This window comes from Aristolochia californica, unplaced genomic scaffold (genome assembly GCF_029961685.1).
Source record: "Aristolochia californica isolate CCGP_79_NKW_82.1479 unplaced genomic scaffold, dmAriCali1.0.hap1 SCAF_3, whole genome shotgun sequence".
Lineage (NCBI taxonomy): Eukaryota > Viridiplantae > Streptophyta > Magnoliopsida > Piperales > Aristolochiaceae > Aristolochia > Aristolochia californica.
In genome coordinates, this window is record NW_027181992.1 from 5756293 (window position 1) to 5864162 (window position 107870).

Genomic DNA, 107870 nt, shown 5'->3' on the forward strand with positions numbered 1-107870 from the left:
ATTCAAGCCCTGTGACAAGCTCCCCTTTTAACAAAGTCAAGATTTTAAATCCTCAACTGAACAAAGCAACGACAAGTGGACATTACTTTTCAACAGGGCATGTGATGGCCACGAACCCTTTTTTTCTGGGACCACGCACAGGGGCAATGAAGCTGGGGACTCGTGCTAGTGAATAAATAACGAAGACTATGCTTCACCACTAGATTTGACCTGGTTGTTTTATCATCCCAGCTGTTGCTATAAAAGGAGTTTTGCTGTACCAAAGCGGGAGTGTGCTCTGCACAGGGAAGGCAGCAGGAGCGTTGGTGGGTTCAGTCATGGCTTCTCCTTCTTCTTCGGTGCTTCTCTGCTTGTTACTCTCGTGTATCTCTGTGTTCTTGTTGAGGAGTACTGAAGCACAGAGTAATCCGCCGATAGTGAACGGTCTGTCGTGGACCTTCTACGCAGGGAACTGTCCAAACTTGGAGAAGATCATCAGAGACGAGCTCAAGAAGCTGTTCCGGAGGGACATCGGCCTAGCTGCTGCTCTGCTTCGCATCCATTTCCACGACTGCTTCGTTCAGGTAACCTCCGACGGTCCTGCCGTTCTTCTTCCTCCTGTTTTCACCGGCGGAATGTGTTGTCCGACATGACAGTGTAGGACATCCTGCAGCATTTTGTTTCGTGAATGGAAAAAGATGAGCGATGACAGAAGTTTCTGTTAGACCAAACCGGCAGTATCATTATAACGTTTTCCACTTTGCAGGGATGCGATGGGTCAGTTTTGCTAGACGGTTCAGCAAGCGGTCCGGGCGAAAAGGAAGCCCCGCCGAACCTGACCCTCAGACCGGAGGCGTTCACGACACTCAACAACCTCCGGGCCGCCGTCCACCGCGCCTGCGGCCAAGTTGTCTCGTGCTCCGACATCCTCGCCATTGCCGCCCGCGATTCCGTAGCCCTGGTAGGCTCTCCTCCCTCCATTGGCAGCCACGATCCGACAAACAATAAATACACCACACTAACTGTTCCTCCCTTCTTTGCTTTTCCGTCTGCAGTCAGGTGGGCCGAACTACAAAGTCCCGCTGGGACGCCGCGACGGGCTCAACTTCGCCACCAGGAACGCCACCCTAGGTGCCCTTCCGCCGCCGTCCTCCAACACCACCGCCCTCATCAAAGCCCTCGACCGCCTCAATCTCGACCCCACCGATCTTGTCACCCTCTCCGGCGGACACACTATCGGCATCGGCCACTGCCCCTCCTTCACCCCCCGTCTGTACCCCAACCAGGACAACTCCATGGACAAAACCTACGCCAACAACCTGAAGCGCACCTGCCCAACCACCAACACCGACAACATGACCGTCCTCGACATCCGCACCCCCAACGTGTTCGACAACAAGTACTACGTAGACCTCATGAACCGCCAGGGCCTCTTCACCTCCGACCAGGACTTGTACACCGATCGCCGGACGCGATCCATCGTCACCAGCTTCGCCGTGAACCAGAGCCTCTTCTTCGACCAGTTCGCCAGGTCGATGATCAAGATGGGGCAGCTGAGTGTTCTTACCGGGCGGCAGGGGGAGATTCGAGCCAACTGCTCCAGGCGTAACGCGGCTGCCGTCACCGACTTGGAATCGGTGGTGGACGGTCCTAGCGATGGCTCCGCCGCCGCATACTAGTTAGGGACTGACTGGTTATTTCGTTAAAGTTGCATGGAGGAGAGGTTTTTTAAGAGGTTTTGAGTCTAGACTCTTGAGTGGGACATCAGTCATCACTCTCTTTTGTAAATTTTGAAATAAACAATAGCTTCTCTTTAAAAATGCACTTTGTGTACAGTAAAACCGAATTTGATGCACCATTAGAAGCTCATCTGGGAGATTAAGTTCAACCTGAAAGTGTAAAACTGGAAATCCCAGAGTGGTAATTGTACAGAAAAGAATCAACCCAACACTAAGCATTAACAAATGTCAACTTTTACACAAACACCACTAGTAAGAAAGAGGGTCAGATGATCCCACCATCTCTCAGTCAACTTTGCACGCCAAAATGGGGTAGTCGGATACATCTTAATATGAATTTCTCTGAAGAAAATTTGACCACAACTACGCCCATAACGAGCCAGACTTGACCCGCTAAGAGCAGTGATTGAGTCGTGACACATGGTGGCCTTTTCTGGGCATGGATTCTCGTGTTACCGACCAAATTCTACACATGAGGCCTGCCTTCGCTGACAAGAATGTCTGGAGAGATTTCCCAACTCCCACTTCTCCGACCCCAACTCGAGTGACGCACTTCTGGCCGAACAGGTGGTTCAGATGCCAGACTGAATTCAGATTCTGAGGCTACATTACCATTACTACTTCTACCATGTAGATCAACATCAACTTCTTCCAAGTCACGGCGTTGGGAAATCTTTAATAAGTCTCCACCAAGCTCCAGATCATCTTCAACCTTTGCACGTGGGTTCACAGTAGTATCATCTACTTCTGGTTCACGGATACGGGGAGGTGGTGGTCTTGTAACCTCTTCTTGGACAAAAGCACGGAATTTATTCTTTGAAGGTTTTATCTTTCTGCAGAATACTTCTAGGAAGTTGTTGAAGCAGCCACTATCATAGACATTAGGCCTGTTGTCAGCTCTGTACCGGAAATTCTCATATGTTGTCTGCACCATGTAAAAAAGAGAAGTAGAAAATTTCAAGATGTACACAAGTTTCAGATTCAAATAACATAATTGAATGGAACAACATCACAATGTAAAGCTGGAGACTAGGACAGGCAAGAAATACCACTCTGCATAGACTATGTAAAGATTGAGACTAGGACAGGCAAAAAACACCACTCTGCATAGCTACAAAAGTAACAGAACAGTTAATCACCAGATACAACTCTAGTACTTTCAAGCTCTTAGTATGTATGTTCCTCAGTGGTTAGCCCCCTCCTTGTTGGGGGCACTATTTGCTCCTCTTCTCACTTATAATAAAGTACTTTGTTCCTTGCAATAAATTAAAAAAAAAAAAGTATCTTCAAGTAGATAAATCTAGCCATTTGATTTTCTTTTATTAATTTATAGCTTAATAAAACAAAGCTTGTTCTTGGCATACATTCGAGAGGCCATTGCTGATCTTCAAATTCCTAAGTACATTGACCTTCTCTAAAGGCCTACTCTGAATGTTTATATTAGTTTTAGGTTCCAAAAAACAAACTCTTCCAATGGATCAGTGATTAAATACTTATTCAACAAAATAATCCATAAAACTGGTTGATATAACATCTATAAAAAAATGTTCGCTACACACTTGGGATAGCAAACCTCATTGCTTCTCAATACCAATATCAACAAATAAAACAACAAGAGCAGATCTGGCCATTCAATATCCAATCAGTTACAAAGTGAATGCAAACACTAGAACAGATTACTGTCCAACAAATGTTTTATTTTTAAAAGCATATGTAGATTCCTCCCACTCACTACACACTACTTTATAAGGAAGAAACCAGCCAAAACTGGAGAGGTGTCTTACCACCTGGAAAGGGAGATTGCTTTCTAAAGCAGGTATGCTTATCCTCCTTAACTCATGCATTGTTGGGCTTCCAAATTATTTATTGTCTTTCATGCAGTGTCTTGCTTCTGTTTGCCACCGTATTGAGAGCATTAAATACCACCTTGTGGATAAGGAAGAGGTTTGCATGCCTAAATACCTTGGTGGATTAGGCATCCGACTCACCAAAGATATGAACCTAGCTCTCCTACTTAAACAGCTTTGAAAGTTCAAATCCTCCCCAGCAAGCATGCGGACACCTATGGTGGCTGATAATCTTAGGAGGCGCGGCAATTCAAATCCATGGATCCTCTGCCCTCTTCACAGCATTAAGGAGGAAAGTGTCAACCACCTCTCTGTCACAACACTTTTACTTGGCAGGTTTGGTCCCCTCTACTTAACAACATGGGTCTTCACATTTGCCTCCCTAGGGATCTCATCACCACAAGTCAGATGGTGTATGGGACTAATATTTCAAAGTGGAAAAATTTCTCCTCTCAACGTATCTTACCCACATTCCTTGGTGCCTTTGGAAGGAAAGAAATAATTGGTGATTTAATTGCAAATTTGGTAGTGTGAAGGAGGTCACAAGTTGCATCACAGGGCATGTGTCTTTGTGGTTTTATAGCAGAAAGGAGTTTGATTGCTTAATGGATGTCCCTCTCCATACTAACTAGCGCATTGTGGTCCAAATGTTTGCACCTCCCAAACTCCCTACTCTAATTGAATGGTAGCCACCTCATCTGGGCACCCTTAAGTTCAATTTTGATGGTAGTGCTCTTGGTAACCCTGGCAAAACTGGCTCCAATGGATTATTTCGTGATGCAGATGGTACTTCTTATGACTTACTCGGGCCCTTTAGGGATTTCTGATTCTACTGCTGCTGAGCTTTATGCCCTCTTCCAGGGACTCAATATTAATCGTGACCACCTCAATGGTCCCCTTCTCATCAAAGGAGACTCCAAGGTGGTGATTGGCTGGTGTTCATCCTTTTCTGGTCCGCCTTAGTGCCACTGGAATGTTTTTTATGAGATATTGATATTGTATCTTCAATTTTGTGTAGTTGATCACATGTTCCTAGATCAATAAATTCCTTTACTGATTTGCTTGTTAAGTAGGGGCCTCCCTCCAATCTCTTGTTGTTAGGGAAGTGCTCCCTTGATTGTTTTCCCTGTTTGCTGGAATCAAATCTCATCCTTTTTTTTTCAAAAAAATGAAGAAGACAGCCATTTATAGAAGGAAACTATTACAGCATAAGTCAGAATTTATAAAAAAATTATTTTTTTGTCGAAACATATGGTTGATGAGATGGCTTAAAACCTAGGAAAATCATGATTAATCAGTATTCACATACATCTGGATAGAAAACTGTAGGAAGAAAAGTGGGGGAATAGCAGAAAAAATAAGAAACAAAAATATAGATTCTTTCTGTAAAAAAGAACCTGACCTGGTTAGTTCCAATAAGGTATAAATGGAAGCCTGTGAGACCACCAACAAACCACAGAGAGATGAAACAGTACGCCATCAGCACAACTGATGCTGGAGATTGTTTCATTGCCTTCCAGACTGTGGGATACTCCCCATCCATGAGAACTTTAATGTAGAAAGCTGATAGGGCAAAAACGTAGAAGCACAACAGAGTCGACGAAGAAACGAATAAGAAGAAATAACGATAGTTCCGCTGCATAAAAAGGACACATTTACAGTTAGTAAATGAAAGTGCCACCAAGTAATAAGGAAATGGAGGACCCACAATGGATGGGTCATAATATTCATCAGCTTTTCTCACCATCTACTAGATGGCTATATGCATAAATTGGAAAAAAAAAAAAAACTGCAGGATGATCCTATGCATAAATTTTAAGAAATAAAATCTGCTGGATGGCCTTAAAAGAAAAAAGGTAAACATCGTGTTATCTTTAATATTTTACTTCATGGCTTATGTGCAAGGACCATAGCAACTGGTCGCCTAGGTGATACATGCATAACATTTTTTTACCACGTCCATATGTCATACACTCCTTCAGTAGTGGGTAGTGGGACATAAACAGTCCAGCATACCAGTCCAATGCATTGGCCCACCCAAGGGCAATGGTGATCAAAGCGTTCGACACAATTATTGCAAATGGAGCAATGAGAGCAACGTGGGGGGCGATATAACATGCATGTGTCACAATATTTAATCTTCACAGGCATGCCATTAACCATAATTTCTTTGGTCCGAGGAAATTGCAGGCTTGGTGTTTGCCTTCCACCAACATCGACTGAAGTTGAAGAACCAAAGTTTAACTCTTCCTCAGGAGGGTGTGACGCACGTGGAATAATGCCTGGATCTTGGGCTGAAGTAGCGAAAAGCAATGCAAGTACCTAAACAGAGTGGTGACAACTAAGGAATCAGACCGAGAGAGAACTTGTCAACAGCATATGAAACATTCTAATAGCTAGTTCTTTGTGGCATGCATAAGTCTTTTATTTCTATTGTCGAACCCTCTACCTTGGCGAGACTTGGACCCAAGACCCACACTAAAACACCCCTCATGTGGCCAAAGTCTCCCTACCACCCCATTTGACATGCATGAGTCTTAGAGGTATAATGGCAGCAAACTTGGATTATATAAAGATAGAAATGATAAGAGGAACTCACGTAGATTGTAAAACCAATTGCAACTGCAAGGACTGCATATCCTGCATTGTAGGCAGGAAATTCATGCCGAAGATGTCTTGCAACAAATACACAAAAGATAACTACTGGGACAACAACGAGTAATATCGTAACAAGCAGAGACCTAGCATCAGGTCCAAATATCAACCTTCCTCCAAAAATAAACTTCTGCAAAAGAAGCACAAAAGGACAAGAAGGTAAAAAAATAAAATCCAGACCACATTACAAGTACTTCACCCTAACCAAAAGTTATGCAACAAAAACAATACACTATTTTTTTATGAATATTGAAGAGCTTTTATTCAAGAGACCAATAGCACAAAGTGTAAGATACAAGGGGCTGGCACCCCAAATTTACAAAGGAAGTTTCCAACAACAACATGTCCTAGGGTAGCTCCTTTGGTAAATTGATCTGATGGCTATTGGCTGCATGTGGAACATGTTTCCATTATACCATCCTTAAGGCAGTAATATCCGCAACTTCATTGAATATGTATCCTAATCTCCCAGGAGGTGTCGTTCCCTGGAACATCCAAGTGATAAAATATCCTAAGTCACCCTCTACAATCAAGGGCCTGAGAAACTTTGTGAAAAGAATCTTATACCATTGATAAGAACCTACACCTCAGCTTCTGTTGACTGCACAATGACTGTGGTGCCCAGAGGAAGGACAGGACCATACTTATCACTAATGCCCCACCATTTGCTGATTTTGGTAACCATAAATCTTAGTATTGAGAAAATCGTTTCTTTTTTTTTTTTAACAATTTAACATGTAATGCATTGCCAGCCACTGTTCCATTCAAAAAGGGCAAGTCAAGCTGCCGATATCCCATTGCATTAAAAAAAAAAAAAAGTATGTATGCAATCTACAAAGGAAAACAGAGGTAATGAGTCTCACAACTCAATTTTTCTTCTTTTTATGTTTAAAACAATTAAATTTACCTGAAATTCAAAAGTGAATAGGAAACTTTCACAAAAAGAAAAGGTCAAATTGGATTGGCAAACATGATAAGCTCAAATATTATAGAAACTAACGGGTCCCTCGGGTCCCTACCCAACAAACCTCTCGGGTTTTCTTTCATTGAATCACCTTTATTCTCATAAAAGACTGATTTGTCATCAAGAGGACTAATGTTGTACAGTAAAATAACAACATCAAAAGGAAAGATACACCAAACACATATGCATTGCTATATGGCAGGGTCAGTCAAAAAAGCGAGGCACAAATTGGCCAACCAGGCAAAATGTATCATTTCAGATAATGACCCAATTCTCTGCCAGAGAAATAATTTCCTTGCATTCTTTTTAGATAAAGACTCAGTCAACTTTTCAAGCAGCTCTTTCACAAGCATAAACAAAAAACACTTCCAATGGTCACAACAGTCCTAAATTCAAAATAAACATGTGACAGAAGCCTTGTCCCTAAACACCATTTTTTTAACCCCTGGAGATTGTCATCATGTACTGCTACTTATTGGCCTATAGGGCAAAAGTTTCCTCTCTGTGTGTTGGTCATATATTGACATAAGAACATGTGATCTGACCCACATGGACGAGCAATACCACAAGTTGCTCAGTTAACAGAATGAATGAACTAGAACCTGAGGCAAGAGGATAGCATATCTGTTTCTTCATACATATTGGAAACCCAAAATCTGATACTTATCGGCTGATATGTCAACCCCTTTACCCCCACCCACCCACCCGCACCCATGTATCAGCCCTATCCCCCAGGACAAAATCCGATACATATTGCACGATACACAATATGCTCACTCATGGCTGAGACTACAAGTTAAAATTCCTGCAGTTATGAGATCATTATACAGCAAAAGAGAGAGAGAGAGAGAGACTCATGGCTGAGACTACAAGTTAAAATTCCTGCAGTTATGAGATCATTATACAGCAAAAGAGAGAGAGAGAGAGGCAGATCCCTTTGACAAAACAAATGTGAAACACTTAGAACTTATCAATGATAAAAGTAACCTGAAAATTTGATAATCATAAAAGTTTGTTCAAAACAACACCTAAATTACTTTCCAATCCCAATGTCCAACTATTTAGCATTCAATTGAACAAAGACAAGAAGGGAACAGCCATTCAAGAAAAAAAATAAAAAGAATAAAAAGAAGAAAGAACACAGGTTGATAGAACAAGGAAGCATCCAAGATCAACCATGATTAGAGGTGAATTCAACATTCTTCACACAAACCAAGATCATCTCAAGGAAAAATTCAGTAGTGTATTCATAGCACTTGCAAAGATCAGAACAATGTAATCCAGTTTGAAAAACTTCAAATACACAATACAAGAATAATCCTCCACTAAATGAATAAGCCAAGCCAATATCATACATAAATGACCACTAATTCATATACAGACAATTGTACACAGGATTGCAATTCAAAACCTACTGAGACAACCACCAGCTTGGTAGATCCAGAAGTACACTAGATAAAATCTCAAGGATGGAGGCTTTGCCACTCTCCAGTTGGTCTGTTAAAATACTAGTGTGACTGTCAACAATATCAGAGTGGTTTGGAATATTCACACATTTCACTAGTGTATTAGTCAGTGATAACCAAACAAAATTGATGATTTATGACAGAGACAATGTATCGAGAAGGCTTAATATAACATCTGGCACCCACTGACAGTTGACAGGGCTCAAAAAGGCAAAGTTCGATATAACAGTCAGTGCCATTTAGTACTTTTCATTTAGAAGGTGAGAGAGTTATTACGAGAGGGAAGAAACAAGCACTTCAATTAACATAAGAGAGTGCCACCATTAATACCATAAACGAAAGAAATAACATTACAAACTTACCCCTCAATGCTGGGTGCAAACTTTCAATGTCTTTGCTAATGGAATATTAAAAGACACCCACTTAGGTAAAGATGGCATGGCTGGTAAATAAGGAAAACTTTCATAGAGATGATATAAAATTGTAATTATGCAAGTTGATGTATTTTTTTATGGAAATGTGTGAAATTTTACTCAAAAAAGAGGGGAGAGATACAACCTAGCGAGATGGGCCATCCTCCACAACAAGACATTAGAGGGAGGAATCCTTTTTGGCATAATAGTCCGCAAAGTGATTGGCGGATCTAGGGGTGTGGGTCCATATACAATTTAGATGAAAAGTTATATTACAGATTTCAAAAAAAAGTGTCCCAGTGCCGCCAAGGGCAGATTTTCTTCACACACCAATCAATGACAACCTTGGAATCACCCTCGATGATGAGGGGCCCAACGAGACGGTCCCAGAAGATCAAGAGACCCTGAAGCAGCCCCTCAAGCTCCATAGTAGTAGAGTCAAATATACCCAGTGGGTGTATGTCCTCTTATGTCTTTTTCCTTTTGAATTATGTAGCACAAAGGGCATTGTAACCATTGTAAACACCTTCCCACAACTATATATACAACCTCAATGCATGGGATAAAGCATTCAAACATCGTCCACTTAGCTCAAATTCATTCTTACACCTCTCTCTTTTTTCCTCTTCTTTCTCTCCCTTGGTTTTTTATCTCCTCTCTCCCAAGAGCTAGAGTTTCTCTGTTCTCTCCTTCCATTGAGATCTTTTGTGGTTATGTGTTCGTTATAGAAATCAACATGTAATAATACTCGGTCTAGAGTCCTTCTACAAACCTTCTCTTTCTACAACCATTCTTTTTAGTAAAATGATGAGATAAATCACCAGCTCCCAACTGAATTGCTTTTGTATAGTGTCCCAACTGATTATCAGTGGGTACGCGCTAGAGATTCCATGTTCCAGTGGCTTAAGAAGGAACATGGAAGCCTAGGAGAGGATTAGATTCTGTATAGCATCTCCCTCTGGGTCACCTGCCTGCTGACTACTAACACCTGAGAAAGCATACTCATATCGTATTGCACTTAAAACACACAAAAAGTTCGGCGTTCTCCAAAGCCCAATGAACCTAACTACGACCGACTAGACTGACAAGTAAGATAGTTTCTGGGACAACATTGGCACACTGTCAAATCGCCCAGCTGCAGAAAATAGAGAAACACACCATTAAGGGAACCAATTTCCAGACGCTCTAATGCAACTCTCCCGGCCCAAACAAATAGTAAAAAGCTAAAATCCGCCATAGGAGCATACCAATAACTAAGTAAAGCGACCAAACCTTCCAAATTCGCAAAAAACCACACACACAAAAAGACACCCAGCTAAGAAAAAACCCACCACGCGGACCAAACCTTTCACAAAATCCAAAAAGAAGAAGAAAAAAAGAAGCATCTCAGCAAATGGAACTTACATTACTCCCCTCCCAGACTTGAAACACGCGTTTCGCCATGAGGAACCACTCTCTCTACGCCGGAAGAGAATCAAAGATTTGGAACTTTTGGAACGTATGGTTATGCATCTTCGCTCCCACGGCTATTTATTCCAAACCTCTGCACAAATCTAATGATATCTCAAGTTAAGATTTGGTGCAATTCCTCCGTTGCTTCCCCTTTTCCCTCTATCGGGCACCTCCACGGCGGAGTTTTCTCCGATCAGAGAATTCGATTTCGACAGAGTATAAATGAGTTTTCGAGAGCCAAAAGGAAACCAAGGAGGCAAAAAATGAAACAAAAAAATCCCTCCCAGTCCGTCTACCGATTTGATTAACAACCTAAATTTACTACTATAGTCTTATCTTTATCACATGTATGGGCCAAACAAATTCTATATGGTTGAAATATAGAAGGAAAAAAAGAATATTATATGAGTTAATGTGGCTTCTTCCCATAAACAAAGGTGGCGAAGAGATATGAATTTTCACATCGAGAGATAATTGCAGAAGCTCCTCTATATACCCTATGGCTAAACATAAACTAATAGCAAGGGGAAATAATCCCTTGTCAAATTGCATTGGAAGAACAAAAATTAAGCTATAGTTTTTCTCAAAGTTAAGATTGATACATAATTTGGATGTTATACACTGGGAGAAAAATATTTGTGCTAGCATTTTAGGCATATTGTTGAACCTAAATGATAAATCGAAGGACTCTACAACAGTTAATTTGACTTGGAAGAGATGAATATGGAAAGAAACTATATCGGGGAAGAGATGGTGACTCTATTTGCGGAGAAAAATGGTTGTGCTAGATCTATAATATTATGTTTTTGGATGAGTATCATCAAATACACCATGATACGTCAATGTAGAGACCTCACATATAACCGGCTTACAGAGTCGTGATTGCCACATGGTAATGCAACACTTGATTTTTATAGTATTACATTGTTATCTATCGAATAACGTATCTACTCCAATTATTAATTGGGGTTATTTTTACTCTTGATCTGGAGAAGTATTGGTGAATACAAACTCTGGAAGAAATCACTGACGTGTTCCAGTTCCTCCTGGAACAAAACCGAGGTTCGTTGTGTCTGACATAAGGAAGAACCATTGGAAGATTGGAATCAAGGGTCAGCCTCCTCTTATAGATGTGAGTGCTCTCTCTGAGTTTTAGAAGCCACTGTTTTCATTGAATTTTTTTTAACCTCAAGTATAGTCTAACTTACTTTCTTAATTTTCTCACACTCGAGTCCTTATGGCCATTTTTTTTTCCGCAAGGTGAGCTTTGGTATCCTGTCAAACCAGAGGATCGTCTCTGGAACATGGATAAATTTGCAATTCTCAGTTTGCTTTTAGATTATGTGCAGCTATCTTATGGCCTTGTCATTGAAACATATTGCAGATGATGGGAAAATAAAGTAGTCCACATTCATCAAAGAACTATATCTAAGGGTGGAAGTAATTTTTAAAGTAGTGTTTACTGTAGAACACGACTGCTTTTAGCAAGCCGCATTTCCAGAATAGCCATGCAATACACGACCTAAAAGTCATGAAGATAACTGCATCAAATCCATTGAACAGGTGGAGGAAAGCATTTTAAGAATGAAAGAATGTACTGCTCTATTATTCCTAGAAGATAAAAGTAAAAATTATACAACTTTCGGGTATATAAGCACCGGCGATTCTCGGCTGAATAAATGAAAAAGATCCTAACCTACCTAGATCCTAATCTTCCTACAAAACCATAGCTACCATGCCATGCTACTACGGCAGCTCAGGAGTTTCAAACTTTTTAAGTTACAACCATCAATGCCTAGACACCTCAGTGAATAGTCACCTTCTGTTTTACCTAAATTGAGCAGAGCAGGCATCCCTTTAATAACTTCTAGACATAGCTTTTTACCTTCAACACATCTCTATTCAGCAGCTGCCTGAACCGGTCCATCTGGCCTAAATTCACGTTCACGTCCACGTCCGCGACCTCTTCCCCTGCCATGACCTCGCCCTGCCCCACACTCATCCTCATTAGTTAATTATAAAACAGGAAGAACGTCACTGAACAAATCCAGACCGTGACTTCAATTAATCACACAAATGGCCAACATGCCAAACCAAAAGAACCCAGTTTATAAGTCACATACATAAAAATAAAAATAAAATAAAATAAAAAAGCAGGGACCAATCGAATGATGCTTGGGCAAAAAAATTACAAATAAAATATCATGCAACCAAGTCAGAAATTGTGTATAGAAAACAATACTTCTTCAAAGAGGTTACAAATTACAGTACATTAACACCTTCATCAACAGCGCATCACTGTAAATTTTCAAGTATACAACTTACCACGGCCTTGTGGAGGTGGATAAGCTTCGGATCCACCATAATCATTGTAACCACCACCAGCTTCTTGTTGTGTGTTCTGCCCAGCACCTCCATACCCTCCTCTTCCACGACCCCCACGGAAACCACGACCTCTGCCACCATACCCACGCCCACGACCTCTGCCTCCATACCCACGTCCACCATCCCAGCCTCCATCTCCAATGTACTCTCCACTAGCCCCATAGTTATTCCCTGAGACAAAAAGAGGACACAGACTATCAAAAAGATGCTAGGTCGAATAAGTTAAGGAGCTTATGTGCTTGGAACATACAGCTGCCTAGTTTCTACTTTATTTTTTTTTCAAATTTGGCTCACAAACCAGCTCCAATATCCCTTTTTAATGGAGCTGAAGTCCCAATTTATAAGCATAAAAAAATAAGAGTTAATTACTTGCATACCCTTGTGAAATAACTAATTATCACTAGGTTCAAATTAGTATGTATAACGGATTCTGTAGTATCACCAAAAACACCTGAAGTATTTTTACAAGCGTATGTAGCTCTCAATCAACACAAATCAGCAAATCATGTTGAGTCTAATTAAAAACCTAGGGTAAAATGATTGCCTTATTTTAAATGATTTTAGGTGAATGTCATAGTTTGGGGAGTCAACATTAGCACCAATGATCCCCAAGAAACACTTGATTCTGACACTATTAAGTCAAAGGGAAAACCTAAAGGCAAGTAAAGCATGAATAACCTCTCCACTCACACCTTAAAAAGGACAAAATGCAACAGATAAAAATGTGTACCTCCTCTACCCCTGCCTCTTCCACGACCACCACGTCCCCTTCCTCTCACAGCTGGTGAACCCTCTAAATACAGTAAAAGAAGGGGGATATAAAATAACAGGTCCATTACTTACATAAAACTTAGAAAAAAGACAAATGGATAAAAAAAGTAATTGTTTTTACCTCCATCATATTCAATTTCTGCCCATGGCCTTACCTGATCAGCAGGAATAGGGTATTGATATCTGAAACGAAGGTGATGATAATATCAGAAAATTGCTTCATCAGACAAGAGAAAAGAAGACATGACAAGCAGGCATTGGGGCTTTAAAAAGGACAGTCCACCAAAAACATAAATCTTGCAACAATAAATAGAAGAAAACCAGAACTTGCTTGACCATAAAGGACATTCTATAAACAGAAAGTTACAGGGAACATCATTCCTAGCCCCTTTCCTCACACACCAAAGGTTGGAGCTCTTGAAGCCATGAGTTTAATTTGCATTTATATACAGAGAGGATTCAGACACTAGGACAAGTTTGTAGGCAGAAACGAGTTGCAGAAGGCCACCTTACTAGTGAAACAATCAGTAAAATAGAAGAATTGAACAGTATTACGATCAAAACTCCAACAATCTCATGACAAGGGTTTCGGAATATTATTCCAACAAGCCAGTTCATAGTTTTAGCTTCCCCACACAAATTAACCGATGCCTAGGCATATCAGCCTGCAAAACAAAGTCTTATGTTAAGGATTAGTTAAGAATCTTCCTTTACAAATATACCTTGACTTTCTTTAAACATTGCCTCCAGGGTGTTGTTTTTCTACTTTTTTATCATGAAACTGCAAATTACCATTTAAATCAGTATATTCACTAACCAGGGAGTCATTTCCTCGGTAAAATTTTGCCAACCAAAAAGACCTAACCATACAGAAATTTCAATTTTACAAGAATCAGATCCACTGCAGAAGACTGCAGGAGATGGGAAGGTATAACTCCTGAATTGGTAAAAGAAGAAAAACTCAGGATACCCTAACCAAACATAACATCATTATAATGAAGAAAGAGTGAAACAAGGCTCATTAACTTCACATTATTAACAACAAAATGCCACATATCCACAAGTAATAGCAACAAACAAGCAAGGCCTGCTGGGAAGTCACATAAACCCCCTTCAGATAAGAAAGACAAATTCAGCACACAAGTACACCATCTTTGCTTCTAAACAGAAATCCCCAAACATAATCAAGCAGTTTGCAGCTCATCTTATAAAAGTTCATTAAAAAATAAAATCTAGGTTACAATCATACAGTTGAGATTATATCCATGATAAAAAAACTTGACACACATCTGAGATCAGTGACATCTCACTTGAAAGAGATTAAAAGGAACAGTTGGCCCTACTATCCATTTCCTACACACAGTTCACCTCATAACTGAAGAAAATTTTCTGGCCCATTAACTGGTGTCACTATATAAAGATTGACCATGACAACTGCCTTTATTATGTTATTTTTAGTTCAAAAGTTTTTATGTTAAAGTTCTCATCAGCTTTTTGAAAGCAATGTGCAGCATTTCATACACTAGGACACAATACAAACCCTTCCATGAGGGGAAGCCATAAATAAAGACAATGAGCAGGTTATCAAAACAGACATCCAAAACTTTATAAAGCATCTTCATAATCAAAGGCAGCCGGGAAACGCATGGCACTATCACCATCCACTAGACTATTTCAAAAGCAACGAGAAGTATTTCATACACTTGGATGTAATACAAACCCTTCCATGAGAGGAGGCATAATAATGAAGTAAAGACAAAAGAAGAACACATAAAAAAATAAAAAAAATCAAATAATCATAGCAGCTTTAACATGTGAACAGGAAAACAGTGACAAGGCACAGATCAATTAAAATAGTGCTGAAGTCACAGTCATTAGGCCTTACGCAATCAAACTAACTACTTACACATCTTGGTTGACTACTCAAATTATAGAAAGTGAGAAGATGCACACAAAATTCCATAGATGATAACAGTAACTTAAGTACACAGAAATAACCTTAATTACCAAACCAATCAGATTTCACATGTTCAAAACATATATTTCATATTACCCAGGGGATGATACATATATTTCATATTACCCAGGGGATGATACATCAAGCTCCTTCTTGGACAAAGTGATAGTAATCATTGATACGTCACGGGTCGTTTCTAGGCTGTAATAACAAGAAATCACCCACAGATTAAGCAAAGATCCATCTGACATAGACAAATTTAGAACCAAATAAACAACTGTGAGCAGCTTACGGTAGAAGGCCTTCCTCCAGTGGCTCCCACGTGTCTGTTATGCTAGTGGATCCAATTGATGTATTTTGATGGAGACCAGCAATTCTTCTCTAAAGTTGATACCATATTTCAATAAATAAAACAGCCAAATGAACCTTTCTCTGAGACAACCATTTATTTAATCACCCTCAACAAGATATTTCAGACATAAAAAAAATGAAGTATGTCACCTTGATTAACTCTGCAATCATAACAGTCTTATTGATAGCTCTTCCCATAGCTTTCAAGACAATTTCATTAGAACCTTTTTCCTGAAAATATCAATATTGGTGAGTAAAGAATACAGGAAGAACAAATTACTTCTTGAGTCAATTTCTTTCTCTGAAACATTTATGGCATACTTTCTTTATTAAATATCATTGAGCTAGACATAGGCAACAGAAAATATGATCAGAAACACCACAGCACATTAACAACAACATGTAATATGCAATTAATCCAAGTTTCAAAATTATGGGCAAGCCTCCATCTTATTGAACCAAATTCGTCTAAAAACCCATTCAAGTTAGAACATACATAACTTTTGGTGAAAAGAATGGTGGGCAGAAGGCATATCAAAGCAGAAAATCTTTAAAAAGTACAGCTCAAACATAACTTACGAGACCCAATGCTCTAAAATGCAAACATACTACCTGGCACAGCTGAAACTCGGATGAATAAAAGTATGATGTTCGAGCTTAAAAATTGCCATCCATGCAGATAACGCGCCAAGAACGCACAACCATGACAAGTCTATCCGACTTAATTGCCAAACCGCTCAGATAAAACCAGAGATAAAAACAACCTAGTCCAAACAAGTGAACTGATGGTGCTAAATAAAGAGATGCTACGGAACGAAGCTACTAGAAACTACGCCTAACTTGAAGTAAATAATATTAATTAATATAGAGATCAATTAAATTAAAAAATCACTAAATCAAATACCCTCTATAAAAGATAATAGTGATAATAATAATGAAACCAAACCCGAACCAAGAAACATAATGGGAGTTAACTTGAGTCGTGCTACCCAACCACCAAATGGAATTGCGAATCATCATAGCCAAGAGCTTCCATCAATAACAAAGAAAAAGGATGCGAAAAATACTCCCGTTATTCGTAAAAAAAAAAAAAAAAAAGACTTACGCCTGTTCATTTAGTCTCTCAAGGTTCAAAACTCAATAAGTTACTAACAGAAAACAATAAAATATCTACGGAACATATCTACCTGAAGCAAGCTCGTTGCGTAAGTAATATAGTTCCTCATCCGCCCTTGAGTGGTTATCCGAATCTCGTTTTCATTTATCGGTGTTTCAGTCCTCGGCTTCTCCACCCTCTGGTACCGATCCATCTAAACACCAAAGGAAAATCCATGAGACTCTGTTTCTTCACTAAAAAACTTAATAACATGGAAAGTAAAACATCACTAAACGCCAGCAAAAAAAAAGGTAAAATAAGAAAAACTCGACCTCATCCTCATTTACGTGTAAAACTAGTAAAAGCCTGACAAATAAAAACACCAATACGCCAGAAAGCACAAAATTCGGAGACCAAACTGACCAGATCTGAAGCAATGAAGAAAAACAAACACAGAACAAAAACCAAGTGACAGAGTTCAAAATAGGAAAAAGTTTGAAGATATTGAAATCAAAAAACAAAAACGTAGAGAAAGAGATACAGAAGACGACAAAGTAATATTAGGGTTAGGGTTTCATCACCTCTGTTGATGAGTTGAAGAGCAGGATACCTTCTCTCTCACTCTTTTATCTATCACTCAGTCCCTCTCTTTCGAGAGCCCTCTCTGGCTTTTTCTTCTATTCCGCTCTAAAAGCCTCGTATGGCGCCCTTGTAACCCTTTTAAGCCTCTCTAAGCTGTTAACGGGTAGGGCGGTCGAATCGCGAGCATGTGACCGCGGGATGTCGTGGTTCCCATCTTGGGCCCATCAGAACAAAATGGCGAACCATCGTAGCGCCAGGAAGATATTTGCGAATCTTGTCCCGCCACGTGTAATGTGAATGTTTCGTTGAACGAGTACAAGGTACTGCTTGACTGTCTCCGGACTCTCCACTTCTTTTGGATAATATCCGAGAATTGAAATTTAAGTGAAAGGATTTGATAGGGAAACTTATTCTTTATTTTTAAACTATTTTTGGAATTGAAATTTAATATCATGCAAATAATAATTCCAAAATTAATGCACTTTAATAACTTGTCAATTATTTTCTAAAAAACTTCAAATTTTATAATTAATTGGAGAATTCAACTTAATTCTCTAAAAACCTAAATAAACTCCTTTGAGGGGAGAAAACTATCTTGACTTCTCCCATTTCCTCCACAAATCAAAAAGGTTGGGGAGGACAAAGAATTTTTTTTTTTTTTTTTTCGTTGTTGTAAAAAGGAGAGTAGGGTTGGGCATAGCGAGTCGAGCTTGAACCTATCTATATTTGAGTTAGGTTTGATTTAAATATTTTGAACTCGAACTTGAGCATAACCCAACTGCGAGCTCGAGCCCAAAATTTTTAACAGATTTCGAGCTCAAGCTGAGTTCGAGTTCCAACCTATATTTAAAACTACATGAAAAACATGTCAAATAAATTATATATAAAATTAGGCATAACCTTTACATACAATTGGGCATAACCTCTTCATAAAATTGGGTATAACCTCCATACATAAACCTTGTATAAAATTGTCTATACACTTTGCATAAAATTATTCATAAACACTGCATAATATTATGCATAAATTTTATTTAATAATCAAACACAAAAATTTGAATGAAATATCAATATCAACTTACAATCACCAAAATAAAAGCTATAAATCTAGTATAAATTTATAAACTATAGTTATTTCTCTTTGTGCTAAAAAAAATAATATACTAAGTCCACGCATGAGCAAAATCTCTACCTACAATAATAATAAAATAATAAAACTTATTATTGTCTAGTAAAAAAAATACCTTTCCACTACTAGTTACTAATGTAGTGAGAAATATTAAAATTACCAAAATAAGAAAAAGATAAAAAATCAAGTAACTGGTAGCATTATGTCCACAATCTTCCTCACAGGTCGTAGTCATAAAAAAATTAATAAATAAAACTAAAAAGCTTACTAAAAAATATCATAATAAATAATTATTCAAAAATGGTTCACCTTTTGATTTTTCTTGACACCGTGAAGAGCCCAAACCCAATCACCACCACAAATAAAAGTTTGAACTATATTTAGTGCCAAGGAAGAACAATATGGGTCTATTACTCTACCACTAGCACTAAAGGTAGACTTTGAATCTACTGTGGACATAGGAATTACAAGGATGTTTGCTGTCATCTTAAATAATACCTGAAACTTCAAATTATTCACTTTCCACACTTCCAAAATATAAAAATCATATTGTGAAGTTTCCTACAAAATATACACACCGTATTCAAGATATTTCACAATTATGATTTTGGTAAATTCACTACTTCCACTTGTTTCACATAAGTCATTAACTTTTACCAACCTGAACTTGATGAAGAATGTGACTTACGACTTGTAGAAACACCCATAGAGTTAGTACTTGGAGTAATCTCTTCATTACTAATATTCACGTTAGGATACATATTCATCATAAATCTCACATAAGATCTGTCAAATTAAGTTTATATTCGTTGTAACTTCTTCCTCATAATATATTTTTAGAAAACACATTTCAATTAATCTTAATTTGACCCTTATATCCAAAACTAAAGCAATAGGTATCAACAAATTGCATTCACGCATTACTTTTCAAATTTCCCTTCCATTCTACCAACTATTGTCCTAATGAAAATTTCAAACTTCTTTTACCATATATACTTTAATAAGGTTCAAATTAGAAGTAAGGCAGTCACTCCCATAAATTATATTAGAGACTACATTAAAAACTTCTAAAATCTCACACACCATTTCAACCTTTTCCAATTCATCAAGATTTGGCAAACAATCATAAGTTAGTTATCTATCTTGAGATCTATGGAATTCATATTTGAATTTTAATGCAGAAGACAACGTTTCAAATGTGGAGTTCCAACAAATTAGACAATCAATAACCAACCTTTTTTCATCTAATTGTAGTTGCTGCACAATTTAAAAAAAAGTGTGAAATTTAGCCTTAGATAGATTTATAAATTTGACACTTTCACACACATTCTCAATGAATTCATTAATTTGAGCAAGACCATATTGGACTAATAAGTTTAAAATATGAGCACAACAACACACGGGAAAAAACTTCTCACCACAAACTAATTTCTTATTTCTTGAAAAATCATTTTTCAAAACTCTCAGACAAACATCATTATATACAACATTATCAACTGAGATACTAAATACTTGAATTTTACCCCAAAACCCGACCCCGACAAAAACTCCAAAACCTAAACCTTGCAACGCGATCCTTATCGTTGCAACCTAGTCCACGTAAACACCCTCCTCATCCCTTGCAAATCCGACCCATCCCCATATTACCGCCCCGTCCCTACCCTATTTTCATATCCTTGCCCCATCCTTGCCGGTCATGTATAGAGAAATTTTTCCTTAACTTAAAACCTAATGAATTTTTCACCAACCTAAGAGGTGAAATCTAAAACTTGAATTTGAGATTTTTGGATATGAAAAAGAAAGATTAGATTTTATTTTAAAATTATGAAAAAGAAAAAGATAAAGGTAAAAATAAGAAAATTAAAATAAACAACAGGGAAAATAAAAAATAAAATAAGAAATTTTTAATATTTAAAATAATACAAAAATAAGGAAAAAATAAATATTAAAATTTTTAAAAGGAAATAAAAAATTAATTATTAAAAAATATTTTAAATAAAAAAAAATTAATACTATTAAGAAAATTAATTGAACCAACTAATTAATTATAAAATTTAAATGGGTTCAATTATTTATTTATTTATTTAATTACTACATGTTTAATTAATTATTGATTGATTAATTAATTAATTAATTAGGTCAATTGGCCTGTTAATTAGCACAAATTATCGCATAATTGATTATTTTCTTACCTAATAATAATTTATTCAATCAATAAATGTATTAATTTATAATTAATTAACTAGTATTAGTTGCCGTCAAATAATATGTTATTCTAGTTAATTAACACAAATCGTCACATAATTGATTGATTTTTCCTTGATTACTAACTATTCAACTAGTAATTACATTAACTACCAATTAATTAACTAATATTAGCTACAATCAAATAGGATATTGTTCTTGTTATTTGCACCAACTCCATTAATCCTAATAACCAGATTAACTGAATCAAATAAAACCAAGTAGTTAATAATATTACATTGAATCTTTCTTGCCAAAGGTAACCTTTTTTGCAAGTATTGTTTATTTCTCATCGAGCTAGACAATGGAACTAAGAAGGAATTTGAGTTGTATTTATTTTTTTATTTTTTTGCACGTTTTTTTTATTAATATGAAAATAAAAATGGTTGATTAATATAAGCGAATATTAGCCAAACAAAAATACTCACAGTATTTGTTAGGCCCTTCACCTGTGCCACATAGAGGTAACCATATAAGAAGTCGAGAAAAAAAAACTTCCTAATGAAAAAAGTATATAGATACTCAAAATATATGTAGCTTTTAAAAGGAAATATAGTATTGGTTAGGCCCTTTGCTTGTGCCACATAGAGGTAATCACATAGGAAGCAAGACAAGAAATTTTTCTGAATGAAAAAAGTATATAGAGACTCAAAATATATGTAGCTTTTAAAAGGAAATATGTAAAAATGTAGATGTTTTTTACTCAATATATTAATTAATTCATGTTTATCTTTTTAGCACAATGTTATTTTTTCTTCTTGAAATACAAAAGAAGGAACTTAGGGGGGATTAGTGCACATGACTCAGGACATGATTTTCATGCGCATTACGCAGTTCATGTCCTGGTGTCGTTAGGGAGCGTCGAAATTCATGTCATGTACATGAATATACATGAATCAGGAGTTCATGTCCCAAGAGTAAACGGCGGAAAGCGCTTTCCGCCCGATTTTGAGAATCATCTACATGACTCTCGCGCGGGGCTATCTTTCGGGTCTCTCTCTGCCATTGCATTCCCGCAGCCCTCTCTCATTTTCTGCTCCCTCTCTCGTCTCCATTCCCGCAGCCCTCTCTCGTCTCCATTCCCGCAACCCTCGCTCGTCTCCATTCCCGCAGCTCTCTCTCGTATCCATTCCCGCAGCCCTCTCTCGTATCCATTCCCGCAGCCCTCTCTCATTCTCTGCTCCCTCTCTCGTCTCCACTCCTGCAGCCCTCTCTCATTCCCGCTGAGCACGGGAGGTCGAGCTCTATTGCAGAGCTTCTCGACCTCCCTCTCTTCTCCCTCTCGGCGTACCGTCGGAGCGCCGCCTCTGTCGGCATTGCCCGCCGACCATCGCCTTTGCCTAGCCCGTCCCCGTCGCCATCGCCGTTGCCTGCTGGCTCACTGCGGAGGAAGACGAAGATGTTTAATTTTTCCTAAGTTAGGAAAAATTAAACTATCTTCATAAAAATCATTAATTTATAATTTTTATTTATAAAATAATTATTTTGATTTTACAATTACTATATTAAAATAGTGATTTAATATTCATAATTAAAATATTGTTAAAATAAATATTTGATAAATTATTTTGGCATAATTATCCGATTGCTATAGTTAATTAAACCAATGGTTTTAAATTTTGTGATAATATATTATTAATTAATAATACATAAAATATATTATGTACAAATATATTATGTGTTAAAGTTATGATTAGATCAATTTTTTCTCTTAAATTATTCATTTTTAGGTTAAAGTATATCATATGTTATTAATAAATTAATAACTTAACGTATTACTTTCGTTTTTTTATTTATAACGTTATTTCTTTTTTATTTGTAATTAATCATATACGTATTTCATTGGCTCATGTAATTACCATATTAATGCACAATAAAATATCTAATTCAATTAATAAATATATTAATATATATTAATTATACATTAAATAACTTATTCGTGTAGTAATAATGGTTGTTTTACCTAATTTAGGGTTTAAGGATTATGTTGTAATTAAGTGCACTGTAAAGGTTTAGAGATTCTCTTATTTTTTATGTTTTTCTCATGTTGGGGCACTAACACTGGAAACTGTTTTCCAGTGCACATGAAGTCGTAAAAACTAACACCAATGCGAAGATGATCTTCATGTACATGACTGACATGATCTTCATGTTGGACATGAACTTGATCTTCAAGAATCCGTTTGGGGCACTAACCCCCCCTTAGAGACTTTAAAGCAATGTTACAAAACATGGATGGTTGGTTAAACCACTTCAACCAAAGTTGGTCACTCAATTAGGACAATAATCTACAAGACTTGGAATTGGGATCAAATTTTAGAATAAGTTAACCAATGCAAGTTGTTGACTTATTAGTAGTTAGCCCACTCAACTATGCCATTTGTTTGCACAAGAGAGATTTTTTTCCTATTTTTTTATTTGCTAAACTCTCTCTCTCTCTCTCTCTCTCTCTCTCTCTCTTTCTATCTCGTTCACTCCCTCGTTTCCCATGCTTGTTGCTCCCAATCCCCCCTCCCTTCCCTCAACCAAACCCTTATTACCATGAAAAATAAACTAACTTGAAATGGTGGTAATAGGGAAATTAAGGTGTGAGATAAAAAAACCCTAAAAAGGTTTTACCAGTCGAGCTTGAGTCAAACTCTAAATTATATTTAGAATTGAGTTTGACCTTGAATCTGATATCACAATTTCTATTGAACTTGGACTTACCATAGTTTGGGCATGGTTTGGTTTGTCCCATAAGTTCTTCCTTCTTTCTCCCTCTTCATGCAAAACAAGTCTCTCAAGAGAAGTAAAACTCAAAAGAAAAAACTGGAATTTAGGAGGATGTTTCTTAGTTATGTTTCTTGTCTATTTATGTTAGTTCACATATCGATTTACACGTCCTCTCTTAGTTCTCTATTTTTTTCTCACCTCTCCTTTTCACGTTTTCTCCTCTTCTCTCTTTCTTCTTCTACGTTTCCTCCTTACAATTTAACATGGCATCAGAGCTTGGGAAGGAGGAGATGGAAAAGAAATGGAAGACGAAGAAGAAAAAGAAAAAGAAAAAAAAGAGTTTTTCTATTTTTCCCTTTAGTCTTATTATTTCCTAAATCTTATCTTTCATTGGATTTTGAACTATCTTACTACATTTTTCATATAAAAAATTATATGTTTTTCATAAATATATTTGAGTCTAGTTTCTAACTTTTTTTTTTCAATCAAAGTTTTTTACAAAGTGAAATTGATATTTAAAGTAACAAATGTTAGGCAATAAAAAGAGCAACAACTGAAAGTTTCAATTTGTAGGAAGTTTTGTGTCAATAAGACCGAGAATTTATATAGGAAATTATATATCAAAATAAAGCTCTATGAATCTATTTTCTAACCTAATAAATTGTTTTCCAATCCAATTGTCAAAGTTCAGATTGTTAGTATGTTGCTTGTGAACATCGGATTCTTTAGCACCCATTGCTCTTTTTTTGGTCTCCACATGTTTTTTGAGAAATTTCCAATTTGACTCCTTGTTTATGTTGGTATGTTGGAGTTTTAATTAGAAGGTATTTTAAATGAAAGAAAAAAAAGAAAATTCACTCAAGTTTCCTCCTACACCCTATTTCCACCTTCTTGTAATGGCATGAGCCTAGTTTCTTTTTTTATAGAGTCTGGATTTTTTAATTATAAAATCTTATTTCCTCATTCTAAATTCTAAATATTAGTGTCCTATATTTCCCTTAGTCTATAATATTTCTTGAATATTTTATTTGCAAGTCGTCAAGTTGTGTTGAAAAGTAATTACTTTACATGAGAAACTTGTTTTTATAGTTCTATTGTGTTATCAAAACTTTCTTTACTAGAGTATTTTTTTAAAAGTTTCATCAATTATACATGTTCATGGAGAAATTATTTTTTATCTCTCTCTTAAGTAAAACCCAGTGTTTCATTCTTATTTTGAAGTATGAAGAGCTGCATTGTACACCTCCTTTTGTTTGAAGTATGAGAATTGTTATCTTTCTAATCACACTCTTAATTCCTCAAAGTACCTCATCCTTTATGGAGTCCACTACATACAGACTCTTGCTTATGGTGCCCACAACATATAAATAACCTAAGAAATACAAACTGGGTCTTGGCTCAAATACACAACATGCTCTAACTAAGTTAAGTTCTATCCTAAAATTACTAGTCATTTAGGAGGCCTGTTGCTTAACCTTATAACTCAATAAATTTTGTTCTCATATTTCAATGTGGGATTTTTTCCCACACAACAAAGAGGAAAGTGATAGACAGGTGGAGGAACAACCCTCATTTTCTCTAGCTGGTGAAAAAGCAAGGCAAGGAGGTAAGTAGTAGAAGTCGGAAGTGCCTCTCGTTGGATCCCCAGAGGATCATCCCATAAGTGACATCTAGCATGTCCACAGAGGAGGGTGGAGGCTCTTCCCTCCCTTGTCAAGTTTTGCCCCTCCTCCCTTTTTGTGGAGAAAATAAATAATAATTGGAAGGAGATGGTTGAATATTCTACCCATGCCTTAAGGATATATTTATAATCGTGTAAAAGTGTTTAACTACAAGAATATACACCGTGACATGTTGCACGTCCAACGAGTGACTCCGTTGTAGCGGGACCCGCGCGTTCGGATTATAGGATTTAGGCCCCTTATCACGTGAAATGTAGTTTATTGAAGTTCATACCAACGAGAAGTGCCGTTACGAACAACCTAAAAATAAAATATAACCCTTCAGTAAGGAAAAATCTTATTTAGGGCAAAAGTCTCGTCCACTCCTCCGCCAGAGGATTTCTCGACGCTTAGGTCTTTGGACACGAAACCATGTACAATCGACTCGTTTGAGCTCTCTCTCATCTCCCCAAGCCGCCATTCTTTTTTTTCTGAAAGGTGCTCTCCTTTTATCTACCATTTAGCCGTCATTTCAGTTCCTTCTTCTGGATTATGTATTTTTTGTTGTAAGTTCGGGCATCTGTAGCAGCTCAATTGCGGGAGCGAAATGCATGTTCATATTTTTGAGTTTTCCATGAACAATCGCCTTTTTTTATTGTCTCGGGCATATGAACTCTGTTTTTTAGGGCTTAAAATATCTTCTTTGTGTTGGCCATCTTCATGCTGCTGCAAAAGGGCCTTGCATGCCGCGAAAGCTCACATTGTTTTAGTCGTTGGATGAGAATTTGGGAGTTGCTGCTTAAGGAAAGAAGGAGGTCTTCGCCTATTTACGCGTTCGTTCGGCCGTTTAGTTTGAAGTTCTAGCATTTTTGTTCTTTAAGACGTAGTTTCTTGCTTCTGAGGGAGCTGGATGTAAACTTTCTTTTTCAGGCGCATGATAGTTTTCGATTGGAAAATTCCTTTGTAGCAATACAGCCTGCAGTGCTGAACTGAATATTGGATAGTTTTTCGTAAGGATGAGGTAGCACATTCAAAATGAGGAAAAAAAACTTGCTCTATGTACAAGGATTAGCAGAAGCGAGGTTATTTGCTGCACAGAAAATTCTCTTATACTCTTGTCGTCTGAATCATTACCACAGTCCATCTTGGTTCTCATGCTAAGTCCATTTAACCCTGTCCTTTTATTTCGACTAGATAAAAAAATCTATGCACCTGGTAATATTAAAAAAACAAAAAATAAGAACAGCTGGGGCCTAGGTTGATTGGTTTTCGACTAGTGATCATTTAGATTCTAAATCAAAATAGAGAATGGATTTTGTTAGTGCATTTATTATTTCTGTCGCTTTCTGAGGTACATACGGAAAAATATGATTCTTAACTTTTTGGTCTGATGATCTCCACCAATAAAGATATTGGGTTTCTGGTTTTTTGTATCTGGGGTTTCTATATCTAGGTTCCAAAAGTATAATTTTCTGCTTTATTAATTTTTGGTGTCCAATTGATCTCTGCTGTCATTTCTCTCCTTAATTATGTTTTTGGGACTCTGATGAAGGAACTTTGGACAGTTAATTACATGGTTCATTCATGATTTTTTTTTGTTTATTTTATACAGTTGAATTATTTTTTGTTGGTTATATATTCTTAAAGGTGTAGCAGAATAAATATGTTTTAGCTTTTTTTATTTCATGAGTGTCAGCAATAGAAAAGTGACTTTGTTTTTAAAGCTGGCAAAATCTCGATATTGCTGATGTTTGAGATTGAGGCTGTCTTACTCAGTTATTTCTTCTTAATTTGAAAATCATACTTTGGAACTTGATGTATCCTATTGCGGATTCATTTCTTACCTATAAACAATGACTATGCATGTTAACTCTTGAAGCGTGGCATAAGTGCTAGGTTTTTTCTTTTAAATGTTTCTCTGATAATTATGTATTCTAGAAACCTAGGTAAGTGTATCTTGGAGTTTTAAGTGAAATGGAAACTTACTAGGCTATTTTCCAGTTCTGAAAATATTAGGCAAACACTTTGGGGCAGATGGTGGAAAGAAATTTGGGGAGAATAATTATATCCATATCATCTTCATTTTGTAGTTAAGAGCAAAAGAAATTTATGCCTTGTGCAAGAGGCTTTGCCAACCGTAAATAAATGGCATTTAACTGAAACATTTGTGCTTTTGGCAACAGTCACAGTTTTTGCCAAGATGACAGAGCCTTCGAAGGTTATTCATATCCGTAATGTTGGGCATGAAATAGCTGAGGTATTTCTTACATTTTCATGGTCCATTTTGTTGTTAAGCATGGAAACTTACACAATTATGATATCTATTATGCCTTTATGGCTTTTTTCAGAATGATTTACTCCAGCTGGTACAGCCTTTTGGTGTAGTCACGAAGCTTGTGATGTTGCGTGCAAAAAATCAGGTTTCCTTTCTGTACTCTTTTGGACGTTTAAAAAAGATTCGACCTATTTATTTCTGTACCTAATTTCTGTTGTAACTGATACATATTTTGTGAGTATATATATGGTTTCTTGACATTTGTCTCTAATTTTCAGGCACTTCTTCAAATGCATGATGTTTCTTCTGCTGTTAATGCAATTCAGTATTACACAAATGTTCAGCCAAGTGTAAGGTGTGGTTATGTTTTTGGAAAAGGTCCCTGCCATGTCTGACATTTCATCATTGTTGGCCAATACAAGTTACCGTTAATGCTATCAGTATTGAGTGTTTTCTAATGCAATGACAACATTAAAGTGAATGAGTGGCAGGAAGTCAACCTTACCTTCAGTACAGCATGAACTGCACGTGAAAGCTGTTTGTTGTGTCAGGGTTTTGACCTTTTCTTGACGAATCTTTTCCTCCCTTTCACTTTTGAATGGCTGTCGCTAATCAAAAGTTTCATTATTTGTTCGAATTAATGTGTTAGCTGCTAAATTTAATGAATGCCGCTGAGTGTCCCAGAGTTTGCACATATTAGCAGGTTTTCTATATGTTGTGGTTGTTAGATGGGAGCAACTGAGACTTAGACAGGGTACCTCTTCTTGTGCTACCAATAACTAACTTGACAGAAATGTACTTATTGGGAATGGCAAACAGGCTTTTAGTGGAGAGTGGCAAAACTTGTCAGACTGTCAGTGTGCACTACCTATGAGGTTTACCAAGTGGTTTTTAATCTTGTACAGTGGGTTCAAGGAGGTCATTCTAAAACAAATAATTAAAGCGTTACCCGCTTTTAACAGTTTTTGCAGTGAGGGGCCATGAGTTCAAGTTCTGTTTTGTTTAACTCCAATTTGCCCAAAATTTTCACATCAGCATTGGCTTCATGATGAACATGAGGTCCTGTCACCTATCAAGATCTGCAAATATTCATGCTTGTCTAAGTGGGCAGCTGATTATGAAAATAATAAATCATTCTTTTTATTCCACAAAATGAATTACATAGTGTGTACTTTCTATGAGGATCTCACTGGAGCCAGACAAGGAATCTGTTTGATGGGGTAATCCTTTGTGGAAGAAGTAAGACAATCTGCAGTTAATGCGCTTCCAATACCAAGGGGCTCTACTTACCTCCTGAGCATGTTTAACCAGATTACTTCTGTCCTAGAGGCTGTTCTAGCAGGATGATATTGTTCAGGTTGGTGGGTAACTTGGTCATTTCCATCTGGTCATTAATCCAAATTATTCATCAAATTCACAGACCCTCAATCACTTCTGTTGTGCATTGAGTGTTGTTCAAATCGAAATTCATTAGAGAAAGATACAGCAAAAGAGCAACTTGTGGGTTCTACCATATGGTCACACTATAGATGTTAAATTGTGCCCAAAATACCATTTATTTTGTTTTTTCTTAGCCGCTATGTAATTCTTGAGCACATAACATTTGTTGCAAGCAGTTGTAGCAGATAACTGTATGAGTTGTTTGCATAAGTTCTGATTAAGTAGATGTTCTCAGTTTCTTAGATCTCTTCTAACATCCTGGCATTGGTTGAATTCTTTCAGGGGTAGGAATGTGTATATTCAGTTCTCCTCCCATCAGGAGTTGACAACAATGGATCAGAATGCTCAAGGACGCAAAGGTGGCGAACAGGTAGGTTCCCATAATATGTGTGACTAAATGTTTTTGGTACAAAGAATGTGCTGCTTGCATGTTTTTGCAGACCAGTAGCTTGTGCTGCAGAAATTATTTGTTGTTTGATTTTGCTTGTATCATATGCAGATTTGCAATTAGTTTTTATTTAGTTATCAGTGTCTAGAAAGTCGCTACTAATTTTTTCTTTTGGTTTGAGAAAGGGTGGGGACTTGCAAACTGCGAAAACAGACCCACTACTCTCAAATCATTAGTTGGTTTTCTATCTAACTTGGGATTGGTTTTTTTGAGTATTGTAGAGTGAAGGGGTTTTTGTTGGTTGAAATGTGCTTGGTGTACTGATAGTTGAGCAGCTTTTATTTTTCAATTCTTTCTCCATTTTGTAGTTATTTTAGTTGTTAAATTACACTAGTAATACTAGGTATATTATTGATTATTTTGAGAAAAAAGCATATCTTTTTTTTATATTTGTGAACTAATGAACCAAGGTGTAGAAACCATGGAATTATGTTGGTGATGATAGCATATCACCTATTAAGCGAGTTGATTTGGAGACTGCATTGAGGGAAAGTCAATGATTGAATTCTTCATCTTTGAAATAGAAAGATGATGGTTAATTAAAAATTAAAAGCAGTATGTGAATTAGGTCTGCAGCAGTCATCTAATTAAGCTATTGTCTAATTATCAGTAAATGTTCCCCAGATTTTACTTTACATCTGCTTTACCAAATTGGAAGTTAGATTTAAAATATTACTCCATATGGAAGTTAGTCTCTGTCCTCTTTTAGGAAAAGTATCAATATGTTAATATTATTTTAGGTATTTTATTGGTAATAGAGAACATTTTTTTCCGCATTGTGTTACTTTCTAATCCTTTGCTTTTTCTCTCTGTTGGTTTTATACTATATTGGTAATCGACACCAAGCAAGGTAGAGAGTTTCTCTTATGCTTTAGTTTCTTGCTTTTTCTTCTTCTTATGTATGGGATGTATTAGTATTATTAAAAAAAATATTTCTAGTAATCTCAGATTAGGTGAATTTTATGATGGTATTCAAAGACAGCCAGCTGTATTGATAAGATCACCTGATAGCTTTTAAGTTAATCATCAATGAATTATGTGCAAAATGTATGTTAATTTGTAATGATGAACCAAGATGTTTGTGCGCTGTCTTCTTTCTCCATAGTTCTCTCTTCTTCTTCTTTTCCTTCTTATTTCTTCTTTATTCATTCTCTCTCTCTCTTCTGTCTCTATGCTTTTCTGCTGTTGGGGCACTCTCAGGATTCTCAACCCAATCGAATTCTCTTAGTTACAATTCATCACCTGCTCTATCCCATAACAGTGGAAGTGCTGCATCAAGTGTTTTCTCCGCATGGGTTTGTGGAGAAGATCGTCACCTTTCAGAAGTCAGCTGGTCAGCTTCTTCAAGTTTACTCTCTTTCTTACTTATAACTCTCTTTATTCTCTCTTGCATTTTTACTCTTTTTAATATGCTGAAAATTGAACGATGGATGTATATGTTTCATCTTGTCAGAAAAAAAGGTCCTATAGAACCTGGTTTTTGCAATTATGGTTCCTTTCAGCTGCTTTTTTCTTTTCTTGAAATAATGGTTTCCAGCCGTGTATAACATTTAGTTTGGTTAAGAGTTATCTGTTCTGATTTTGAACAACTGTATTGATGTCAACTGACAATTCCTAGATACTCTAACATTTCTTCGGGTTTTTTTCTTTTCATATTTTTTTACTACTTTAGATATTATTATTGTTGTTGTAGATGTTTTTGTTGTTACTACTACATCTTTACCTTGTATCCATCTATGTTGTGGCAGCTACATGAATCAGTTTTTTTCATTTAACCTATCAGATACTAGGTCTGCATCCTTGTTATTGTTACCACTAGCATTATTGTTATATATGTAGGTTCTCAAGCCCTTATCCAGTACCAATCACGCCAGAGTGCTGTCCAAGCAAGAAATGCTCTGCAAGTATGTTTCTCTTTTGAATTTTCATTTGAGGGGAATAGATTTACCATCAGAAATTCAGCCTACACGCTTATATTAATGGGACATATCTCTGGTTACTTTTTTGTAGGGGCGCAACATTTATGATGGTTGCTGTCAGCTAGATATCCAATTTTCTAAGTATGCTGTACCGAAAATTTCTTATCAGTGAATGTTTATATTTTGGATGCTTAAATTTCGTGTGCATTTCTCAATTTTATTTTTTTATTTTTATTATTTTTTTATGCTGAATGTGACTCTGCTTCTTGCTTTCTTATCCAGCCTCAGTGAATTGCAAGTGAACTATAACAATGAACGATCTAGGTATGTTATGCTTCTTGTTGTTTATTTACGTTGAAGAGACTTTCTGTCTTATTATATCATCTTGATCATGTTTTTACATATTCAGGGATTTCACAAATCCGTCTTTGCCTTCCGAACAGAAAGGAAGATCTTCACAAGTACGTCTTATCTTATTTCTTTATTTATCTTTTCTTCTCTGATGTCTAGATCTTGCTGTAATGTATTCTAATAGTGCATTTTCCACTCTTTAGTTTCGGTTATTAGGCTCGTGAACCTGGTAGTGTGACCTGTATGTTTCGTGATTAAGAAATTAATTCTGTAAAGGCATCTTCGCATGTTGGACATTTTTTGTTCAGACTGTCCACTTTCTGTCCTTAAAAGCCCTTTAATGAGCATCAAGGCTTCCTACCCTTTGTCATCCATGATAGTCCCAATTTTTTCCTCTATCATCTACGTGTGTGGCACTTGTACTATGTCCTTACCTTGTTCAGTAATATAAAAAAAGCGAGGCAAAATCATGCTCATTATAACAGTTCATACCTGATTTTTTTATTTTTATTTTGGTTTTGTAACAGCCTGGATATGGTGATGCTGGAGGTATGTATGCCCTCCAACCTCCTGGAGCTAGGGCAGGTGCCTATCTTTTTACTAATTTTTTGCTTTTATGTTTCTTTTCAATATCATCTTTGCTGACACGTGAATTTTATTCTCTTCTGTTTCAGTTGCATTTCCACAGGTGAGTCTTTTAGCTTTCAAAATAATTTCATTGTTGATCTGGTAAATTTTTCCATAATTATCTGTAGGAGAATTACCATAACATGGACTTTGTGGCCCATTTTCTTTGTTGACTGCTAGATGGGCAATGCTGCAGCCATTGCAGCTGCATTCAGTGGAGGTTTACCTCCTGGTATAAGTGGTACTAATGACAGATGCACCATTCTTGTCTCTAATCTAAACCCTGAGGTGGCGGTTTTTCCTTTTCTATCTGTTCCTTAGTCTTTGTATCAATTATCCTTGTCTCTGTTTGTTGAATTCTTCTACTGGTATTGCAGAAAATCGACGAGGACAAACTTTTCAATCTTTTCTCTATTTATGGAAATATTATAAGGATAAAATTCCTTCGCAGCAAGCCAGATCATGCCCTCATTCAGATGGGAGATGGTTTCCAGGCAGAATTGGCTGTACATTTTTTGAAGGTCCGACTTTTATTTCCATTCTGTTTTCTGTTTGTTGGACTTGTGTGCTGTCTTTACTTTTTGCTGATCTCATGGGACTGTCACTAAGATTTTTTCCATTCCATGGGTTGTCATGTCGGTTTGGGCAACTATTTGATCATTGATTTTGTCGGATAATTATTATCTTTTTGTTTTGCTGCATTTGCAGGGGGCTCTATTATTTGGAAAGCGGTTGGAGGCGAACTTCTCAAAGCATGCAAACATAAATGCAGCTCCAGACACCCATGAGTACGCAGGTTCCAATCTCAACCGCTTCAACCGCAATGCCGTAAAGAACTACAGATACTGCTGTGCCCCAACCAAGATGATCCACCTTTCAACTCTCCCACCAGAGATAACGGAAGAAGAGATTGTCTCCCATCTTGAGGAGCACGGTACCATTGTGAATACCAAACTTTTTGAGGTGAATGGGAAGAAGCAAGCTTTGGTCCTATTTGAGAGTGAGGAGCAGGCGACTGAGGCCCTTGTCTGCAAGCATGCCAGCACCATTGATAGGTCTGTCATACGCATCTCATTCTCTCAGTTGCAGAATATCTAGAGTGCTTGGGAAAGCCCAAAATCCCTTTCTATATATCTTCTTCTGCTAGGTGTTATCTTGTGAAGTTGTGACTCACTGTATTGCATGCTGGAATGCCGTGGGCTGTTTTGCAGTTTTCATTCAAGTTCTCTTTTTTTTTTGTTTTTTGGTAGTATTTGGGAAATGTGAAATTCTTCGTGAGTTGAGACAAGCTTTAGGTTTGGTTTTAAGTAAGAAAATTGGGGCATCCAAGCAAAACTCTTCTCTGTAGATCTTATCTTTCTGATGGGTGTCCGTTCAGCAATGTAGCAGTGTTTTCTTCCATCGCATACTAAAGTTTCATAAATCCCCGGTATTCTAATGACACTTTGTTGGTCTCGTAGATCAATGACACTTTTTCCTAAACTCAAATGAGCATGCTCTTTCGATGGTTGTCGAGAAGTAAAAAGGAGGTTGGAAATTTCGAAACCTTATAAGAGATAGGGACGTCAGTCTAACATTATAGTCATAACGAGTTTTTAGTCTTTAAATTTTCATCAAGAAATAGTAAAAATGGGTAATTCTATTGAATGTACTTCTGATTTTGTCCATAACAGCTATTATCAATCCAGTTAGATACCTCTTATGCATTTTGCTCTAAAGTGATAGCTTCAGTAATCAAGTAAAAATCCAACTTTAGATCACATAAGCCTGCGTATTTTATTATTAAATATTGATTAAAATGAGAAAAAAATCTCAAAATAACATCAATATGAATGCCATAAGTGTTACTTCATGAACACTTCACGTAAACCAATCAAACTCTTTTATCCGTCATTAGACATTAAATTATCACCAATCTTATCAACATTACTAATCCAATTTCAACACCACAGTCATGAATTAATTACGCATGGACATAAACGAGTACTAGATCTACTGCTTAACGAAGCTAGCATTGAACATGTCCATCATCTTCTTCCTCCCTTTGATTACCTCTTCAAATACCTCATCAACTGTAGAACCAAAAGCCTCAAGGCCCTCTTTCAGATCAATGCACTGCTTCTTCAACAACACAAGACTCCTCAAAACCTTCTCTCTGTCTTCATTTGCTTGAGCCTTCACGTTTTCAAAAGCTCTCTGCACCATCTCATGCTCTGATACATTAATGACGCCTGAATCCCCTTCTGATCTTCTAATCCTCTCTCGGAATGCACATACCAGTATCCTAAGGGACGAAACGAAGGAAAACATTTGTGGAAACTCAGATCGGAGCTCTCCATCCATGTCGATAGAGACAGGAGCAACCACGGCGGAGACGACAAGTAAGGATACAATAATCATGGTGATATTAACGACGTAAAGAACTGGATTCGTGCCCTTCTTGAATTTAATGCCACTTGAGATTACAGTATCTAATCTTACGTCTTGCAACTTCTGATTAATTCCGCCGGAGAGATCGAGATAGCCGCACTCTCCTTCAAGTCTCTTGATTTCTGCCTTGTATGATGCATCCAACGGGTCGTCACTGATCCTTCTAGCCATGAATTCAACCTCAAGACAGTGCCTCTCGACCGGAGATATTGCTGTTTTTAGCAGGTTGCAGAAATCTAGTAAGGCTACAGTTTCCTTCATGTAATGGTCCAGCCAGTCTTCGCCTTCCAACGAGATGGGTAGCTTTAGTTTCTCAACCAAGGTGAAAAATTCAACTTGCATTCTCTTCAGAAGATTCATAGCTTCAGCCGCCCATTTGAGGGAGACGGAGCTTTTGACGAGCGTCTTTCCGAGATTCTCCAGGTCTTCAGAAAGAGAAAAGCAGAACCCGCGAGCGTATTCATCGTAATTATCAGAAGAAGGCAGATGTCTACTGCCCCTGAACTTGAACGTCGGCAGACATTTGAAAAGAACCCTCCTCCCCATGGAAACTACTCCGGACCTGATCAGAAGGATGAAATCAACGACGACCAGCTGGAATTGTAATCTTTCAGCTGAGCTAGATGAGCACTGCCGGTTGAATCTCTGATGGTTGGATTACAGCCCATAAAAAAAATCCTGCAAAGACCAAAGCCCAACGGAGAGATAGAAAGGAGGAGACGAGTATTTCATGTGTTCGTGGCATGGAACTTTGTTCCGTTTCCTTTCTGTTCTGGTTAGGTTTCAAAGGACAGGAGAGAATACGTGACAACGAAGAACTTGAAAGAAAGATAATAGAAAAGGAAGGAAGATGACAAGTCACGCAAAGTGCTTTCCGTCCACAGCAAAAAGCGCAGTTATCCCAGTTTAGTCTCTTACTTGAAACGATGGCATGACGCCAGAAAGGTGACCCTGGGAAGAAGAAATCGCTAACATACGCCGACTCATCTAACGACCGCATTCAGTGTAGCGGGTTTGTCACTCACCGAGTTACTAACTCAGAGTTCCATTCCGTAATTTTGACTCGGTAAATCAAGGTTTTTCGATTTGTCTTGAGATGAGAAAGAACAAAATTTCTCTACGCACCATTGGCTCACGTTAGCAAGAGTACGTACCATAGAGCACCGTTACCCTTTGGGGGAAAAGGTGGTTGGGCACAGAAACCGGTCAAAATTCGAAATTTCTGATTGATTAGAGCAAAAGCCAGTCAAAAGAAACTTGTCTTTGCCTCCAAACCGAACTCGACAGGGAAGAGGGAACCTCTCGGTCTCAGATGATAATCTACCTTAAATGAGTCCCATAACAATCCATCAAGACCGTCCGTTTCTCTGACAGAAGCTTTTCGTGTCTGCTTAACTCATACTTACTGACCCAGAGACAGAAGTCCAAGTGGAGTATTCAAAAGATTCGAAACCCATCTCCTTGTGTGACTTCTAAGTGCCACCATCTATGGGACCTCTTATCTGAAACTGAAGCAATGCAAGATGGAGATTTACAGGTGAGTTGCTGCAACAACCATGTAATCACAGTACATTTCGTACTTAGAGAGGAGATCTCTCCAGAGTTTACAGACAAATTGACTTGTAAGAAATACCTTAAATCTAATGGATTCTGATTCTTGCTTTCCAAGTAATGCTGTGCTGTGAATGTATTCAAGTAAAATACAGTTACTGAGGTTTTTCTTACTTCCTTTTCCTTCAGCTAAACTCTTATTGATGTAATAAAATAGGAGGCTGAAAAACAATCTCTTTAACACTTCAGCCACATCATAAGAATGATTTTGCTTTATGCTGGTAATGAGACAGAATCTGGGTAGTAAGTATTGTAAAATCTACAGCTGTTCAGAAAATTCTAAGCACCCAAACTCTATCATTATCAAGATTTTCCCTTGGGAGGCAAGGAAACTACCTTCTTTCTTACCTGCTATTTTAACTCCAGTGATGTCTCTAATCTACAAAGTACTTCCCTTTCACCTCACATTTTAGCATGGAGGACCAAAATGACCACGAGTAGGAAAAGAGACATTCTTAGGCCCCTAAAACAAGTTAACTAATTATTAGGAAGCAGTTTAAGAAAACAAATGGAAATTGGCAGGGGGAGCATACTACTTTCTGATGCATTGGCATTGAAGAACAAAATTTTATTCATCATAGACGATCTCCCATATGAGAAGTTGAGACCACATGCAAGATAAATAGAAACACTTGCAAACAAACATTATCAATGTATGACAAAAATGAGCATCTATGGTGTCTAAAGCAGCAATTTTCTGCTAGAATAGATTTTTATCTTTCTTTTTCCTGTGGTTGTATAGAAGCCTATTGAGTACCAAATCTGAAAATACAAAAACCTAGGAAGGAAGATAACTATGTTAGGAGGTATTTTCTAAGCGATTTCTCTTTGGGCTGACATGAAGGTGGAACAACCTGAGTCGAACAACAGCCAAGTAAAGTCTAAAGAGTGGACCAAATCCCGAACATTACTTAAGGTAAAAAACTTATCTGCATACTATAATTTGACCTCATCCAAATATCCTAATGCAGTTTTGAACAAATGAAAGTATCAAGCAGACAATATTACATTCCAAAAATAAAAGCATACTGTATTGTGCTTTTGATAAACCCACCAGAAGGACATGTATTTCGTTCTCAATAATCTTGCACTCCATGAAAAAACATGTTCTTACCAAAAGCAGTGAAACTTGTGCCATGGTCAACATTCATTATGATATCCATGTTAGACCAACACAAGGTGGATGCCCAGGTTCATGTGTAGATGGGAACAAGCAAAACATGAAAATGCAACTAACAAGGTAACTGAACCTTTCTCATCCTTTATCAGTAATTTGAACATCTTTTTCTATAATGATTTGAGAGAAGTTAAACCTAGTTAATTGTATGAATATATGCAAGCTTTGCACTGTCGATCTACTGTGCTGTTTAATTTCTTTCAAATGGTAATTTTAGAGGAACAAGATATCTGAAACACGATGTTGAAACCCAAGCACAGTATCAATGTGAAAACATAAGTAGTGTACAAGATGTGGTACACTTCATTCTCTAATGATACGAAGGATACCAGCTTTCAAGTGTCAATTTTCTCGTAGAAGAGCAAGCTTGCTTCTGCACCAAGTACCACTTCCTCTCGTACACTTGAAACTTCAGCATCTGAGATATAAAACCAACAAAAGCCACCAGGATTGGTTGATTGTGTTTCATGTTTCATGCTCCTATAAACTGCATAATGCCCGCTTCCAGCTTTACCGTAGTGTTCCACAACTGAAACAAGACGGTAAATGCACCTCTTTTTGTCTAAGGATTGATGTTGAGGGACCTGAAGTCAAACATATAAAGCCGACACCAGTCACCACAGCTCAGTAAGGGTATGAGACCAAAACCCAGCCATCACAAGAGTGACAATAAGAAGAAAATGAGACCCATCCAAAGAGTTTTAAGTTGTTGCCATATCTTTTACCTCTTCTCTTATTGATGCTTCGGACAGGTTTTACCCTCTGACAACTTATTTCCAATTTCTGAAATATTTTTAATTTTTTGCCTTTTAAAAATTAGTAGTGTTTTCGTTAGAAAAAAAGAAAAGAAAATTGATGTGCTTAATGACTTGAAGTGCACACCTTGCTGCATAAGTGGCAACAACCTGCAAACAGTTACCAATGGAGTCTAAATATCCACTAACTTCTTCTCTGGGCTTTCCGGACTGGACGTTGCACCCTTAAATGTGAGACATATCATCTGATACGGTTTGTAATAGATAACACAGAAAGATTGACTCAGGTAACGGTAAATTCTGTGTGACACTTTAAGACATCTTTTTCTTTTTCATAAATTGGTTCATGATTTTTTTGTTGAATGTTGATCCTAAATTACTGTGGCAAGACATGAACCCAAGATCACACTTTATAAACCCCCAGCCAAAAGCCCAATGAACAAATTGGATAGTGTTAATCAATAAAAGAAAAATAATAAAAGCACATTTATAAAAAAGAGAGATTGATGCCAAAATGGCCAGAAGTGAAAAGGAGAAAAAAGAGAAAGGAAAACAAAGAAAGAGCTCAAGCCCTTAGATATCAAGATTTCACCAATGACATCACACCTAACTCGGCCATTGACACGGTCAGTTGCCAAGTCCAAGTCAACAGGTCCAACTACCAAAAGAAAAAAAAGAGGAGCAGATGAACAGGTCTGAACCCCCTTCCATGGCTTCTTAGTCTCTCTGGCATGTGGGGGAGGGACCCTTGCCTCCCTGCTGCCATTCAGAGGCAAAGGCTCCTCACCTACCTGCCGGAGAGATGAAGACAGGTTCTGCCCCCCACCAAGTCCAATGACCAGGCCAATTCCCATGGTTGGCAGTTATGAACAGGTGATGGGGGATTCAGACTCCCACGCCCTCCATGGCTTCTTAGTTTCTCTGGCATGTTGGGGAGGCAGGGGCTCCTCACTAATTAGCCAGAGAGATGGAGACACGCGGACCAACCTTCACAACCCCCCCCCCCCCCCCCCCTCACTCACTCACTCACTCATGGTTAGCAGTTGAACTGGCTAAGTTAGCTGGGTTTTCCCCTTTACCAACTTTTTGAATTAAAAACTTTGAGAAAGGGCTGGGTCAGGATTAACTTCATTCACCTGACCGATCTGATACAAGTTTGAAGAAATCAAATAAATCTGAAAAATGAACCAAAAAAAGTGAAAAAATAAATCTAAAAAATTGAGCTAAAAATGAAAAATAAAACTTCAACCCACTAAGATAATATTGATACTACTTTCGTCAAAAGTATCAGTAAGATTATAAGAAGTAAAAAAAACATATGTCAAATTAAGAAGCACTCAATCCTTTGATCAGATCAGTTTTCTCTTCAATTTAACAAATCTACCTTCTAACCAAAGCTGTACCTATGTAAACTAATGGTTTTGATGGCATAACGGAACCTTTGTGGTCATCAATTGGAATTATAAGGTATTAATCATGTGGGCCCTTTATATTAAAGATTTTCAAAACTTTTCTAAAATCTGAACTATGATTACATAATTGAATTATAAACTGAAAGATATTAGTAGACGATCACTTGAAAGCAAAATTTAGTGGTATATGTAAAGTTATTATCATCTTACCTATTGTATTTTAAGAGAGTTTAATCAAGACACAATTATTGAGGGATGCACATAAGGAATGTCATTTTAGCATGCATAGGCATAACAAGTTTATTAAATCATAATGTTGGAAAATGACATGAGGGGTAATCTGGTAATGTTATACTGTATGTAATGCCTAGTGATGACACCATCTTGATCCGGATATGCAGATGTGTCTATAGATGCAACTTCATGTAATTTGGAGGTCTGTATGTGGGAGTTATAGGCAAGTAAGTATATAGGGGGCATTTATGTCCTTTTACACATTTTTCACTAAGTTACAAAACCCTGGGAGGTCGTGCACAACTCCTGACGGGAACACTCCCAATTAGCTCCCTTTCTGAATTCCTTCTCCTCTCTCCTTCTCTTATTTCTCTCTCAATCCTCTTTCATCTTTATTTTTTACACATAATGTTAGGTTTCACGAAGGAAAATATTTTAAATGAAAAAAAAGGAATCCCCATTCAAAAAAATAGATAAATAAAGCATTTACTGACTCTCACAGTTTGCGACACCAAGTTAACTACTGGACCAACTTTCAGCAAGTCTGACTCGACTCGGACTGGGCAAAATCTGATAGGACTGAGTTGAGTCACCAGTTAATTCCATAGTAGCAAAACGTTCGGACTAGACATCTGTAAGACACAAATGTCAAAGCCCGAGTGCAAGAAAATCACACATGGCTAGCCACTAGCAATAAAACATCAATGATTAACTTCCAGAACCAAACTAACCTTGGTATTACAGGAAAAGTCTGCATTGGTGGCTGATAGTTCCCTATCAAGAGTCTTGAGGCATTTGCTGCCCAAAGATATATTCAACATCTTATCTGCAGAAAGGCCTTCTCCAACCAATCCGGATACATATGGCAGCATTTCAGCTTGCATGTTAAACTGGTTCAAAAGTGGGAACCATGGTTTTCTCTGAGGAATTTTCACATGCATCTGTGTGTCATTCTCGAGAGTATCTTCTCCAAGAATAACTGCAGCAGTGAACGGGGAAAAGTCCAGAACTAATGGAAAAGAAATGTGGCCCTATAACAAAAAAACCATTGTTACATATGAATGGGCTGCAATGAAGCTCTCCAAGAGTCCTGGTAGCGAAGACAAATCAGGATTCAAGTACCTGAAGTTTGACTAGTTCTCCGTTTAAACTCATTGATGCACGTTGTAAATGAAGGCATAAAATCTGTAAAGAGAAACTTATTGTTATGATCTAGTTTTATAGCACAAACCTTCATCACAAAAAGTAAAATGTCCGTTTCCAAGTAAATAAGAGAAATATTGCTTTATGAAATGCAATTTTCTGTTTTTTGTTTTTCAGGAAGAGGAATTTTATTGATTATTTAGGTCCTTAGGCTGCCTTTGGCCCCCCCTCTTCTATAGAGACCTTCTTGAGAAGGCCATTATCAAAGATGTCTTCCCAGTAAATACCTCTTTAGAAGAAGAAGTGTTGTTTTTCTACAACTATTTTAAAAGAGTAGACTACAATGTATTAAGTTTAGTTGTAATTTTACAAGACCTATTAAGAAAAATTACTAAAATACCCTAAATTGCTTAAGATTTACAATAAAATAAATATAATAGATCAAGACATTTTAAAATATAGATTACTAAAATACCCTTTTTATTTTAAGTTCTACAACAAAATAAATATAACAATTGCATACAATTTTTAAGTATAGGTTATGGGCCCACCGATTTGTAGTATTAGTGGGCCCCGTCTCAAATGTGTAGACCCATTTTAGGTAGTCCATTTGGTGTATGATTTGTTTGGTGCATCCCACATAAGATTTATAGGCCTATGTTAAATGTAAGTTCTCTATTATGTCAACTATATATTATGAGGTATATGTATGATTTTTTTTAGTATTATAAGCATATATCTGTCAAATACTTCATAAAAAAATAAGTATATATTTGTCCAATAAAATTTTATTATTTGCTATTTCCAAAAGAAAAAATATCCTTTTTGGAGAAGCATTATTTTAGACCTTAACCAAAGAGGTAGTTTTTTCCTCTTCAAAAGATTAGCTTTTTCACAGAGAAAGCTAACCAAAACACTTTTGAACATTACAATTCACAAGTAGCTCATTGGTTGAGAGAGCAATTTTTGGGCTCTAAAGAGCCTTTTTTGTAAGTGGAAGAGGAAGAAGAAGAAGAAGGGCTCCAAAGAGCCTTGCCAAATGAAACTGAAAAAGGGTAAGAAATAAAGAAGAGAGAGAGGAGAGAGAAGAGATGAATGAAGAGACTTTTTGGAAGAAAGACTCCTTGGGGATCATGCACGATCTCCTTCCCTTTTATTAAGTAAGATAGTTACAATTTAAAAAAATAACCCTATTGACTTAAATACACAATCCCTTATATCTCCTAATATATATGCTCAAATTAAATATATGAAAATTAATCTAAAGATACATCTAAACATACTGAATGAGATAATGTAAACTCTAGATACTACTGCATATGTAAAAAGACAAAAAACTACCATTTATTATATTTTAATACTTCCCCTCAAATTGGAGCATATATATCTAGAAGGCCCATCTTGTTACAAAAAATTCTCGTGTACCCAAAGCTTTGGTAAACATATCTCCAACTTGAACACCAGACTATACATATGGAGTGACAACTTCTTTCTTCATCACTACATTTCAAATAAAATGACAATCCACTTCAATACGTTTTACTCTCTCATAGGCCACTGGATTCCCGGCAATAAATATGGTTGTTTGATTATCACAGTATATAGTCATAGGTTCATATCTTTGAAGATTAAACTTCCTCACATTTACCTACATCAATTCACTGATTGGAGAAAAGTCTCAAAGACATCCACCCCATATGTCTGTGTGTAGCCCTTGGCTGCTAACCGAGCTTTGTATCTCTTAGTAGTTCCATCAGCATTATATTTCACTGTGTAGACCCATCTACAACCAACAATTGTAGCACCAGGTAGCGGATCACAAAAGTACCAGGTCCCTTTGTACAATAGTGTTGCCATCTCAACATCCATAGTCTACTTCTAGTGAGGAGATGATAGAGCATCCTACATAGAAGGACTACTGAAAGAAGAGAGAGACATGGCAAACCGCCTATATTGATCAGATAACGAATTAAATAAACAAAGTTTGAAATAGGATAACGGGTACCTTTCCGAAGAGCAATAGGAAAGTGTAGATCACTTACCTTAAGATCCACAGACGAGGGTGAGTCATGATTCATTGTGAGAAAGAACTGAAGCTTGATGTTGACTCACTCGTCGTTTATTATATACATGCACTGGTTTCTCAGCAATAGCACCAAATGAAGAACTAGGAACCTCCTCCACAGGAGTTGGAACAACTATTTCTGGACTAGGAGTAGAAGGAAATGTGTCTATGGTGGATGAACCAAAGAAGGGAGTATCATAAAAAACTATCACGTTTGTAGGCACAAAATGTCTTCTTAGTGGAAGAACAAAAGCATTAGCATCCCTTCTTCATACGAAAATATCCCAAAAAAACACATTTAACTGCACGATGAGAAAGTCTATCTCTGGAAGAACTAAACACATATGCAAAACAAACACACCCAAATTCTCACTTCATTCAAAAAATAAAATAAAATAAACATACCCAAATACACGAGAGGAGACATGGGACTAAGGTAACAAATGACATCAGTATCTGTATGGGAACTTGTCCCCCAAGAACAGAAGAAGGCATCTTGTTAATAAGAAAGCATGCAAAAAGAACAACATCACCCCAATAAAATTTGGGTACATTCATATGCAAGAACATACGAGTCATTTCTAATAAGTGACGATATTTGCATTCAACCACACCGTTTTGTTGCGGAGTAAAAACACAGGATGACTGACGTATGATCCCATGTTCTTGACAAAAAAAATCAATTTTTTGGTTCATGAATTCTAGATATCAGTGCAAAGTACATGAATAGATGTATCAAACTATTTTTTATTTCATTATAAAATTTTGAAATACATGAAATACTTTGCACTTCTCTTGTAGGAGATACCCCAAGTACATCTATTGAAATCATCAATAAACGAAAGGAAATCCTTGTAAACAAATGTACTAGTCACAGGACAAGGACACCAAACATCAAAATGAACAATGTCAAACAAACGACTGCTCTTAGAATGACTTAATGGAGAAAGTGTCCAGTGATGTTTGCCCAGCTGCCATGAGTTACACTGAATTCAAAGATTGGAAAGAAATACTAGAAAAAGTTGAACCGATTTTGCTGGAGAAGTGTAACCTAATCGTAGGTGCCACTGTAGAGGTAAACCTTTAGAATTTGTAGCATCCAGTGACTGCTATTGAGAGCGGCTCTCCAGATAATTTAATGCACCTCTCTCACATACGGAACCAATCGTCTTCCTTGTCGTAAGATTGAAACACACAATGAGAGGGATAAAATGTAACAAAACAATTCATATACTCAAAGAGTTAACCAACAAATAACAAATTCAAAGGAAACTTAGGAACAAATAAGACAAACTAAAGAGACATAAAGGAGAATGGAACTACGGTGCTGAACTGATGAATAGAACCATCAGCCACGGTGGCATGTTTAATATCAAAGGACTCTTTCAAGTTAGAGAACAAGGATGATATACCTAATATTTGGGTAGTGGCACCTGAGTCGAGAACCCAAGGGGATAACGAACGTACATCGAGAGTTGATGTACCTGTACTCGCAAGAGTGGTTGTAGGAGTGGAAGTCTTAATCATAAATGTCGAGGAAGAGGCAACGGTCAATTGAGCCATACGTTGTACTAGTTGGTGCATTTCATCATATGATCCTAGTATAATATTGCTTACCACTTCAACAGGAATCTCACTATTATCTTGAATAGATGAGTTCGCTCATGCTGGTTTACCAAACTTGATCCAGCACTTGTTAAAGAAGTGGTTGGATTCACCACAATGATTATATTTTCTCTCAAATTTACCATCACCTCAACCTTGACCTCGTCTAAGTCCATCTCTACCATTGGCTCTATATATACTACCACGACCTCAAGAAGATTATGTGAAACTAGAAGTATTAAGTGTAGAAGCATCAACCATCTCAACTCCTTTACCACTTTTGGGTATAATAGTAGTTTTAGCATGCATGATTCTATTAAATGTAGTTGACAAGGTAGGTACATCTTCTGAAGCAAGTAATTGCGCCTTCACGCCATCAAATTTTTTAACCCAGACCATAAAAAAATTTAGCAACCAACAACTGGCTTTGTTGCTTTCTTAATTTCTTTTCATCAATAGTAAACGGATGATATATATTTATCTCCTGCCACACCCTAGAAATTCACTGTCATACTCTATAACAGATTTGTTACCTCTCTTGAGACTGAAAAAGATGGTATATAACTCATACACTCAAGATATATTGCTCTCTTGTACAACAAGGACTCCATGGACATCTACATCTTTTTTGCGGTCTCATAACTCATAATTTAATTCCTCGATTTGAAATCGACACTGTTAATCATCCAGTTTATAACCTGAAAGTCTTTTACCTCCCAATCATCATTCATAGGCATAGGGGATCATCTCTGATATATTTGGACTTTTGTTTGGCCTTTAATACATCCGTACTGATTTATACTAGTTAAAATATGTCTGCCCATTCAATTTCTCCAAAGTTCTCACAATAGAATCTTTTCCATCAAAATTCCTTACCTGGGGTGTATATCTCGCCAGAATCAGCCATGAGAATCAAAACAATCACAATTCAGCAACTAAAAACTTCAGCTAACAAGCCAGGTGCTCAGAATAGGTAGGCCCCACTTCACAAATAATTAGAGTTTTATGCAATGCTTGTGCAAACCCAAGTTGATCAATATAGAGTCACTTCACACTCAAGAATAACACAAAGCTAACAGTCCAGGGCTGATGTCACCTTTCCATAGGGTGACACAGTAAAAAAAACCTAGTATTAGGTTGCACACCAAGCAAAAGGGCAGAAACCCTCAACAGTGAATCCTTCTAGGGCTCTATACCATAATTATTTTTTTGAAATGATCTCTATATCATAATTAAACTGCACTAAAGGCAATATAAACCAACAATCCTATGGTTATGGCAGAAAAAAAGGGGAAAAAGATGGATTTTTACCAATCAGTAGGGCACATGAACTTCAAGACCCTTCCTCATAAAGTCAAAATCCTTAATAGGGTTAAAATACAAAGGAAAAAAGGCTGTCAAACTAGGATTACCTGCTCGGATACCATGAAAAAGGGTAAAAACAAAGAAGAGAGAAATTGAGAGAGAAGAGATGAATGAAGAGACTTTTGGAAAAGAGCCTCCTTGGGGATTGTGCACAATCTCCTTCCCTTTAATTAAGTAAGATAGATACCATTTATAAAATTTCCCCTATTCACTTAAATACACATAATCCCTTATATCTCCTCAAATACATGCTCAAAATATATATATAAAAATTAATTTAAAGGCACATCTAAACATGTTGAATGAGATAATGTAAACTCTAGATACTACAGCATACGTAAAAAGAAAAAAAAATGATCTTCATTATATTTTTTAACATAAATCTTAGTCAATTGTTTTTTCTTTAGTTTAACTCTTCAATCAGAAGAAGATTTTATGCATATAAAAACAACAACAAATATTGAATGTGCAAAAGATTGTGTATGGAGGGTTGCCATACCTCTGGAGACCGGCCAATGCAAAGTTGTTTACGAGCATGGGAATAAATAGTCGGCCATGCCACTGCTTCTGAACGGAAAATATTCTTGCAATCACAAGAATCAGGGTCTGCACAGTGTCTAAGCTTTTCAATTTTTGTCTGGATAATATTGCAGTGCAAACAATTTAGATGCAACTCTGAGGTACTAAAAGATTATAATGAGAGCACATCCAAATGAAAGCACCTCATTTCCTTCTAATGTATGAGATAAATATTTTATTCCTGCAATATGCCAACAACGACTGCAGCTGTAGTTTTCTATATACTCAGAAGAAGTGAATTTCTTTAGGCAATCCTCCACTGCACATCCATCTATCTAGGAAAATTTGTTAAGGAAAAAAAAAACGTAGGAGAACATTATTAGGGAACAAAAAATCACAAGTAATACAAGTCTAGGATGAAAAGAAAGTAAAAGGTGTAAAAAAAGAGCAACTCTACAGACAATCAATCCATTCCTATCCAGCACTGGTGACACAGGCAAGCAGTGGAAAAACTCGAAGTCCATTGACAACTGCAAATGGAAAAGAAGAAAAACACAATAAATATTCAACTCCTAGACAAAGAGTTCAACCTATTCAATGAACAAAAATAGTAAACCATCGAGTAATTTAAGAACTTCAAACAAGTTTTTTCTTCAAGGTATTTCTTTCACAAATTCACTTCAAGATAAGGGTCAGAGAGCTGAACTGTATGGATGACACAAGTTTATGGACTATGAAAAATCATCATTGGTTCAGTTATATGTTTATGAAGTTTAGGTAGGGCAGCAATCAACATGACCTAGCTCACTAATCTACTCACAAGTAGGCCCAAATTACGAACCATCAACCCAGGGCTCAGTCATATGGTTATAAAGTTCGGTAAGGGCTGCCAACAAGCTGACCTAGCTCACCAATCAATGACCACGTAAACTCAAATTGGAATTTACATACAAGGCAGGCTCACTACACCCAGCAACACCATATTCTGAACCCTGCCTCTGATCTTGAGCTTCCTCTTATCAACCATTTTTGCTAGTATGAACCAGCACAGGTGAGGACAGAATGCTTGCTACAAAGGCTGAAACAAAGTCAAAAACCAAAATACATGAAGGAAATCCAGGTCATCTTACCTCAGCTAATTTTCAGCCCTAAGAGCTCAGGTTGCCTTCCACGTGAAAGGCTGGTCAGGCTTGATACTAAGCCAAACCCTAGATTACCTAACTCAACTAAATCTGAACTCTTCCATTTCATATTGCATGTAGATAACCAATTAAATTAGTAGTTTCAGAGAAGTATTCACAAGGTCCATCTACCTGAAATGTGCATGTTTTACAAGTTAAAATGCTGCCTAAGGTCCCATCTAATGGCCCAAAGAGATGCTGCTGCCAACTGGTCCATTCGCTTCCACCTTCACAACTCTTTCTATTTGAAATTCTACCAGCCGGAAAAACAGGAACATCTGCTAAAGAAACATGTCGTGGCTCATAACATTCCAAAAGTTCCTCTTTTAAAGATGACAAAAGATGTAGCAGTGCTTCTGCAGCATCCTACAATGTAGGAAGCAAAATGTAAGGCAGCAATCCTTCTCAACACAAGAAATGAACTAAATAAGGAACGCTCCTATCACACTACCTGCTGCATTGTCAAGTTGAAGGTAGTAACATAAATGCCAATTGCCCGAATAACTCTTTGAGGACTTGCTACAGCTCGATCATTCTGAATCTCACTTAAATCTGTGAACCAGTAACTTGTGAGGCAATGAATTCAGTGATTGGTATGCTTCCTTGTCATCTTGTCAGTTTATCCACACTAAAGAGTTTATTCATGATATACAGAAGAAAGCTTCATATATGTTTTATTGTTACAGACAGTTCACCCAAGTCATAAAGCCAAGCAAGCAAGATTCTCATAATAAATAATAGCAAATAGTCTCTCAAGGAAATTTGAACAATTTCAGTTAATGAGTCAACTGTACTGGATTATTTTTAAATATTTTCAAAAGATGGTCCATACACTGGATGAGTCATTTTTACAAATATAATTTTTTTTTTGGGCTTTTGAGAAGGATTTGTAGGCAAGATCAAATTCAAATATAGACCAATGCAGTACTAATACATCTGTTGCCCAAAGGAATACAAGCATGCATTATAACAACAATATTAGGTTTTCCTGTCACGATCATGACTCTTTTGCCCCTGGCCCATTCCATTAGCTCCATTATACTCAAAACAAGCCAAGAGAAGGACCTTATATATGTGTAAGTCTATCCTGGATATAGTTAGCTGAATTACATGAAGAAAGGAACAGAGAGAGAGAGAGAGAGAGAGAGAGAGAGAGATGCATTCCAAATGTAATTAAGAAGCAACAGATGGGACATGAAATGCCAAAAGAAACGGGGGTGGAACATGAACAGTTTGAAGAAAAAATTAATGCCCAAAGGAGTTAGTTTCCTGCACAAACGGGTATTTTGGTTATTTGCCTTTAGTTGGCAGGGTTATGTATGCCTTTATTTCTGCTTTTAAGTTCTTAGCTGATAGGTGCATTCGTTATTAAATTAAAGGTGGCATATTTATAATTTGAAGGGAAGAAAAGTTAAAGGTGTCATAATTTTAAGGGAGGAAACTTAAGTAATGGCAAAAGAGACATTTTGTAAAGGAATAGGAAGCTGTTGGGTTTAATACCCTCATCTTAAACCTCTTCCACACTTCAGATACGAATTTCAATAAAATTTGCAGTATTTTCCTTTGCAGTCTCAATTCCTTTCGAGTTTAGGATGGATTTACAATCCCTAGGACAGAATTACAGCAATTCTTTCTAGGTCAGAGTCCAATTGAAGTGAAAACTTGCTGGACTTTTGTTTTCTCTACAGATACGAAATGCAAACTTGGTTTTTACTGTGTATTTTCATTCCACGTTGACATCAAAGAGAGAGAGAGAGAGAGAGAGAGAGAGAGAGAGGGTGTATGTGTGTCAAAGCTCGGTTCGCATGATGCATCAAATCGGAACTTTAAATAAAAAAGTAATAGTTCTGTAAAAAGGTAGTATTCTATTATATGTTCCCTTTTTATTTCAGAAATGAATGAAATTTCAGAAAACCAAACACAAAACACCAATTGACTCATCCACATCAGTGATTTTGTCAAGCAATCCGTGCACAACTCAGGTCCCCAGTAATGATTACCTTCCAAAAGAGAAGCCAAAGCTAGGGTAAGTGGCAATTTTTCAAGCCTTCCTTCGGCCAACAAATCGTCAGCCCCAATTATATTTTGAAGATAAGAATGGAAGCAGCAACAGCTAGCCAAAGCCTGTTTAAAGTTTCCAACTTTAAAGATCCATACAAGGAATCGTGAAACTCAATTGTCAATATTCACTTACCACTGGGTTTCTAGGCAAATAAAAAATTTGAAATTCAGAAAAAGAAGACAGAGACTATGAAATAAAGATATATAAGCATGTTATGAAAGATCACAGAATGGATTAAGCTCACTCGTTCAGGAATTTAAGGGTTTAAGTCCCATTCACCCACTCTCCACCATAATATAACAAAGAAAAGCTATACCTATGGTCAAAATCCTTACAGAGGTAAGATGACTTAGTTGCATTTGAACAATGTCACCAATAGGAGAACTGAATAAAGACCTCTTTGTATGTTTAGGTGACCAACATATAAATAACATGCACAAGACTGCACTTTGACATTTAGGTAACACCATAGAAATCATGATCAAGAAAATATGTCTAATTAAACACCATCAGCGACCAGTAGGCTTACAGATCAAGATGTAAATGCATTATCTAATTTCACAAGAAAATTTGAACGAAAAGCAGATTACCAGAAATGCTTCCCCAAAAAATATATTCAGTCAACGCCATAGGCCACAGTGGATGGAATGCAATCTTCCAAAATTAGGAGGGTCTCTGAAGTATAACAATTGCAAAAAACAAGTGTGTATCTATAATACAAAGAAACACAATTATCTGACAATGCCTCTAAGTGCTGAACAGTTAGTGGCCTATGAATACCATGACACCATTCAAGGACCATGCGATTGTCGTGCAAGGAAGGAAACTTGCAGACTTGCATGGTCTATTTGATATACTTTCAGCAATTACCGATTGAAGGACATACACATTCACATGCATGCAAAGTTGACAAATAGAAGCACCTCAACTGAAAGCCAACCATGAACCTAAAAGTTTATCCTTATGCTGTGGTGGGAATCCAAATTGTGCATACAACAATACATTCATTGATTGCACATTCAAAAAAAAATAAAAAAATGCATCCATTGATTGCCACACAATATGAATCTGAGTAGCATTGGTAGCCACAATAGCACATATTCTCCGTAACAAATGCACCACAGTTTGTCCAAGCATCAGAACTGAGTTGAAATTACAGTAAAAAAATCACAGGGTTATCTGTGGATGATTGATACCTGCAAAATAACATTCATGAAGCAATTATTGCCAAGATTTTTTAATCCGGCCACTAAATGTAACTCTTCAGCAGAATCTCGTCCTTGAAGTATCCATCCCAAATGAAACCATCTCGCACTGCCATCTTTCCATGCTACTAACAAACTGGCAACCCCCATTCCGGCCCCCAGTATACCAGCCACAAGAAAAGGAAAATGAGAGGGTGAAATATTCTTGAAACTGAACAATCCATGCGAGTCGTGCTTGAATGTGTGAATGAGACGACAGACATTTGTCTTTCCATTAGATTTCATAGTACTATGTTGAAGGACTCAAAACATCTGACAGTAGCTTTCAAATGACAACTGAAACAGGAAAGATAACATCAAGAAAAATGAATGTCCGAAATTGGAAATGATACCGAAGCTAGAGAAAATTAAGAAGCTTCTAAAGACGTTTCCATAGAAACCATTATTATTTACCTGTTGTCGACTGGAACAAGTTTTTGGCCACTCAAGGGCAGAGTTCGCAAATGTCCCAAGGTGAGTCGAGTTTTTCTGCAAGCATAAAAATGTCTGACAACCAAGAAAGGCAAGAACTGAAGACCAAAAGCCAGCTATTATCTTCCCAAATTCAGTTTTTTCAAACCCAAAAGTTATCATCTTACTCGAAGTACTTGTCCATTACCATTTCAAAAGAAAAAGTACTTGACCAAAGAAGGGATATTGACACTACGGAACTACGAATCCAGAACGTTGGTTCAGTATACCATCTGTCAGATTCCCAGCGTTGTTCTTACGCGGGAGAGCATATTAAGAAAGCTACACAGAGATTATCAGCACCGAAATAGATGAGAAGACTTACCGAGAGAAGCGGAGAAAGTTCAATCTAAAGCCCTAGAATATGAACTGATCTTCAAGTAATTAGTGTAACGTTTTGAGCGGAGAGCACCGTGAGCCTAATTAGATTACAGAGACTACTCCCTTATACGAGGAAGAAAGCCTTCGTAGAGATTATCAGCGACTGTTAATTCACTTAAAAGTAATTCAGCATTAGTGTGCTTACTCTGCGTAGAAAATCGTCGAAGGTGATTTTTTTCTTCTTCTTTTTTAATTAAATGTGTCGTTTGGATCTAGTATCCTTTTCCCAATATGGTTTCTTCTCTCCCTCACACTACCACTCAACCTCAGGGGCTCAGGGTAGCGTCTTGATTTTCCTAGTATCCAAGGTGATTGTTGACTATTAACTAAAAGCTTAAGTAATTTTGTTGTTTTACTGAGTACAGACATTAACATGAAATCTAAGGTATATAATGTTTTAAGAACATAAATATAATTACTCCCATAAGAGAAACATGAGAAAATAAAATTTTATCCAGAATTGCCTCTTCGCCATTTTGAGTAAATATGCAAGTAAGAAAACACCTCTTTGCCTTTTCTAACTAAAATGAGTAACAAAATAAATACAAAAAACAATCGAACAATTAAACAACATAACCCTTGCACCGTCTGCAACCCTTTTAATCCACGCATACAGAATTGGTCCAATTTATCCATGCCACAGTTGTGTAGGAAACCAGAGCATACTCTAATTAAATAAATTTGTGGAACTGTTATTTGATGGGATAACAAGAAGATTTAGTACTTAGCTTTTTGGGAAGATCAAAGGAGAAGACCGAGACAGTACGGAAACAAAACAAGAATGACCATAACGACTTAGCCAAAACAGCTGGACTAGAGGAACCACACCAAAACCTTCCTTTAAGGCACAGAGAATGCACACTAAAGGAACGATTTCAGTTTCTAACACCTAAAAATGCTTACATATCATACAAGTGTGACAGAAAAAAAAAAAGAGATAACAATAATGGCTTACCAGAATAAATAGAAATGACGAGAGCTCGATTGAACATGTAGGAGTAAAAAACATATAGCATACAGATGACCAAGAACTTCAGGGCCACAATGAAAACAAAGCATTAACTCATTTTACTTGTTACTCGGTGTTGAGCATGCTGGCCATTTCCATCCCAAACCAAAGCTGTGAACTATCTTAACCAAACCTGCACTTGTGTATGAGAAGCTGATGTCTGGATAAGTGGACATCTACCGCGCCCCAAGTTTCAAGTGTGAGCATGCCGAAGAAAATCAAAATGGACCAAGCTTTTGATATTGGACCAAAATTTCACTCTGCTGCTTGTGATTGAATTGTTCTCTTATTTTCTGGCCTGTGATGGAATAGTTTCGCAATAGATCTCCTTTCACAATCCTGCAATCAGATCAGCAAATAAATGGGGAGATCAACAGCTGCTTCCAAGTGGCTAATATGCTTGTGACACGGGTACATGGATGGACCATGCAAAAACTAGTGAATTATAACAGTGACTCCCATAAGATGAGTGCCATAATTTATGAACACATAATCAGAATTATAACAATTATAATAAGGTGGTGAGCCTATAGATAGACATGCACCACAAATTACCATCTAGTAACTGAGCATGGATGTGTTATAGCATCATAGTAACAGTAAGAGACCGTACCTTGAACATGTTGAGATACAATGGTTTTTCTGGGTTCATCCTTCTCAGCTTCAAATATGTGTATGCAAAACTTAGCTGATCACGAGGAGTGAAGCGAACCACCTCGTTGAACCAGAGACATGAGAATAAATTTGACATCGGTGTGTGTGCCCTCACAATGAAAGATCCTTCAGGCACATCTGTTTGCATCACAGAGACATCAGAAGCCTATCAGATCCATTATAAAATTAATTAACAAAATCATAAATCCATTAGACTGATGTAAGTCTTACAGCTAGGCAGAAGTTTGTTGGGATCAGAGACATTAAATCTTTTCAACCCATCAGCCCGATAAAATTCAAATTGTTGATCAATAATAGTGTGATTGAACTTGTTTAACTTCTTGTTTCGAGCCACCTCTTCCCATACACAGTGACGATCATAGTGGTTCGAAATGGCATATTCATAATTTTTCCGCCAGAGGAAATATTCCAATATGAGTAGAGGGTCTTTCTGGAGTCTTAACTTGCTGTCTAGCCATATTGAATACCTGGAGAACAACTATAATGTCCAAGTCAGACTAGAAAGATATTGACATTGGGAGGGTGGGGGGGAATTGGTTGAGGAATTACCTTGCAGAAGGGAAAAGCCGATGTGTCAAAAATTTTGGTATTTTTCCTACTCTGCGCATGTCATCATAAGGTAAATTTTTCACTACAACAATTTTCCACAAACCAATGAATCCTGATCTGTCAACATTTTGGCCTTCAGATGCCAAAGTTTGAAGTGTACTTTCATCGATAAAGATTACAAAACAGACATTTTTTCTTGACAATCGTGTGACCTGAAATACACATAATACAAAATTCAGACCACTGGCATGCATATGAATCATGCTTTTGTCATAAAATCTGACAGAAGCTGCATAGATCTGAATAAGAACTAAAGGAATTTAATCAGCAACCAAAAACAACAAACATGGAGACTAGAGACTTGAGGACTCTAAACCATGATTATTTTTTTTTTGCTCTCACCATTTTATTGTTAGGGGATCTTATGTTGTCTGAGCTTCCAAAGATGCAAGAGGATACAGCTATATGACAGCTATGCATAAATTTGATGTCATCTTCTGCCAGGTCAAATCCAGTACTTGATGATTCTTTAGTGCCTTTAATGAATCCACAATTTATTTTCTGATCACGAGCATAAAACGATTCTTCTCTTTCTTGAAGGCTTTGATGCCCACCAAACCTTGGTTCCCAATTTTCCACACCAGGGGGATGATCTACAGTTTCAGTATACTGCAAGGAAAATCTAGTGAATTTTCGGCTCTGTAGGGGTTCAACTAGTTGGGCTGTAGAGTTCAAGAACTTCATCTCACAAGTGGAACCTGAGAAAATTAGATAGCATTCAACATGTCAGGCATTTTTATATAGTACAATTTAGAACGCATATCAACTGACTATAAAAAAATTGAAAAATACAAGTGGTCCAAGCCCATGGACAATAGAATAACAGTCACAACTTAGAAAGTTTCAAATCTTAAAGTTTTGTGAACAAGCAAACATATTTTTCAGTAAACAACAAACAAAAAAACCTATAAAAAAAGCAAAGGGCAAAGGGCAAAGGGCAAAGGGAAGTATGACACATACTTTAGTATACTCCATTTGAATTGGTTATAATGAAGTATTTTGATTCCAAGAAAACCAATAACATTTTTTTTAGATTGGTGAGAAGAAAATTGATAATATGAAGTTTTTTTAGGCATAATATGAAGTTAGTTTATCAAAAGAAATTAACACAGAACAGAGATGAAGGCCTTTTGGCACTCTAAAGTAAATTTATATACACCTAAATTAACTGTCACTCATTACTATTTGTAGTAATAACATACCAAGAATTTTTGTGGTAAAGTGATAATAAACTACCATAATGTACTAGTAGTAAAACATGTTGAGATACCACAAAGAGAGTAAGTACTGCCATGTCACTAGTAGTTTCTTCCTGATGTAAATCTCTGTGAAAGTACAACAAAAGGGCAGTACACATAAAATTACCATAAACAAACAGAAAACAAAAAGGCCATTGACTGGAAACTTTTGAAAAGGAAAAATATCACAGGCACAACAAGCAACAAATGACAAAGCTAGTTGAAGTGTAATATTGGTTTTCCAATAACAAAACAATCAAATCAGGTCATGGTGGCCTAGACAGGAGGTTTCAGAATAACAGTAACAATGTAGAATGAAGCAAACTCAGTGCAAGAAGTGATTCCCGTGGTGTACAGTACTCACTACAATGATAAAAATAATTGAATGTTGACTCGTTGACAAGGGTAGATACAAGCTAAAAGAATGGTATTGCTTATAGAAGGAACCGGAAAATATTCCAACAATATTACAGATTTATGATGTTACTTTTCCACATAATTCAAACTTGGGAATAGATTGCACTGTTTACCCTGGAAGAATAAGTGTAGCATAGATGCAAGTCCAAGGATCATTACAAGAAAAGGATTATTTTCAGTTTCAAGTCTGTAAAAAGCATTCATAGATAATAGATCACACAGAACATCCTTGAAATCTCAGCCTCCAATCGATATATGACACACCAAACAACTGTTAGTGCTTAAGTAGTTGGATAATACTTAAAAGGGTTCTATCAGTTCTTTATCTTTTTATTTTATTTGCTTTCTTTTAGCTATTAGTTCTAAAATCATCCATCTTGTGTCAGGTCAATTACATTGTATCTATTCTATGAAAGCACAATCCAAACCTTCCAAATACATTCATCAACCAAAAGATGCTTCAATTTAAACAAAAGAACAAAAGATGGATTTCTCTTTTAAAAATCAAACTGATATCTCTTTGATGAACAGAGAATTTGCACACTGCTAGTAAGCAACGTGAATTGGCAGGCTCCCTTGACTTGCTAATTTATTAGGGGATTGAACCAGTTCTTTACAAGACAGCAAATCACTGGGAATGAAGTTGATAAATGAAATTATTGTAAAAAATTATCAGCTCTTGATAAAAAAAAAGTTAACATGAAGTGTAGAACTTATTGATCTGCCAAAATATGGAAAGAGGGAGAGAAAAACACTTACCCGAATATTTCCGTTTTTTCCCTCTTCTTTTCGAGTCCGACTTCTTAACAGAGGAAGATTTCTTGGAAGATTCACCAACAATGCTGCTCTCCCTTGCTTCCAATTGGACACCATTTAGCTTCTTGGATGGAGTAGAAGGATCTTTCTCAGATTTATTGGCTGAGAATTCCTCAAGATTCTCAACTTCCTGATTTTTTCTTGCATCTGGCTTATCATCATTCTCATGTATTCCATCATCAGATTCTTCAGCATGGGAATCTTGTAAGTCATTACCATCGTCATATTCATCGAAAGAATCTATCTCCTCATTCCGAATGTCCTTATCTTCATCATCGGACATGCTATGATCATGACTATTATCACCACCTGATTTTCTGACTTCCTTCAGAGATGCTTCATACTCTTTTTCATAATGTTTAAGTTCATCACGTCCAGCTTCATTATACAACCCTGTGGTTCTTACATTAGATAGGTGCTTTAGAGTATCCCTTGGTTGATATTTTCTCCTTTCACTTTTATCATATTCTAATATTTTCCCTTTATTGGGAGATTCATTGATTTTATCATTAGTAGTGAACTCTGAGGCATTTTCATCATAACCTTTGTCCCTTCTCCTGTCATCTCGGTCCCAGTACCTGGAATCTCGGCCATGATGTACAGACCCCTGACCAAACTTAAGAACTTTATCCCTCGTAGCCAGAGTTGAATGTGGCAAAGCCTCCATTTCAGTACCCCGGGTGACATCATGTCCTTGAAATTCTGCATGTTTGCATCAATTTGAAAATATTAAACAGATAGAAAAAATACCAATTTGACGAAAATAAATTTGAAAAAATGGAACAAACAGATAGAAAGATCGACAAGACAACTCATTTGATCGTTTCTACAAAAGAAAAAAAAAAGAAAACAACAACAACAACAACAACAACAAGACAAAGGCATCTTATAAACATCATTTAGGACTTGCCAAAATATTAAAGTAAGGCAGCTTCTGACCAATACAAAAGTATGAGAATCATGAGAAATTTTGCAGTTTTAGAGTTCACAAGATAAGGTAGTGTTTGCAAGTCTGATGCAATAAAACTATCTCTAGTAATTTAAAATTTTGAATAGTCTCAATTTTATGTTTTTTGGAAAATGACCTCAAAGTATTTTATTACAATTAAATTAGTAACAACAAGAAATGACACACTTAATTTAGACATAATATGTATCCTTTGGCAAGAATCTCTTTTTTTTTTAGAGAGAGAGAGAGAGAGAGAGAGAGTGATGAGTAGCAAGAATCATTTTGGCTGTCTTTACTGATGACAAAATCTATACTGCATATAGGAAAGAGGCTAATGTGACTTCCTATTGTTTAAATATTACAATTAAGAATTTGTACCAGATAAGAATCTGCATCCAAAGCCTGCATATATTTTTCCCAAACAACTAAATACCCATTTTTTTCCAATTTTTTAGTTATATGATGAAAACATATGCCGTGTACATATATGCCTTAATGGCTTCTAACATATGTACTAAAGAAAAATGCCAAACTAATTAGAAATAAAGTGATGAAATTAGGAAATTTATCTGATATATCATATGAAGAAAGACTATTTGATGCCTTTAATAGTCACAAGTTTCAAAAGCAAACTGATCCTCGCATGATCTTGTTCCTTATGTATATCCTCCTCTCATTTTTCTTACTCAATGATGCCCCTTATGGTCTCTCCAGAAGGAGCCTTAAAAAACTCGAACATCCACACAGCGTTAGCATATTACTCTCACTGCACTTTACTTGAGCAGTTATCAAAACCAAGTAACTCTTTCTCTGCCAATAGATCACAAATCTTCCATACACTTCCGGTAATGGTCATACCGTAGTGCAAAGAAGACCTTCCATCCTGTAACACATATTCCGGCAGTTTTAACGAAATGAAATTATAAGAACAGAGGGTCACTTCAAAATGGTACACGTGAACTGAAAACAGCCAGGCGACTAAAAGAGACTGAAAGGAGAAAAAAATGGAAATAATCGCATGAAGAACTCCAACGTTCAGCAGCTTTTTCCCACAGATCCAGTAGCAGAACTAAACAAGCCAACAAGTTTTCATGACTATCTTGTACAATGACACAATAAAAATACAGGAATTCAATCAAATGAGAAACCGACCTTTATCACCGGAAATGTAATTGTACGCAAAGACGGTAACCACTAGCACGAGGCCGAGAATGACAACGACCGCGCTGATTGAGACCTTCCAGCTCTTATCGGATCGCGCGAACCGCCTGATGCGTCCATGCTTGTAAGGGGCCCGAAATCCGACAAGTCCGATCTGGTCCGCGCCTCCGTTACCGAGATGAAAATCCTGTCCTCGAACTCCAAACCTCTCCGTACCTGATTGTCTGTACTGAGCCATTCCAACATTGTTTTCCGCGGCCACAGAGAGACGATCTCAGGGAAGGGAGGAGGATTTCCACACTTTAGGGTTTATAAGGTCTGCGTTTCGCCATTGAACAAGAGTGTACAAGAGATCTCTGTTTCTTCTTCCTTTTATAATAGATTTTTGGGCATTGCAGCATCTGCTTGAGGCTCCATTTTTTTTCGTTTTTCTAATCGGAGACTGGAAAGAAGATGAGGAGTCCGAGTGGAGAACAGCACGAGGGATAGCCGATTAAATGCCTGTGTTCGTGGGAGTACGATTTCAAGATTCCGAAAGTGGCCCCTTTGTAGACACAAATGGCGGTCCCGGACAGGAGTCGTTAATCTGTTAACTTTTTCGTTTTTCCGGTAAATAGGACGGAGAAAGGCTCAAATGACAAAATCTCACAGCACGATCAGTTTTTCATCACAAGATGAATAATTACAGGGTTCAAAAAAATAAAATGAAGATTCACACTACACGTTAAGAAACCTATTTATATCTTTCCCAACTAAATTAGCAATTTTTTGCATGTTTATGAAACTCTACAAAAAAACGCTAGAAATATATGATTAATCAATCATGTATAATGGCTATATTTTTTAAGTTTTCCTGTTGAACGATCGAGGCATCAAACTACAAGTTTTTAACCTCTAAGAAAGTTTATTGATTGATCGATTGTGTTTTATATAAGTGGCTATGCAGTGTTTTGTATGATTGATCATGTTTTATAATTATCTGATAGCATTCATACTAAAAAATCTAAATTTTTACAAATGAGTCGACTACATGCAGTCCATTGAAGGAGGTAGGAAATACACAATGAATCAACCCCTTCCAAAGGAGTCAACTATTTTCCAAAAAAAATCAAATTGTTATAATGGTGTTAGAATATTTGTTTGTATCGACTAGGCTAGTCCTTGTATAAGATCCGTAGGGTTGTTTTCCTAACAGGTTTGAGTTTTTTAGTGCAATGGTTTCAACCTAGTATTAGAGCAGGTGGGTCCCGAGTTCTACTGGGTTAGAAAATATTTGCGGGGGAGTGTTGAAATATTTGTTTGTATTCTTTTTATAAGATCCGACTTTCATAATAGGTTACGCAATAGAGTCAACAAAAATAAGACACCTTATATTTATTAAATAAATCAAAATCTGAATTAAATTAATTGGTGGTTGTTGAAAATCCCATTTCCCATTTGACCCATTTGTGAACTATCTTTTGGCGGAAACAGTGACTGCGTCTCACTGGAAGGACAACTGCTTAACCAACAAAGGAATAATTATTATCCAAAGGACAAAGGCTGCTCTCGTGGCGTTCTTTCGACTAAACGAAAGTCGTAGTTCGACTCGAGGGGCGGAGTTGGAAGTGTGCGATCTCCTGAAGTCGCTGTGCTTCGCGCTCCTTCAAGCTCCTTCAAGTTTGGTAGTTTTTTCGTTCTCTGTTCTCATTTACGTGAAGCCCAGGGCTGCGTTTCGCTTTGGAGGTATTGTGTTCAATGAATGCCTCGTTTTCCAAAGTTTTTTTTTTTTTTTTTTGCGCTTGGAAGTTCCTTCTTTGATCAAGTGGTTCTTGAATTCTTCGTTTTTATAAGACAAGTCCCCGATATCTAGAGTTTTATTAAGAAATGAAGCTCTCGTAGTTTGGGTTAGTAGGTGGAATAAGTAATTATGCAACGGCTCATTCAGACTTTGTTGCAACAAATTTATTCTTTTAGTTTTCCTTGAAACATCCCCTAAATGAATAGTTATTTTATAACGGGTTTAGGCATTTCAATCTTTTGTGAGTGGATGATAGCAGGAAATTTCTTCTCTCTTATATCCATCGTTTTTTGGTTCAAATCCCAGTAAGAGTGCTTTCTAAAAGTTCCATTTTTTTGAATTTAGATATAATGACTAAAAATCTGTCGAAATATGAAAATAGGCATTGCACTTTAAATAACATATTAGAGGCTAAAAATGTTCCTATTAGTGTAAATCGAAAACTGAACTCAGCCTGCACCACACTGTAAGCTATCTGCTTCAGTAATGTAGATGATCCTCTGATTCACACATTAAACTTGTACTCTTTGCATGCTATAATGTGTCTATCAACCATATCACCAGACACTAGGGGATACGATCTGGAGATAGTCACATTTGTTTTATTACTATTTTACTTGATCATCATGGTTTTACAGATTATTTTTTTTGTATTTAGAATTATTGAAAATTTAGATATTATTATAGATATATTTTGTGAGAATTTGGATTTTGTACTTTAACGAGAAACTATGTAATTTTGGACTCCTGAAGTGTTGATTCTCATTGTCTGATGTAGTCTGAGTTATTGTGTTTTTCTTTCTATCATATTGATTGCTCTGTGAATACGGATGATGTTTGGTTTAGCATTTAATACAAATTCATGGTTATTCCTTTTATTAATAAAGGAATAAAAAATTGATCATCGTAAGCCTTATTGATACTTGTTGCGAGGTGTTCAACATTTAAAATGGAACTGGTGATGTCAATTTAAGGATGGGGCAAAGTGGGTACTGTTACATTATAATATAAATATGCAGTTAAATAACTGCTTAGCTGTTGTATCACCAAATGTCCTGCTATTTTCTGTTCCTTGATGTCCTTCCTTATGTAATGAATTTTAAAACTAGGTTATTAGGGAGGAAATGGAATACCATAACATTTTTCACAGCTACTCCATTTAAAGTCACGTTTTCTTTCATGCAGACTTGCTAAAAAAGGGGAGCGACCATGATGAGGTCTTTAGTGAAATTTTAACCTAAGCACTGTAGTCTGTAGATGTTATTCATTCACTTAGCTAGACTCTTTTCAAAAGCAAGCTATCAGTTTCTCATGAAAGGCCCTTTCGGTTAGAGAAGTCTTGTTAGCTTTTGCACATGTCAAAAAATGGGAATGTGATGCTATAATGCCTGGTTGGCCACTTTTCCCCCTTTGGGTGTTCAAATTTCAGCACAACAACAGGGTTGGAGGAGGGGAAAGTAAATCTTTGACAGATGAAACATAAACTATTTTTTTAATTAGTTCAGATAACATGTGCTCTATTATTTCTGGATGATTGAGCTGAAGGAGCTTTAGGACTTGAAGGATTCATCCCATGAGATGTGTATTTGAATTCCTAAAAGCATATATATTCTCAAATTGCATCACCGTGTGAACTCCGTACAGTCTAGTAGCATTCTTTTGTGGTTTTTGTTCAGTCATTTGTATGGTCTCATGTTGAATCACTCGTCTATTGACTTTGTGAGTTTTCCTTCATATTTCTATGATATCATCATCTTGAATTTATGACAATGTTTTCACATATTTTCCTTTTGACATTCTTATGATCTCTTGGTTTGCTTTTGTTGTTTTCATCTACGACATCTGCATTCATTTTATTGCAGTATCCTTGTGGGCATTGTACCTGTTGATATAGATTGTTTGTTTGGTCGAAGCAAGGCCTCTTCCCTTGTAGCTTAATGGGGTCAACGTTGTCCATATTTCCCCTTCGTAATCTAGAATTACTTACCTTTTTGGGAAACATAATTGTAGAATTGAGCTTGTTCCATCTAGCGACTGCAAATTAGGAATCTTTTTCCCAAGAAAGAAGTTTAGGATCACTCGTACTAATAACTGATGTAGTCATGTGGGATTATTCACTCCCCAACAAGCTGTCAAATGTCTAGGCCTAAACAAACAACCTGGCCTGAGTCCTAGAATACTTTGTATAGGTCATGGATTTTGGGAGTTCAATCTACCAATACCACCCCTCCTGTCAGGCCTAAGCAGCTGACTTGGCCTGTGATGTAGAGAACAAGGGGACAAGTCACAATGCAAAAACGAATTTGGGTTTATACTCTCTTATAATTTTTTGAAGTTGGGTTGGACTTATAAATGACTAGCCAAATTTTGGTGTCTTTTTCCTATACTAATTAGCCTAGGTTCATCCAATCCTATGATCAACACGGGATATTGAATCAGTAATAACCTCTCCAATGTTCAGACCTAAAGTAATAACCTAGCTAAGTGTGGAGTACATGTGCAGGCTCTAGAATTATGGGCTTTTATCCACCAACAAGAATCATTTGTCAATTGCGAATTCCTTTACATGTTTTTATTTCTTTTTTTAGATAAGATGATTCATGATATTTGACTGAACTGATCAGGGTTTTAGTCAGAGCTTTAGTGGCAACCAAAGATAAAGTGGTACCCACTTCTACCTTTTAAGCATTTCATTCAAAGTTTGATAATGCTTTTAATCTTTTGAAATGGATGTATTATTTTCTCCTTACGTTGACTTTAATTGGTCTAAAACTACATATCCATTCTCTTCTGGTAAGGCATAGGCTTATTTTTCTTAGCTGATAGAGACAAGTGAAATTACTCAGGAATTCTACTCATTTTATCTGAATAGAAAAGATTGCTTTCTGTGCCAATTCATTTCTTTTTTTCTTTACAATATAGTCTATTAATCATGCTGATTCAATTTGATAAAATCCCTAGTTCTAACTCTCTTTTGTTGTATACTTTCTCATACCATGTTGTTTTGCCTTTAGTCTTTGTTGTTCGGTTATTTTATCTGTTCAGTTTTGTGCCAGTGACACGGGAATTGGACATATTATATATATATGTGTTGTGCTTAAAGGTGCAGGGATGGATGGGAAGTTATTTACATCACCTTTGTCAACTCTAGAATCTGCAAAACTCCGTTCATATTCATTGGTATGTCTATTTGAATAACTTAGATCTTCAAATCTTGGATGTATACATTCATGGGCTTGGTCTTGCAGCTGGATATCTATGATTATGATGTTGTAGATGCTTAGGATACATTAGCATGTACTGAGTGAATGGGAAATGCAACTTCTATTTTAGTTTCTTGTTTAATTTTCTGTTTTTCTTTCTGCAGTCAAAATTTTCATCATATAAACCAAATTTCTCTCAAGAAAGAATGTACTTAACTCATGGTGTAGCACATTCTTGTAGCTTTAAAAGGTGGAGGTTACAGTCAACTTCCCAGAGCCAATCTCTTCCTCTTTTGGAAGGCGAAGACAGACAGAAATGGGAAACATGCCAACAATCTCTCTCCATACTGAACTTCAGTTCTGAGGAGGCAGATGTGATACTGGGTAAAGCATTTGGCTGGCGCCATTCACCATTCTGGGGTGAAGAGAAAACTAAAGAAGTTCCAAAGAGTGAGTCCGTGAATGAAACATTGAACTATTTGAGGCAGCTGGGACTTTCCAACGACGATTTGTTTAAATTAATTAAGAAGTTTCCTGAGGTTCTTGGTTGTTGTCTTAATGATGACCTAAAGGTTAATGTTGGCATTTTGGAAAGGGACTGGGGAATTGAAGGCAAAACTCTTCGAAACCTACTTCTTCGAAATCCCAAAGTGTTAGGTTACAATGTGGATTGCAAGGGAGACTGTATGGCCAAATGTACCCGCTGTTGGGTACGGTTTTAGCCAGCTTTCTGTGCATCTGTTTCATATATGAAGGTCAAATTGTTATGTCTGTAGCATTCTGTTCCTTTCTTCTTAATGCTGTTCAAATTCTTCCTCTGTTAGTTAAAGCTGTTTAAGTTGTTCTTCTTCCACATACTCTTCAATCAATGTCTCATCCCCACTGCTCTGGCTTCCTTTTGCCCCTGCTCCGGATTCATTTCTTTAACTTCTTAGCTATGCTTTTTTCTGTCTTTTTATTTTTTGTTCTCCTTCTGGCCGCCTTTTAGCAAGTGAGAAACTAAGAAGGTTCTGAGCAGAGGGACTATAAGGAAAACCAGAGAATTGAAGAAGATTCTGACAATAAAACGAATCGAAAAAAGAGAAGAGAACTCCCAATGAGTACAAGATGATGGGATGAGAAGGGGCATAAAATGATTCTTATAATGTTTTGAAGGTTGAAGGATGTTGATCGGTTCCCATCCAATATATCTTCCAAACGCAACCTTACAAGTGATGTGCCAATCCGATTGTCGTTGCTGTTAAACCTTCAAACTCAAAAGGGTCAATTAATTGTAGCTATTGCAGCAGCTTCCATTTGGAACTTCACACTTCTTTTACAGGTAGGTTGTGAGTTGTATAGTCTGGTAGAGATGCAATGACAGGACTGGGTCACTGGACTTTGGGTTTCGAATCCGATCGAGAAGCAGTAATGGTGAAATATTGAATAACACTGCTACTTGTGCTCCACCAGAACGAACTCAACGGAAACTGGTAATGAGATTAAAAGGCTTTGGTTTTAAAGTTTTCGATTAGAGTGACTAACTAAAGCTTTACGTTGAAGGATGCATAACCTGCTTTATTTCTGTAGAATCACTCTTAACGAAGGGTAAAACAAATTCCAAACAGGTGCAATATTTAACCAGAGCATAAAATCCAACCCAACAAATAGCTAGTGGTCTAGAGCCTGGACTTATTTACTAGCAGTAGATCATTTTTAGAACTGTTGAGCTTCAAGGGCACTTGCGCCGTCCGCCGTGGGTCTTCAGGCTGGCATAGCAGTGGCAAGCGCTGTGGTTGCCGTAGGTTCCCGGCGGCACACATTTGCACCTCTGGCAGCAGGTGCCGCACGCCCGAGAGCAGAACTTCTTTCTTGATGATTTCCGACACCTGACTGCGCAAGCGAAATGGCAATCTGGAACACAGACCAGCTTGTGTTAGTTGGAAGTTTGTGATGACTAGAGCCAGAATGGGTGCACTGGATTCATCTTTTCAGTGGATGAATATTGGTTTTATGCCTGCACTACCTGGGTAAATTAGATTAATTCATGCAAAGGAAGCACATGAAGAATAATTTAATCAAGCAAGGCAGTAATTCCAATTTTTTTGAGGTAAGTTGGTTGACAGAGATGCTCTAGGCGAAATCGGAGACAACGGACTCCGTATCATCAGTTTGCCAAGAAGCGAATTCGAGGATCCCGGAATGTGATTAGAGATAAAGCTCCGAGCAATGTAGAGACGAAATGGATAAATAAAGCAGCCATTCGCTTACTAATCTTCTTTGGGTAATGGCTTCTCGTGTCTAGAGCAGTCAGTTCACCTCCTTCCTTGACCTGAAATAAAATGGTAATAATTGAGAACCCTTGCTAAAAATGAGAAAATTTTCACTCAAAGAGTTGGGTGACAATGGATAGAGGAGGTTCCACTTACATTATCGAGAGACGCTTCTGCAAAAACCTGCATTTTGAGAAACCTCAGAAGATCAGACCCGGTTGCTCTATCATTCTATGGTAAGGAATTCGAGATACGCAAGGAAATATGCGGCTTAAACTGTATAGAGAACGAAATGGTTACCTGAACAAGAAGGAAGAAGATGAAGAAACACAAAACCAGCTCCTTTGCACGGGCGGCCATACTGGAAGAGGGAGACAGATCAATGAGAAATAATGATCAAATCCTAGAAAGAGAAAGGCTTCTTATATAGATATATTCTTGTCCCCTTTTCTCTTCTTTTTAAAAAAGCTCTGTTGGAGATTCACGAGTGCTGATTTTCAGGTCCTGTGAGCTGATTACCCTGCGTACAGAAAGAGGCCAAAAGAGAAGCCTTCTTTGATGATCCTCCTCTTTTTTGATTCTCTGGAAAGGAAGCACAGCTGTGAGCCTCGTGGAGGGTGGAAGATGAAAATGGTCCCCCATTAAATCCCCAGAAAGGAAAAGGGTCTCTGTGACACCTACAGCGAATACTAACGAGAAGGAAATAGTAATTCCAACAAAACAGATGCCATTTTCTTGTCTTTCTGCTTGTTCAAGATGACAACGTCGATGGGTTCTGGACTCTCTCTCTCTCCTTATCTGTAAATGAAGAAGCTCACGGGTGCAATTCACATTTACATTACATCCGTGAATTACAGAGGCTGAAACTGTATTTCAAATTTCAAACAAGTTGGCGAGATCTTGTAAGAAGAAACTGTTCGATGCATTTGGCCTCTGGTTTCTGTGTAGTTGGCTCGATGATTGATGCCGTCAAGACAGTCCAAACGACAGCTAACTGCGACAATCAGAGAGTTTTTTTTCCTAAACCATGGCTATGAGAAAATGGGTTCCCATGCTTGCTCACCCTGATAAGGCAATGATTCCCGCAGTTGAGCCGAAGCTCAGAATTTTTCACTGTATCTTTGTCTTCGGAGAAGACAAAGCTTCATTAATTCGATCAAGTGTCGACTTTCCTCTTACATGAAACATGTGAGTTGGCACTGCGAGCTGGAAGCAAGTTGACAAAGTAAGGGTGTCTTTCCAGTGCATCCTGGGGACGAGTTCCTTTCGATTCAGAAACTGGTCTTTTCAATCGGAGGCCTCCATTCATATTCGACAAATCCTACCCATGCTGATATCGCATTGAGCCCCAAAAATCACATCTTTCAAGTCTTTCATATGCATGGATAGATTTAACCAAGAAAACGGTTCATTAGCTATTACCTCTTTCATGTCTGGTTTTTAACTTACGTAAGAAGTATAATGAAAATATGCATGTCCATATTCTTTTTTGTTTAATTTTAATAACCTTTTGCATCTTAAGAAATATAAGAAATATGAGACTATGAACTCAATAAAGGAACTTTTAGAAATATTCCAAGTTTACAACTCCGATCTTAGAAGTTGGAGAAATCAAGCTGATGGCTTGTTGAAGAACTAGTCTTGGTTGTTACAAACTTACAATCTCTCAACAGCCGGCAATTTCTTAGAGAGAATAACCCCGGAAAATACTCCCTTTTTTGCGGATAGAGACCCTTTTTTCTTGTCGGTATTGCTCATTAATAGAATTTGATCGGAAAAACGCTACTGACTTAGAAGGGGAGGGAGGAGTCGGCCGAGATTGAAGTATTGACCATGGCCGGAAGTTCAAAGAAAGTTATAATGGTAGGCTTAGATGACAGCACCGAGAGCTTGCACTCGTTGGAATGGACACTGGATCATGTCGTCACGCCCGTGACTGTAGGTTACTTCAGAATCGTCTTGCTCCATGTCAAAGTCCCAGCTCTGTATGTCCTCCGATTCACCAGCTCAGGAATGGGTACTAATTTCTCCTTTCTTTTTCTTTACCATTTGGATCGATCGATCGTCTGAGATTCCTAATGAAGGACGGAAACCGGCCGGGTAACTGTTTCATGGTAACAGCTGCCGGAGATATTATCACCAAGGTGGAAAGTGATCTGAATAGATCCGCAGCGGCCGTCTCCAAGGCCGCCACGGAGGCGTGCGAAAAGAGATCGGTACAGTAGAGCAGAAATGATACAACAACGTCTCTTTATCGGTATCTCTTCTCATGACAGCAAGAAGAACTGATCAAACTTCTTGTACCTGATCGCAGTTCAAAGATTTTGAGATAGAAATGGTGAACGGAGACCCGAGGGAGGAACTGTGCGAGGCCGTTATCAGGCACAAAGCGGAGATACTTGTGGTCGGCAGCCATGGTTATGGCACCTTCAAAAGGTACGTAATTAATTAAAGTCTGAAAACTGTTTCCGAACATATATTAATAAATTGTGTTTGGAATTTGAATGTTGTTGCAGGGTTGTACTGGGGAGTGTGAGCGATTACTGTGCACACCATGCTGCCTGTAGCGTCCTGATCGTGAAGAAAGAAAAGAGTAGGCATCAGCACGGCGACTAGTTAACAGCAACTGGGTCTTGCTTACAGTTGCAATCTGTAGCAGGAGAAAGTATTCACATCCATCTCCCTCGATGCCTTCGTCTTCTTCCCTTAGCAATAAATCATCCCTTCTTTGGCACCGCCGATCCTTGATTAAAGCCGGCGGCAGAGACGCCACCCAATTTCCCATTTTATCATCCCAACTAGGACTGTCTGCAATATAATTCTGAACTAGATTGGTAATACGACAGTAAATTACACCGAGTTTGAAATTAACGTAGATTATATGAACGATGAAGGAGCGATCGACAGTTTACAATGGTAATTAATTTGGTAATTAATATGAGTTATGCTTTATTTTTCTCATTGGATATTATCGCAATCATTGTGAAGGTCTTAGCGGCTAAGTCCCAATGATTAACCAAATGTACCTCTTTAAGTCTTATCTGATAAAAAGTTTTACATAGAGTAAAGTTTAGAAAAAACCAAAGGAACAGACTGAAAACACAAGAACAGCGATCCGAGGGCCTATCAAATGCTGCAGCACATTGATGAGTTAATATTCTCCTAGCTCTGTCATGGTTTAAAATAAAAGTAAAAAATGGAGATTCTTAGTTCTTAACAATAATCAGAGAGACTTTCTTTTTTAGTTATCTTTTTCTTAGTTGATTGTCTCCAACGAAACTTAATCCCCAAAACCCAAAAACCTTTTATAAGAGCCGAATAAATAATTCTCTTCTCCGTTTTTAAGTTTCTCTTTGTCGCTCTCCTCGCTCTCCTAGCTTTATCCTTTACAGTTTCGAGTCTTTCGACTCTCAAGTCTCAATAGGTTGCTCAGAGGGGCGGAGAGCAGTCATGGAAGGTAGAAAAGAGGGCATTATGATAGCGGTGTCGAAGGGCAAGCTTCAGACGAACCCCATAGCAGAGGTGCAGGAAAAGTTCAAGGAATTCGAAACGAACTTCAGGGTATGGCTCGCCAAGCAGTCCATGCCGTTAGAAGCCGCCATCGTGACAGCTACTGGCGCCGCTCAAGGGGCGGCTATCGGAGGGATTATGGGAACGCTCTCTTCCGACCTTTCGGCCCCGTTGCCGACTCCTCCCCCCCAGGCCGCTCTCAACCCGCAAGCTATGGCTTCCTTCAAGCAAGCGCAGGTTAGTCTACAAAATTGGAAGAAACGAACCGGAAATGCTACTCCTTAAGATCATTTTTGGGGTTTGGAGATGCGAGGTCATTGTTATCCGTTGAGTTTCTACTTCTCGGGAAAGAAACGACCCACTTGGCATAAATTTGTTTATCTATCTTGCGTGCTTCTATTCTTATCTTTTCTTTCTGCTGGAAACCGCAGACGCAATTTTATCTATTTAATCTGCTGGATTGGGTTAATTACTTTTTCTCCTTGTTATTCCTCTCTGTGGTTGGACATCTTCGAGTCATTGTATTATGGCGATGAGGGTAAAACACGGGTAAATTTGTTGCCCTGCTTCATTTTTTATTGTGTAGTTGGCAACCACGCTTCAACCTGCCAGATGCTTTACTTTTAAATTCCGTCAATCGTACTCGTTCATATTGATTGAAGGCAGTGCTTCTTTAAAATTTCAATACTTTGGTCCTGTTAAATGTGTCAAAACTTTGGAGAATTTGGAGACACCGGCTGTTGAATGCTCATGCTTCTTCTTGGTAGCAAGAAGGTTTAATGAAGTCAATTCTCAACGCTAAACTCAGCCTCTGCCTGGTTGAAAAGAAGAACCAATGACAATTATGATGTGACTTAACGTTTTCTAAACTAATTATATGCTTGGTCTAGGTTTGGTTTAGCCAATGAAACGTTATGAAATGGCACATCTTTTAGTACCTCATATATTGTCATGGGATCCTAAAGAGGATCGATACCTAATCTTAACTGATGAGCTTTGAATTTGCCATCAAGTGAGGGCCTCATTTATGGGTACTTTAGCATAGATCCTGCAAGACTGCACATTAATGTGATACATCTGGCACAAGTGACATTCTTCATGATCCTTCATTCCTGCAAGAAATTAGCTGTTTCACTCCTGCTGGGTTGGCAGTTTCTCACCCAGACTGCAGCTGAGAAATGTTCTGGAGTTAAACTATCAGCTGTGTAGAAGAACCAAATGAATAGCTGTTTTATTTACATGGCAAAGTATCATAAAGTTCAAGTTTGAGTGATGTCACTGCAACCTTGTAGACTTTCTCAGTGTAGTTGTTCTTTCTTTTCCCTGTCTTTGTTTTCAATTATATCAGAGCCTTACTTTCCATTATCATCATCAGAGTCTTGCGTCATAGTTGCTCCTCTATTTTTCTCCACCATATCCTGGGTCTTCTACTAAGTTCACTTCTTCTAAGAAAAAAATCTCACTCTTCCATATTCTTATTGTAAATCCTATAAATTATGTTTTGCAAAATAGGCTCTTTCTGGGGGGCCCTTGGTCCAAGCCCGCAACTTTGCTGTCATGACTGGTGTAAATGCCGGTCTCTCATGTGTCATGAGAAGAATAAGAGGAGCTGAAGATGTCGAAGGCAGGTATTATCTCTTCTCCTTTTGTTCTTTTTTACCATTTCTTGTGAAAAATAAATAACATTTATATGTCAAAAGGTAAAATCAAGGAGCGGGGCTTTATATTTGTAAAAGAAAACCTGAAATCTGATTTAAGATAATATTTATTCACCAAACTATATAAAATGATAAATTGATTAGCATTCCATCATATCAAACTTAGGATGTGGTTCAGACGGTAGAATGTACATTGGATATCTGTCCTAGATCCTGGAGATCCATTCTTTACATATTTTATTCAGTTGTAAATTGGAAAATGTAGGAAACTTGGTTCAAGGCATACAATTTGAAACACTAGTGGTTCCTTATTAACATATAAGCAATGTACTGAGCATTAAATGACAATCCTTGCCCATAACTACCAACCCCTATTCTGGATTCAAAGGATAATGCTTTGGGAATGCTTTCTTATGTTTTCTTGTTCCATTAGAAAGCAAAGCAGATATCAAGCCTCATTCACACTCATACTGAACCTTATCACATGAGTAAAACAAGTAATATTTCTTTGTCTTACTTGCTTATTGAGTTGTTTGTGAGGCCTCCTGTTGTATAACTATTTTTTTCTGAAAGATCAAGCATAATTTTGATACTGACATTTGATCCATTGAAATGGCTCCATTATTGTGGATTTATTTGATGAATTGACAGTCAATTCCCTCGAGGCTACTTAAAATACTTTATTGTAAGGAGCAGCAACCTTGCTGGTTCCTGTGTATATGCATGATTGTCTGTTCAAGCAAGGTTAAATAAGTTAGAAGTACAGAAGATTGCATAAGAAGTAAGAAATATAGATGGACCTTATTTGTTGTCTAAATCTACTCTGTATTTCTTTTATAAGAAAGAAAGAAAAAGAATTGTTAAATGTTGTGATAATCATGTGGTTGTTTCTTGCAGTATGGTGGCTGCTTTTGGATCTGGAGCCATGTTTTCACTAGTCAGCGGCATGGGTGGCCCAAATCAGGTGATCAACGTAGTCACATCAGGACTTTTCTTTGCTCTTGTTCAGGGTGGTCTTTTCAAGGTGAGCAACCACAGAAATAGTATTGTTTCTTTAAGAGTATTTTTGATGATTTTTTTAGCTATTTGTTCCCGAAAGTTAGTTTACTGGAGGTCATTGAGAATTTGTTTAAAAAATGCATGAGCACTTCAATCATGTTATATACATTTTTCAACAAGATCAATTTTAACATTTTCTAACAGTTAAAGTTGCATTTTTGTATTGTTTTTTGGAAAAGGGAAAATAATCCAATAGAGATGTGAGAAGGCAGCTTCAGCGGCCTGCTAGCAGTTTATTAATAAATTAAAATGTGGATTATTGGAAATTGTTACAAGTTGATTAAATTTAATTACTACCATCGGCATAGTGCTATGAGCTCCACACTGAGAGGCACTATGGAAAGATTTGAAGACTGAGAATTGAAATTTGTATATGGATCACAAATTGAAGAAAGAAATGAATTTATGCATATTTGAATGCTACCTTCTGTTGAACCTGTCAGTTGATCAAGAACTGTTATCATGAAGAAAGAAGTATTTGACCCAGCTGTAAGGGGCTCTTGTGGTCATCCTCTAATTGTATAGGTTTTTCGAATTTCCTTGTTGGATTCATGCCAAATCGAAAAAAAAAGTGGGAAAATTGGGAAAAAAATATTTCACTGTCCATGTATGACTTTTTTGTGAAAGATACAGGTTGTATAAATGACTTTGTGGCTGCATACTATGTGAAAATTTGATTCTCTTGCCTCTCCTTCTCTTTTGAAGTGGCTCATATTATTTTAAAAGAAAGGATAGAAACAAAGAAATTAATTATTGAGCCACAGGTCCGAAGCCTAGAGAAAGATCACTGCGTTGTCTGTGAGCCTAAAGTGGTCTCGCTGGTCTTCTTAACTTGATGCATTGAAATGTTTACCTCCCTTTCGAATGGCAGTTGGGTCAAAAGTTCTCTCAACCACCAACTGAAGACGTATTCTATGCCAGAACGAGGAACATGCTGTCAAACCTTGGCCTTGAGAACTATGAAAAGAACTTCAAGAAAGGGTTGCTCACAGACATTACTTTACCACTCCTCACAGATAGGTGAGCAGAATTCCCCTTCTCTTTTATTGTTCTTCTCAGGTAACAGATCGTCAAAAATGTCAGAAACTATAGCAATCAGACAATAATTTTACTTATCTTAATTTGTTGCAGTGCTCTTAGAGATGTAAAAATCCCACCAGGACCAAGGCTCCTCATTCTTGATCACATCAGAAGGTGTTGCAAATAACCCTGTTAGTCATGTTGTCATTCAATCACTTCCACGTTGCTCTTTCTAATTCTCCTTTGCTGCTTGACGCCTTCAGGGACCCAGAGGTGACAAAAGGAATGCAATAGAGGTTCAGGGTTGTTCTACTCTATGTCGATCTCTTGCAGACCAGTAATTGATCCCAGTACTTCTATATAGCTTATTTTGTTGTAGAAACATATTAAAAGTTGGTTTCAATCCAATTTTAATTTTCTCACAGCGTTTTGCTATTATTGCCTTTTACTCTCTCCCCTTGACGTAACGGATGCATCAAACAAATAAACATAAATTGATAAAGGATAAACATAATTCTTTCAGTTATTGAATAAGATCCCGGATCAAAACGTGTACGCCAAGGTGTAGAAGTGGAATTATGTCTCTCAAAACGCAGGTTCAAAAAAGAAATTGAATGGACATGGTATCGTTGTGGCAAATGGTAAATTTTATATTATAACACTACATTCCCTGAGCTTTCTCTGAACTGGGTACTCCATAGAATTTCATGGGTACTCCAAGAATTTCAAATATTTTCGATTTTGGGTAAGCAATCAAGCTCTGAGAGGATGACAACGAATTAATGAACCTGTCATAGCTCTTTGGCTGCGTTTACAAACTGCTTTTTTCAGCCTTTTGTCCTCAACCAAGAGGGCAAATAAGCAAGAGAACGTGGGATATAGTATAATCTGTCCCTCTGGAGATGATTGATAAACGCGCAGAGACGCATATTGGGGCAAGAAAGAAAGAAATGTGCTACCTCAAATTGTATTATTTATCTATGTTCTTAGAGAGAACGAACAACAACCTGGATCAGCCAAGAAGGGCTATGTTAAGCAAATATTTAAAATTTGAATTCTCAACAGAACTGTTATAATATCTACAGAGTTGAAAGAGTTTCTACATATCCAATGCCAACTTCAGCTAGCAATTGTTCAGACTACACCAGAAGGAAGCCTTAGAACAAGATCACCTCCTACAACACTGCAAAATTCAGTAGATAGTGGTGGTTAATGATATTGAAGGAAGCAAGGAACCATAAGAAACACACTAGTTACTAATTTAGGATGATTTCAGAAGACACCTTTTGACATAGTAGTAGCAGAAGTCAGCCAAGATGAATGTTTGGACTATCTCCGAAAGGAGGACCATAGAAGGCCATAAACCATGGCCTAGTGCAGTCAAAAGGTAACCACGGCTGTCCATGACCTGCAAAATAAGAAACCAACAAACAGGTCATAATAGGAGCAAGAAGAAAAATTAGTCTAGTGTTTATAAATCTTACTGAATCTTTGAGGAAAGAAAACTTCAACAAATCATATTTTCTTATATTTCGATCACTTTCCCATTATTTTTTGAATCTTGTAATCACAAACACATGAATCTCATATTACATGAAAAGGTTCTCTTAAGAAAAAGAAAAATGCGCTTAATTTTCAACTATGTAAAAAACTTAGAAATAATACCCTGATAGAAGGTATTTTAAAAATTAAGATTCTTATATAAGATTAATAACATCATTTTGTTATCACATTTAACTTCTTTGAACTCTGTTATGAGGAGTTTGACTGGAGTCCTTTTCTGAACAAAAAATTTAATTTTTGTCCTCTTTAAAGCAAAGTCCCCTTTGGAATCCTTCAAAGCCTGAATTACATTCAAAAGTTCAAAAGTTCAAAAAAAAAAAAAACACTAAACTAAAGAATGATGGAAAACTAGCCACTACTCCCAGATTCACTGGAAAAGATATCCATAAAGGGCAATAGAACTGTTGCAACATTTTTCATTGGTCAAACATAAAGAAATACATATAGTGATTTCAATTGTATAAATTTTGTACTTCAGAACTACGCACAAACATGTCTATCTAAAGTGTCAAAACTAATGACTTGCAATTTTCCCTATTTTATAATTTGCAACCCTGCAAATTCACTTATCAGCAGGAGACTTCAGTGAGTTTGATAAGTAAGAGAAAATCAAATATAAGCTTTAAAGTGTACAGCTAATTCAAAGATCATACCTGGAGGACCCAATGTGCACAGCTGAGAAACCGCGCAACACCCAGAGCAAAGACATAATGAGCTGTAAACGTTTCAACAATCTACATAACACTAAATTATTAATTTTTTTTTTTCCAATAGCCACTTAATCATATTATATGAGATGAAAGAGTATACCAGAGAGTACCTTTGTGTTTTGCATAACACGCAACTGGGGTAAAACTGACACAGCCTCCAAGTAAACACAAAAGGCCCAAGAGATTCGATTCACAAAATTGTGTGAAGTTGAAGGACGAATAAGAAGGGCGAGCACAGCACATGGTATCAACTACATTAGAGTGCTATTCGTCAATAGCATATAATTCAGAATAGTCAACAAATGCAACATAATTAACAGCAAATCATCATTTGAGCAATTTCACTATTTAAAAAAAATATCATTTCATAATAGCTATGAAAAGGACTGATGCATCATGCAGCACGTAAGAGCATGTGATCCTGCAAAACATAATATCTATACTTGTTTAACATTTAATGATGCATCCTACAAAACCCTACTAAGTGCATCATATTAGTCACTTCTTTGTTATCTCCAACAACACCTAGTGGATGACATATTATAACCAAATGGAATACATTAACTATGGACATTATTGAGGCACCCAAAACAAGAAAATGAATGAAAAAGAACAAAGCTCCCCCAGCCAAAAATTGGATTCTATAATCCTATGCCAGCTTCAAAAATCAAAATCACTCTACACCAGCCTTTATTGAACAGCATATGGAAAATGGTGAAAATATTAAGTCCAGAAAAAGGAAAAAAAATCTTTTCGTCAATGACAACGAATGAAAACTTTTTACTGTTATCAACATGTCCAATGAACTGAAAAATAATAACAATGGGAGACAAAGTTGGGGAGTTGAGGTCAGCAATATAATGACAGCTACACAAGCTGCCTAATCAATGAAAATTCTGAAAAAGAAGTGGATATTGGAAGCATTTTTGTGGAGATCTGTCCATTTCTAAATATACCTGTAGTTCCTCCAATGAATTTGAAATTATACTTGAATCAAAGATATGGCAAATTTCTTAGGTCATCAAAAGATGCATAGCATGACACAATCAGAGTAGCATATAGAAAACAATGAAATGTCAAGTCCAGAAAAGGAAAAGTTGTTTTTTGAAATGACAGAAGAGGACAACTTTTATAGTTCTCAGTATGTTCAACAAACTAAAAGAAGATAGCATTGGAATATTTTGAGGAAAGAAAGTTAGGTAGTAAAGGTCAGCAATATTATGGCAGCAACGAAGGCGGCCTAATCAATATAAATAACTTTATCAAATGCTCCATATTGTATAAAGACTCCAAAATATTTATAATATAAAAAAGTCCACAATGTACCACATAGTATATGGCAAAGTTGTCCTTGTCCTCCATATAGCTAGAGCGCAACTTATACCGGATCATGTAAATGACCCACAAAGTTGTGACCAATGTAGCTGTATCAAGCAACGTGTGTATGTCATATTCCATTACAAAACTACAGTAGAGACGAACTGCCAGAAAAATTGCTGTCAACTCCTGGGATTTAAGTGAGAGACCTGCCAAATAATCAAGCAGGTGTTATTATAAAAAGAATAGTTGATAATATTCATAGAACAAAACATCTAAAAAATTCAATAAGTTATGCAAGCTTAGCAGTACTTATGGATTAAGGATCACAATCCCACTCCAATCTCTACAACATAACCTGGTGTCGAGCCAATCCATTATCACTCCTTAAAACTATAAAAGTTAGATGACCGTAAATTACACAGGTCCCTCTTGTAAACAACCAGTAGTTGGAAGACACCAGATAAATAATTATGAAACCGACCTGTAGATGATCATTTGATTGCCTGAGAACTATTATGGATACCCAGAAGGAAATCTTTGGACTCCATCGGTTGCAACAAAACAGGTATTAACAGACATGTTAAACACTCAATATGCAGGAATCTTGGCTCAGAACCATAAAATGAGATGCTTTTATTCAACTCTTCGTATTACCTTAAATTTCAGGACTAAAAAAAGGACAAGTATTAAAGCATTATGATTTTTTGCTATATTGATTAAGCTTCTAGAGCAGGCAGTCTCCTAAACAATAGAAAGCACTACTAAGCCAATTTGGTGGTTGGGCCAAGTATTAAAGCATTACAATTGTTTGGTATATTGATTAAGCTTCTAGAGCATGCAGTCTCCTAAACAACAGAGCCCTTTTCTTCTAAGCCAATTTGGTTAACCCACTAAAAACGAAAAGCCTTTAAAGAGACTAGCTTACTCATGCAGATAAGTTTATACACAAAGAACTTTGATACTCCAGGCATATGTGCATGATTCAGTGTTTTGACCGTTTCTCATTCTATACTTTCTCTATGTTAGAAAATATATCCAGGGGCATTTTGGACATTTTACCTTCCAGGGGTATTTTGGTCATTTCACCACTTCTGTGGTTAAATTTCCATATGTAATCTTGTTCTCCGACATCTGGGGTCCTTGTCTTGCGACTAGTCAGTTTGGTCATAGGTAATTTATTTCCTTTATTGATGATTTTAGTAGGTGCACTTAGATTTACCTTTTTAAGGAAAAATCTGAGGTTTTGATGTATTCAAACTTTTCTTCAATGAAATAAAAAATCGGTTTGCTGCCTCACTTCATATTTTACATATTGACAATGGCTTCGAATTTATGAGTCATAAATTTCAGATATGTTGTCAAAGTCAAGGAATTTTTCATCAAACATCATGTGTCTTTTTACCTCTCATCAAAATGGCATAGTTGAATGTAAGAATCACTATTTACTAAAGGTTGCTAGGACAATGATGAGACATATGAATGTACCCAAGTCCTACTGGGGTGACGCTATTCTTACTGTTTGTTTCTTGATTAATAGAATGTCTTCTTCTGCCTTAAAAAGTAAAATTCCTATGCATTACCATCAGTACCATTGTTTCCTGTCTCTCCCCGAGTGCTTGGTTGTGTCTATTTTGCACATGTGTTGGTCCCTTCCAGGGATAAGTTGTCACCTAGACCAGTGAAATGTATATTTATGGTACTTTCGCACATAGAAGGGGTACAAATGTTCTTGCCCATCCACTAGAAAAACATTCGGGTCTGCAGATGTTTCTTTCTTTAAGGATGTGCCGTTCTTCTCCTCTGCATCATTACCCTCAGATCCTATCATATCACCTGGTCTTACACCTATTTTCCCTATACCAGTTGATGAACCTATTGGACCTTCACAAGCCGTCACTATTGAGAAACCCTTACAGGCATATAACGCAAGAAAGAAGTCTAGTTTCTTACCGAACCATGACTCTGAATCGTCTAAAGATCTTGAAGGTAGCGATTTACACCTTCCTATTGAACTCAGGAAAGGTGTTAGAAAGATACGCAATATCTTTTATCTCACTTTGTATTTTTTAATTCCCTATCTAAGACCTATAAAAAGTTTGCTTTGTCCATCTCTACCTGCACTATTCCTCCTTTGGTGTAGCAGGCTCTTTTATCTCCTCATTGGAAGCAAGCTATGGATGTTGAAATGGAGGCATTGATCGATCGGGGCACTTGGAAACTGTGTGATTTACCGCCAGGAGCAAAAGTTGTTGAATGCAGATGGATTTATGCCATCAAATATAATGTAGGCGGTTCTATTGAGTGATATAAAGCTAGGTTGGTTGCCAAAGGGTATATTGAAACATTTGGCATTGATGTGTTTGAAACTTTTTCACCTATTGCTCGGTTATCATCTGTTTGTATTTTGATTTCAGTTGCAATGAATAAGGGTTGCCCCTACGTCAATTGAACATCAAGAATGCCTTCTTGTATGGTGATCTAGAAGAAGAGGTATATATCAAGCAACCTCTGGGGTATGTTGCTTAGGGAGAGACACATAAAATCAGTAAACACAAGAAGGTGATTTATGGGCTAAAGCAGAATCCACGTGCTTGATTTGAAAAATTTAGTCAAGTTGTGATATTTATGGGATTCTCGAAGAGTTATTGTAATCACTTTTTATTTGTAATGAAGAAGTCCTTTGAAATTGTGGTACTATTGGTTTAGGTAGATGACATTATCTTATCTGGGAGCGATATGTTTGGTATAGAGGATACTAAGTCTCATTTGTTAACACATTTTCAAACCAAAGACATGTGGCCGCTGAAATATTTTTTGGGCATTGAAGTGGCGAAAAGTAAAAAAGGAGTTGTGATGATACAACGTAAATATATAACTGATATGCTTCAAGAGTACGGTTTGTTGGGAGCAAAAAAAATTGATACTCCAATAGAAGTGGGAAGTGATCTCCACGAAGATTAGAGTGCTGAATTAAATGACAGAACATAGTATCAGAGGTTATTGTGCAAGTTAATTTATGCAATAGTTACTAGACCTGATATTTTTTTTGCAATAAGTATAGTGAGTCAGTTTATGGAACATCCTCACAAAATACACCTAGATGTTGTACAAAGAATTTTGAGGTATTGGAAAGGAGCACCAAGAAAAAGTTTTTTCTTTAAACCCAATAACCATATCAAGATAGAGGTTTTCTCTGATGCAGATTACGCTGGATCTAAACTGGACAAGGAGTCAACCTCTGGGTATTGTGTCTTCTTAGGAGGCAACTTAGTCCGTTAAAAAAGTAAAAAACAAAATGTTATGGCCTGGTCTAATGCAAAAGCTAAATACAGGGCAATGGCTCATATAGTGAGCGAGTTGATGTGGGTCAGATCAGTCTCACGGGAATTAGGTTTCAACTAGGATGAACCGATGAGTATGTTTTTTAATAATCAAACCGCAATCTTTATTGCAAGCAATCCAATTTTTCATGAAAGGACTAAAACACATAGAAGTGGACTGCCACTTCATTCAAGATGAAGCAATGAAGAAGGTAATTACTCCATTTGTCCGATTTGGAGATCAATTGGGAGATGTCTTTACCAAGGCCCTTGGCAAGCGAGAGTTTCTATTATTTTGCGACAAACTAGGACTCCTGGATTTATACGCTTCAGCTTAAGGGGGAGTGTTAGAAAATATACCTAGGGGTATTTTTGGACATTTTACCCTCCAAGAGTATTTTGGTTTTTTCATCACCTTTGTGGTTAAATTTCTATATGTAATTTTGTTCTATGTGTTGAGTTAGGTTAGTGGTTAAATTTTCATGTACATTGGATACATAGTCAGAGAGAGATATACGGAGAATAAGCTTTATTAAGTGTATAAGGGCATTTTTTGTAATTCTCAGCCTAAACCTATTATTTAAGAGAGCTGGGGTCGTGAATGAGCCTTCTCTGTCTCTTCTCCCTTTCTCTTTTCTTTCTCTATTTTTTTTCTCTTCCTCTCAATTTTCTCCTTTTCCACCACCAAAATCTTTACTTTTTACATCTACTTAATAAAAAATAATCAGAAAACGATTAAACAACTTGTTTCATAGCCAGAAAATTCAACCAGAAAAGAAAAATCTAAAAACAACAGTTACAAACAGCATTTAAAAGAAATCGAGAAACTAACCTGCACAAGTTCGCTCTTTGATGAGCTTGTAGATCAAAACGCATATGCCCATGGAGTGACATGCCTCCGCGGCGACAAAAAGGTTGTCGTGGTCGTGGACAACGAGTCGAAGAAAGACGAGAGACGCCATTCCGGCGATTACTGCCAAAAAGGCCTTCACTTTTGAAGGCTGGCGCTTCACCCATGTGGCAACTGTGTGGATCGGATTCTTCCCCGATCGAACTGAACCCATCGTTCCTTTCTCTCTTTTTGCAAGCGATCCACGGAACGGTCTTCACAGCATAAAAGGAAGCCAATCTCGAAGTGATTTTTTCACTCTATTAAATACAGAAACGACTATTTCTGACAAGAATTCAAGACTTCTCGTCTCCGGAACCGGAAGTTCGTCTTCACAGCTTTCGCGTCTCCTCCCTTCTTTTCAGCGGAAAGCCAGGGAAGCCGAGAACATAATTAATCGGGTAAGTGGACCGGGAAAGTCGATCACCCGGGAATTAAAGAGAGTGAGTGTGATTTTTTTCTATAAATAATGATTATTGATGGTAAATTTAAATTATATATACAAATTTATATAAATCATTAATTTAATTATAAATCAATTATTACTTCTCAATTGTATAACATAATTTTTTATATGATTATGAATCACCAATTTAAAGATGTCCTTAATAGTCAATATTATATTTTAACATAGAAGTCGGTTTGAAATGAAGAATTGTTGACTACCACAGAGGTGAACCCTTTTCAATGTGGAACAATTCTACTACTTCTTTCCAAGTGTTCATTACAAAGTTGTATGAACTAGTTGGGTAAAACTCGGACTAATGATTTATGCTTGGTCTGTGTGAAAATTCTTGTTATGCCCGGTCTAGTTTGCTTTGTTGACGTAAAAAATGATCGTGCATTAGGGTTTAGAGATGTACAATTCACGATATTATTTAATCAAGTTAGAGGCAATAAGAAGGTTAATGGTGATGAATATTATTCCCCAAGAGATTTATTTGGCATTAACTTAAAAGTTAATGTACAAGATCATTTACAAAGATAATGATAATAAGATGCATTGTTATATTTTAACCAAATAACCCATTAATATTTTGGGTAGTTTAATGATTCTATTTCATAATTTTTTTCATGGAAATAAGACAATAGTGAGGTTGAGTTATTCCAAGGAATTCGATGTAAATGACATTGACTTGGTAGTACATAAATATTGTAGCCATTATGACTGACATGCGAACTTCAATGCAAAAGAAAAGGTACTTGGTCATTACAACTCACTACATGGATGACTCTTTCAAGTTATATTTAAAATTTTTATTTATGTTATTTAAAAATTATATATTTTATATTATGTTTATACTAGCATTGATAAAATCCAATAGAAGTGGATTATGTATCGGATTGCAAGCCCTCAAAGAGTTAAGAAATTTGAATAAATGACTCGTTAATTGAGAATTTCTTGCAAAAAGAAGTTGATTTTGGATTGTAAACTCGATGGAACTCTACCTATAAAATGCTTCAAGTGGCTTTAGAATACAAAGATGTATTTTCTCGTTTAAAACAACGAGAAAAAATAAACATGAAATTGCCAACTAAAGAAGAGTGAAGAATGGTAAATGAAATATGTTCTAGATTGAAAGTGTTTTGTGAGGTCATTGAGTTATTCTTAGGCACTAAATACCCACACATTGAAGTTTTCTTTTAAAAAATATGTGATATTAAGTTAACATTAACTAGTTAGTGTGAGTGTATAGATTATGTTATTTCATTGATAGCACAAACAATGCTTACCAAATTTCACAAATATTAGAAAAATTCTTCTTTAATTTTGGCCATTGGAGTTGGCTAGATCAAGTTTTATTACCAAAGTTGTACATGGATGAAAGTGAAGAAATTCGTAAAGTTCGTGAATATTTATATATGCTTTCGAGGGAATATCAGAAGAAAAGATGAATGCCTAATGTAGAGACGAATGTATCTTCCACAAGCATGAATCCTATAAAAGAGAGCAATCAATCTATCAAATTTGAGTTATATATATTAAGAAAAACATGAGTAAATAAATATCAAGATTTGAATAAGATTTCCACTTAGATGATCCCTTAAACCCTAGGAGTTCAGATTTTGATATTTTGATGTGGTATAAGGTTTTTTACTTTGGATGATCCCTTTTACATTTTCAAATAAATCTCTTGGGTAATATAACTGAGCCCTTCAATAGAATGGTAAAATAGCTTCGTGCATAGAGGAGAATAGCATTGAAACCATGTTGATTTGAGACAATATCAGCACTGGTAACATATTAATAAAATACCAGCCTTTAATACAAGCACTCCCTTGCGGGCAACCACATTGTAACTATAATTTGTAGACGTTTACAGGAAATTCCTCTGGATATCACCAGATGCAAAACGAGAAGTCAAGCCTTCCGCCATGCTCTTAGAATCTAAATTAACTCTCAGTCGACCTGCAACCAAATCCTTCTCACGATCCCATGGCTTCCATGGATGTTGGCCAACCCATTCTTCTTGTTTCTTAGGTTCTTTATTCTTTTTCTTCTTTTTATTACTCGACTCCTCTTGATACTTCTGGACCAACGATTTTGATCTTTTAGATTGGTTATATTTATCCACCAAATCTGCATGTGAAGAAGGACGTTGCTCGTCTTCCACAGCTGCAATTTCTCGAGCTCTGTCGTAAGCCTCCAAGTAACTGCATAAAATAAACGCTTAAAATCTTTTAAAACAAGAGTATTCTGACTATTATGTAAACCCTATAGCATAGAAGAATGCAATACTTCATCTTTGCTTTCTGAGATTTGTCAAAAGGACTATCCGTCCAAACACTAGTATCCCCACGTCCTTCTTTGCCAGTCCTGCTAAATGACGTAGTAGAGTGCATGCTCACACCTGCCTGAGAACATAACAAGAACTCAAAAACAATTACAGGATAAAAAACTTAAATAAAGAAAAGGAAGAAAATTTTGCAGGTTTAGACTGTAGTTTGACATGAGACTAATATAGTGCATACTTTTCTTTCAGGTGGGAGTGTGGTCATCCACTCTTCTCTTTTTGGTGGTGGCTCGGTTTCTGCCAAAAGCTCATCATCACCCTCCATGGATATGCCTGTCCTCACAAGTTGAAGAACACATTCAATGCAATTTTTGCACAGGGATTGGAACATTGGAAAAATGCAATAAGAAAACCTAAGGAACAACAGCAAAGCAAATATGTCATATACAGACTAGCACAAATGTCGATATATAACTTCCCCTAAAAATGCAAGCGCATGGGCACATTTCGATGATCAGGATATGCTTCACCAAATGCTAAAACCAGTGGTATGCTGTGGTAGACCATCATGCTACACCTAGTTCTCTAGCTGAAGCTCAGTATATTTTTAAAATATTATTTACATTTTCCATTTCTGAAATGTTAACTATCATTATCAACGGAGGCTTGTCCTGACAGTGTTCAGATCAGTTCATTTTTGTTCAACCAAATGCACCAAACCAGTCAATCACATATTTGTTTTTAGAGTTAGCTTCTTCCTTTCTTGTTTTGCTCTGTCAAATAGTCTCTCCCAAGAATTTGACACGGTTAATTCCAAAAATTTCAGAATATGACTTTAAAAAAAAATCAGAATATGATGGACAACCTTGCGACCTTCTCCATTGAGCTGCTTCACGGTGAACTCGCATTTCAGCCTGCAATAGGTAATAAAAATGTTAAGAAAAATATATAATTGACTTATCAATCTCAAACCACAACCTATTACCAGTTCATCAAATCAAAACTAAATAACTTCCCGAAGTAGGCAAGATACAACAGTCATTTAACATTCCTAAATAGGCCCCTTTTCTCTAGTAGTAACCAAAGGTGCTTTTTTTTAACGGAAAAAAGATTTTATTCAGGAAAAGAGCCAAAAAACAAAGAACAAAAGATACAACAGCAAAGAAAAATAAAACATAGATTAAAAACTATAAGTTTGGGGGGGGGGGGGGGGGGGGGGGGGGAGAGGGAGGGAGGGGTGTAACAGATGTTGCAGAGGGTTTCATTGACAACAAAGGATTAAAAAGTTTTTCATTCCTTATAAAAGAAAATTATCAAAAACTAATCTAAGAGACAAGAATGTAGTTTTACTATACATTCACACTCATACCTTGAATGCTTCACGTTCCTCCTTTGCTCTAATTTTATCATCAGTAGCTTTTTTCTGCAAAAGAAGCAAAGAGTTTAGAAAAAACAGAAAATTCCATCTATAAAAAAAATGTTGATGCACAACTAAGGGGGAAAAAAGAAAAGAAAAGAAAAGAAAAAAAATTGCTAATGTCAATATTAATTCTACTTGAGTTAGCAGCTTGTGCAGACACCAAAAACTTGTATCTCTACCAATGTCACATTCTTTCCGATGAGTCCACTATTTCTTCATCACATAGTGTAGATGTCGTTGCTACTATTCTGGTAGAGGATGTTCCTAGTACTACCTCAATTGCTGCCAAGCCAAAGCCTCTACAGGTTTATCCTTGTAGAAACCTCCCAAACACCTTTGAAATCTCCCTCTCTTCTATCCTTGCCAATGACTCCTGAGGTAAGTGATTTGAACCTTCCCATTGTTCTCCGCAAGGGTGTTTATGCTACTTAACATCGTATCTCTAAGTTTGTCTTTTGATTCCTTTTCTGGTCCATTTAAGACTTCTGCTTTGTCCTTATCTTCTTGTATTCCTTCTCTAGCACAGGATACTTTGTTGTCTCCTCATGGAAGCAGACCATCGATGTGGTGATGGAAGCATACTTTATAGGGATATTGAACATTATGCTACCCTCAAACGCTGCCATTGTGGCTATCCCTGGGTCTATTCTTTGAGTACAAGGCAAAAGGGCCCATGAGAAGTATAAAGCAAGGTTCATCACTAACGGTTATACTCGACCTATGGTGTGGATGTCTTTGAGACCTTCTCTCCTATAGCAAAGTTGACATCCATTCAGATTTTGATTTCTGTGGCAGTAAACAAGTATTGACCTTATTTCAATAGGGTATAAAAAATGCCTTCTTATATGGGGACTTGGAGGAAAAAGTATATAGATGCAACCACATGGGTATATCGCTTAAGGGGAGACTAAAAAATGTTTAAACCATACATGGTCATTTATGGCCTCAAGCAAAGGGTGCGGTTTAATAAGTTTAACAAAGCGGTTATGTCCTTAGGTTTTATTAGAATTCATTATGAACATTCCTTGTTTGTTCTGAAGAGGCCTTCTAGAGTTGTGAGGTTAGTTTTGTATGTGGATGATACAAAGGATATTGAAGAGGTAAAGGAACATTGTTCGAAAATCAGTCCTAGGGCATTTTGGTCATTTCACCTTGTCAGTAGATTTATTTTTCTATGTAATATTGTTCCTCATGTTAAAAAATATGTCTATGGTTCAAATTTCATGTACATAGTTAATATACAATGGGAGATATAAGGAAATAAGGCATAAGTGTTAAGTAGGGGCATTTTTGTAATTGACAATGCCACTCTTAATTAAATAGAAAGGGGATCGTGCATTAATTAAATAGAGAGAGGGTCATGCACAAGCTCTAATTTGAGCTTTTCTCTCTCTCTCTCTTCCTTCTCTTCTCTTTTCTACTCTTCTATCTTCAATTTTTCACAAAGAACTTGCAAAATATTTTCAAACCATGGACTTAGGATCCCTCAATTTTATTTTATTTTGAAAGTGATGTAGCGAGAAGCAAGGTAGGAATTGTTTTGACACAAATGAAGCATGTCGTGCATATGCTACAAGAGTATGGTTTGCCGAGAGCAAAGCCCATTGAGACCCCCATAGAAGTGAAACATAATCTTCATAATAGGGTAGGACCATGTGTGGAAGGCCAGTGGACAAACTTAGTTATGCCACAATTACTTGGCCTAACATCTCATTAGTTATGAGTATGGTTAGCTAATTAATGGAGCATCCTAGAAAGATCAATTTTAAGTTTGCAAGAAGAATATTGAGACAAGGCACCAAGTAAAGGCTTATTGCATGAATCTCATAATATTTGCAAATTGGGGGATATTCAAATATTGATTAGGCAGAGTCCAAATTGGATAGGAAGTCCACTGATTATTGTGTATTTGTTGGAGAAATTTTGAGTAGTTGGAAGAGCAAAAAACAGAATGTGGAATCCTAATATAATACAAAAACAAAATACCAAGCAATGGCTCACACAATTTGTGTAAGATCAATTGTGCAATAGTTCAGTTTCTCAACCAAAGGTGCTTTGGTGATGCACATAGAAGTTGCCAATAACCCTATGTTTCATAAAAAAACAAAGCATGTTGAAATCAACTATCATTTCATTTGTGATGTTATGATGAGTGGTACATTGATCAAATGTCAAATATGCAAATCAGCTAGGTGATGTTTTTACTAAGGCCTTGGGAAAGCAAGAGTTTGTGAGATTTTGTAACAAGCTAGGGTCTTGATATATATGCTCCAACTTGAGGAGAGTATTTGAATCTATGAAAAAGAGTGTTTTGGTCGTTTTACTAGAGTAGAAGTAAGTTGATCTTTGTATGGGAATTATATTGTTCGGCTTTTATGTTATTCTAAGATGTAATTAAGGAGTTATAGTGTTTTTAGTATAGAGAGTTATTTATGTCCTTTTTACTTATTTTCACTTAATTGAGTGAGATGCCGATTTCTGACCTCTCAATGAGTGCTGTAAATTGCCACACTCTTCCACCTCTCTTGTGCTGTCCTCTCTCTCTTTCTTCTTAATTTCTCACTTTTACAAAAGGTCTTCCATGTCCCTTTTGATATAGAGGCAGCTGAGTTTCTAGAGGAGATCAAATGCAGTGACAGCTTCTCCATCATTAAGATCCCTTCTGAACCTCCTTATCTCCCCATTAGTTGATGATTTCGTTACTTTTCTTCCTTTTACTTCTCCATAACTTTAAACTTTAGATTTTACACCCATTAACGCATATTCATTTTCAATGCCCTTACCTTCTCTGGGTCTTGTAGTTCCTTAAAAGCTTTGTTCAATATGATAAATGCCTGGTGTGCCTGAGGATGTGAACATTTATCAGGATGCACCATCAAAGACAGCTTCCAGTACCTTCAACAGATAAAAGATGCATATTAATACACAAAATTGAACTAAACAGAATGCTGAACCAGAAACATTACTACCTGTGTAAATGAAATTGAGGAGAAATAGTAATTTATCACCAAAAAAGTAGAAATAGATCCCGAAAATAAAGAGTTACTTATTGCACATTACATAAAAAGCCATATACAAACTGTTTGTAAGATATGCCATCAAACAATTGAAGAATTCATTAAAAAATAAACAATATAAAATAAAACTCAATTTTTTTTTAAATGATAAAACTCAATTTTACAAGATGTGGTTTTTAAGATTATCTGCTTGAGTACAGTATAGTGAAATCAACAATATTGTCTTCATCACTCATTCAAAGAGAGTCATCCCTCAAAATTTATTTGCTTTTGCATGACATTTTCGTGGTTGCTCTGCCTGATTCAACAGCAATTTAATTATCAAATGCAACTAAACATTTCTCCTAGATACCTTCCTGGAGTTGAGAGCATCTTTTAGTTCATATGAAATAGAGGCTATAACACAAAATAGAATTACGGGATTTAAGTCATAGGAAAACTGTAACGCAATCTTTCAAGGATCCTTTTTTTTTGGATTTTGATTTATTCAATTATTGTACAAGACTACATCTACCTGGCACTCACATTTCTATGAGATAGTTGCATACGATCCCATTTTAAACAAAACATGAAGCCAGATCCACCAATCTGCAAAGAGTTCTAGGGCACAAACCAAATGAACCAAGATAATCAATTCCCACAGTGATTGTTCTTATCATGTTTTTCCTTTTTTCAACATCTTCTTGTCAAGTTTCATTAATCAAATCATCTATCAGTTCATCCTATCCAAATGATCCAATGTATGTTGCTTAGTTTTCTTCTAGGAACAACAGTGACTTCATTGAGAAAGCATCACAAAATAAGAGCAGGAGATGTGGAGGAATCTTTTAAACCTAAAAAGCCAAATGAATTATATCATACGGAAGAAAAAGGGAATCATGCTAAAGAGAGGCATAACAACCGGTGAAAAAATAAAGGCCATCTCAGAACTCTTTGATGAAGTCTCACAAGACACCTCTGTAATACTCATAGAAATCGTACCTGTTAAACTCTTAAAGCTATTTTTAAAGCATATTAGTTTTAAGGCAAGAGAGTGATAGAGTAAGAGAGTGAGAGGAAGCGAGAGGAAGACGAGTAACAGGAGAGTGAGAGGAGGACGCCAGAGTGATGATGCTGCCTGCAGCAGCAACTGGAAGGCAGAGGAAGGCTCGAGTTGGTTGCAATACGGGATAAGGAGAGTTGTCGGCAGATTGTAACAAGGAGGAGCAGGAAGGAAAAGAAAATTTGAGCTCAGAGACCAGATTGAAGAGATCTCATTATGAAGGAACTGTCCTTAAGATCAAGGAGATTGAGCAGCAGACCCAGAAACAGTCAAGATCTCTGTCATAAACAGCGAGAAGCACTCTTTCATAAAAATCTCCTTTGCAGTTGGTTCTCTTTTCGTCAAACAACTGCAGGCTGTCTTCTAGAACCACGACAATACGGTCCGCAACAAGTTTGGATAGAGAACTCCAATTTTTTTTTTTTTTTGTCTATCATTATCGAAGAACTGATGCAAGATTGTTCACCTAGCAGATTCCAAGATTCTAGCCAAACTCTATACTAGTAAAACAATTGCCGATGGCTTCAAATGGTCCCACTTCCTGAAATCCTTCTTCCCAGAGGATATCTGGCCAATGCCGTTAATCCCATCTCAGAACATAGATCTGTCAACTTCAGGTCCCTCAAACCCCTGCACTACTAGGAATCTAAGCAATGCCACCTTTGGACCCCATTCAAAAGCAATCTTTCATTAACCTACCCCCAACCTTGCATGACAATGGAGAACAGAGCTAATCTAACTGTCTGGTGGCAGTGGTCGACTAGAGTTTAGATAACTTAGTTGATCTTCGAAAAAGTATATGAACCTTCGGGAAGTTAACTTACATCCCACAAATCTCTTTTTATGGGCTATAGGAGATGGTTAGTCCAATTGTCTAACTGGGAAGATTGCAGAACATTACTGTCTACATGGAACTCGAAGTCTCTGATTCCATGTAAAAGCATATTTGAATGGCATAACACTCCAACATGCCCCTCAGAACCATGGCTGAAAATTTCAGGTCTTCCAAAGACTAGCAAGAAAATTTGGTAAACTAACCAAACTAGATGATGATGGTCGTTCAAGACAGACTGGATTCAGCCTGTATCCAAGTCCTCCATTCCAGAATACATGGCTGAACTTCTCAAAGAGGATATCCAATTCTCTCAGGTAATCAAGTTAATTTGGCACCCTGCGCCCAACAGGACTTTACCACCGCCTCATGCCATGCATTGTTAACTGCCTGCAACCCTTCAATTAGCATGACAGCAGCTGCATGGACACTTTCTGGCCCTCCAAAGATCAAATTCTTTACAAGGGACAACTTGATTCGGCATGAGTTTCTCATTCCTAGTGCTGATTGTTTACTGTGTGGTCTCACCGAGGAATCAATTGAGCACCTCCTCCACCACTGTCAGTTCTCTTGGCAAAATTTGGAATCACTTCTTCAACTTGTTTGAGACCCCTATCTGCCTTTCGAGCTCACTCCCTACACTCATCTCTCTTTGTGCTGATTTGAGCCTTCCGTTGTTAGGGAAAACTCTGCTTAGCCTTCAGCCCTTGACACAGCCATCATTAAGCTTAACTTTTATGGCACTTCCATGGGCAGCTGTGGACCCTTCCAGGATTGGAGTGCTTTGGAACTCTTCGGAGATATCTTGGCCTCATTTGTGGGCCTCCTTGGCACCTCCAATTCTACATCCACAGAGTTTCAAGCTCTTAGACACAGGCTTAAGAGCTTCCATAGCAGGTTTCAAGGTCTTCTTCACGTCAAGTGACTCCAACTATGTTATTAGTTGATCCTCAAGGAAGAAAGCTCCTCCATGGCATCACTGGTCCTATTTTTATGAAATTCAAGATATTTCTAAGAATGTAGTTTGTAATTTGAGTCATCTTCATAGGTCAGTAAATAGTATTGCTGGCTCACTTGTTAAGAAGGGGATCTCTCTCCAATCTCTCATTATAAGAGACCCCCCTCCTTAATGTATTTCATTTGCCTTCAAGCTTAATAAATCGCGCTCATTCTTTAAAGAAAAGCTTATTACTTTTAAAATTTAACTACTACTATTAGTAGCTGCAGTTTATACAGAATAATAAACTTGTTTCATGCCAATCTCCACGAATACAAACTATAACAGATTGACTTACAAAGGACCATCTACAGAGAACAAAAAATGGAGTTCAATCATACCAAATCTATGAATTTACCTTTTCTTAATGTTGTCAGCAGACATATTATGGTTCACCCCAAGCACATCATAAGGACTATCAGCCTCACATTCCATAATTCGTGTAACCTGAAAAATATTTAGAAATAGAATGTCAAGATAGAAAAAAATAACATGTAATCAAGCCATCACAAGAAGTTCATAAGTACATCAATATATTTTATTTTGTCATTGATCACATCAATAGCCATAGCTGAGCACCATCTAATTTTCATTAGAAGTGACTCTCCATAAGAAAATATTTATGAGAATATGACTAAAATATTACAACTGATCGCATGAACTTCCAATCTACTGTATATAAATAATAATCATCCCCTCAACTCCTAATTTTAGTTGGGATTTTTTTTCAATTTTTACCAAATTTCCATTAAACTTTAGAGAGTGCAATTTAGTATAAATCCTATCCTTCTTCTAAACATGCCACAAGGATTAAATGGGGCCCACTTTTTTGAAAATAATGAGAATATCATTAAGAGGAAAGAGCAATTACAAGAGAAACTGAAAAAAATACAAGAAACAAATCCAGTAAAAAATGAAACAGCCTGCACAAATGAAAAGCCACCAAAGGCAGCCTAACAGAACAAACGAACCCCAAGAACCCAACAAATAAAAAATAATCAAACCCATGTTTTTATTACAATAATCACTCTCAACAGGATGAGACAGAGCAACTCCTATCCGGCCAAGAATCAGCTCTCCCATTTGCACTTCTAATAGTGTGGGGCAAGCTCAGCTCATGACCTGCCTAAAGACCCACAATGCCATTGTCCATCTACCAAAACCACTAGGGCAGAGACTTGCCAACCAAAAACCAGCCAATAACCACTAGAAAGTCCCCCTCCACAACAAGAAGAGTCGTTATTTTGTCTAAAAATGGTCAAAACTCACTTGATGATAAGTATTTAAACTACCTCAGATTTTTATTATTTTCATCACTTCTCTAATTCTAGTACTCCACTCTCATACAGATTTGTGGATTTTTCTTAACAAGCAATATTACCTATGGGGCTTACTTGATCATACATACTTTAAACTACCTAACGTTTTCATAATATTTTGTTAGTCCAATTTATTTTTGCCTAATCTGTGATTTGCATTAGAGAAAAAATTTTACTTAAGAGGAATTTCATCCCAAAGTTCAAATTGGGTCCAGTTGCTAATCTAGATTAATTTCCAAAAACAGTCTCACGTTTTGAGATAACGCCAAATACCACCAAAAGATTGCTGCACTTTGAATATGGATATAACATCTAGTGGAGAAATAAGGTCTTAGGTGTTAAGAACATAAAACTATTCCAGCCATGCATGCGCCCCCGAGTGTAAGAGGAAAGAAAAGGGAGAGATGATGTATTTTGAGCTTTCATATGCAGAAAGGAGGGAAGGAAAGTCCCATCTTTCTTGATAGGAGAGCATGGGGAGGCCGTTCCCCTTATCTAAATGCCATGAAAAAAGGGCAGGGGCCCAACTCTTCCCCTTCCCTCTCAACTGCAGGAGAGAAGAGGGAACTTCTTTTTTTCTTTTTTTTTCTTCAAAATGACAGCAAGGGGATGAGCCTTTTTTTAATTTAAAAAAGGCTGCGTAGATAAGGTAAAGATGATTATACAACTTGCATTCAACAATTCAAGTTAGGTTCTCATCAGCTGGTCTGGAAAAATGACAAACTTATGGGTATATTTTGAATCTGATTAAAACTTACATATTAAAAAAATAAAAACAAAAAATAAAGCTTGAGGTCATATTTGGAAATTGTGAGAAAATTGAAGATTTTTTTGTATGTCTTATATAGAAAGTCTAAAGAGTTGAGCCTGATTCCACCCCAACATGACTAACCATTTAGGAGGTATACTATTCAACCTTATAAACCAATTAATTTTCTTAACACTTTTTCATGTGGGACCTTTTCTCACCCAACACTTCCCCCACATCTGAGCTTACTAAGACGTGATTACAAACTCTTAATGGAGCCCAAAACACACAAAAAAACCTAGGGAAAATAAACTTGGCTTTGGTCAATGCACACATCCTATTCTAAAACCACTAATGAATTGAGTCTGGTACTATCCCAAAATAATTAGCCACTTAAAAGACCTATTACTCAACCTTATAACCCAATCCCTTTCCTTAAAACTTTTCAATGTGGGACTTTTTCCCACTCAACAAAAATACTCTTCAATTATTCAGATAAACTTCATTAGAAATTTTGTATTTCAACATGGCAGTTTCTAAGTTCGCATACCTTGTATTGTTCATATTAATAAAATTCCTCGACATATTTTCAGTAAAATTCTAATATTTTAAGACACAAAAGTATATTGGATTAATGTATGATACAAATATACCTACAGCAACAACCAAGAAGAAGTACAAAGACAAATGAATATGAAAATTTTAAAGTACAAGGAATATCATTTTGGAACCTAACAATCAAAAGAAGCTGAGAAACTTAGCAATTAGTCAACAAAAAATGTATAAGATGAAGTAGGACCTCTTCAAAGCGCTCTGCTTCATTGGCAGTCTCAGCTTCTGCAACCACAGCTGGTGGAGGGGGACCAATGAATAAATCATTATCAACATCCAATTCAGCTTCCCTGAGATATTCCAGAAAGTGTTAAGCCCCATTTAACTTTGACATATGATATTGGAACAAACGTAGACAGAGAATGGTGCAAATTTAACTGTTATAATCATTTATATTTTCAATGGACCTGATTTGAAAAGTATTTAAGTCAACAAATCACCTTAACTCACTCTCAGCTTCTGTTAATTTTGCTGCTGCAGCAAGTAACTCACTAGATGGCATTGCAGGACCAATAATCCTGTACGTGCATAGACAACCATATTCAGATTACTGATTAAGACATCAAGCTTATAATGGGAATTATCCGGTGAATGAAGGACATTAAGATGCAACTAGAGCAAGTCACATATTTATAGTTTTTGCATATTGATTTGAACATGAAGCATAACTTCCTTCTTCCAGCCTCAGGCAATTATTAAGCATAACAAGTTTGTTTAAATTGCAGCTTCAGAAGCGTTGATGGCCATTTATAACCTAGGAAGTGAGGAAAAAAAGTGCTCACAAAACAGATTGGTCCATTTCTACCACATCATTTCCAACTACTAATGAAAAGCAAAATTAAAAGAAGACTCACCTTCTTTTGTTGGAAGGTGGAGGCTCATCCATATGTGCCCCTTGCCTAACATCATCTTCATTCTTCTCCACTCCGTCTTCTGTACTTGATGGTTCCAGATGATTTTGTGGAGCAGAATGAGCACAGCGTCGTTCTTCAGGCCTTAGATGCGATGATAGTACAGAACCAAGTATCTCCATGCTACGTGAAGCAGTTTGTAGCGATAAAAAAATTCCAGCATCAGGTTCTTCGAGATCTAATGACTGAAAAAGTTTCTGCAGAAGTTTCTTCAAATATCTGTCCGAAATTCCCCTTGTATCGACGGCTTGTCCATCATCAATCATTAGTAATAGCTGCAACAACAGTGGAAGGAACAAATTAGGAAACTGTAAAGAAACTCATATTACTGAATCATTACTACACTGGTGGACATCTACTTCTCAAATTGAGTAACGAAACGTAAGAAATACCTGTTGCAACTCCTTGACAACATTGGGAAACTCTTTCAGAATTTGTCGGAGAACACTCTCCGGCTTATGGGAATCAATAAGCGTGTCCTCACTAGAAGATGAATAAGCATCAGATTCTGGGACCCTTTTGCGGTGCTCTCTCCTTGATTTCTTAGACTCCTTTGTTCTCTTTTCCTTTCTATCTCTTCTTGATTTCCGTTTTTTGGAATTCCTTTCTCTATCACTCTCCCTTCCTGATTTATGGTAGTTCCTGTGACTTTTTTCTCTTTGCTTCGATAGTTTATCGAGCGCATCTGCTACCATCGTGACTGTGAGATTGAACTACTTTTTGACGTCTCTCTGGTCCTTGCTCTAATCGACTTACCCTACGTCTCGGTTCCCTTTCTTTTTTCCGCCGGAAGCGCTGATCTCAACAGATCTTTTGCGCTCTCGTCAGCTTGAAGACAGACATATACAAAACGCGAACTCAAAAGCAAGAATAAGCCCTGAGATAAAAGACAGGCAGGGCTCCGAAATCAAAGATGATATTCTCACGGTGACGAACAAGCTCGATCCAGCGATACCGCGAACCAAAGGCGCAAACAACTTGAACGTATTTCTAAAAGCATTAGAATTTCCCAAAAGCGTTAGATCAATTCTATTCGGCTCAGGATGACTGCCCCACTGGCACTTTGTATACTTGGTTATTTACCGGATTACCCATTCCACCCTCCGATAAATTATTATACGGTTACCATTTGTGACTCAGGATAATGGATAAAGCAGGATATCCCGATCACCAAGGGACATGTGACAAAAATGCGACATGTCAATCGGTAATTAGAGAGTACTGAAAATACGAACCCGCCCTGTGAACCGGGAAATTAATGCTATCGACCTCTTTCTTTATTAATGCAGGGTTGGCCATGTACAGATGGTGGCATTCAATGACTCTCATAATTCACTCCAGTTAACTACAAATTTGCCGTTGTATATAATCTAGAACTGGTGGTTCAACCACTCAATCAAAATGGGAAAAAAAAAATTAAAATCCGTTGGATCATGAAATAGTTAACTCTGATAAGTAATTAAATGTGAACTTGTTTATAATCGGAGGAGATGAAGTGCTGCTGCGGAAATAACAAGAAAAACGCTCTGAAAATCCATCTGCAGTTTCAGCTGGTTTAGCTTCTGCCTACTGCTTCAAGTTCCATAATCAAAGATATATAGACGCCGAAAGATTGATATTTCTCACCCAGTCAAGACTTCTCGGATGATCATACGTGAAACAGCGCTGCTTATATACGAGATTATTACTGTTGATGGAAACGAGTATGTTCCAGAAATCATCACTGTTCTTCGGATGTCTGAGTTTGGTTATGGAACTGACCATGCAACTACTCAACCAAGCTGTTGAGATTATGTAAGAGAGAATGTATTTTAAGCAAACACAAAACTGTAACAGTTTCAGATCAACCACTCATACCAAAATTACAAGAAATGGTGATCTTCTAACCAGATTAACAAACTCTTCAACAGAGCGAACCAGCCATCATGAGTTTTATTTTTTTCTTGCATATACAAATCATCTTTTGTATACTTACAAGATGCATGATTTTGATGATAAGGATGTACAATACCCGGAACGCGAATCCATTTACTTATACCCTTTTCGGGTTGTGGGAGTTGTGGAGCAACAAGAACTTCTTCATGATTTTCAGAATCACTAGCAGGCTTGTTCTTCTGTGAGAGAGGACTCCATTGCTCTTGGATATCTTCAAGCTCCGCAAGCAGTACTGGTCGTCCATATTGGCCACCAGATCCGAGCCCAGCACCGACCCCGATGGTGGATCCGAGGCGCCGACGGTCGACCTTTGTCCGTTCTTCTTATGACCCAATTCATCATTCAGGTCCTCCCACAGCATGTCCATCCTCTCTTCCTCGTCAAGGTAGCTTCCTTCTCCGTCATCATCGTGTGAACTGGTGGCAGTAGAAACCAGCACCCTGGCGCCCACTCCCTCGGTGAAGCTTCTTCTTCGATGGGTCCCCTGTTTTGAACCGGGACTTTCTCTTGTCTCAGACGCAGACACAAACCAGAAAGGAGTGGAGGATGAAGAAGGGGAGGAGAAAACGGAAGAGTGGAAATGGGGTGGAGAATTGATAGTTGCTGAGACTGTGGGGAAGGTGAAATCGTCAGAAACAGAGGATTGCTCAATCATCTCTGATCTGCAAGAGTGGATCACTGTTTCAAGAGGTGAGGCCTGAGAGAGAGAACTAATAAGAGCTCCATTTCAACATTTTCGCGTTGGGAGTTGCTTATCGGAAGGTTAAATCAAATCGTATATGGGTGCAGAAGTGGGACCCTGAATATGAGAAATCGTTTTCAGGGCGACGGGGCAACTCATCCACCGCCGGACTGTAGACTCGGAAGACTTTCTTCCATAAACGGACAGAGGCCACAACGATAAGAGAGAATTAAACTCTCAGAGCCACTCTGGCTTAAAAGCAACGGCTATAAATGGATGAAAGGAAGAGGAGAGAAAAACAGGGTTGGTGATGGGATGGTCTCTGCTCTACCAGGGTGGAGATAAGAAATTAGGTTTGCATCACTTTCTGAAAGATGAGCCGAACATCCTTATTTTTTATGTCATTATTTATGGGAATATCCAACTTAAGGGTCGTTCTCTCGACTCCATTAATAAACAATAAATAGTTAAGCTAATGTCCCACCTTGTAGTTGCAGTCGAGGGATTAGATCGCTAATTTCAATTAACAAGATGAATAGTGCAAGAGTAGAAAACAGATTTTTCTTTCCTTCTGGTTTTTATGACAGAGAATGTAAATCAGTTGAATGGAATGAAGCAGCAGGAGAGGCTTGAACCCTCGAAGCAGCAATGTGGAGTAGGACCTTGTCAACGCATTTGAGTGGAGTTGGATTGGGGTCTCTACCGGTTGTGGAGTTTGACCATAAAAGGCAGGCTTCTTCAACAAGAGACTCCAGACATGACACGGCTCCAACTAATCCACAACCATTGATGGGACGGATGAAATGGTCGTTTCACATATTTCGTACTCATCCGGACATGAACATAAAAAATAATTTCTTGGGAAGAAATAAAAAGAGAAAATTTAACACAATTAAGCGCAACTTATAGCTCAAATTTCATTTTTGCCATATTAATTATGACTACTACATCTTACATGGGGTCTCCCCCTCCTAAACGAATGAATGTGCCGTTTTAATTATATGTATTTCGAATAGACCCTCACAAAAGCTGACGACTGGTGTACTTTACAGCCTTCTTGCCAATGGGACTTCCGCTGTAAAATGATCAATATGCCTGCACCTGTTCAATGCTGTGAAGGGGATATGTAAAATGCTTCCTTCCGGGGACTTGAATCCCTTTTGCCTTTCAACCGCACAGGAAGGGGCACCAAGCACCGAGTGATTGCAGAGTAGACCCTCGCATGCTACAGTAGCAGATGGCCATGACGACAAACACTATGGTGAACGTAAGGATTCCTGACACCTTAGTGTTAAAGGGATGCCCTCTGTACAAAAAGCATCCTCGTCTGCATGCTTATACAAGGAAATATTCCCTAATACAGATCCAGTTCTCATTTAGTTCATAAACTACAATAACTGTAATAGAAAAAAGTAGAAAAAAGACAAAAATAAAAGCCGTGAGATTACATACCATCACTTATGTCCTTTGTTTTGTGAAGAAGAAAAGTGCCAGAGAGGATTGTAACGAATCCGCACATCTCTGTGACAATTTGAGTAGGACTCTGCCTATCCCAGTCCTGATTATCGAAAAGTAATTATAGATGAGCACGATAATACTAGTTAGAATATGGCTAAAACCATCTCTCTTATCAACAAGCCATGCTCCTAGTACAGGTGACCACGAAACAGCTCTACTTTCGTGCTCATTTATGTTCCCTTTGTAGAAAGCAGAAAAGGATATCCAGCAACTCCTTTTAAATCGTGGAAGCCTCACAAAACAGAACAAAAGTTGAGTTTACCTTGAACATGATCACACTAGCCAATATGGTTAAGGAAGTGAACATCACATAGTATATAGGAGATACGACAGCTGTGTTGAAAGTATCAAGAGCCTGCAATTAAGGTAAAAATATTAAGTTAGATACGCAAGCACATAAACCCAAAGAACCACACAGAAGTACAAAACAAGAACTGGAGCTTCAGGTATGTGCTATAGTATGACCACAGAAAGCTAATCATGTGACTCATGCAAACAACTTGAAAGCCAACTCATTTCATTGGGCAACACCATGTATTTCAAACAGGTGCAACAGGAGTTTGCGCTGAAGAGTTTTTGCATAACATGTCCCTCCACAACTCCAGAGCATGACACTCAACAAAGGTAAAATTCATATGTATATATATTATATATATTATATTTGAATTGTTTCAGAAGGCCTAGCCAGTCCACAAAGCTCAAACAGAAAAGCCAGCTTTTCAACATGATTTGGTGAATCTCACTAGAAATTTGTCATATGCATAAAATATATGTAAATATATTTCTATATACATTACACACATGGATATGTGAAATTTCTTCTGATCTGACAATATAAACCAACATAGGTCTTTATTAGCCATCATAGCCAAAATGTACTGAATTCAAGATATCTCAAAGCAAAGGGCTGTCCACTCAGGACAATGAATGATAGAAAAATGAAAGTTCATCAAGAAGATGTATGAGATGGATCAGACCAGTCAGTCAGACTATGAAGTTGCATCAAGCCCTTCAGTAGATATAGCTCTAGAACTTATGAACAGCCCACATGATCACTTCCCTACTAAATTTTAACTAAAGCACTAGAAATCATTTCTGATTAACAAAATCATATCTGCTTTACAACCAATACCCACGTTCAAGAGCAAATGTTCTGGTGAGGTTCTCATTCGCATAGCTCCAAAAACACAAACACCGGATAGATATCTTTTACACATAGTTTTTATCTTGCTACGCAAAGATATAAAAGAAAGCTACGCTGTCACTCTCCAGTTTTAGCTTCAAAATTTAAAAAAAAAAAACCTCTAAATCATAAAATATTACAATTTATAATTTTTTTGGAGAACAACTACTTTTTTTTTAAACAAAGAGAGAAAACACAAGACAGTCCAAAAAAAAGGGAAGATAATTTACTAAATTCCATGGATACCTGTAAAAGGATGTTGTTGGATGGCCCAAACATGGCTAAAGAACTCATTAGAGAATCAGTAGACATTAAAGAATACATCTTATAATATACTCATCATCATCACCTAAAGAGGGAAAAAAACCCATAAAACACTTCACTTTACCTTATTTAAATAGTTCATTTGAGTTATGATACATACAGCAACCACTATGGTGAAAGCCCAAGTCTGGGGATATATTAATTGATTCATTCCAGAAAATGTCAGCTTCAAAGCAATTCCAAGTGCTTTGACACTCATTACCTGTCACAAACCAGCAGTTGTAAATAAGAAGTGAATAGACAGAAATAGAGACATTTACATATCTGCAGAACAATTACATACCGATAAAGAACCAACAAGAGAACAAACTCCAATATACACCATTATGTGTGTCTGACCATACAGAGGAATAAAATGGAATATAAGCACCATAGCTGCTGCTATAATTGCTGCTGCATACAAAAGAAAAGCTGCAAAGACATGTAAAACCAACTCTTGTTACATGAAATCCCCAAATGAAAAAAAGAAGTACATGAATCCTGGAGACAAGCATGCAGAAGTTGGTCAAGCATACAATGAATGTGCTCACTTACCTGGCTCTGTTGCAAGATCCCATACTTCCTTCACAGATTCGATTTCACGCTCTTGGGGCGCATGCAGCACAATAGTAGTCGATCCCACAACACAGAGAACACAACCAAGTATTCCAAATATATGTAGTCTCTCTCGTAAAATAACATGTGCTAATGCAGCACTGTTATAAAAATACAATAATTACTGTAAATCCTTCAGACCAATAGGGAGATATATTTACCAAGCCTTTGGGGATCTACTCTCCAGCTTAAGGGGGAGTATTAAAATACAAGTTCAGGGGTATTTTGGTCATTTCCTTATCTACACTCTAACTGGAGAGTAGATATCAAATAATCCCAGCTTGTCAATTAATATTTCACAATCAGAGGAAAAAGAAACAATCTACCAAGGATGCATTTTGTCTCGTACCTGATAATTATGCTTAGTGCACCAAGTGGAGTGACAAGAATTGCTGGTGCAAATGCATAAGCTGCAAAATTAGCAATCTCCCCAACAATCACTGTTGGAGCAGTCATCTGCAAATCAGCATGTGGCTCATACACTATACACATTCACTTTCAAAAACAATTTGAATAAGGCATCTATTTGCCAATAGAATCAGATAAGGAGTTGATTTCTCCACTCATAAACAACTTGTTTCTGGCATTTAGTTGCAAATAAGATCACAAGTTACTCCAAACCAGGCTATCCTAGTAATTACAAGAGATAAGAATCATACAGAGAACACAGAACAAATCCAACTAATGAAAGCCACTGAAGCAAAAGACTACTTTCACTTCTCCGATTGAATTGCACAATAAAGGGCAAGATATATTCTGTTTCAGACACGCTTCCTCCCTCGCTCCCTCACTCCCTTCTTTCTCTCTCTCTAATGTCCCGATACAATATAGTGAACTTTTCATAAGATTGCCCTCACTCCATAACATTTATTACATCATTATCTCTGTTTTATCATTCAAAAATGATAAAATGTAAAAAAAATTCAAATGAATGCACATGAAAGCATAGGAGAAGAAAGAGTCTAGATAAAAAGGAAATAAAATTTTACTGAATAACAAAATGAATACATTGAACTTTAGTGGACTTGATAGCATATTGCCCTTTCCCATATAATGTCTGTACAAGTGTATATATAATCAAAATCCAAAAAAAAAAAGAGGAAAAACTCACAAATTTTCTGTAGAAGATTGATTTCATTTCCTACAATTAAAACTAGTCCATTAGCTATTTACACTTACTCTATCACAAAGAGAGTCAGCCAACAGATATCTCTCCTCTCGGACTGATAGCAATGATAAGAATATATGGATGCATATAGGTAGCTGGAACACAATTCAATCCTTTTGAATTTATTTAGCAACAGATATTTCTTGCAGGAAAAAGATTTTACCATTCTCTAAGGCTTTTTCACGTCACAACATGGAAGAAGCAAATACAACATGACATATGCATAACTATCTCACCTTTCTGAGATGCATATGGCATTGTTTGACAATGTATTTGACAGAAAGAGACCAACTTTTCTGATAGAAAAAATAATTTTCTACAAAGGAAAGCAAATCTAATGAATATACAGCAGAGAGAAGTATCTTCCTCATCATGCTTTATTTCTTCACATGCATACAAAATTCCATTCACACTCATTTTTTCCCTGATATATGGGGCTGGCAAACACTGACCTTTTTCTAGCATTCCTGATTTATGCAAATATGTATTCACATTTCAAGCCTTTTTTTTACCAATCAATCATGTCTGTCACCTTTTAACCTGACCCTCCACAAGGCTTTACCAGTCTTCACTTTACAAAACCACACTATCTCAAGGTATGTCTTACTTTTCACCAAACAGAGCTTCTCCTATTAGATCTTACTAATTGATTGATCCACGAACTACAGAAAACCTGGTTGCACACATTCACTAGGTCATTATATATACAAGTCCTTATTGATTCCAAAAATAATGTAAGATCTGCATGATTTTCCCAGTGCCGCAACATACTCAACCTTGTGTACAGATCTTGTTAATCAACATGCATTATAATTTGTGTTTCTTCTATAATTGATTGTGCATAGAGATCACTTTGTCACAATTCTATTTACAACAATATCCTTTCCTTCATTGCAGCCAAGTCTACTCCAAAAACATCAGAGTAATTCATTCACAGGCAGAAAAAGATGCACTGAAATTATGCACCAGTAACAAAAAAATGCTCTCACAGTGTAGACCATGAAATTAAAAAAAATAAAAGAATAAATAACCAGAAACACTAGTAAACCAAATGTAGACCATGAAAGCAAACCAAATGTAGCAGTACAGTCATTAAGATGAACACATAATTCTAGCAAAACAAGCTTGTGCAAATAGACATCCAAAACTATCACACTGTTTAGGGTCCTCATTTATAAAAAAATGTCCTCACTTCATGACAGGACCCATGAATTACAGTGCCCATCCACTAAAGGCATAAAGATAAGAAGATAGTAGTTGCAGATCATACTGAATATTACTTATGCAATGAACACTAAAAAGAAATATGGCAAAAAAACTATAAATTGCAAACCATTTTATGTAAACAGAGGAAGATAGCTAACTTGTAATCATGCCTGCCCACCACAGTGGCTCATATAAATATGAATAACCTCCAACACCTGCAAAAAAAACCAACCGTTTATTAAACTTGATCCTGCAACAAAAGTAGACCCCAGAGCATCACAACATTGTGGCAGTGAAATCTGGATGAAATTCCAAAAAAAAAAGAAATGGAAAAAGAGACATTACATAGAATAACATGTATGCAAGTAAAACATAAGGAAATAATAAAATACAACTAACATGAACAACCAGATGCATAAATGGAAAAAGGACCACACTAATCAGTATCAGTGGCATAGCCTTCCCAGTCCAAGGTCCTATTTTGTTAAACAGGTCCAAGAACTCGACCTTCCCAGTTCAAAGGTCCGCTCTTAAAATAAAATCCTCATAGCATCAGTTCAGGCAAAAGCCATCCTGAAAACATGTCACTTGAACATCATTAACCAACCCATAAAGTTTCTGAACGATAAACATAAGCAAAGAACATAACAGGAAACCCAGTTCAAAGTGCTTGGGCAGCAGTCTTGGAGCATCCTCCACACCAGTTACAAATCAAAGCCACATATTCTGCAAGGTACGGCAGACAAAAATCCAGTTCAAACGGCTCGGGCAGCACTATTGCAGCATAAGAACGCCAATAATTATTTTATCCACCTAAGCTGGATTCGGTTGTCATACTTCCAGATTGGAAAGTAAATCAAATCAGTGTCGAAGAAACTCATAGACTTTACATAATAGCAACATCTTCGCTAACATAACAATTCCCTACCACAGGAGACATGCCGATTCGACCCAGAGAGGAAAAAGAAGTATCTAAGACTTCAAGTCAGAAAAATAATATTGTCCGCCCAATAGAATAAAAAATGACACTCAGCTCTCGATGAAAAAGCAACTAATTGTGATAAAATGTGTTCTTACCCGCTCTAACTCCGGAAGCTCCGGCCTTCTTCAGCCCTTTCTTCTTCACTATAAAGCTTGCACCGATGAAACAACTCGAGGAAAGCGCCAAAACCAAACCCTTAATATTGTCGGAAGACATGCCCTTGTAAGGGGCCCAACTGGCGGTAGCGCTCCCTGTGGTCGCCATTCCAAAATTCTGAAGTCACTTCCCGTCACAAAATCCTCGCGGTCCATTCTACATGAGCCATGGCCGAGCCGACTTCAACAGTCAGTGCTCCGCCATTCCCGTGGCGGACAGAGATCTCAGCCAGATAACCGCGCTTCGGGCTGCAGAAACTATTGCCCGTGGTCTTCTGCAGATCCAAGGTAGAGGAAGAGAAAGCTAGAAGCCAAAGAAGCAAAGCCAGTGATGAAATCTGGATCGGGGATGCGTAGAACAGTTTCGTTTCCTAGTATGCAAATTCTTTAATGGGATTTTGGGTTTTGGTAAAATGCGCTACAATGCGCAACGAGCACCGTCGACGACGAGCCTTTTCTTGTATTTCCGTATTCCGGTTTCGTATTTACTTTGGCTCAGCCCTTTTACTAATTAACATTTAAGGTCTACTTTGTTTTATCTAATTATTGATTAAATAATAAAGAGAAGAAACAAATTTAGTTATTTTATAAAGGCACCGCGGATAATCACACCCACGCGGGATCTGCCATTTCGTCTCCACACTGATAAAGAGAAGACAATAGAATCTGGCGAAAAAATGAGCCGCTGTGGTTCTTTTATACCTCGCTTGAGATCTTAACGAATCCCCTGCCCACCGACGTTCCATTAAAGAATCAGATCGTCAAACTGATTAGCTTCTGTGGACTACATCTTGATGCAAATCTCATGAAGTTTCCAATTGGTCGCCCTACTGTAAGTACTCTTCAATTGTTCATTGTTTCGTAAGTAGCTGGAAGAGCAGTCGTAGCTATTTTTGGTGTTCAGATGTCAAATAATTAAAAAACTGTTAAGTAATTTCTGCGGAAAGGAGCAGATCCAACAGTGATGGCCGCGGGAGCTGCTGGTAAGAGCGACACAGGTATCGGATGAGCACTCAATAATGGAGTACACGTTCGCATTGCACCAAATAAGCAATAATATTAGGTGTTAGATTGAGTATCACATTACAACACTAGCGTACCGGTAGTGGCAGCAGGTGGATAAGATTCCAAAGCCTGCAAGCAGGTTGGATTAGAAAGGCAAAAACTAATCCAAGTATATGAACTACCTTATTTGCCAAAATCAGTTGCAGAGGTTCATTGTTATCTTCCTTCTGCAGGTTATTTGTACTTGGACCAGCATCTTTTCCTAATTTCTATCTTTTGAATTGAATGCGAATGCAGGCCTTCTAAACAAAACATGGCGTGTCACTCAGTCATCCTGATAATGAATTATCCATCAATATTATCAATTGCAGACCCTGATGAAGAGCTTCCTACTGGTATACTTCTTATTCTTATAGAGCATGTAGTAGATAAATTGTATGGAGAGACGTTATCAAGGAAGAGGAAGAAAACAACTCTGAAATCCTACTTTTAGATCTCTGTTGTTTTCGGAAAGTCACACTCAGAACTTAAAAACAAAAGGGAAAGATTCTCTTCAAGCCAGCAACAGTTCTTTGGAAAGTCACTATAGGAAAAGTCTATACTTACCAAGTTTTGTTTTAGTACATTGTCTGTGTACAAAAAGCCTAAGCTTATCAAGTCCATTGTTAGCAAGTCCTATCCTCTGGAATTTTCTCCAAGCCTGGTTAAGAAAACCTTAGTGAACTTTAATTGGTTAATGGCATATGCTCACCATGGGATTTTAATTCTGAAAGTATTTTTGATAAGTACAATGATGATGGTGAAGTAGCTCTTGTTGGGTAAAAGAAGATATAAATTGAAAGAAAAAGGAAAAATGAGAGAAATTTTTTGGAGAGCCCAAAAACTTCATTGGGAACTGTGCATGAAATGTTTTGAGTTACAAATTACAAAAATGTTCATATATACTTAATAAATATTAATTTCCTTGTATCTCTCTAACTACACATCCTATGTATATGAAAATTCTGAAGTTCAAGATCTCTTTCAAATAGAAAAAATAATAGCTCAATGTCTCCCTCGATGGATCCCATCACTGAAAAACCAGAGTTGGAGACTTTCCCTGTTTCTGCACTAATTTTTACTTTAAATATCTGTTACCCACCTACGTCAAATGGTTTGCTTATTCAAAACATTTCTTGTTTCTTTATTTTACTGAATATATTGATATCTAGTAAAGAAAGACTGAGAAATCAAAGCCCATTGATTTTGGAGGCCAAATTTGTCATGGTAGTTTTCTGGGTATCAACATTAATCTAGTTTATCCGAAACAAGACTGTTGAGCCATACCATTCATTGATTGTATTGGAGAAAAGTCATAAATTATCTAATGCGTCCTGCATATCGTCGATTCAAACTAAACAAATATCAAAGACTTGATCAAGTGGCTTCATGTTAATGCCAAAGCTACTATTGCCAGGAGAAAATTGAAATTTACACTGAAATTTCCATATCATATTCATTGGTATTTCCAAAAACAGAAAGTCTTTCATTTTAAAATCCTTATATTATTGGCTTTATATATATATATATATATATATTTAAGGTGTTAGTGCATTTAAAAAGTAGATTATCTAGATAAATAGAAAGTAAAAGTGAACTCCAGGGTGATCAACCTTTTTTTGTCATCTATAGAAAGTACAATAGAAAGTAGAATTTTGTATTAGTGTAACATTACGGTAGATGGAATTCATTAATAAAATAAAATATATGATAAAATAACTAATAAAAGGGTCGTCATGCTATTATAAGTCTTTATAAATATAATTTTTAATTAGTTAACATAAATCTGGTATTGACTACTTTGGTTATAAAATGATTTTCTTTAATTTGATAACACAAATTCAAATCTTATAGGTAATTTAGAATTCAATTCTCATTTATGTAAATTAATTAAATTAATAAAAATTAATTAAGCAATGATTTAAATTTATTTAAAGTGATTCTATGATTTTTAATCAAATAAAAAATTATTATGAATTAAATTCGTAATTAATTTATTTAAAAACAATGATAAATGATCATAAAATTTTCAAAGTAATTTAAATAAAAATTATAGAATAAAAAAATATTTTATCAAATAAAAAGTATTTAAAATTTAGATATGTAATAATATTCTTAATAGTTAAATTAATTTTAAATTAAATAAAGTGAACTTGAATTTTGATAC

At 37.0% G+C, this 107870-nt stretch overlaps 15 protein-coding genes and 1 long non-coding RNA gene across 22 annotated transcripts; 6 read left to right on the forward strand and 10 right to left on the reverse strand.

Moving 5' to 3' along the window:
• Positions 1–250: 250 nt before the first annotated feature.
• On the forward strand, positions 251–1803 carry LOC137958420 (peroxidase 12-like). The gene is made up of 3 exons (XM_068805424.1): positions 251–563; positions 746–940; positions 1035–1803. Exons 1-3 carry the CDS (start codon positions 318–320, stop codon positions 1656–1658), a joined length of 1065 nt encoding a protein of 354 aa, XP_068661525.1. The 5' UTR covers positions 251–317; the 3' UTR covers positions 1659–1803.
• Positions 1804–1825: 22 nt separating this feature from the next.
• On the reverse strand, positions 1826–10810 carry LOC137958419 (protein S-acyltransferase 8-like). Of its 2 annotated transcripts, none has more exons than XM_068805423.1 (5): positions 10468–10810; positions 6165–6347; positions 5582–5887; positions 4968–5201; positions 1826–2643 (listed from the first exon to the last, which is right to left on the reverse strand). In XM_068805423.1, exons 1-5 carry the CDS (start codon positions 10504–10506, stop codon positions 2185–2187), a joined length of 1221 nt encoding a protein of 406 aa, XP_068661524.1. In that variant the 5' UTR covers positions 10507–10810; the 3' UTR covers positions 1826–2184. The 2 variants fall into 2 exon arrangements, with proteins under 2 accessions (XP_068661524.1, XP_068661523.1); XM_068805422.1 differs by having other exon boundaries at positions 6165–6350.
• Positions 10811–12079: 1269 nt separating this feature from the next.
• On the reverse strand, positions 12080–17769 carry LOC137960383 (uncharacterized). The gene is made up of 9 exons (XM_068807993.1): positions 17657–17769; positions 17167–17289; positions 16130–16210; positions 15921–16009; positions 15755–15829; positions 13793–13854; positions 13631–13693; positions 12841–13071; positions 12080–12502 (listed from the first exon to the last, which is right to left on the reverse strand). The coding sequence occupies exons 2-9, from the start codon at positions 17287–17289 to the stop codon at positions 12414–12416; spliced, it is 813 nt and encodes a 270-aa protein (XP_068664094.1). The 5' UTR covers positions 17657–17769; the 3' UTR covers positions 12080–12413.
• A 7967-nt stretch (positions 17770–25736) lies between these two features.
• On the forward strand, positions 25737–33889 carry LOC137959182 (polypyrimidine tract-binding protein homolog 3-like). Of its 2 annotated transcripts, none has more exons than XM_068806534.1 (15): positions 25737–25904; positions 27590–27663; positions 27755–27826; positions 27960–28036; positions 29404–29491; positions 30770–30902; positions 31409–31473; positions 31580–31629; positions 31771–31812; positions 31898–31949; positions 32367–32424; positions 32514–32527; positions 32647–32754; positions 32844–32987; positions 33175–33889. In XM_068806534.1, exons 2-15 carry the CDS (start codon positions 27607–27609, stop codon positions 33562–33564), a joined length of 1350 nt encoding a protein of 449 aa, XP_068662635.1. In that variant the 5' UTR covers positions 25737–25904; positions 27590–27606; the 3' UTR covers positions 33565–33889. The 2 variants fall into 2 exon arrangements, with proteins under 2 accessions (XP_068662635.1, XP_068662636.1); XM_068806535.1 differs by having other exon boundaries at positions 32367–32388.
• Positions 33890–34458: 569 nt separating this feature from the next.
• Positions 34459–35442, reverse strand: LOC137958683 (UPF0496 protein 4-like). Its single transcript, XM_068805770.1, has one exon. It carries the CDS (start codon positions 35440–35442, stop codon positions 34459–34461), a length of 984 nt encoding a protein of 327 aa, XP_068661871.1.
• Positions 35443–37784: 2342 nt separating this feature from the next.
• LOC137960361 (ubiquitin carboxyl-terminal hydrolase 27) lies at positions 37785–52221 on the reverse strand. 3 transcript variants are annotated; one of them, XR_011114145.1, is made up of 13 exons: positions 52066–52221; positions 51684–51758; positions 51222–51566; positions 49964–50087; positions 48415–48515; positions 48096–48329; positions 47244–47312; positions 46986–47117; positions 46763–46900; positions 41208–41270; positions 40817–41116; positions 40580–40717; positions 38191–38268 (listed from the first exon to the last, which is right to left on the reverse strand). XR_011114145.1 is itself a non-coding variant. In XM_068807962.1 (12 exons), exons 3-12 carry the CDS (start codon positions 51513–51515, stop codon positions 38020–38022), a joined length of 1704 nt encoding a protein of 567 aa, XP_068664063.1. In that variant the 5' UTR covers positions 51516–51566; positions 51684–51758; positions 52066–52218; the 3' UTR covers positions 37785–38019. The 3 variants fall into 3 exon arrangements, 2 of the variants coding, with proteins under 2 accessions (XP_068664063.1, XP_068664064.1); XM_068807962.1 differs by lacking the exon at positions 40580–40717 and having other exon boundaries at positions 37785–38268; positions 52066–52218; XM_068807963.1 differs by lacking the exon at positions 40580–40717 and having other exon boundaries at positions 37785–38268; positions 46986–47113; positions 47240–47312; positions 52066–52217.
• Positions 52222–52885: 664 nt separating this feature from the next.
• Positions 52886–59488, reverse strand: LOC137960036 (uncharacterized). Of its 2 annotated transcripts, none has more exons than XM_068807491.1 (7): positions 58987–59488; positions 56829–57587; positions 54757–55112; positions 54355–54566; positions 54016–54272; positions 53744–53922; positions 52886–53469 (listed from the first exon to the last, which is right to left on the reverse strand). In XM_068807491.1, the coding sequence occupies exons 1-7, from the start codon at positions 59231–59233 to the stop codon at positions 53386–53388; spliced, it is 2094 nt and encodes a 697-aa protein (XP_068663592.1). In that variant the 5' UTR covers positions 59234–59488; the 3' UTR covers positions 52886–53385. The 2 variants fall into 2 exon arrangements, with proteins under 2 accessions (XP_068663592.1, XP_068663593.1); XM_068807492.1 differs by lacking the exon at positions 58987–59488 and adding an exon at positions 58521–58605.
• Positions 59489–60571: 1083 nt separating this feature from the next.
• On the forward strand, positions 60572–65127 carry LOC137958446 (uncharacterized). The gene is made up of 3 exons (XM_068805461.1): positions 60572–60720; positions 63879–63955; positions 64143–65127. The coding sequence occupies exons 2-3, from the start codon at positions 63887–63889 to the stop codon at positions 64698–64700; spliced, it is 627 nt and encodes a 208-aa protein (XP_068661562.1). The 5' UTR covers positions 60572–60720; positions 63879–63886; the 3' UTR covers positions 64701–65127.
• A 381-nt stretch (positions 65128–65508) lies between these two features.
• LOC137958447 (gibberellin-regulated protein 1-like) lies at positions 65509–66774 on the reverse strand. Its single transcript, XM_068805462.1, has 4 exons — positions 66531–66774; positions 66387–66413; positions 66229–66289; positions 65509–65871 (listed from the first exon to the last, which is right to left on the reverse strand). Exons 1-4 carry the CDS (start codon positions 66588–66590, stop codon positions 65690–65692), a joined length of 330 nt encoding a protein of 109 aa, XP_068661563.1. The 5' UTR covers positions 66591–66774; the 3' UTR covers positions 65509–65689.
• A 1049-nt stretch (positions 66775–67823) lies between these two features.
• Positions 67824–68851, forward strand: LOC137959913 (universal stress protein A-like protein). Its single transcript, XM_068807323.1, has 4 exons — positions 67824–68247; positions 68352–68446; positions 68545–68666; positions 68747–68851. The coding sequence occupies exons 1-4, from the start codon at positions 68064–68066 to the stop codon at positions 68844–68846; spliced, it is 501 nt and encodes a 166-aa protein (XP_068663424.1). The 5' UTR covers positions 67824–68063; the 3' UTR covers positions 68847–68851.
• Positions 68852–69680: 829 nt separating this feature from the next.
• Positions 69681–73901, forward strand: LOC137959912 (chloroplastic import inner membrane translocase subunit HP30-2-like). The gene is made up of 6 exons (XM_068807322.1): positions 69681–69977; positions 71253–71368; positions 72296–72422; positions 73329–73477; positions 73589–73651; positions 73741–73901. Exons 1-6 carry the CDS (start codon positions 69681–69683, stop codon positions 73769–73771), a joined length of 783 nt encoding a protein of 260 aa, XP_068663423.1. The 3' UTR covers positions 73772–73901.
• A 506-nt stretch (positions 73902–74407) lies between these two features.
• LOC137958445 (uncharacterized) lies at positions 74408–81696 on the reverse strand. The gene is made up of 6 exons (XM_068805460.1): positions 81223–81696; positions 77077–77276; positions 75861–76001; positions 75694–75774; positions 74761–74885; positions 74408–74660 (listed from the first exon to the last, which is right to left on the reverse strand). Exons 1-6 carry the CDS (start codon positions 81452–81454, stop codon positions 74612–74614), a joined length of 828 nt encoding a protein of 275 aa, XP_068661561.1. The 5' UTR covers positions 81455–81696; the 3' UTR covers positions 74408–74611.
• A 1746-nt stretch (positions 81697–83442) lies between these two features.
• LOC137959728 (uncharacterized) lies at positions 83443–95900 on the reverse strand. Its single transcript, XM_068807063.1, has 11 exons — positions 95305–95900; positions 94856–95187; positions 94442–94519; positions 94189–94291; positions 91681–91769; positions 88218–88329; positions 85384–85437; positions 84880–84928; positions 84253–84347; positions 84020–84135; positions 83443–83934 (listed from the first exon to the last, which is right to left on the reverse strand). Exons 1-11 carry the CDS (start codon positions 95605–95607, stop codon positions 83598–83600), a joined length of 1668 nt encoding a protein of 555 aa, XP_068663164.1. The 5' UTR covers positions 95608–95900; the 3' UTR covers positions 83443–83597.
• A 1044-nt stretch (positions 95901–96944) lies between these two features.
• Positions 96945–97502, reverse strand: LOC137958684 (uncharacterized). Its single transcript, XM_068805771.1, has one exon. It carries the CDS (start codon positions 97500–97502, stop codon positions 96945–96947), a length of 558 nt encoding a protein of 185 aa, XP_068661872.1.
• Positions 97503–98432: 930 nt separating this feature from the next.
• Positions 98433–105027, reverse strand: LOC137958471 (probable magnesium transporter NIPA3). Of its 2 annotated transcripts, none has more exons than XM_068805511.1 (9): positions 104600–105027; positions 103681–103737; positions 101498–101588; positions 101089–101249; positions 100838–100965; positions 100655–100756; positions 99310–99402; positions 98982–99087; positions 98433–98883 (listed from the first exon to the last, which is right to left on the reverse strand). In XM_068805511.1, exons 1-9 carry the CDS (start codon positions 104766–104768, stop codon positions 98786–98788), a joined length of 1005 nt encoding a protein of 334 aa, XP_068661612.1. In that variant the 5' UTR covers positions 104769–105027; the 3' UTR covers positions 98433–98785. The 2 variants fall into 2 exon arrangements, with proteins under 2 accessions (XP_068661612.1, XP_068661611.1); XM_068805510.1 differs by having other exon boundaries at positions 100619–100756.
• A 263-nt stretch (positions 105028–105290) lies between these two features.
• Positions 105291–106393, forward strand: LOC137960625 (uncharacterized). The gene is made up of 2 exons (XR_011114200.1): positions 105291–105491; positions 105962–106393. It is a non-coding gene; the product is annotated as an uncharacterized lncRNA (long non-coding RNA).
• Positions 106394–107870: the final 1477 nt, after the last annotated feature.

Coding starts and splice junctions, on each gene's coding strand:
- LOC137958420 (XM_068805424.1), top strand. CDS start 318: ATGGCTTCTCCTTCTTCTTCGGTGCTTCTCTGCTTGTTACTCTCGTGT. Junction 564..745: donor TCCACGACTGCTTCGTTCAG/GTAACCTCCGAC, acceptor TCCACTTTGCAG/GGATGCGATGGGTCAGTTTT. Junction 941..1,034: donor CCCGCGATTCCGTAGCCCTG/GTAGGCTCTCCT, acceptor TTCCGTCTGCAG/TCAGGTGGGCCGAACTACAA.
- LOC137958419 (XM_068805422.1), bottom strand. CDS start 10,506: ATGGCGAAACGCGTGTTTCAAGTCTGGGAGGGGAGTAAT. Junction 6,351..10,467: donor AAGTCTGGGAGGGGAGTAAT/GTAAGTTCCATT, acceptor CTTCTTTTGCAG/AAGTTTATTTTTGGAGGAAG. Junction 2,644..4,967: donor ACCTTATTGGAACTAACCAG/GTCAGGTTCTTT, acceptor TACATGGTGCAG/ACAACATATGAGAATTTCCG.
- LOC137960383 (XM_068807993.1), bottom strand. CDS start 17,289: ATGGATCGGTACCAGAGGGTGGAGAAGCCGAGGACTGAAACACCGATA. Junction 16,211..17,166: donor ACGCAACGAGCTTGCTTCAG/GTAGATATGTTC, acceptor TGATATTTTCAG/GAAAAAGGTTCTAATGAAAT. Junction 13,072..13,630: donor AAGAGGCAGGGGTAGAGGAG/GTACACATTTTT, acceptor TTTTTGTCTCAG/GGAATAACTATGGGGCTAGT.
- LOC137959182 (XM_068806534.1), top strand. CDS start 27,607: ATGACAGAGCCTTCGAAGGTTATTCATATCCGTAATGTTGGGCATGAA. Junction 30,903..31,408: donor CACCTTTCAGAAGTCAGCTG/GTCAGCTTCTTC, acceptor TTATATATGTAG/GTTCTCAAGCCCTTATCCAG. Junction 32,755..32,843: donor TCTCTAATCTAAACCCTGAG/GTGGCGGTTTTT, acceptor CTGGTATTGCAG/AAAATCGACGAGGACAAACT.
- LOC137958683 (XM_068805770.1), bottom strand. CDS start 35,442: ATGGGGAGGAGGGTTCTTTTCAAATGTCTGCCGACGTTCAAGTTCAGG.
- LOC137960361 (XM_068807962.1), bottom strand. CDS start 51,515: ATGAAATCTAATGGAAAGACAAATGTCTGTCGTCTCATTCACACATTC. Junction 50,088..51,221: donor TCATGAATGTTATTTTGCAG/GTATCAATCATC, acceptor AACTTTAAACAG/GCTTTGGCTAGCTGTTGCTG. Junction 41,117..41,207: donor GAGAACTAGTCAAACTTCAG/GTACTTGAATCC, acceptor TTTTTGTTATAG/GGCCACATTTCTTTTCCATT.
- LOC137960036 (XM_068807491.1), bottom strand. CDS start 59,233: ATGGCTCAGTACAGACAATCAGGTACGGAGAGGTTTGGAGTTCGAGGA. Junction 55,113..56,828: donor GAAAAAACGGAAATATTCGG/GTAAGTGTTTTT, acceptor TAATTTTCTCAG/GTTCCACTTGTGAGATGAAG. Junction 54,567..54,756: donor GATCCCCTAACAATAAAATG/GTGAGAGCAAAA, acceptor TGTGTATTTCAG/GTCACACGATTGTCAAGAAA.
- LOC137958446 (XM_068805461.1), top strand. CDS start 63,887: ATGGATGGGAAGTTATTTACATCACCTTTGTCAACTCTAGAATCTGCA. Junction 63,956..64,142: donor AACTCCGTTCATATTCATTG/GTATGTCTATTT, acceptor TTCTTTCTGCAG/TCAAAATTTTCATCATATAA.
- LOC137958447 (XM_068805462.1), bottom strand. CDS start 66,590: ATGGCCGCCCGTGCAAAGGAGCTGGTTTTGTGTTTCTTCATCTTCTTC. Junction 66,414..66,530: donor TCTTCTTCCTTCTTGTTCAG/GTAACCATTTCG, acceptor CTCAAAATGCAG/GTTTTTGCAGAAGCGTCTCT. Junction 65,872..66,228: donor CCATTACCCAAAGAAGATTA/GTAAGCGAATGG, acceptor TCTGTGTTCCAG/ATTGCCATTTCGCTTGCGCA.
- LOC137959913 (XM_068807323.1), top strand. CDS start 68,064: ATGGCCGGAAGTTCAAAGAAAGTTATAATGGTAGGCTTAGATGACAGC. Junction 68,248..68,351: donor ATTCACCAGCTCAGGAATGG/GTACTAATTTCT, acceptor TCATGGTAACAG/CTGCCGGAGATATTATCACC. Junction 68,447..68,544: donor AGGCGTGCGAAAAGAGATCG/GTACAGTAGAGC, acceptor ACCTGATCGCAG/TTCAAAGATTTTGAGATAGA.
- LOC137959912 (XM_068807322.1), top strand. CDS start 69,681: ATGGAAGGTAGAAAAGAGGGCATTATGATAGCGGTGTCGAAGGGCAAG. Junction 69,978..71,252: donor CTTCCTTCAAGCAAGCGCAG/GTTAGTCTACAA, acceptor TTTGCAAAATAG/GCTCTTTCTGGGGGGCCCTT. Junction 73,478..73,588: donor TTACCACTCCTCACAGATAG/GTGAGCAGAATT, acceptor AATTTGTTGCAG/TGCTCTTAGAGATGTAAAAA.
- LOC137958445 (XM_068805460.1), bottom strand. CDS start 81,454: ATGGGTTCAGTTCGATCGGGGAAGAATCCGATCCACACAGTTGCCACA. Junction 75,775..75,860: donor GTGTTATGCAAAACACAAAG/GTACTCTCTGGT, acceptor AGTGTTATGTAG/ATTGTTGAAACGTTTACAGC. Junction 74,886..75,693: donor GTGCACATTGGGTCCTCCAG/GTATGATCTTTG, acceptor CTTATTTTGCAG/GTCATGGACAGCCGTGGTTA.
- LOC137959728 (XM_068807063.1), bottom strand. CDS start 95,607: ATGGTAGCAGATGCGCTCGATAAACTATCGAAGCAAAGAGAAAAAAGT. Junction 94,292..94,441: donor GAAGCTGAGAGTGAGTTAAG/GTGATTTGTTGA, acceptor GGAATATCTCAG/GGAAGCTGAATTGGATGTTG. Junction 88,330..91,680: donor GCTGACAACATTAAGAAAAG/GTAAATTCATAG, acceptor TATCTGTTGAAG/GTACTGGAAGCTGTCTTTGA.
- LOC137958684 (XM_068805771.1), bottom strand. CDS start 97,502: ATGATTGAGCAATCCTCTGTTTCTGACGATTTCACCTTCCCCACAGTC.
- LOC137958471 (XM_068805510.1), bottom strand. CDS start 104,768: ATGGCGACCACAGGGAGCGCTACCGCCAGTTGGGCCCCTTACAAGGGC. Junction 101,589..103,680: donor GTGGGCAGGCATGATTACAA/GTTAGCTATCTT, acceptor CTGCTCCAACAG/TGATTGTTGGGGAGATTGCT. Junction 100,757..100,837: donor CTCTTGTTGGTTCTTTATCG/GTATGTAATTGT, acceptor GGTTTGTGACAG/GTAATGAGTGTCAAAGCACT.